General features: G+C 46.3%; 2 protein-coding genes across 2 annotated transcripts; one reads left to right on the forward strand and one right to left on the reverse strand.

Annotated features, from left to right (window-relative positions):
• Positions 1-28,252: 28,252 nt before the first annotated feature.
• Pex19 (peroxisomal biogenesis factor 19) lies at positions 28,253-60,070 on the reverse strand. The gene is made up of 8 exons (XM_084606213.1): positions 59,860-60,070; positions 53,380-53,444; positions 51,235-51,403; positions 48,803-48,885; positions 43,403-43,582; positions 43,097-43,273; positions 42,550-42,591; positions 28,253-28,786 (listed from the first exon to the last, which is right to left on the reverse strand). Exons 1-8 carry the CDS (start codon positions 59,975-59,977, stop codon positions 28,712-28,714), a joined length of 909 nt encoding a protein of 302 aa, XP_084462339.1. The 5' UTR covers positions 59,978-60,070; the 3' UTR covers positions 28,253-28,711.
• A 268-nt stretch (positions 60,071-60,338) lies between these two features.
• Positions 60,339-106,140, forward strand: SrpRalpha (signal recognition particle receptor alpha). Its single transcript, XM_084606214.1, has 13 exons — positions 60,339-60,584; positions 60,843-60,926; positions 64,261-64,404; positions 66,526-66,700; positions 72,546-72,681; positions 76,857-77,016; positions 82,555-82,670; positions 85,151-85,260; positions 89,937-90,196; positions 92,101-92,314; positions 93,105-93,190; positions 104,595-104,771; positions 105,216-106,140. The coding sequence occupies exons 1-13, from the start codon at positions 60,468-60,470 to the stop codon at positions 105,339-105,341; spliced, it is 1,905 nt and encodes a 634-aa protein (XP_084462340.1). The 5' UTR covers positions 60,339-60,467; the 3' UTR covers positions 105,342-106,140.
• The last annotated feature ends 38,039 nt before the right edge of the window (positions 106,141-144,179 follow it).

Genomic DNA, 144,179 nt, shown 5'->3' on the forward strand with positions numbered 1-144,179 from the left:
GTTGGCTGCACTCGCTGGCATCCATAAAGTTGGCCTTGCAACAGCTGTTTCCAGCCGTGGAACGACGGCTTGCTTAACAGATACTACTGCAGCAGCGAGCAACTTCTCCTTTTTCTTTTGCCACGCTAAAAACTAATAGGCAGCACTAATGGACTTCAATGTGGCGCCCCTATTTCTAATTTTTTCGCATAAAACTTTTTACGCAATTATTCTTCGGACAGCACTTTCGTGGGCGTCATATCATTTCGCTTCCTATTTATTATGCATTTACTATTCCAGTTAAAATCAGTTTCCGATAGGATATTTATTAGACGACATATATGTCTCCAATTGTTTGCCTTCCCACTAAGGCTTCGGCGGGAAAACAGAGAATTCCTTTTTTTTTTAATTTCTTGAACGCGTATTTCGAGAAATGGCGTGTAACAGATATTTTTTTGTGTGAAAACAGAAATTTTCTTCAAAAAATGCATGTAATTTCATACACATTTCTTAGGCTACATTGCTATTGACTTCCAAACGGTGATCAGATATTCTCTTCGGCCCCAAAGTTAACATTTTTCAGAAGTAAGTCCGTCCTTTTGTTGATGCCAGAAAAAACATCAATAAGAGCCACGCAACTGAGTTCTACTGAGGATATAAATTGAATAATGGCGCAGGTGCTCAACGCCTTTTTAACCATCATAGCAACTGCGCGTGCAGTACTTGTTATAAACCGCAACAGGTCAGCCAGCGTCCAGGCTGTAAGCGAGACGATTATAGGCCAGCCGCTATTTGACCCTCAGCGGTTCATCCACTGCGGGGTCGACCAGCTGGACCGAATTGTATGGGCGACGCGGTAGCCACGCTTTTTCCGAGAACCGCCATGCATCGTGTGCCGTCACGCATGACTCGTGTTTCGCGCCCCGCATCGCCGCATCCAGGTGTAAAAAGCACTGCGAAGCACTGCACCGGGCGCAGGGAAAACCCGTTCGCTCGATCGGCATGGAGCCACGCACCGTCTAGCGTTGCCGCTCAGGCCTCCGTATCTTGGGCACGGACTGGGTTGCTTGCGCAGCAGGCCATTACGATGTGGTCCTGCAAAAGAAGGAGGGAGTAATGCACAGTTAAACGCCCCTAACGTTCCCATCAACCTTAACCTCGTCCACACTGCTTGCAGTCGGGAAGGCCAGGCCAGTTAATTAAACCACCTGGGCCCAAGATGACGCCGAACTGAGGAGGAACACGGGGGAAGAGTACCCGGTACCGAGTAACCGGAGCACTCTATTAGCTCAATATGGTGCATAAGTTTCAAAGCATGCTTCGGTGAGGAAAGAAAACGAAGCAGTGTTGCCTGGCTCCTGACACACCCTTACACGGCGCGAGTTGGAAGGGCTCGCAAGCTGCGACTCTTGAGAAGAAGCGCAGCATAGCATCTTGCATCATACATGTAACCGGTCTTGTTGTAAAGAGACATATCTTCCCCATTAGAAGCAGCTAGACTCTATAGATTGTGAAAGCGTGAGCTAAATAAAACAGTTCATACATTTGTCGCCGCATACTCATTTGGTAGGGGAAACATTAAGAAATATAGGAAGCGTGCAGAGTGGGTCAGAGAAATAACTCAAGTTACCGACATTCTAGTGGAACTTAAGAAGAAGGAATGGACATGGGCAGGACATGTAGTGCGAAGAGAGGATAACCGATGGTCGCTTAGGGTAACAAACTTGATTCCAAGGGAAGGAAAGCGTAGCAGGGGGCGGCAGAAAAGTTAGGTGGGCGGATGAGATTAAGAAGTTCGCAGGGGTCAAGTGGATGCAGCTAGCACAGAACCGAGTTAACTTGAGAAATAGGGGAGCGCACCTAAAGTTTGCTCCCACTACACCAGCGCCTCCTTCTCCTCTGGCGGTCATTTCTGAACGACTGGTCGGGGATGTCGCTGGAGGAGCGCATTGAACCACCCGCGTCCCGAGTGGTACGCGCGCTGCTCGCGCCGTTGGCACCCTCTCCTTCATTGTATGCACGCGCGGTCTCACTCGCAGGTGCACAAAAGAGATGTTGCTGGTCGCTGCGAGTCTGGCCGGCATTCCAAGGCGTTCCCATTCAATAAAGGACATTCAATCAATCAATCCAAGGCGTTCAGAGAGGGAAAAAAAGGTTATTGTGTCCAGGGGTGCGGAATGGCCCCTCTTGGTTCTTTTTATTAAAATCACACAACAGCACCATGCTTGCAGTGCCACAGAATGCTAGCCGTGCAAGTGCATTTGCCACTGCTTGTAAACTGCTGCTTTGGAGAGCATAGCCATGAATGCTAAAAAAATGTTCGCGATGAAACTTCCTTGTCGCACAGTTTACGAGTACAGAGAAAGAGGAGACGCGCCCATAATGTTTTGCCTTGAACGGCCTCCAACTAGACCAGACTTCTATCCAATTGAAAAAGTATGGCATTATTTATTGCAGAAACATTTATTTACCAAACTTTTGCACGGAATCGCAGCATTTAGTTTAGCATTTCTCCATTATTGTTATTTACTTACGAATGTTCACGCGGCCGAATGCAGTTTCGAAAAAAGAATTTTGAAGTCAAAACGTTTGTCATCCACATCAGTGAGCATTCGCTTATGATCGATGGCTCTGCAGATAGGTTGTCTTGAGGGTACGCGTGCGCTGTGATAGCGTGAAATAAATAAGCAACCGCTTTTCTCTATGGAACTTATTAATCAAGCTTACGACATTTTTCTTTTAACCATAAGTGAGCAGTTGGTAGACATATTCGGTGAATGGTCTCGTCTTTCTCTTCAGCCTCGCATATCGCCTTCAGGACTCCTAATTTGCGTTAAAATAACGGCACTGTTCATTACTATTAGCCCAAAAATTATCAAAATCCAATCTATTAAGTCAGCGAAGTTCCGTGCACCAAACTCAGCCATCTAATAAAATTTTGCATTGTGAAGATGACTATGTAAAAAATAGATTTACTTTCCACGTTGTAAACTGTTTTGCCACTTAATTGCTTGCGGCACTAAAAGCGCCGTTAACATAATGGCGTTTTCGTCAATTTGCCTCACGGAGAGGACATGATCCACAAGTATTTTTTTTTTTCGCGTTTGCGCTGAAAGATTTTTCTAATTCTCTGAAGAATGCGCATGCGTAAGCACTCACGCACCCATGAGCAAGTACGCGACTGCATAAACAGATCTGCAGCAGCCCAGCACGTGCAGAACTGACCCCTTTCAAGAGCCACTTGTGCAGCTGTTCAATGGGAGGGGGAACAGGCTTGCCCGGTCAATTATCGGGACGCCGCCGAAGAGGGCGCTTTTCACTGGCGCTTGCAGCGCCCCCCTGCGAAGCTGCGGTCCCCTATAGTCCTGCAGTGGGTATAGTCAGGCTGATGATGATGATGATGATGATGATGATGATGATGATGATGACTCATTTGTCAAAATTACTGGGCGTGATTGAAATTAACCTTTCGCCTAAGCAAAGGCCCCGATGAGCGAAAAGCCTTGCCAAAGACCGTTTTTTTTTTTCACAACTACTCTCTTGATCTTAATTTTACTGCCGTCATGCAACGCGTTGTGCTTTTAACACATCACTACAGGTTCGGGTCATTCTGTCGCATTGAATGTTCTGGCCGTTTTAGGAAGACCGAGCCAATACGCACCTTACGGAAACCCCCATACGGAATTTCTGCCTTAACTTTCAGAACGCAAGTTCCTGCACTCAGTTTCGTGAAATTGCCATGTTCCAGCTTAAAATCAAGTAACTCCATAACTATCGGCAAGGTCACGCAAAATTGGTACCTTGAAGTGTCAACTGGAGCATTAGAAGAAGCCTTGTTCTGCGTCGAAACGTAGCAGCCATAAAACACCAATGAACTGTGCTCAACTATATGCGCACGCATTCACTCAATGCTCTCTCGCTTTTTAGCATCTCTTGTAAACAATTTTGCAGAATTGCGTCGTTCTTTGACAAATTCTTTGCTCCGCAACATTGCTCCTAGCCAAGGATATTTCTCCCACGCTGCTGTTGTATAATCAGCCCCTTAAAAAAGATGACAATTAAAAGACGATTTAATTTCACCGTTAACATCTTCATGCGCTAGAACATAGGTTAAATAGGACCATGAGGGTCATAATGGACCATAGACCAATAGGAGCAGGAGCATACGTCAGATAGACATGCTGAACCGAAAGCCTGTGGAGGGCTCACTGCAAACACAACGCCTATATAGGCAAGCAGAAAAGCAACACTAAATGAAAGGAAGCCAGCGCCCACGCCCAACATTCATTATTCGCCTTTTTCTACGCCCCATTGATACGTGATAGAGTACCTAACACTGTGATCAGTGAGTCCGGAACAGAGCAAATAAATAAATAAATAAATAGACTACGAAAGAGGGCATATAATGCGACAAACGTTTTGTTGCTCGAATATTTGTTTGTCAGCAGTCTGATCGGAACAACTTAATCGTCTTGAACTCGATGCTTCTTTTTATTTTCACTGTAGAAAGCTGCCTGGATCTTATATTAAAAGCGCAGAATCTAAATCAAGTATTTAGAATGAATCGACGTTTTTCACTGCTGATTTTTGGTCAAGGCAGGTCTTGACAGACCCGATAAGAAAACGGCCTCCCAAAATAAAGCGCGCGCATTTATTTTTTCGTGACTGAAGTTTTTAACTTCTTTTTTACTCTCAGTTTTCCAGTGCTTTGTACACTTTTTTTGCAGTTTGTGGTTTCAGTCTTTTTGTTCTGGATGATTGGCTTGATGGTTATTACGTGCTCATGTATACGAGGAGGTCAATTGGGAAAAGGTTGAATTTATCATACAGGAACGACCTTGAACAGTGCCAGATAATCATGCAGTCAGCGGTCCCAGTGTAGGTCAAGGAGGGGGGCAAGGGGAAGAATAAAGCTAGTGCCATACAGTAGGATTCTTGCGGTAAGGACTCGGTGGAGCAAAGCTTATTATTAAGGGCTAAAGGAGGAGGAGGCCTGTGAGTTGCTGCTGAGTAAGGGACATGCACACGATATAGCGAAGAGAAATTTGTTAACTGCGACAGCTTGGACAAAAGCGCCCTGGTTTTTCTCGGAACTACCGTGCCATCTAACTATTATACTAACAAGTGAAGGGCAATCGATTAACATTAATAACGGCAGGTATGATCGCTGTTTGGTGCGATTGTTCGTACGTGCTAAAGCCAATAATTTTTAGCGCCTAGAACAGTGTTATGGGCCGGAGGTCAATGTTATAAGGACAGGCGGTTATCGTCTCTTCGATCGCACGTGCACGTGTCTTTTCTGGCAATAAAGTCACGAAAGCAACTCTGTGCGATTGAGGTTCGCTCTGCAAGAGTCCTGACCCCTCTACTCCATTCTTAAGCCTGTAGGTCAAACGTTGGTTAAAGTGAGATCATTAGCCTTTATTAGGCTTGCAATACTCGGGTGTTAGTTTTTAAAAGCGCCGATCAGATAATTTTTGTATTATTTTTTGTCATCCGCACGTTATAATAATTGAAATCAAAACAAGGATGAATTTGCAAGTCACAAAAGCTTACAATGCAGTGGGAAACTGCCAGAAAATAGTCATAGTCATACGATTCCGCGGTTCCGAATATTGAAATTGCAAATGAAGGAAATTTCACGCAAAGCTTGCGCCTTTTCCCTTTCATAACCTTCTCCTTTACCTAGAGCATTAACTGCCACCAGCCACCATTTTGCATGTTGCAGGCATCCGTTGACAGATCTACTATAGTTTGTGCAGTCGACGTTTACATCGTTCACACTATATGCGCACTTACTGGCTGCAGTGCTCTCTTGAAAAAGTGACGGTTTGAAATAAGGCGGTTTTAGGGAGGTAAAAGGATTGAGAATGATTGGTTCGCCCTAATTTCCGATGCAGCAGGCTGTCGTGGCACAATGCATAATGATACGTTGTGGGACCCTGCGAGATTAAGTTGCAATTAAAATAATAACGTGCCAATAAGCTTGCCGGCTGCTAATTAGATTGAGGAAACATACCTCTCCGCGCATTCTTGTTTGGTCAGCGCGCAACTTGGCTGCTACAGAAGCCTGCGCGTTGGCCGCCCGCGGAGAGGCGCAAACTAGGTTTTGAAAGGTGGCAGCAAACGGTGCAAGACCACCCAGATATGCACGCCATTATTTTTTGTTTCTTGTTCTCGGGGAAATTGAGTAGGATAAAGGGCGCACCAGACGGTGAGACCAGAGGTTGGCTATCATCAGGGCTTTCCTTAGACACCGAAGGAGCGCGAAGGACCACCCCGACAAACGAGCGGCGTATATACCTTTTGCAAGCCGCGCCGTGGGCACCACTGTGATACGAACGATGGAACCGCTGACGCCACCCCTCACCCACGCAGTCGCCAAAGCACCGCCGCCACCGCCGTGCATCTCCGCGGTGGTCGATGACGAAGACCACAGGGAGAGCGCGCTTCTCGCCACCCCTGTCCAAGGAGCGGACGCCTCGAAGCACACCGTGCGTCCTTCTTGCTCGTTTCTAGCAGTCTTCTCTGCGGACATCAAGCCCTACGATGGAAGGATAAGAGGTGACGGCACAGTGTTCCTTTCCCGCGGTAGGTCTAAACAGCGTTGTCGCACACGACGCTCTCTCGAAGGTCGCCATCTCCGCAAGCGGACACGTCTAATTTCACCTCGCAGCGGCTTTGAACGCACTTGCAATGGCGCCCGGTCGTTTACAGAAGGAAACTGTGTGCGTCCAAGGGATTCCTGTCGCTGCTTGCCGCCAACTTGTGTGCGCCTGTTGTGTGTGTGTGTGTACATGCGCGTGCGTGCAGGGGGAGTGATGATGATGATGATGATGATGATGACGTCACCAGTCGTAATGGCACATACTCACGGCGGGGGAGCGGCCAAGGTGCATTGCAGATACGAAACACTCGTGGACAAGGAGTGGACTATTTAGATATTATTAGGTCTTAAACTAAAATTTGAGAACGAAATCAAAAGAAAAAAATAACAGTAAATTATACGGATGGAAGCGACAATGCGAAGTCGAGGCGGCACATTATTACCGAAGGCGCAGATCTTCTTGGTCTTTTGAAACATGGCACATACGTTTACACGTCGGCGCGGATACACTTAGTTCACCCTCTGCTCGTTTTGTTAGTGCAGTGAATTTCTCCATAAAGACTATGCAAACGTTGCCACTGCAGATATATGTTCGTTTCGAAGCCAGAACTCACTTTTGACGAGTGGATTGGTGGTTTTGTTTCACGGCTACATGCCAATCCACGGGCGCAGCTTTTGGTGTTGATCTGTAGAGTTAAAAAACATGCGTTCGCATTCTCCGTGCAAGCGAAAATCTCTCCGAAACGCCTAATGGAATTCCCCGCGACAGAGAATGAGAGTAATGAGAGGGAGAGAGAGAGGCCAGTTTTATTTCTGTTAAATTTGGTTGCAAGAGGGCGCGAGTGGCGTACAGACGACTACGACGATGCGTAAGTTACGTGTGTACATGCCTCGTTGCTGTAGTGCTTTACAAATCACCCCAGAGAGCCAGTGAAAAACGATCGCACAAGGGGCATGCGCAGTAAGCACGGACGACTGCTCTTCCCTAGCATGCACTTGGTGCCTTCCGTTCTAGCCAGTTGTCAGCGGCAGCGCTTTGCAAAGTGCTTAGGCCAAATGATCTCATGTTCCCTTTAACAGTGGACCGTACTGTACAAACAATACACTGTGAGTGGTATTTGTGGCTGATTTGGGGACATCGTTACGCAAATTTCTGTCCGCCAAGCGCTTCGATCATAACGTCAGAAGTTTGGAGCTCGGAATTATAGATCGGAGTGCTATTTGCTGGTTATCATTGGCCGTTTACAACCTCCGTCGGCAAAATAATTTTGGGAACTGGCGAGACTGTTGTTGGACATGAAGCTGCTTAGTATAGCGCTGGTAAGGAAGGTGACTATATAACTGGCTGTTCGGAGTCATGAATACGTGAAAAAAAAAAAAAATAATGAAGTAAGCGGGAACTCGCGCTGAAATGTAAGTGCAACCCGATTAAACAATAAAGTGATCAGTTTTAACGCACACATTTTCCGTTCTACTGCTTGTGCAAATATGGCGTGGCCATTCATACGGTGTCAGCGGCGTTCAGCGCTCCATACATTCTTCTCGCGGCCTTCTGCACGGAGCATACAGTGCTGCAAATTGGGGTAAATTGTGCCTCCAGTTGCAGGGCGGCGCTGCAAATAGGGTAAGCGTCGAGCGAATGGTGCAGTGGATGCTTGCACAGCAGCGATTCACATCAAAGTCGCGGCGGTGTGGGCGGTGGTGGCCGCGCGGGCTTTGTAATTACGCGAGTGGGAACCGCGGCCTGCTCAACGTGAGTCCAACTTCCTGCGTTTCGCGCGGTGCGCGTAGCTGAGGAGGATGCGGCTGCTCCACCGCCCAGGGGGCCGCGGAAGATGCACCGCTCCCTGGAAGGTGCCGCTGCGTTTTGTTTGCTTGTTTTCCACTCCAACCAGCTCTTTCCACACGTCGTTAGAAGAAGCGCGCGGGTTTTCAAAGCGCCGACTGTCGACTGTGAGCCGTTTTAAAGAACAGTAGGCAATGATCAATCTTCGTTTGATCTGCACCGACAGCAGTGGCGCGTCTTCTTGTGTGGCCGACCGAGCGATGCACACGGGCGGCGGGTTCGTGCGGCAAAGGCAGATGCCGCAAAGAAGTGAGAAGCGTATATTGGGAGCACGACATTCCCGCCTTCTCGACTGCAAGAGACGGACGGTATAAGGAGACATCACTCCTCGGCACATTAGTTTCGAGCTTCTTTGCGGGTGTACGCGAGAAGCCGCTTGCAGAGAAGGTGAAATAAATGAAGCATGAAATGTGAGGTTGAACGGCGGGAGCAAAACCAAATAGAGAATTGAACCCACAGAAGGCAGTCGTTCTTTGTATTTTGTGACTGGTTCGAAGTGTTTTCTCGTATGTCGTCTCCAAAAACAATAAAAAAAAGAGCAACAAAGGCGGATAAATTTGTGAAGCAGGAAGATGTTTGTGCGGGTCCTCAGGAAAGAAATGGGACGAGGGAGACAATTCATTCAAGGTGATATGTCGCTCAAGAAATGCCTCATCAAGAAGATTAAATGCTCGTGAGTGGTATGCAAGCATGCGAGCCACAAGCATGTGCAGAGCGTGCTTGAAGTTCTTGAGGCCTGTAATTGTATTTTGCTAGAGCTGCATTCGTTCCGTGCACGTACAGCGATTGTTTTCAGTGCTGGCCCTGCAATGGCCAGAAATGCCAACAAGAGAGCAATCTGACAAACCATGAGCAAACCAGCCCTATTTATTTCACTTTTCGGCAGTTCTACTTCATAGCGGCACTAATGACAGGCGCACACGAGCGCTTCAAAAACTGTTCAAAACGCATTATTGCGAAACAACAATACTTTCAAGCAGTGCGTCTGAATGAATCTAGGGAGACGTGAGGCACAGGGTGTGTTTATAAAATATGCCACTCATGACTCATGGCCTCTAGACTCAAACTCGCCGCAAGCATAAAAATCGGATAGACTCAGTTGACAAAAAAAAAAAAAAGAAAAATCAGGAAGAGTCTTCTCCGTGTCCCATTTGCGCGCACCGCTGATGACAGAGACGGCCATCCCACAGTGTGCAGAGGCAAACTCGGAGAAAATCTCCTAGAAACGTAAAAAAAGAAAAAAAAAAAACCCTTAAGAACGGTCATTCTATGTATATGCTGCGGGCTTGCCACGGTACATATGCATATAAGTAATAAACCAACATATCTATGTAGTTACTGTAAACGAAGTCACTGTGAGAAGCGGTACCTCCACCGAGGCTGATGAGGTTGCTATTGCCAGCTGAGTTGCTTCAAAACCTTAACGATGACGCTGTTAACGTTCTGTTTAACTTATGTCAGCAAATTTGGACAACCCTACAGTGGCCACAGGATTGCAGGAGGTCAGTTTACATCCCCATTCCAAAGAAAGGCAGTGCCAAAGATTGTTCCAGCTATCGCACGATCGCGCTTATCTCGCATGCCAGCAAGATGATGTTGAATATCCTCCAAGGTAGGCTGCGAGCCTGCGGCAGTATGTGGATCGGGAGCTTCCGGACGTGCTAGCTTGGTTTCGCAAGGGAAGAGGAACTAGAGACCAGATTGCCAACTTTCGCTGGATCATCAACTGCAAGTGATGATTAATGGTCTCCAGGCAGGAGAAGCAGGAAGTAGGCCTAATATGCAGAAGACTAAGATAAGGTTGGTCAGCCTGAGAAAGGAACAGCAGTTTAAAATAAGTAGCGAAGCACTGGAAGAGATGGGCGAATATGTCTACTTAAGATAGATAGTGACCGCAGATCCGGACCGCGGAAGGGAAGTAACTAGAAGAATAAGATTGAGATAGAGTGCATTTTGAAGGAACTTAAACATTATCACTAGCAGCTTACCGGTATCGCTCAAGAGGAAAGTGCATAACAGTTGCATCCTACCATTACTCGCCTGTGGTGCTGAAACATGGAGGTTAACGAAAAGGATTATAAGAACGCAGACGACTATGGAAAGGAAAATGGTAGATGTAACGTTAAGAGATAGAAAGCATGCAGAATGAATCAGAGAAATCCCTGCCACGGATGTGGTCAAAGCAAGAAGTGGGGCGTTTGGCTCCGAGAGCATAGCCCGAGCCGCGTGAGAACCCCCACAGTCTCTAAGAGTGACCAATTGGACTTCGAGGGAAGGTAAGCATAGAAGGGGGCGGCAGAAAATTTTGTGGGTGGTGGAGGTTAAGAAATTCCCAGAGGCCCAGTGGATGCAGCTAGCAGCGGAATGGAAAATGGTAGAGGCCTTCGCCGTGCAGTGGGTATAGTCCGGCTGATGATGATGATGATGATGACACCGCTCGCATTGCATATTCTCGAAAACGCCTATCATATAGCACAACGCCTCGCTCCATTTTCCGGTAATTTCGGCACGTGAGAGAAGGAAGGGGCGGGGGGGGGGGGGGAGAGCTTTTGCTCTGTACCTTACAGTAAATTAAGAGAAGGAGTCTGATCAGATTCACAAATTACGACTATACAGCGCTCTCGGTACAGCACTTCAGAAGAGTTGCATTTAACCACCATTTTTATTCTATTCCAACGAAGACAGTTAATTTTTTCCTATTCGATAGTGGTATGCACCGTGCAAATAAGGGGGATCAGCGTGAGCGCGAAATAGAGAAACTAAGATGCCACCATTGAAAAGAATATGGTAGACCCAGTAAAAGCAGTGGATAAATTGAATCCCGTCTTTCACATCCGACATAGCGAACGAACATACTGCCCTTGGCGAACGCGACGTAGCCTAATTGTGATGCCTCTTAGTACGGTTAAAATATTCTAGCTAACTTTAGTTAAAAGATCTCACGAAGCGACAACGGCACACTTATGTACTGACGGGAGATATGACAATAAAAATTTTGTTTTAGAGCACAGCTTTTTGGCGCCGTTGCTTGCGTTTCGCGTAGGCGTCGCCATCGGCATTGTCCCTCGTAACCAGCTCAGCAGCCGGGGCAACGCGCTCTCAGGCTGCCATCGTTCACCGCTGCGTGTAGCCCCCTCTCCCTCGTGTTCTCCAGTTGCTGCGTATGCTCCCCACCTCTCTCTCTCTCTCTCTCTCTCTTCCTCCGTGGAGGCGACCGCCTGTGTTCTCCGACTGCTGAGCGCGCTTCTGCCGCCACCGCGTTCGCCGCTGCATATAGTTCATGGAGAGCTCGCACCCTTCAAGCGAACCATGGAAAAAATAGCTGAAACACCCCTACCGCGCACATTCCTCGAGAGTCGTAGAGCCAAACCAAGAGCTTGTCCACAGGCTGGTTACGTGAACTGTTTAACATTTCCTTTTAGCTATTCTACAAAGAGCTAACCCTGATCAAACATAACTTTCAGACTAAATGAGGCAGACAGATAATATTTTCAGGAAATAGCGATCCCTGCACGACCTCCAGCTCTGCAAAAAATTTACGCAGCACAGTGCATATCTTGAAAGTGATTGTATATATACTTTCCTGTTTCTTACACTTTTCAAAGGCGCGTGGCTAATAAACTAAGTTATAAACACTATTAAAATGCTTTGCTATGATCATTAGCCTCTAATCTTAAAACATTTCGAACGGTTTTTCTCTGGGTGCTAAAGGTTTTGCACAATTTTGCATTTCCTAAAATTTTGGTGGTATTTTTCCTCTGGTCAATGATGCGTAAATTACTGTATAATCGATCAGCACGCAGTTTTTGTTTAAGACCGCAAAATAATTTAAAAATAAATTTGCTTTTCTCACCAGTTTCGCTTTCGTTATCCGAGAGATGGCTGTGACGTCACAGTCATGTCCTCGGCATGAAAAAACAGCGGTATAATCACTCATACTTCACTTGTAATGATTTCTGTTCTTGAGGCAGGCTGGTTTTATCATTGTAGTGGATTCAAATGACACAGAAATTATTATATCGGTGTATTTTTATCCCTCGCGTGACCTAGACTTGACTGTGACGGCACAGTCATATCGCCCGGCTGTTGAAACCGAAACCGAAACAGGTGATAAACGAAATTCGATTATAGCTTTTTCGGAAGTCGTAGGCGAATGTGAAGTGGTGTTCCGTGTACAGTAATATCCTAGGCATTATTACAAATTATTAAACAGGAACCCAAAATTGAGGCCTTTATAGTCCTCAAGGCAAGTGCCTGTGAACCAATTGTTATTATTATTATTATTATTATTTATCTTCATGGTTTAATTACTATTTGCCTAGCTGCGTGTTTCCTGATCAGCCTTTTCTACTTTCGGTATAGTTCTAGACTCTGTTTCTTTTGAATAGAATTTATCCAATTTTTACCTTCTGTGTTTTTCACTGGTTGCTTAACGCTCTTTACTAGGGGTGTGCGAATAGTACTTTTTCCAAACCGAATCGAATACGAATAGTGCACTCTTGCTATCGGATCGAATACGAATAATGTAGCTAAAAAGCGAATCGAGTACGAATCGAATAGTAGAGCGCTATATGTTTTTTCTACTATTCGTTATAGCGCCGAACTCGTGGAGTAATAGATCTGACGGGAAAACGCTAATCTCCTCTAGGGGGCGCAACTATTAATCTCTACGCACATTGTCAGTTGCTGGTTGTTTTTATCTACAACAATTACGTTTCAACGAGTTTATTTAGTGAACTAGATTGCATGATACAATATATCAGAGATTACGAATGGCTGAGCGACGCTTTTGTCCGACTTGCGTCCGCGTAACCCGAGGCCATAGAGTTGCGCTTCCCCTGCTGTTGGCTCTTCGAACTAGTTATCGCCGAGCGCGCGATCTCCTCATCGTCCTCTTCTTTTCAGTGACTTTCGTTGCTTTCGTTCTTTCTCAATTAGCTCGCGTGCTCCCCTCTAGCTGGCGCTAGGCGATTACAAATGGCGCTAGGCGACCTGAGATATATAGTGGAGAGATGTATGAGCATGAGCTGACAACATTCATGCAACTCTCATTTCATGCGCCACTCGCATAATAAACTTAACCTCAACTATTGATGATGAAAGTGAATGAAATTTTCAGGGAATAAACATGTAGCGTTACTTCTCGGCAGATTAGAGACGTGTGAACTATGACACGACTACGAGAAGTTGCCACCGCGATTCGTGATATGTCCAATCTTTAAGAATGTTTCCATGCGAATGGACCGTGTCGCGGCCACGCTGAAGCATGTAGGCTCCCTAAAACGGTGATCTCTGCTTCTCGCGTAGGTTTATTGCGGCAGCAAGCTGTGCCTGCTCGGAGCTGACGCTGCCTTCGCGAAAATGGTTGGAGGTAACCGAGAAGTTAATTCTTGCCAGTTATTCGAAAAGTATTCGAAAATTATTCGAAAATTTGCGAAGATATTCGAACAGTTTCGAATAATTTTCAATTTCCACTATTTGATTCGTTTAACGAATCGAATATTATGATATTCGATTCGATATTCGAAAATTTCGAATATTCGCACACCTCTACTCTTTACTTCTTCGTCCTTGTGGCCAGCATACTTTACTGGCTCGTTTCCTAGTTCCTTTCCTCCATAATGAGTCAACGCTTTTTAGGTATAGGTATTTAAATACTTTAGCTACCCACCTATTACTGTACAATTTCTTCCGGCGTTCCTCATATAATATGTTACTCTGACCCACGCTCTGACCTCCCCGTGCTTCGAAAGATGCTCAGCTCCTTTAGAGCAACGGGTGCACTCGACGCGCGGGTACACCACAGCGCGGTAGAGTGGTTAAGCATGTAGCGGCTAAAGCAGCTGCATTGTATGAATACGTACCTGCAGTAACAGCAATATTTACTCAATAATAGAGAGATTTAGCTTACCGGAGACGTATGACGTCTCCCGGAGACGTACAGACGTAGACGTATCGGACGCCTACTGCGCATGCGTGAAAATTGGTGTAGACGTATTTGGCTGACACCGGGCAAAACACGTTTTAGCTGTACGTATCGCCCATACGTAAGACGTATCGCTAGACGTACATGCAGATGATGATGATGGCTATCCAATAAAAAAAAGGCCGAGGTATAGTGTTCTAGAATTGGGAAGTGTGCCGTCTTCGGCGCGCGGCAATGGGAGCGACGTGGTCGCCGGAGCGATGAAAAGCGTAGGTGGCGCTGTCAGCCGTAGGAGCGCATCACAAGCGCGCGCGCCGCAGAGGAAACGCTTGGGGCGTCTGCTTCTGCGGCTCGTTTCCTGTGTGAATTTTGTTGCATCGCCTTGCTTCTCTGGCTGTTGTACTATGGCGCGTTGTTGAGCGAAGAGCGATGATTGGTCAAGCAGGAAAACACATGTTTGCAGAGAGCACAGTAACAGTTTCGTCCGTCTCGTATGACTTTCGCCCCCTCCCCCCTTCTTTTCCTTCCTTTCGTTCTTTCTTCTTGCTCATTGCGCGCTCTTTCTGCTGCCTTCCCTATTCGAACCCTTCCCTTCTCGAAATACACTCAAAGCATGGTTTCCTAAGCAACAGCACCGCGGAAGGCCTTCGGGTAACTTTGCAGTCCACAGTCGACCTCGTTGCCTACTTATCTGCAAAATGCGGTTTTACATACATTATCACATCGAGACTAAGCCAAGACAAACAAGAAAACCTCTTCAGCATCGTGAGGCAATTTAATGGCTGCAACGATCATCCCACGCCGGCTCAATTTTTAGTGACAGTTAATGCCCTGGCATTTTACAACTTAGCGAAGCCCCCAAAGACAGGAAATTGTAATGCTGAAATTGCAAATGCCTTACTTGGAATTAGCCGTACAAGTGAGAGACCTACTCAGCTCCTTTCAAATCCTATTGATGAGCTTGACCGTTTGGTTGACGAGAGAAGGCTCGAGGACGTCGAAGCTACTTTGAATTCCCTTCCTTCAGATGACCACAGATACGTCACATAGGCACAGTTCTAGCCGTCTCATAGCTTATATTGCAGGATATGTCGCTAGAAGGTTCATGAAGAAGTCAAAATGCAGTACTTGCTCCGCTTATCTTATTTCAAGTAAATCGTGCGCGGCACAAAAAGAAGAAAATCAATTTATCTCAAACTTCGACCACGGAGGTCTCCTTTATCCGTCCCCGGAGCTTGCAAAGCTCGTGCACACGCTGGAAGAGTCTTTCACAGTTGTTTTTTTAGTTCAAGAAAGATTAACGCAAATAGCATGCGTGAATTTGCTTTGTTTTTGCAAAGCGCAGAGGTTTCCAGGTTTGGTTGCCCAACTCATGACAAAGAAATGACACTTAACATAGTGAAGTTCTACTTCCTCATGCGATTGCGTGTTTATGCCAAGTCGCTAAACCAAGAGCAGACCTCTAAAGCAGAGCAGGTAAAGCACCTAAAGCTGAGGAGGTGCAAGTAATCGTGTTTGAGGACTTTAATCATTCTGCCTTTCTCTTGTGTGTTTTCAAATTTAGCAGCCTAATTTATTCACGGCCTAGTACAGTTCATTAATATTCTCATATAGTTCTGTACAGTTTTATACGTTTGTGCCATATTCTTGCACTAAGTCGCAATTTTTTTTTTTTTTTCACGTCGTCCATTATGTGGTTTCGTTCATTGCTATGTGCTCTCATTCATTCATTTCGTTTTGAGTAGGACTGCCAGTTCATATGTATTAGCCCACATTTAAATAAAGTCATCAGTAAGCGCTGGCATAATTTCTGTCTTCAAGCAATCTTCGCATACCTCTATTTACATGTGGCGCAAAAAGTACGCTAGCCTAGCCTAAAACTCCATTCACTGCGTTTTCAGTACATGCGAGCGTCGATGGAAGACTTCAGTCTAACCGGCATAAACCGGTGCATCCAATATTAAAAGTTTACATGATCATAGAAATACGTTAGACATTTGTCATTGAACCTCCCGCTAGTGTTCGAGAAATAAAGCACCCAATACGTTCAGGAAATATATCTTGCCGTTGCTTGTCAGTTCGTCGGCAATCTGTATCTTACATTGCCTGTATTTGTATTGCCGTTCCCTGACGACGGCCGCTTATTTTATAGGGAACTAGTTGTTTTGTTCATGAACATAACCGTTTTAATACATTTAGACAAGCGTGTGGGAGCTAAAGCGACACAATTTATTGCTACGCACCTTCGGAGTCCGATTGAACTAGCGGTGACGAAGGCGGTTCACCTAGCTGTCTGCTCCGCGCTCACTGCGCTCCTCCTGCACACAGCGCCCTCTCTCCTGTCATCGCTGAAACGACCAGCTCGCCGGCGGCAGACGGCACACTTCTCAATTCTAGAACACTATAGCCGAGGCTGGAGTCACGCCCGTGGCAGCAGCAGACCCCACACACGTTTTACCTGCTGCCACGCACGGAAATACGTCACACTCACGTGACCCGTGCATGATGACGTCAGTGGGTGCGCGCTTCCGTTTAAAATGGCGCTTTTCAAGTGTTTTGTACCACCGTGGTACTAAGACTGTAGCCGAGTGGCGTTTCATCTGTGTGAAATTTGCTCGTTGTCATAGCTTTAAAGGCGTTAATTTTGTTGCGGCGGTGTTAATTATGGCTATTGGTACGCATGAGCTATTTTGTGTTGTGAGTTGTGCGGTAAAGGCGAAGTGTTGCACGCGCGCAGCGAGAAAAAGTCAATTGCTGCGTTCCTGTCTCGTGTAAGATACTACATATTTTGGCGACGAGGATGTTAGCTTAATCCAAGATCTCGGCGTAGACTGCTGACCGTCCATCATGAGCTTTTCAGGTCTTCAGCCGCCTCCGCCCTTCCGTGGAAGTAATGGAGGCTGGCGTTCCACAACTACATTTCATTTCGTTTTATTACTTTCAAGGCCGGTCAGGCGTTACAGAGAGGAGTGGGAAAAAAAAAAATAAGAATAAAAACAAACAAACAAATAAACAGTTACAATTCATAAACATTAACAGTGTCCTTGAATTTTTCAGAATCCTTGATGACGACGACGGTGGAGGGCAGGTGATTCCAGTCCGAGGCAGTTCTGGGGACGAAGGAATTAAGATATTGGACAGTCCTGCACTGTGGGATGTGCACCTTTAGGTGGTGACGGGACGATATGTGCGCCGGAGGAGTAACAGGGACTGCTTTAAGTTTTCGTTGCCGTAATATATTTTATGAAATGTGCAGAGGCGCGAAATGCGGCGCCGAATGGCAAGATCCGGAAGATTAAGCGTTCTTTTCATTTCTGTAACACTGGCATGGCGGGAGTAATTAGACATTATGAACCTTGCAGAGCGATTTTGGATGGACTCGAGCAACACAATGAGAGAGTTAGTGTATGGGTCCCACACTGGAGTAGCGTACTCAATTTTTGAACGGACGAGTGTTTTGTAGAGCAGTAGTTTCACAGAGATAGGGGCAAGGGAAAAGTTGCGACGAATGAAGCCGAGCATGCGGTTGGCATCGTTAGTAATATATTCAATGTGAGCCTTCCAGGACAGATCATCAGTTATTTGAACACCAAGATACTTATACTTGTTAACTTTGGTCAGTGGGGTGTCATCAAGAGAGTATGAGCACGGAATGTTGTGATTAGTCGTGCGCGTAATTCTCATTAATTTACATTTGTTAACATTTAGTTTCATAAGCCAGGTATTACACCAAGTTCCAATTATGTTCAGATCATTTTGAAGAGCGCATGCATCATCTTGGTTAGTAACTTCTCTGTACAAAACACAGTCATCAGCGAAAAGTCTTATTTTGGAAGTAACTGAGGAAGGAAGATCATTAATATAGATAAGGAAAAGAAGAGGTCCTAGAACTGATCCTTGCGGAACGCCAGAGGTTACATGCTGGCGTCTGGTGCCTCCACTAGATACCTCCACACTTCTGCTAATCGGAGAGGGCTATCCTGCCAGCGAATTTTCTATACATTGTCGCCGTCGTCCCCTTCAGCGCCTACCGCTGCTGCCTCACACTCCGGTGACGATGCTATCTTTATACTGGCGACGCTTTACAAATCTTCCGTAAATGTGATCGCCGCACGCCACCGTTTTCACTGCCGAGTACAAACTGCCGGAGATAGCATATGAGTACATCGCTGCCCTTCGCAGCCTTGTCGGCGACTGCGGTTTTGGGAGCTTCGCGGACATCATCAGGGACCAGCTGGTGAAGACCATTAGTCACTATTTCAGTGAACGCCATCTCCTTCTTGACTCTGTCGCGCTAGACAGTGCCAGCAAACTTCCTGTGAAGCAAAGGAGCTATCAGAAGAGGTCGCACCAGTACAGCGCGTGGGATGCGAGTGCACATCAGAACGGGTCCTTCAGGTCCCTTGCATCAAATGCAGTTGCCACCTATGTAAATCTTCATCTGCACTTCCGGAGTGTTCGTGCTATCGCTGCGGTTCTCCTGCCCACTTGGCGAACGACTCCACATGGCAAGCTCGCAAACGAAAGTGTCGTCGGTGCGGCGAAGTGGGCTATTTGGAATCTGCAAGTCGTCTGATCGTTCCAGTGAAGTGCAGAAAGTCGATGATGATTCTTCCAGCAGTGCTGCTATTGTTCAGGTCTCGCACCATCGGCTGCGGTTGCACGCCGTGCGGACCACGTGTAACCAAGGAAAGAAAAGTTTTTTTTTTTATTACGTCTTCATTTCTGCTTACGGTAGGCGTTTACCTTGCGGCAGAACTAAGTTGCTTCATGGATGTAGGGGTGGGGGAGCGGATAAGGGTGGGGGTGAAGGTTGGGATAGATATGAGGGACCGGTGTCCACTTCTTCCTCGAGGTAGGGTCGTCCCGTGAATTTTCTTTTCCTTCTAATTCTTAGTCGCAGCAAGCAAACAGGTGGCTTACGAACGCCGGTCTACCAACTACGAGCTAGGAACGCCGAACTACTATGTCATGAGCACGGTTGCGCTCCCTTTCTCTCGCTTGACACACACCGGTAGAACCAACACCCTCTACTTCTAGGTGGTGTCGACGTTGGCGGTGTTGGTAGAGCCCTGCCGGGGTGGTGCAGTAATAAGACGCCCGACTACTGCGCCGGAGTACCCGGGTTCGAACCCGACCTCGGCGGCTGCATTTCGATGGAGGCGAAACGAAGATGCGCCCGTGTGCTGTGCGACGTCAGCGCACGTTAAAGATCCCCAGGTGGTCGAAATTACTCCGTAGCCCTCCACTACTGCTCCCTTTCCACTTTCCCTCCCACCTTCTTTCCCTTACGGCGCGGTTGAGGCGTCCACAGAGAACAAGTGAGACAGTTACCGCGCCTTTCCCTTCCTATAAAATCAACCAGGTGTTGGTAGAACGGCCCCGCCGGGGTGGTGCAGTGGTAAGACGCCTGACTACTGTGCCGTAGTTCCCGGGATCGAAACCCGGCCTCGGCGGCTGCGTTTCGATGGAGGCGAAACGAAGTGGCGTCCGTGTGCTGTGCGATGTCAGCGCACGTTAAAGATCCCTAGGTGGTCGAAATTACTCCGTAGCCCTCCACTACGGCCCCCCTTTCTCTCTATCCACTTTCACTCCCACCTTAATCCCTTCCCTTACGGCGCGGTTCAGGTGTCCACAGAGCAAGTGTGACAGATACTGCGCCTTTCCCTTCCTATGAACCAACCAACCAATGGTAGAACGCTTCAGCTAGAGTAAGAGTGGAACGCAACAGCGTTCTTCCACTTTTCATCCATGCTACAAATGCCAGCGTGCGAGCGCCGGAGAAGGCGCAGTATCTGTCACACTTGTTCTGTGGACGCCTGAACCGTGCCGTAAGAGAAGGGAGGAAGGTGGCAGCGAACGTGGAAAATGAGAAAAGGGAGCCGTAGTGGAGGGCTACGGAGTAATTTCGACCACCCGGGGCGGTAGCGTTCAGTTTTGGAACGCTCTGTGATTGGTTGGAAGCACTTCCGCTGAAATGAACGCTTTTACGTCACGGCAGGTTCTGAGAGGCTTTGAGCGGAAGTGCTTTAAACCAATCACAGAGCGTTATTCCCAACCGAACGCGAACTGAACGCAGTTCTGTAATACCGCCCCTGGGTTCTTTAACGTGCGCTGACGTCGCACAGCACACTGACGCCACTTCGTTTCGCCTCTATCGAAACGCAGCCGATGCGGTCCGGACCTAACCCGGTGAACTCCGGCACAGTAGTAGGGCGTCTTACCACTGCACTACCGCTGCGGGGCATATTGAGCAGTGTGAGGACCGGCGTCGAAGAGTGGGCCGCTTTTGCGATGACAGCCACCGACTTCCGCGAGAGTGCGCGAGGGGCTACAGGGGCCTAGTGTTCCTGTATATGCTCCCTAGGGAGCATATACAGGAACACTACAGGGGCCGCTTGGCGCGTAACGGCTGCGGGGATAGCGTGTGTACAGAAGAGCGGCGCGATTCTCTTTGGAGTTATTTTCACACGCTACGCAATTGGTACAATATTTAATAACGAGGCTACTTATTCCAGGTGCTTAAACTGACCCCTGCAATTCATTTACGTCTCTTTGGAGACACCGTGCACGCAGGGGTATTCCTGCGAAGCAGCGCGCGATGTTTGAATCGCTATTTGACACTCGCAACTTTTCTACTTCCTGCGGACAGCCAGAAATCACTCAAATGAGATTTTTACGCATTATTTAACGAAGTGTGGTGTTTTGCATTCGTTATTCTGTAAGGAAATCTGCCGAAAAACAGTATACATGCGAATCAAAGCTTGTATTTTAAGGCCTCTTTACAAAGACCTCATTTTTTACGAAACTTATTTACTAACACCTGCTTATATTTGGCAGCTTGCGCTTATCAATGCATGACTACACGTCTATCTTAAATCGTCAGTAGCCTGTAATATACCTCATTTATAGGTGTTCTTTATGTGTCCTGATCACCGCCTATACAAATGACAAATACAGTCTACGAGCAAAATATATTTATTCATAATCATACTAATTTAAAGCACCGCGGTAGCTGTCGGCAAAAAAAAAAAAAAAAAAAAACAACGTATATGCGACTCGAGGATTTATTCTTTGTTGATTAAGAAATGTATTTATCGCGAACATTTATTTACGTGCCACTGAATGAGCTGTGCAGATCAAAAAAGAAAATCAAGTACAGCTAGGGCAATACTTTTAGATTAAATAAAAACCAGTCAATTACGGGGGAATACGTTCATAGTGGCCACTTAAGTAAGGACACTTAACTAGCATCAAATGGTATATGTACAGAGCAAAAAGATAAGCACTTATAATTGCGCGTCGTCTTGGCAAGTATGGTGCAGTTCTTGGAGCGCACCGAGAGAAAACGGAAAAATGCGAAAAAGATGAAGAGCACTTAATACGCAAGCAATTAATATAAGGCCGAATTCAAATCCGGACACCAATGCATGTTTATTCTTCGAGTTACAAAATATGAGTAATCGACTGGGCAACTACACAAAAACTCGATTTAACGAAAGTCCCGATTTAGCGAAGATATCCCGATTCCCCATCAGGCGCTCATATGGTCAAATTCTTCGAGTAACTCGAAATAACGAAACTATTTTCGCTATCCGTCCCGATTTAACGAACCTTTTGCTAAAATATGAAGACGAAAAAGTCTATTTTTGGTCTATTTTATACAAAGCACTCAGGGATTCATTGACTGCAAGCCAAAAAAGCCCACATAATATCCCGGCAAATGCTGCTTACAAACCGCAAGCAAGCAAAGATCAGCGACGTCTTAGCTGAGAGGGAATTTTAGTCCCCTGGGACCCTTCTTGCCGAGGCAAAATTTTCGTTGCTTCTTTTCATACGCGCTATCGGTGTCGATGGTTGCGCGGGCCAAAATTTCATTGTAGCAACATAGCATAGTGAACAAGTTGGTATTGCATATAGATATGACGCAACAGTACAGCTTTCCTGGGCCTACGTTTTTGTTGGCTGTTACGTCTTTTAAAAACTCGATTTCATTTTCAGCGCATTAACGCTTTGCAAATATGATGCCGCAGTACTTCGCGATGCCGCGACACCATATACTAATCGACTTTATCGGATTAAGTGACCGAGAAATGCCTTCCTCGATTTAACGAAGTTTCCTATTTAACGAAATATTTCGCAGCATTTAACTGTACCGCTTACAGAACTAGAATTAGGCTGCTTGCCATCTACTCTTTGCAGAACTGATCCTGTTCCTCCCCCTCCCCCCCCCCGCCAAAAAGAAAAAACTATAACAATGTTTATATTACACGTGAGATACTTCCAATAAAATTTTATTTTTCAATTTGAAAACTCTGCAAAAAGCGAAGCCGGAAAAACACATGAAATTTCATTACTGCAAGTGCGTGCTTTCTGGTGTTTCGAACAGCTAAAATTTTGGAACCTCCACACTTTAAAGGAAGGTTACAAAATATGAAGCGCAAAGGCGTCCAGAAGGACCATCCGAGCCAAACTGTTGGGTAAATTGTGACCTAGCTTCGGGCCTATGCGGCAGTTTTTGTTTATGGTGAGAAACCGAATGAGAAGGTTAAGAGCTGCATATCTCAGCATATAGTAAACTAAACATTTTGACGTTATTATATCTAGCGGCAGCAAATTAAGCACGTACTATAGCATATGCGTCCTCTAACTTTCCGTCGTTCTTATTTTCAAAGCTAGCCTTTTTTTTCCCCCCTTTGTGTGTGCTAAAACAAGACTACAGCGATTTTCTGGGGGCAATAATGATTTGCATATTACCGTTTGCTTGAATGCGCAGGATGATGACTACCTATAATGAAAACATCCCCTGGAACAATAAGATATTGTCAAACTATAGCGCACGGAGATTACGTAGGCGCGCATCTCTGGGTATTTAGAGCGACCTGTTCCAAGAATGTTCCAACTTAGTAGAACTACCATGTCTCGGTCAGTCGAGATTGGACCTGCAATAAACTTTGTTTTCTTTTCGAGAACACGCGTCCCGTAAGCACACATTTGTCCAGCGTCGAACACCTTTCTGCTCGTCAGAGATTATTCGACACTTTGTCAGGGATCTCAAATACGAGATGCGTGGGCCCGGGAACTGCGTGCTGCAGACCAACGGCTCTAAACATTTTAGCCTATGTTTAGAAAGCAGTACCACCAGCCTTGATCTGTAACTAAAATAAACTGAAAGGTTTTGAACCCAGACGGCACTTTTTTTTTTTTTAATGAAAAGAGGCATTCCCCGCTTAATCGCCGTGAACTTTCGATGGTACATCACTCTGCCTCAAAGAGCAAGGCACTAGACTACCTGCCCTTTCTTTCATTTTCAACTGTATATTTTTTTTTCTTGTTGAGGGTAAGTACAGTATTTATTAGCTGGTGTACCATTAGTAGCTTTCACCGAGTGATGCGGAAGGGGCTTTTGTCCGGCGTTCAAACAAGCTGGAGAATCGCGCCGCTTTTCTTTTCTACTAAAAATGGGAGGGCGTGTTATGGAACAAGTAGGTTTTTTTAAATTATACTTATTGTACTTAGCGTCGTTATTTTTTGCTTTTTTTTTCTTATTTTTCGTCTCCAGGCCTGCAAAGGACAAAACTTGTTCAATTCGGCTCGCACAGCAAATACGAGTTTTAAACCCCTGCTATATTCCCTTAATGACCTGAAGCTTACAAAATGTCACTAGCCACAATATAAGAAGCTAGTGCATGCCCTAACACACAATCGCACCAGCTGGTTGAGCACAAACGCCTCCACTACATCATCGACCGCGGCCTGTCGCGCCCCCACCGAGAACGACCGTGTCTTGGTCTACTCAGTAACGCGGAATCCTCCACGGTGGCGCTGAGTGCGACGCACCTCCGCAGCGCCCTCTGCTCACTTACGCGATCATGTATGAGGGCGTGTGGCAGTGGCCGTGCTGCGAGGTTACCCCATTGTTTGTTTAACCAGCATGCATTGCTTCATGAAAGTGTTAAAATGGCTTATTTTGCTTGCTCCCCTTGCGGTTCTTCTTGCGCCTACATTTTGAAATTGAGTCCACTCTTCGCGTGTGTTTATAATGCGAAGCGTCTTCTATTTCTTTTTTGTCTGTTCTGGCTGCGCGTTGCGAAGCTAGGCCTATGCTTATACACCTTTAGCATACTGTGCTACCAGAGTATCGCGATGCCAACCCACCGCCGACGTGCACGCAACGCTGGTTCTCGACGCAGTAGACATGCCCGCTGCTAGCAGGTACCTGGCGCCCTCAAGGTTAGCTGACGCACGCCGGGACCTATCGGCGCGTGCTCACTGGCGGCGGGCAGACCCACAGTACTCTGCTAACGCTAATGCTAACGCGGCATGCTAAAATGTGTCGCCTCTTCCTCCTTATGCTCTGCTTCTTCCCTCTCTGAAATCGCGGTCCAAAATGGCTAGACCACCAGTAGGCGCATGCATGCATGCTGAAGCCGAAACAAAACAGCTCTTGTTCTGCGTCAGCCGGCGACTCTTATATCGATGCCAGCATGCAGGGCGCCTACGAATGGCGTCTGCAGAAGGTGCGCAGGGATCCTGACCAATATATTGTCCCCGTAGCTATATACTTAGCCGGCGACACAATTAAATGCGGAAGCAAAGTCGCGGGGAAAGCAGCACCCACTATATATCTGCCTTCGCAGAAGCACATTAACTACGCCAATGCTGCTGCGTGTCCGTGAGTCGCCAACTCCAAAATTTTACAGGGAAGGAAAGGCGCAGTATCTGTCGCACTTCTCTGTGGACACCTGAACCGGGCCATAAAGAAACGAAAGAAGATAGAGTGAAAGTGGAAAGAGGACCGTAGTGGAGGGCTGCGGAATCATTTCGACCACCTGGGGATCTTTCATCTGCATTAACAGAACATGGACGTCTCTCCTTTTCGTCTCCATAGAAATCCAGCCAGTGGCGATCGGATTTGATCCCTGGAACTTCGGTTCAGTAGTTGAGCGTCAAACACTGAGCCACCGCGGCAGGTCCAGCACCGAAGAGCTTTAGTTTTAGAGCAGAAACTACTCTTCTATCATGCCAAACCTGAAAGTCGTCTGGCGCTGAGGAGGACGAAATAACTCTTATTGTCTGACAGAAATGGCACCTTCAAACCCCTCCTCCTCGGCACTTCCGAGGAGGCAGGAGGCATCGCTGTAGATGCTGGCCGAGAGGTCTTGGGTCCCGGCGGCCTCTTCAGTCAGTCGGACGAGGCGGTAGCTCAGGGTCCGAGCTACGCAGCAGGATCTCCCAGGATTCTTTAGAATGGATATTTAGTGCCCTCTCAGGAGAATTTGGGCATTCTTAGAATATATGAGTATGGTCAAGGGACCCTTTCAGCCCGCAGTGTATAAACTCGTCTTATCTTACATCCGGGAATATGGCTTGAACATTTGCCGGTGCCCATGACGTCACACCATGGGATGATGACTCACCCCGCCTCCCCGCTCGCTCTTATCGCGGTTGCGCTTCTCTTCAGCAGTGGACCAGCCCTCTTTAGTGCATAACAATGATTCTTCCTCCTCCTCCCAAGCTGACAAGGGTTTTAGGGCCATTCAAAAAATCAAAAACTGCACAGCAGCTGAATAAAAAGAAAACTGGATGAATAAAAATGCGCATAAATTCTTGAACAGGGCAAAATTTAAGTGGCGAGCACTGCTACGTATTGTTCGAAATAAAATGCGTTACCACGCATTGCTTAAAAAGAAGTCCAATACCTGAGTGGCATTTTGATTTAATAATACTACCTCAGCTACACTTCCACACGGTTTTGAGAAAGGCTTTCTGATGTTGAGCTTGACCATATTATCTAACCCTTGCCCCGATGGATGTGTTATGGTCTGGGAAAACAGACACTGAAGAACAAAGGCAATAAAGCCACAAAAATATCTGCTTTACTTCTGTTTGATTATCTACACTTGTCCTCTCGGTACAATTAAAAAAAAATGTACAAGAAAAGAAAACATAACTACCAAACTATACACTGTACCTTGACAAGGCCGCATTTCTGGTAAGATCTATCGAACAGCCACAGCTCTGACTTCTATATAGAAAAGGTGAGAAACATCTCATTCCCATGAAAGTGCAGTCATGCCATGAGCCCAAAGCTGATAAAATCATTTCAGAACGGAAAGCAAAAACAAGGGCTGTTTCAGTCAATCATGATATTTCAAGACAAATGTGAACGTAAACACGACCGCAAGCTGCTGGTGTGCACATTAAGCAGACTGGTACTTACAAGGCTAGCTAGCAACTTAGCTGGCCCTTCAATTAGAGCCAGAATAGAAGCTAAAATCCTGCCTCCATCGAAAGTTATAAATTATCATGAAAGAAAATTATGAATGCTGTTATCAACATGAAACAGAATTAGACTGCATGGAAAATATCTGTGAAGTAAGTGGCGCAGTTTTCTCCACAATGTCAAGCAGACATCAAGCGAAAGATCACAAGTCAACACACCGTGCACAAAGTCTGTGCGGCACAACTGCTGTGTGGACAAAACAGCAGGCACTACAGCATTTTTTTCAGCAACATAGTATGATGTGAAGATTAAAGATTAAAAGCCGCTGACTAACAGTCATAAGGACAGGTGGTGCCAAACAAATTACAAGAGATTCAAAACTGAAGAGTGAGCTGAATTGCTGAACACTGTGACCACCGATCAGTAAAGACACAAGCGAAACTGCCAGTGGTGGCACTGAGTTTGAGCTTTAGACATCGCATGAGCAAAACACTAGGTAAGCATTAAAAAATTAAATATTATAGTTTATAAAAGCAAATGTCTACAATAACAAAACGCTTTCTTATGCCATCAAGAACATTGTGAGCAAATCTAAAATGCTGCTAAACCACAAAAGCGGCAGTCGTTCACAGAGGACTGCAAGAAACATGTTCATAGTCACACCCAAAAATTTTGCACTGCCCGTGAGGCCATCTGACTTAAGAAAAGATAAACAATGTTCGTGCTTGCTACAGTTTTACACCCCCCCCCCCTCAAAAAAAAAAAAAAGAAAAGGTTCGCCATGGTCTGAAAACAGCACCTCAGCTGCTTACCTAACCGGCTGCATCACTTATGCACCAAAGCGAGCCTGTAAGCGCAGCCACAGAATGAGAGTTCCTTCTCTATTACAAAAATTTCTTTATCTTCAGGATGCCTGCACGTTTCACAAAACCGACCCAATGATAACGACTGAATAAGCATGAGAAAAGGACTATTTTAACGAGTAAGGGGAAAGACAAGCACAAAAATATAGCCACTGACTCTAAATCTAATGTATAAAATTAACGCTCGAATCATTAGCCTTAAAACACAGCAGGTACCTGCTGTCAGAAGCAATATTTTGGTGAATCAAAGCACTCCCCGATTCTAAGCATACCAGTTATTAAGCTTTGAATAAAAGTTCATATGCGAATCTAAGCGTCCCTTATTGCAAGGAAGAGCATTTATCCAAGGCTGCCAAGTGCGCGCGCTCACTCTGTTGTCGAAACGGAGCTGTCAGAGTCCTGAGGTCGCATGGCGTTCATGGCCTGATCTCTGGCTCCGTCTGTTGCTATGCTCAGATAATACTACATGACAGATGTCAGCTTAAAACGACAAAAACAGCCTGAAAGTGACCCTGATATCTGTATCGGCAAGTTGTCACATGAGCCTGGTATCGGCGGCGCTTGGCAGGTGTCAGGGCTGTCACGGATGCGCGTAGCTCAATTTGGTGTCGGTTGTTTGAGAGCCGTAACGGAAGTCGGAACAAGTCTGTAGAAGACTGCTCATGGCTTAAGTTTAAGTGACCTGTAATCGCGCTTGCTGAAGATGCTTGCCTACTTTGTTTGCCAAATAAAATCCTTGCCATTTCGCTTCATTTTAGATTTTTCAAATATAATCACCCCTCTCACTTTGGTCATGACACGCATGAAAAAAAAAAAGGAGTGCTTAAAAGTGAGTAAATACGACGGAAACTCTAAAATAAGCTAATAATGCTCAAAGCCAGCGTGCGTCACATGAATGGCATTGGCACTTGACCTGAGCTGGAAAAACCTGCTGTGGAATGAAAGGAAATGAAAAGGGGGGTGATCACCAAGAAAAGCTGCCTTCCAGCCCAGCTAAATGGGAATTGCACGACCAGATCCCACCATCTAGATCTAGGCTGTCTGGAGAGCAACCTGCTAATACTGCCGCCAGATGACGCCGATGGGAACACCGCGTCATCACCTTCACGCGGCGTTCTGCAGCAGTAAGCACAGCCACGTGAAAACCGGCATTATCCGCTTAGCCAACAACAAAGTGGCTACACGGCGTTGACCTGCTTGTCACGTGTGTGGTGGAGTTGTGCTCATAGAGCGGCTGACACCAGTCTGTATGCGTTGCATCTCCCTACATTACTGTACACTGCTCAGGCATCCCAGGGACACGCATGTTCCCATGCTCATCCAAGCCGAGGTCAGGACCCTGCAGGGGAAAAAAAAAAGCCATTAAACCAGCCTTCAAGACTAACTCTATCCAATTCTTCTTCGTGGCCATGATGAATTTTATGGATCTTCTAGATGGGTGTGTTGTTTGTACGTCAGCACACGATGCATTTGTAGCTATAAACATTGTAACAATTATTGGCTAAGCCGATGTTCTAGGTTTGTTACAAGGGTGAAAGTTCATAATTTCCACAGTGATTAGCACACCGAAACGCTATGTAGACAATTGGGAGCATGAACAGTATTAAAAAATCTTCCCAACTGCCAAATCGAACTCATAAAATCTATGCTACACCACTGTTCAGAAGTGAACGGAGATGTACCCAAGCTTTTGGGGTCTGCGGTCAAAACATTTGTGTTTACCACACCACATTTCTAATAATAAAAAAAAAGGCTACTGATGGCAACCTTTGTATCTCACTTTTTGCCTCTTACAATCTTTTGAAAGCTTAATGCTGTTTAGTCAAATGGGGACTCAAGATGGTCACAAAGAAATCATTTTCTGCTCGCCAGTTCCACACAAGATTGCCCCGTTGGACTCAGTCACCCCCCTGTCTCTCTCCCTCTCACACCTTCTTCAACTATGTGTCGCCACTGCCCCGCATCTGCGTGTTATACATTCTGAACCTTTTCGCGGTAATGTCCTACGCATGCGTGAAGCCTCCTCTTCCGCCATATTGAGACAGCTATTCCAGGTGAATATGGGGGAGCCGCGGTTCACTGCAAATGCCCTTTCCTGAACGACATCCCCTCGATCATTTCCTGCAAATGCTGCCACAATAATTACGTGCAGCGCTAGTATCTTCTAGGCCTTTGTAGATGCATGCATTGTCCCAGCCTGAGCTCGCATAAAGTGACAAGACGTGGCTAGGTTTATCAGCGCCCTCGCATTTCGTCGGTGATTACAAATAACACGATGCAACAATGTAGTGTATCCGAAGATCCTCTTATCTCTACCTTTCTTCTCTTTTTAGTCCAGTAATGAAGCGCGAATCTAAACATTTCGTATGTGGTCATGATAGCAGAACAGCTCTAGGCCGACAAGGCCTAACGTAACGGTGCGACTGTCTAAAAATGGCGCCAGGTTGTAAGTAGTGTGGGGCCCTGCACCACGTATCCGTAAGGCCCGTGCACGCCGCGCATTCGAAGACCGCGCCACTATCCCAATGCTCCCTGCGCGCAGCCTGTTTCCCTCTCCCCGCTTGTTCGGGGATAACCGGTACCGCGCGAGGGGGCTATAAAAGAAGGCACGCGCCGCCGTCTCGCCCCCTTTTGGTCCCTGCCTCTTCGTTCCTGCTTCGCTCCTGTCGCTCTCCACGGAAACAACCCGCAGCCACCCGGACGACGACCTAGCACCGACTTCGACGATTCCTGTGAGATTAAAGATGTTTGTCATACGGCCCACTGTGTGTTTGTCGTGCGCATCCCTCGGGCAGAGGAGTCGCCCACAACTGGCGCCCAACGTGGGGCTGAATTAGCACCCATGTGGACGATTTTTCTGCCAACATGGCAGCGCACGGCAACACGATGGGCCGGTCCTTTGTATGTTAGGAGCGACGCCATTTTGAGTTTAGGGCTATCGTGTGTGCAGATGACGCGGAGTGTAGTATAGTAGTGTTTGTACGGTGTTTTAATTTTGTTTTGGGTTATGTGTGTGTTTGTTAGTGTCGGGCGGTTTGTGTTTTAATTTTTTTCTGTGCATATGTTAATTTTATGAAGTGTTTAGCCTTTGTGACTAGCCTCTTGATGCGGGCTAGGTGGTAGTCGTGCGCGTGTAGGCTCCCGGCCGGCCTTAGTTGTTGAGTGCAATGCCTCCGAGAAAAGATGTGCCAGATAGGGCCGCCGCTTCGGACGCCAGTGCGTCCGGAAGTGAGGTAAAGGACGCGGTAGAGTCTGCGGAGGTTACCGATGCGGCCGCCCTGATGAGGCAGATGAACGAAGTGTTGTCGGTGTTCACCCGTCAGCTCGGTTCGGTGGCTAGTGCCAACCAAGCCACAGCTGCGGCAACAGTCTCGCGTTCGCGGATAAATGTAGAGGTTCCCTCCTTTTCCGGCTACACGGATGTGAAGTCTGTCCACGAGTTCTTGCAAGAACTCGAGGATTATCAGACGGCACCGGCTTCCCCAGACGACGTGGTGCTAGCGCAGGTAATCCCCGTGGCACTTGTTGAGAGCGCGGCGCGGTGGAGACGCTGCCAGCCGGCCTTCCAGTCGATGGCAGACTTCACAGATCGCTTCCGCGCCGAGTACTTGCCGCCCGATTACGAACGCCGGATGCTTGAGGAGCTAGCGTTGCGCACACAGCACCCAGAGGAGAGGCTCCTCGAGTATGTACGCGCAATGCAGGAGCTCTACAAGAGGGCAGATCCCACGGCAACCGATCTAGAACAGGTCACGCGCGTGATGAGGCAATGCCATCCGTGCTTCAAGCCGTATTTGCGGGGACGTGGTTTTGCAAACCTCGAGGCCCTATCACAGGAAGCGAAGGTAGTACAGGCGGATTTACTCACTGAATTGCGCTACCAGCCACCCCCCAGGCCAGCCGAATCGCTAGAGCCGCGATGCGCCTGGGCCGGAGGCCAAGACTCCGTGCCGCGCGCCAGAGGCGCAGACGTAATGACGGTAGGGCAGGAAAGGCCAGCGGAAGGCTCCGCGATTCCTCGCGCTCTTGACCCGTACGCGTTCGAGCAGGGGAAACTCGACAGCGACGTCCGCACAGGCGCGGAGAGAGGGGAGACGTCCCCAGCCGCTTCGTGGAATGCGGCATCCCCCGACCGTGCGGCAGGTGAACGATCGGCTTTGCTGGAATTGCAACCAGCCGGGCCACGTGGCACGAGAGTGTAAAGCAAGGCGTATGCAGGGAAATGCGGACCGCCGGCGGCCATAATTGGTAACACCAGCCTGTCGCCGTCGGCGGGAGAATTTCGTGGTAGCCACGGCGGAAAATGGGAAATGTACTCCCACGCCGCGTCACCGGGCAACCGCCCCGGGGGCGCAGAGGCTTTTGTCCCCCTCGCCTGTAGAGCGCAAGGAATGTTGTTGCGCTCGAGCCCTTTTATGCTAGTGCGGTTAGCTGGTCAAAGCTACTCGGCACTCATTGACACGGGCTCAACTCTGTCACTGGTCGGTGATGATGTGTTCGAGGCCTGCCGTAGATGTAACATCCGTGTCAGGCCAGCAGAAACCCCTTTGAGCTTAGCAGCAGGGACGACAAAAGCGGAAGGAGCGGTGCGTCTGGTCTTGTGTTTTGACGGCAGGAAGCGGAGGCATCGCTTCGTCTATCTGCCCGGCTTAGCCATACCAGTTATTCTGGGAAGAGATTTTCTTTCGAGCGAAGGCATTGTGCTTGACATGGGGGAGAACGGCTATCGCTAAAGCCCATTCACCCCCCTCATTCCCTTTGTTAGCGCACCCAAACAGGAATGCGTCGCTCAGCAGGCGAGCGTCCACGCTTGTGTGGCAGAGGGCTCCCCCGCGACACTGAATGGTAGCCCATTAGAAGCAATTATCGCGTCCTTCTCAAGAACTGGTAGTCAGCGCCGAAGGCTCGTGGAAACTTTACTCCCGTTTTCGGATTGCTTCACAGAGAAACCAGGCAGAACCGACTTGCTTCAGCACGAGATCGAAACGGGTGATGCGCATCCTTTCAGATGTAACCCGCAGCCGTTAAGCGCGCATAAGAGACAGCTTCTCGACAGCGCCCTTGACGAGATGATAGATACCGGCGCGGTGAGACCCTCACAAAGTTCCTGGGCATCCCCAGCGGTTCTAGCGCCAAAGAAAGATGGTTTGGTCAGGCTGTGTGTTGATTATCGAAAGCTCAACTCACTGACGCCTACGGTTGCGTACCCTTTCCAGTCGATCGAGGCTGTGATGTACGCGTTAGGAAACGCAAGGTTCTTCACAGTCCTGGATGCAAGCAGAGGGTACCTGCAGATTGAGGTGGCGGAAGGTGACATTCACAAAACTGCATTTCCCTGTCACCGCGGGCTCCTCGAATTTACTCGACTCCCGCTTGGTTTGTCTAATGCACCGAGCACGTTCATGCGATTGATGGACATCGTGCTGGGCGATGCAAGGTTCAACTACGCAATGGCGTACCTCGACGACGTCGTGATATTCTCACAGTCGTTCGAAGAGCATCTCATTCACCTGAATTCTGTTCTTGAAAGAATGAGACGTGCGGGTATAACAATCAACCCAAAGAAAGTGCAGTTGGCATCAAAGAGAGTGAACCTCTTGGGATTTGTGGTTGATGATGGCACTTTGAGACCGAACGATGACAAACTGCAGGCAATTCTGAACTACCCCTGCCCGACGGATGTGAAAAGCTTGCAGAGGTTTTTGGGAATGGTTGCCTTCTATAGACAATTCATCTCTAGTTGTTCAGAGCTCGCTAGGCCGTTGAACCAGCTGTTGTGGAAAGGCTCGAAGTGGGTCTGGGGCAAGGAACAGAACGACGCTTTTGCTGCCTTGACTCGCGCGATAGCGAACACCGCTAGTTTGCGCCTCCCCGACCTGAACAAGCCGTTTGTCTTGCAGACAGATGCTAGTGATGCCGGTGTAGGAGCTGTTTTGTTGCAGGAACACGAGGGCAAGCTGCGCCCTGTCGCGTTCGCTAGCCGCACGCTCACATCGGCGGAGCGGAATTACTCCGTGACCGAAAAGGAATGCCTGGCGATAATGTTCGCATTGTCAAAGTTCGACATGTACCTAGACGGAGCGGTTTTCACCGTGCAGACAGATCACCAGGCACTTTCGTGGTTAAAGAGGCTGAAAAACCCCGCAGGCAGACTCGCGAGATGGGCGCTGACGTTGCAACGTTACGCGTACGCCATTGAGTACCGCAGGGGCAGCATGAATAAGGTGGCCGATGCGTTATCGCGCGCACCGTTGAAGGCTGGCAGAAGCGCAGAAGAGGCGCAAACCAGCTTTGCTGAAAGCGCCGTCGCCGCTAGTGGAGAGGAGGAGAGGGCGGACGCGAGTGTCGTAGTTAAAGTGGCGTAGTGTCGTAGTGCGTAGTTAAAGAGAGAAAGGAGGTAGACAGAGTTGCCGCGCTGTGCTGCGAGAGAGAGAAGGCGCAGCAGCTGGTGGCGGCGACTATTCGCCTGCCAAGAAGCGAGGCAGAGAGAAACCTGTCTTAGGGAGTAGCGGTCAGTAGGGAAGAGCTAATTGAGGCCCAGAAAGCAGACGGTCTATGCCAGCGGGTGCTGACAGAGCTTGCGAGTAGTGCAGCTTGCACCGGGAGCGCTGACGGCAAGTACGACGCGTATCTGCTGGGCGATGATGGCTTACTGCTCCGCTACATCCCCCAGACGAGGAAGAGGCGATTGCATCCCCCTTCCGAGTCGTGGTCCCGAGGAAGTTGCGGAAACAATTCCTCCAGTACTTCCATGACTCAGCGCTGGCAGGCCATGGCAGCGGCAGTAAGACTTATGACAAGTTATGCCGTGTCGCGACCTGGCCAGGTATGAGAAAGGATGTGCTGGGTTACGCCCGTACATGTCCTGTTTGCCAGGTAGCCAAGCCTCGGGCGGGGAAACCCGCTGGCATGATGAAGCCGGTAGTTAGCAACTATCCGTGGCAAGTGGTCGCGTGCGATATCATGGGACCCCTCCCTCGCTCCGCGCGCGGACATCAGTATATCCTGGTAATAACGGACCACTATTCCAAGTGAGTTGAGGTTTTCCCCCTTAGGAAGCTTGTGTCAGAACGAATTTGGGAGAAACTGTTGGAGACATTCACTCGTTTTGGTTTCCCTTCCGACTTGATTACAGACAATGCTTCGTATTTCACAAGCAAAGTCTGTTGATTCCTGCCGGGCGCTTCAAATCCGCCACAGGAAAACGAGTCCCTACCACGCTCAGAGCAACATAACCGAGAGAGTAAATTGGAATGTTAAGAGTATGCTGGTCGCGACGACCGAGCAGAACAGAGATTGGGATACACGGATGTCCGAACTGGCTTTTGCCACTAGAACAACCGTGAACAGGTCGGTGGGTATGACACCTGCTTACTTGAATTTTGGGAAAGAGATCGCTTTTCCGCTAGAGAACGCCCTACTTGACGCGGCAGGGCCCGCGCCCCCTCCGCTTACGCAGTACGCGGCAAAGCTCCGCGAGCGCCTTGAGGCAGCGCAGCGCGCGGCTCGTGAAAACCTCGATGTCGCGTGCATGGAGCAAGCGGATCAGTACAACCAAGGTCATCGTCACATCGTTTTCAGCATGGGCGACTTGGTACTGAAAAGAATGCACCCGCTTAGTAACGCAGCGCGTGGTTTCGCCGCGTCGCTAGTGCACAAGTGGGTTGGACCGTTCGAAGTTACGGCACGGACTACGCCACTCACCTATCAGCTGCAGTTGTCGGCGAGCGGTGAAACCGCTGGTCCGGTGCACGTCGCAGACTTGAAAGCTAACCACCTTCGCAAGGACGATAACTGCGAAGCGGGGGAAGCTCAAAGCGATGCAGCGATCTCCCCCAAAGTAAGGCGTACAGGTAGCAACCCGGTTTGCAACCGACGCTATAACCTAAGGCCAAGGTAGTGCACTACTTTGTCTAACGTCTTTGCTTCTTTCAGAATGCATTCTGATAAGATTTTGCAGCAGCCAGATGAACCACCGTCGCTGGGGCGGGAAACCGCACCCAGCGCATGCTTCCAGGAGGGGCCACATAAACAGGGGGTACCCCCCTAGTTTGTAGTGGTTTGTGGCCCATCATTGTGACCAGCGCGGCCATGCTGGCCGTCTTCAACGAGTCTGGATTGGAGCCCGCTGCCCAGGCCTGGAGTACGGGCCTCAGGAAGCCAGGTGTGCCCGGGGCGGAAACGCCTGCTGCAATGGGCATCCAGCACGGCGCCGCGTGGAAAGGAGTCAACGATGTAGAGCAGCAGCTCAGGGCCGCTGCCAGGTGTATCCGTGGCCGAGCCCAGCTGCGCTGTGACCCCGAGGTTGTGGCCGCTGCCGGAGAGGGACCAGTCAGAACAGTCCCGCCAGGCCTGCTGCTTCTCCTGTCACACGAACCAGCTGAGAGGGCATCCCGCCAGAGCCAGGCAACAAGCCTCCCTATTTTACGCTGACCCGGGCTCGGACATGGACATGGCCCAGCTGTTGGCGTAGCCCGGGTCGGACGCTGAGGGGGGGGAAGATGTGGGGCCCTGCACCACGTATCCGTAAGGCCCGTGCGCGCCGCGCATTCGAAGGCCGCGCCACTATCCCAATGCTCCCTGCGCGCGGCCTGTTTCCCTCTCCCCGCTCGTTCGGGGATAACCGGTCCCGCGCGAGGGGGCTATAAAAGAAGGCACGCGCCGCCGTCTCGCCCTCTCTTGGTCCCTGCCTCCTCGTTCCTGCTTCGCTCCTGGCGCTCTCCACGGAAACGACCCGCAGCCACCTAAACGACGACCTAGCACCGACTTCGACGATCCCTGTGAGATTAAAGATGTTTGTCATACGGCCCACTGTGTGTTTGTCGTGCGCATCCCTCGGGCAGAGGAGTCGCCCACAGTAGTCAACGCCGGCAGCCAAGCAAATGTTGTCATTTTGGTTACGTGCTTTCAGTGAACAATAACAACATGCGTTTCACGCAGCTTGTTTCGTTGTTACCAGATTCAAGGTGGCAAATCAAAATATGGAAATATTCAGCCTGAATTGCAATCTTCTGGGCGATCAGAGCTCAGAGTAATTTGACCTCAATTTAAACAGCCAAGTGCACAGATTCGCAACTCTGAAACACTGTGACGCAAGAATTAGGTGGTATACTTTGGTCACAATCCGTAGATAGCTGCGGAAACATCACAGGATCACAAAAATGAAGAAATCGAGAATCTGATTTTTTTTGACAAATTTTCAGCTGCAAAGAGCCGTTTTTCCCCCCTTAAGGTGACACACTGAGTACTTCCCAAAATCTGCTCTGAAAACACGACTTGTGGCCCCATTTGGAGCTTAATAGCTTCACCTAAGAAGCTCCATAAGCAATGAAGGCAGAGTTTACCAGCCTTGAGGCATTCTGGTTGTGGACTACAGAAATGCTGTCCCTTCTGTGTAATGAAACTATTGTTGCAGTTTTTTATGACATACGCATGCAAGCACACAGCGGAACCTCGATTGTACGACTTTCAGGGGACCACGTGATACTGTCGTGTAATCGAAAATCGAAGAATGTCGGCAGCGGTGCACATCCTTGCGCCGAATAAGCGCTTTGAAAGCCCTCAGCAACTTACACTAAACAAATTAACAAAGAAACAACCAGGCTTTGGTTTGCAAAAAAAACAAAAAAGTTTTTTATTACTGCTTAAAAAGAATCGTAATTGTCCGGCCCGGCTTCGTCACATTAGTTTTCTTTCAAGCGCTGTGAAGTCCGACAGCAGATCACCAACATCGTCGAGCATGCAAGCAAAGTGCCAGATGTTGTCAACGCTCTGCAACCCGTCCGCATAGGTCGGAACAGGCAAAGAAACATTTGCATCGCCGTTTATTTCCTCCTCGTTGGAAGAATGAGAACTGTCGGGGCACATTGCTTTCACCATGTACTCCAGCGACACCGCACTGCACACTGCGACGTCGTAGTTGGCACCGGCGTAGTCAGCAAAAGTCGCTGGCAGCTGAAAATTGTCAAACTCAGGTTCATCTTCTGCCAGCACCACAGTGTCAGTGCGGTGTCGCTTCTGCGGGATCGTCCCATTCCGTGGGATGACGACAAACTTTCCTTCTTACGTGGCTTTCCTTTTGACATCAGATTTACTTGCATTCAGTAAAATGCTTTCCTTTATAGCCGGAACAGTTTTTAGCGACGACTCCAAAATGCTGAGGTCGCGAGCGATGCTGGCCTTTGTTGCACCAGTTCTCTTTTTGGCTTCTTCGATAATTCGAAGCTTATTTGCGAGCGTTAGCGGTTTTTGACTTTGTGACATGGTGAATCGCGCCGCTCAATCACAGCCAAAAATTCCGTCACTATTTTGCTTCGGAAGACGCAGATCACGTTCGGATAATAGGCACAAGCTAATACCAGCAGCAGAGCCAAGCAGAATGATCCAGGGTGGTTGAGCAGTGACTGTTTCGTATCTCAAAAATAAAATATAAGTGGGCCTAAAATTTACTTCCCGCTTGCAATACATTTTTAACCATGCTATATTATATTCAGTTCAGTTCAGTCGTGTCCGACTCTTCGTGATCTTATGGACCATATCACGCCACACTTTCCGGTCTCTCACTATCTTCCTAACGTCACATAACTTCACCTGCAGCGCCTCGAGGATGCCATCTAACCATTGCGTTCGCTGCCTACCCCTTCTCCGGTGACCCTCAACCTTTCCCAACATCAAATCTTTCTCCAGCGACTCCTGTCTTCTCATCAGATGACCAAAGTAGCTGAGCTTTAACTTTAGAATTTGACCCTCCAATGAGCAGTCAGGGTTTATGGTCGAAAATATTGACTGATTTGATCTTCTGGCCGTCCAAGGAACTCTCAAGAGTCTCCGCCAGCACCACAATTCAAACGCGTCAATTCTTCGGCGGTCAACCTTCTTCAGTCCAACTCTCGCATCGATACATCACAACTGGAAAGACCATAGCACGAGTTATATGGATCTTGGTTGGCAGTGTAATGTCTCTGCTCTTTACTAAGTGGTCAAGGCTAGCCACGGCTCTCTTTCCCAGAAGCAGGCGTCTCCTAATTTCATGGCTGCAGTTTCCTTCTGGGGTAATCTTGGAGTCCAAGAAGAGAAAATCTGTCACAGCTTCCAATTCTTGTCCCTTGATGCTCCAGGACTTGATAGGGCAAGACGCCATGATCTTTTTAATGTTCAGTTTATGTCCAAACTTCTCACTCTCTTCTTGTACACGCATCAGAAGTCTCTTGAGTTCCACTTCACTTTCTGCCATTAAAGTGGTATCATCCGCATATCTAAGGTTGTTGATACGTTTCGCAGCAATCTCCACTCCAGCTGAAGACTTGTCCAGACTGGCCTTCCTCATGATGCACTCATCATATAGGTTATATAGGCAGGGTGACAGTATGCAGCCTTGTCTCTCTCCTTTCTCAATAGGAAACCAATCAGTAAGACAATTGTGACTGGTCATAGGATTTTCTTGGCAGGAAATACTGGAGTGGGTTGCCATTACCGTCTCCAGTAAATCACATTTTGTCAGAACTCTTTGCCGTGACTACCTTGGGTGGCCCTACAAAGCAGAGCTCACGACTTCATCGAGTTTTGCAAGCCCCTCTGCCACGACAAGGCAGTGATCCATGAAGGGGCTATATTATTAGGGACCTGCAAAGTGTCCTTTATTTTGCAACGTACGATTTTTTTTTTTTTTTTCGTATTGACATAAATGCAGCACATTTTTGCAGCTAGATTTAGGTCATTGAGGATGCGGTTGCCGTTCGGAGTGGTTTGGGCGTATATCTTGATAGGTGGAATGATAATGTGCACTTGCTATCGACTGGCTGCAGTGCACCTGTATGCCAGTCTGCATTTGCGGAAGACTTTTATATATATATTTTTTTAACGGACGGTACCAGACAACCGACGTTCGAAGTGGGGCCCGTCAAAAGTTACGCCATATAATCTAGGTTTCTTGATGCATTATCTCTTTGGGGATTTTGCCAGGACAAGATAAATTCGTCATAAAATGCGGGTCATCACATGACCGGGGGATGTATAATCGAGGTTTCACTGTACTTTCTCCAGGCTCGCACACTTAGTGAAATGAGATGAATGTAGCTTCAGATATTCAAGTATGACAGCCCCACTATACAGCTGAACCTGGATGTAATGAACCTCTAGTAATGAATTCCTGAATTTAACAAAGTTTTTAAATCTTCCAATGTCACACCCATTGAAGCCAATGTATTTTTGACCTATATGTAACCCACACCCATTGAAGCCAATGTATTTTCGACCTGTATGTAACGAAGACGTTGCAGCGGTAAACCTTGATGCAACGAACTCGCGAAGCTCATCAGTCATTATTTTTTGAGCTTTTACTGAAAATTTGGCCAAAGAAATGCATTAATTTAGTGAATATTAGAACTCGTAAGAAGTCAGCAGCTACGTGAACGCCTGTAATGGCAGAAATCAAGCAAAACTGGTAATGATGATGATAGTATTACCTTCTAGCGCCGCTCTGTGGCTAACGCAGCAGCCTCCTCGGGCATTGGTAGTGTAGTTAGTGGCTGCTGTTGATTTCTTTGTTGGTACTGTACGTGCGTGTAGCACATGCAATTTTTGCACACACTGTGCATTTGCCATTTTGTCTGTTGTTCTGTGTCTTTCGTGTGTCTGTGGATTTGCGGTGTTAGTTTGCCTGACGTGTTTCAGAAGTGCTAGGCCAGCCTTTCTGCCTGTATTCGTGAGGCTCCACTTGTATCTGCGGCGTCAGTTTGTTGTGATGAGTTCAATGGCCAGAAAACGAAAAGTTTTGTCATTTCAAGACAAACTTGTCATTTTAAATGCGGTCTCCGTGGGCGAGAAAAAGAAGGACATCCCAGCGAGCACCCTGTCAACAATTTTAGTGCGGAAGAGAAGATTAGAAGCGCAGTGGAGTCGGGAACAAAGGCTGAGAAAAGATTGAAACTGTCAACATAAGATGATGCGGACAAGGTAGTGTTCACATGGTTTTTGGACACGCGAGCCAGGAATGTGCCATAAGCGGAGCAATATTACAACAGAAGGTGAAGGATTTTGCGTGCATCTTGGGCCCTGATGACTTCAAAGCAAGCAACAGGAACGGGTGGCTACAAGGTTTAATGAGGCGACACAATGTCACCGGGAAAGTAATCTGCAGCAAATTTGCCTCTGCAGACAGCGATGCTGCTGCTTCGTGGGTGGCTGACACGCTTCCTGGAATACTGAGTCGTTTTGAAGCGGTTGTAATCTATAATGCCGACAAGATGGCTCCCTTATCAGATGCTTCTGGGCCGCACACTAGCACTTAAAGGAGATGACTGTCGGGGCGGAAAGCAGAGCAAACTCCGCGTAACAGTTCGGCTGTGCACCAACCTTGATGGCACTGACAAGCGAGTCCCGCTAGTTGCTGGAAAAAGTGCCAGTCCCAGGTGCTTTAAGGGGACGAAGAGTATGCCTATGAAATACATGGCAAACACTAAAGTGTGGATGACTCAGGCAATATTTTCTGAATGGCTGAAAGACTTCAACCAGGATGTCAAGCGGTAAGGCAGTCAAGTTTGCCTACTTCTGGACAATTGCGCTGTGCACCATGTTGAAGGCCTGCAGCTGTCTCACATCGAACTGCACTACTTCCCGGCTAATTGCACATCACTAATACAGCCGCTGGACAAAGGAATAATCAACAGTTTTAAATGCTGTTACCGGCGCCGACTGATACAGAAGCTTCTTCTGAACATCCGCCTGGAACGGGAGCTGAAGATCGATATTGATCAGTCAGTTGAAATGCTTGCTGCCTCCTGGCATGAAGTTAGGGCAGAAGTTATTAAGACGTGCTTTATGAAAGCAGGGATTACAAAAAATGCACAGGCTGGTGCCGAAGACGAGGAAGAAGAGACTTCAGCTTCATCCGATGTGGCCGAAGTGTGGGATGAGCTATGCAGCAAGGTGGTGTCCCCGACGACGTCGACCTGAGCGACTTTTTGTTTGCCGACAATGCCGCCGTAGCTATGGAAGAAATTAATGATGGGGCATTTGCGAAAAGCGTGCAAAATCCCAATGTCCGTGATGATGGTTCCTGTGAGACAGATCCGTGTTACAGGCCCGCCGCGAAGGAGGTGATGAACGCAATCGGCGTATTGTGCCATTTCGTCGGCTCGCGCGACAACGAAGGAGCATTACATCATTTAGCTTCATTGGAGCGCCATGTTGTGCCTTCGCTCATGCGAAAACAAGCAGTGATTACGAAGTTTTTTACTGTAAAATAAATGCCTGAAGAGTGAGTTCACCTTCACTGATATCTGAAGCCTTTCGGTTTCGTTTCTGCATCATTCGTGCGAGCCTTCATACAAAACCTGCATGTAATGAAAAATTGCGAACTTTTGTTTGATCATTATTTTCCTGGTAGCAACAAAAGGCACCTGCTTTATGCCGCGTGCTCAGTTAACTTAACCTTTCTTCCCTACAAATTGCTGCAAGGGGTGGCTCTTTTGCCAAGTCTTTTTTTTTTTTTTTGTTATTTTTTCCCCGTTGATTTTACACACGAACTTGTAGTGCCACATTCCAAAAGCGAAAACAGTGGAGGCTGCTGCGTTTGCCACGTATATGCACTGTCGGCGCCGAAGCATGTACAGCATATGTATTAACTGCGGTCGCTTGTTGCTATCGTAGACATTTCTTTCACGCTAGTTCATGTTTTATCGTCCTGAAACTTGCCGGGTTCTGACAGGTTTCCAATAATCCAGCACTAGCTAAGAGGTAGTCGACTTGGTGGATTCATTATATCAAGGTAAACCGCCGTGGCATGTTCGTTACATGGAGTTTTCGAATACACACACTTTAAAAGGAGAGGTGTTGGGCAATTAAAAAACTTTGAAATATCAAGGAATTCGCTATATGGAGGTTCCCTACATAGAGGTTTAACTGTATTATGACAGGCCGACTTCAACTGGTCATTGGTGCCCGTCTGATCAGCCAGACCTACCGATTAGAGACTGATCGGATCAATTCCAAATGCTACATGCAGCTAAGTGAATATGCACCCCCGAAGAGCAACAGAGCACCATGTACTGAGGATGCGGAAAAGGGACGAAAAAAAAGAAATGTTGGAAGCACAATACTCACAATTTCAACCAGGTCTTTAGGTGGATGACCACACTCTTGCATCTGGAAAAAGGAGCCGATTGTAAGAAGTTTTGTATACAATGTAATATTTACCGACACAACAAAGAGTGAACAAGAGAGAATTCAAAACAATTCAGCAGGCATTAGGGTTGCCTGGGCCAGCCAATCTTTGCACAGCTAGGCATCCGTACAGCCCAGATGAAAATGTTTACACTTGAGGACAAGCTTACCGCTGTGCAAAATGAATTCGCACAAAGAAAACATAGCTGGGCCTTTATGAGAAGAAAATACTGTAAGGTATGCATTCCATGACATGGCAAGTGGCTTTTCATTACCAAACCTGAACCAGGGTTATGAAGGATGCAGCACGTATAAGGGCCCAGATTCATTTCACCCACTTGTAATTTAGCAACCAGTCTGCTCCAACCTGTAGGTCATACTGCCACATGCCCCAGTGCACCTTGATATCAACATCGAGTGAAAATACTAATAAGCAGCCTGCCTTTTTTTTTCCCAACACAATAACAGCTCGCAGGGCAGCCCTCACCTTCTGCATGAGACTGAGCACACGCTCAAAGCGTGCCTGCTTGACCTCAGCTGCATCCGACGCCTGTTCAGCTTCGAATTCTTCACATACCCGTCGCATCAAGCCAAACTGCCGGTTGTACCGCTCATACTCGCCATCTGCCAGTGAGGACCGCTTGTCAGCCAGCCAGTCTGGGTACTGCAGTGCAAAGGTAGAGACTGCTTGTGCACCCAGTACCACATTTGGCGACAACTTCTATTGGCAACGACGAGAGGGCTGAGTTAACAGTTCACTTGAAAAAGTTACTGCCAACCATGTTCATCATACCTTGTCCACAATGTCCCTAAGTGCTGGGTAGAGGAGGTCCTTTGACAGGAGGTTCTGCATCATGCCTTGCATCATGGTCACCAGACCTGGGACATCTCCACCATTGAGGGCGCCGCCAGCACTTCCGTCTAAACCCATAGAGCCCACGAGTCGGGACAGCTCTTCTTCCGTTGGTGGGTCCTAGGAGTGCGACATGGCACATCTTGAATGCCATGGTGCGCGAGTACTTTGCACAGATATGCGTGATCGCTGCTTTCAAACTCAACCACGGTGGCAATTGCACAGAGGTGTAAATGATGAAGCAACTTTCAGACTCTACTCTACACAATCACGAAAATGCATATGCTCAGCTTGTGTTGCAGCGCAAATATAATGCCGCTGCCCCGTGGGTGCTTTCAGTCTTGTTCAAGTCAATCAGGATCAAACTCAATGCAGAACTGGCATTGGTACACAGCTAACCCAATCTTGCGTGACCTCAAGCAACATCATTGAGTGCAAATGAGATTATGAATTAAGGGCTGTAACACTCGTGCTCGGGAAACACTGAAGTGCAAACTCGAAATGTTGTACAGAAAGCTGTTCTACAAAAGCTACAAGCATAATTAAAATGGCTTTCTACTTTACCCAGTGCAGCTTTATATACAAAAATCTATTAACGCTCTCAACATTATACACTGCCTATTCACAGCGAATGAGCCAGTAATACTATGACGTTTCGCACGCTGTTTTGACGGAGCCTAATGTAAGATCATCACATTACTGAAACATTTTTAATGTGTCTTATTCATATTCGCTTGATTACAAGCATGACTGCTCAACATAACTTCTATAACTGAAAGTATACCCCCTAGAATCTAGTACACCTGGTGCTTGATTTCTCGAGGGTGAAGCCAAAGAAAAATCGGTCTATGAGATAATTTTTTTCTGCGACACTCCATGGCCAAAACTGTCCTGGCACAGCCCAAATTAGACATCATCATCATTTACCAGGACTACTGACTGACCAGGATTGAGTAGGTGTGTGCTGCGGCGTTGCCTGTTGAATGCACACGAAACTTCATTTAGTACCGAAGGTGTCCAAGTGACAGCCCACCTTTTAATGCCCCCCCCCCCCCCCCCCCGGCCCCTTTCTTTTTCGGTTTCGACAGGGTGCAGTGCTTCATAGCACCTGCATTTTTAAGCTTTCTTTTTTTTTTTATTTTTTTTTTCGGACCGCAGCGCAGCCATGATTATGCATCCCTCCTTGATGTGGCGACCAAGTGCTCATACGACGAATTAGACAAGTTCTGGCAAAGTGGTGGTGCCAATGCCACACGCAACAAATGGAGAGACTAGTGAGGCACTGCAATGAGCTCTTTACTGGGCTGGTTTATGCCCACAAAAGAACTAGTAGTAAACAAATAGCCAGCAGCGATAGCAACAAGTGTGCTCGGCAGTTGCCAAGCAATGAATACCCCCTGCATTTGACAGTGATGCATTTGGTTCAGCCAACACAATACAGAAAGGCATTCATGTTTCACTGTGTGTTTTTGTGTGCCTTTCAGTGACGTCAGCAGCGTCAGGATAAGGGTTTGCCGCCGGCAAGTCTATATGCACCTAAACACTAGTATGTGCGAACGCAGAAAAATTAGCCATTGCCCCGCTGCCACCAGAGCCGGGAGCAGTGGATAACTAGTGAAAGCTCAGAGAATCGTCATGTGATTCTATATGCAGCCGAGTCGGTTGAGCCACCTTCGTTGACTGGTCACGCAAATACAGCGGCCGAAATATTTTTAAGACCAACAATTCAGGCTTGCACAATATTTTGGACTTTATTCAGGAACTGTCACGTGCCCCATAGGAAAGTGTACATTTTCACGACCAATATTTCGGGGGCGTTGTTGTTACCAACAACCAGAAAACAGAGGGCAAACAATAATACTCAGCGTCGTCATTGCGGTAGTCTACAAAGAGCGATTGGACTGAAAATGGAACATGAGCATCATCCGCCGCAGGTTGCTCTGACGTTACCGCTGCCCGTGGCAAAAAAAAAAAAGCGTGGGGGAGGGGTATTGGTGCATTAATGGAGGCTTTCGTTCCGCTCGATTTTTTTCCCATGAGTTCGATCTTGCAGTCTTCCCTACAGCTGTTAACCATAGTAACTGAATACTACTGCTTCGTGCGGCACATCCATTCATTCGTGGCATGAGCATGACCTAGAGCTGCGTAACAGCATGTTGTGAAGTGGCATGGATACGACGAAAGCATGACTGGTTGAGATATTCTAACTGGAGGGTTATAGTGGTTACAGATTAGCACACTCCGCTTCCGCGAGGCACCAGCGTGCCTGCAGCGGCCACTTTGAGTCAGTTGCATGTTTCCACGCATGCCTGCCCTATCGGCACCAATCAGCGCGTGTGTACACTGACGGCTGCGCCCACAGTGTCAGATCACGCTAGCGCATGCGCATGGGCGAAGCATTGAAGCACATCACAGTAGCAGATAACGCTATGCTGTCACTCCCTATTATCGACATATAAACCAAACATGGGCAGCGGGGAAGTTCAAGATTTGTAAAGCTGATTATTGGCAGAAAAGTATTTTTTTTCAAGTTCACGAATTTTCGGTCTGTTCGATTATTCGGACCATGTCCCCCAGCCCCGCTGAGTCCAGAAAAACGATCGGCGACTTTAAGTTGGAACGTACGTCTTGTATTTGCAGGTACTTTTTCCGCATTCTTGTTTGGATTCAAAGGACCTTGTTTGCATGAGTCAGAGGTGGACATTTAATAAGAAGCTAATCGCCAAAAGCAAAGAAACTAATGCTTACAAAAAGTTAACTAAATGACAGAAAAAAGTCACGATGGGTTCATTCACAAGTAACATAGCCTGATTGTGTCTGCAGCAGGTGGGGATGGGGAGGGGGTTTCCTGGTACGTAGTGCGGACTGTTGGAATTACTTGAGGTGGAAGAGTTCGAGAATCCCTGATCTAGATAAGCCAGCCAGGAAACAATACTGGGGAAGCACTTGCACTTGTCTGCAATCATTCGAGACAAATCTCGGTGCACCCTGCACAACAAAGAAATTGACAAAGCGACATCTCAGCTATCATATATGGGCACAGTGTTGTGATTTTGCTTGGCTCATTGCTATACGATGCTATACACTCGTTGCCATGCAGCTGTTCCACAAGCAAGTCAAGATTTTGCTTTAATCAGCCATTGTCAGACTGGTGCTCTCGCACTAATTAATAATCCAATAAAGCTACGGATATTTCATGGACCTGGCAACAAGTGCAAATTAACCACATGGAGTAGAAGAGGTCACTGCTTTACTGGCAAATGTGTCATCCTAAGCTATTGGCATCCTGCAAAGATTCGGTATTTGACTGAGAATATAATGACGGTTTGGAGAATGGTTTATACTGTCACTCCCCACATGCGGCCTACAGCTGTCAGTTTGACGTAGCCTTTGCCTGGATTGCTTTTCTGCGTGCTTTGCTATCAAAGGTCTGGCAAAATCAGTTACAGGCTAATTTTAGCGCAAAGCTGTACTGCTATGGAAAGCTGGTAGGAAGGTCAGACCTTTTATGACAAACTGTGCTTTTCATATACTTTATAATAATATCTTTGCTGCAGCTTCAATGCAAAAGCACGCTGGGCCCAGCAGCAACAGGTGAATGGTACACTACTGTGGCACATATTCTGCCAGTTCTGAAGTCAGGGGTAGGAAAGTTACATTATTCTTGGTCTCAACTACTTGAGTACACCTGGTGGCTGGAGAACTGTGTTTAAAACTGAACCATCCCTGCACATGCATGCTGCATGAGAGACTGCAGCGGTGGCTGAACTGTCCAAGGTACCTGTTCCATTTTCCCCGGCAATGTTTCGAATCTTACTTGAGATCAAAGTTTTTTTCTGCTGCATACTGTTACCATGACAGAACAAATATGAAAGCTGCTATCCCTGCCCATGCCTGGCAGGTGGCATGCAGCCATAAGTAAAAGCATGCTAAGTAAAAGCATGCCCAGAATTGGCACACTTTGTTCTAGAATTAGCGCAGCACATTTTTTTCCTTTTGGGAGTGAATGCCGAGTCCCTGAGAAGCAGCACAGGGGCACCGTCCAGAGCATGGGCGACACATTCGCAGTTGCACTGAGTGTCTGAGTGTCGCAGGCAGTTATCTACAGTTAAAACTCGTTATAAAGAAGTCAGTAAAAACTGCCGTTTACTTCATTAAACTGAAATTTTGAAACATCGAAATTTGTCATTTTGAATGCAGAGAACCCTTCAGAACATTTCACAAACAATTCAGAGGGAAAGCCTTGAACTGTGGTAGAGTGTGATGGGGACGACGGCGATGTTTATTTCTGGTTTCACCATCATCGCCGCTTGCCTGAACTACGGAGTTTCCAGTCATGTCGCTGATTTGATACCGCGTTCGGCCGCCACCACCGCTGTAGACACTTGGGTGCTGGGAAACGAAGGCCAGCGGTGGTGGGCCGTGCAGGCTTTTTCGCCTCGCTTTCTCAAAGTCAGCGACAGTGAAAATGGTGCCCTCCATCCCAGATGATGATTTGAAACCCATTTCAGGATGATAATCGCTTTGCACTGCAAGCTCGAGCAAGTGGGTCATTGTTTTTGTCCTCACAGCATCAGAGAGGAAAGTGAGGTTGCCAAGCAAACGGGTGTGCCTACCCTTTCAGTTTTTTTAGGGAGCTTTATGAGTAAGGGTTAGACTATATACTATGTACCATAACGTACCGTATACATATATACATATACTGAAACACAGTGGCTCAGGAGGCACAGCAGAGAGCCCAACGGTATGAGCATGGAAGTGCTGCAAAATGCTCTTAATGCAAAAAGTGCTGGTGCCTCCCAAAAAGTGATCGACTCTCCATGGTTACAATTAAAATAATATGTACCATTCTACCAGATCAAAGTGCCCACACCATAAAGCAAGCAAAGTGACCACAGCAAGATAGTTTTGGCACAGGGAGCTCAAAGCTCATTGAAATGAGTCTCCTTGTGCATGACCATGGACTCAGTCATTCACTGAAAGATGGCCAAAGTTCTTCTGCGAAATCTGCAGCTTCCTCATTACAACCGCTATAAATGGCACAATATCCAATTCAACAGCACAAAAGAGAAGCGGGGAACAAGGAGTGACAGTGCTCACTGTACCATGGATTTGCAGAGAACTCTGTGCACAGTGATGTGAATTAGAGCCTGCACTATTCGCGCCTCTATATGTAGAGGGCGTCACTTGATTTCACAGTGAATGGTGCATTCAGCATGTCAAAATGTCTTCGGTGAATCTGCTTTTTTTTTTTTCACATTAATTTGCTCTTGTTCAAAGTGCGCACCACAGATCACAAAGTTCAGCCAACGCACCAGTCAAACATGCAACGCTGCTCACCCCAAAGGCCAGGGCCGTATCCGAGATGCTCCGCAGTGTCTCATTCAATGTAGCAGCAAACTCTTCATCAGATGCTGCTGAGGCTGCAATATAAACGGAGTTAAGCGCGCAATAAGTATGGTTGTGCCTTATTCAGCAAAACTGAAATGTAACAGTACACAAGGAGAGACTGCCTCCTCCACTTTTGCAGAGCATGCACAGAGTGGTACAACCATAACATCCACTCTCATGAGCAGGTCGCTGACCCCATCTAAAGCAGATTAAGCACATCATCCATGACAGTCTTTGGCAAAGTTACACCATTAGAATAAAAACCATCACCACTATCACCTTGAGGAGTGTATCATGTAAAAGCGTCATGCAAACTACCGTATCTGTACGATTCTAACGCGCCCCCGACTGTAATGTGCAGTAATATTTAGCGCCTGGAAACCATGAAAATAACTTGGCGCCGATCCTACTGCACAGAAGAAATAATGCAGTAAAGAAGCGTCTGAAAATTAGTTAAAACATTTAATGGAACAAAACTGGCACAAAGAACGGCAACCATGAGATGCGGACATCATAAGCTACTCGCTGTCAGAGTCAGAAGGTCATCTTCAGTACCATCGAAGGGGTTGGCAATTGCACATTTTCTTAAATGCACGCATGGCCACTGCTAGCGGGAGGGCCTTCCACATGCTGTGAATCCATCTTGCAATGTCCCCAAGCGTCGTTCTCTAGACACTGTGTGAGGCCCTGCTAACAGAACCAGTTGCTGTACCCAGCTGTACTCTGAGTGCACGCGATCCTTTACGGGCTAATTTAAGCCCCCAATACCACGGCACACATCGAGCAGCTAGACAAATACTCGACCAAAAAACAAAGGCAGCTTACTGAAAGCTGATGATGGTGGTATTAGCCACAAATACCACGAATACCCTCTGTATTCGTGGGTATTAGCTCCATGGCTTGCTGACAGTGGCTGGCCGTAGTTTATTAAGCTGCTTCATTTTGGGTTTTGAGATTTTGGTCTTGACGTATTTAAGTTTCAAGTCCGGTTGTAATGCGCATATATTTTTAAATGCTTATTTTACGAACAAATGGTGCATGTTAGAATTGTGAAAATACTGTACATCCACTGTCTGCTATGTCACAATGCATATGACACATATATTCATACTGTCCATGAAAAGCATGTTACGGGCTTCCTCTGTATGTGAGGTCACCACAGCCAAGTTTAGGACACAGCAAACACTTAAAATATATTTTAATTCAGTCCCAAAGTGTTTGTAAATGCTTCTTCTAACAATCAAGATACATTACTAGCCCGATGGTTACTGACATACAAAGCCTAGAATGATTCAGCAAATACTAATGATGCTGCAGGACAGGAACTAAGGCAGACACTATCACTGTATGATGCACCTACATCGGCAGCCAACCAAAGCCTTTACGCCAATGATTGATGACCAAATTAGCTTCGCTTTCTCTTTTCTCTACCTCATAATTACTACAATAAGCAAAACGAGAACTAGAGTCCATATATGCTCATGCTTCGACATTCAGCAGTAAGCACCAAACTACTGGTTGATGCTAGCCCTCGTCCATAATGAGTAGGCCTAGCGGGTCTGTGGATTTTGTGTGTGCAATGAATGATGACAATTGTGCAGAGACAGTCCATGAGTTTTAGCAAATGCAAATGGTCACTAAGCATAGTTTTGACAACAGAAACTTAAAACCGATTCCTTGCATCCTAGGACACACATCAGATAACGGGAAGTGTCACCGCCAGACAATGTCACCCGGTATGCTGACCGATGCTGCAAGCCCCTTGCAGCAACGGTCACAATAGCTTATGGGCAAAACATTAGGTCATTTCTATTACTGCACGCAAGCGAGGCTGAACATACGTCGAGACAGAGAAATTTAAAATCAGAGAAAGCAGGTATGTACGGCATTGGCTTTGTTGCTGCTTACAATTTCACTGAATAAAGACCTTATATGAGGCCAGCGACCCCCCCTTAAAGTTCTCTGTAGACGCCTCCTTGACACATGACAATTTTTTTTTTTTTATGCCGTCCACCCTCAACAACCTCCTTCCCACCTCCCTCCTAAATCTCCCAACCCCGCTTAGAAACTGAGACATTTTCTCCAGTTTCAATACATGAGAAAACTTCTGGCTGAGGTCAGCCAGAAAGGATTTCAGCGCGAGTTGCAACACGAATATGCACAACAGACTGCCAAAAAAGTAAATGCTACTTTTGCCTGGCTTTGAAGTTTTGGCTGCAATACGTAAAGCCCGGCTACCTCAGATACAATGCATGCAATCACCGTAGCCACCAGGTTCATTCTAAGACTGTACTCCTTGACAAATTCCCGATAAAAGAGCAAGTGCACAGCAAACACAGATGAATGTGTTTCCCCTGTGCACAGGCCCAGCAGCTGCCCACCTGCCCTGTTGGCACTCTGGGCGATACGGGTAAACTGCTCCTGCAGCTGCGGATCCTCACGCAGCAAGCCCTGCATTACATCCGCAAATTGGCCAAACTCGGCTGTCCACGGGTGCTGCTGGTCACCACTGCCTCCCAGCGTTGCTGTTGGTGCCGCCGACCCGTCATCCTGAAGGAAACAGGTGTCCTCAGCTCACGTGGGCTACTGAACAAGACAGCAAGGCCAGCTTGACTTTTATCACAAACAGCATAAAATCGGCCCGCCATCAATACGCAGGGTTTAATACGCCAAAGCTGCAAATGGGCTATGCGCGACACCTCAGTGGCGGGCTCCTGATTTACTGCAACCACCTCGGGGCAGTTGAAATGCATAGACTCTGCAGGGAACAGGAGCGTTATGTTTTTTTTAATTCACCTCCGTCCAAGTGTAGCCATCACCACGAGTCAGTCTTGCAACCTTGGACTGAAACCCAAGTTGACTCAGCCACCACAGCAAGTAAACAGCGTAAAAAGCAAAATGGCAAGAACTGAAAAGCATGTCTGTGGAGGTGAGGCTTTGAGAACACAAAGTCAGTGACAAGGGGAGGAGGATGAAGATGCTAAGGTTTCCAACAGCAGTGCATGTTATTACCATAGCAAAAACCGGACGGGCGAGCCTAAGGCATCATTTAGAACACTCATTTTCAGCAGGCTTTACACACAGACACATACCCTATGTATAAAGCAGCCTTGCACAATAGCTCAAATTCAGTTCCTTAATACGGGCAGTTGTTCACATAACAAATAATTACCTGCACACCTTTTTTTTCTCTCCTAAAGTCAAGTACAACTGAAGAACAGAATGGCAGATATCTAAAGGAGGGTTGAAATCTGGGCCAGTTGGTACTTAGTCTTAGAGAATAAAAACCAGCCAAGGGACGAGGACTTACATCGCCTTTCTTCGTCCTCGTCCCTTGGCTGGTTTTTATTCTCTAAGGCAAATATCTCTCCGGGAAAGCCCTTCAACAAAACTCATTGACCTATTTTCAGCATATCATGGCCAACTATTTTTCAATCGCAGTTCTGACCTTTCTCTTTTTTTTAATATGGCGACCAGTGTTCATAGCAGCATCATAGCAGCCACGCCAGGAAAGATTTTCTCATCAAAGCATATTAAGAAAGTATTGACCACGGTATCACAATAGGGCACCAGACTTTTCATTCTTTATTTCATTTTTTCTTCAAATTTTGCAAACCTTTTTTTGGGTGCAAGTTTCAGTTTTTGTTTAGTTAATATTACTCTCAATGAACGATTTGCTGACAATTCTCAGCAATTTAGTGTGGGGATCTTGCGTGGTAAAATGTTACTTCGAGTTTATGTGTGTGTGTGTGCGTGTATCTGTTAGCATAACCAGTTTATTAACCAGTAAATTAGAGTGGTGGAAATTATACTTGGAGCTGTGCTTGTAGAAAAAATTACTAAAATAAAGTTATTAAATAAAAACAAAAACTGAAGGTAAACAGGATAGCTGGCATACAAAAACAGGTGAAATTTTAATGCTAAGAGATAGGTTGACATTATCTTTGTGTTGTCAGGATGCGTAGAGTAAGACGTCAGCGATACATGCGGTCGACGTTTTGATGGCAGCAATGCAACCACCACTCAATCGTCATGGCATCCGTAACATACTTTGACAACGTGAGTAGATAGTTTCGAGTCAGCGTCCTACATACAGATGATAAACCTACTCAAATGACGAACTGTTCAATAGAGGGGAAAAGAGAGTAAAGAAACATAACTTAGCTAGCAGGAGGCAGTGTTTCCCAGTTTGCACAGACATGCAAGCTGTGGAGAAATACCTCAAATCGCACAAATATGCTGCTTAACGAATAATACCTTCTCATCACGCTTGCCCATTTTGTTAATTTTCAACTTTTGCGCCTTCTTCAGCTGTTGGCAAAAAGAGCAAGCCTTATTTATACCAGACTTACAAGTCTATATTATGCTAGGAAAGATGGGCGTGTTTGCAACAGATCACTTAAATACGTAATTAGCCATACACTAGAAGTGGGAAAGAATTTTGCATTCGCATACAGTAGCACGTGCTACTCCTTCCGTGACTAATGAAGTTTGTCTCCCCAGCATCTACACACACAGACACGTACCTTGCTTTTGCTGGCATCCTCATCGGCTTTCTTAGCTGTGGGCTTCTCGAAGTCTTGCAACGCGCCTGCGGAAGAACAAGCAGGGCATTTCAACTTGCACTGCCCAACTGATATGTCATATTTGAACTGTGAGACCTGAAGTCACACAACACAGAAGGTGCAGGGAGACTACTTTAGCAGCTTTTGTCATCCCTGACATTCACTAGGAAAAAAAAATGCCCTGCTTTTGTGCAAGTAAGGGAGGCAATTTACAAAGGAGTTTAAGACAACTGCTGCTGAATATGCCCAATAAAAATATTCATCCATAGTAACCTATCTCCGCGGCTATAAAATTGTTTTTTTCTAGGTGCAAACTGTAATAACTGATTAGATGGTTGGTTTGGAGGGCTTAACATCTCAAAGTAACTCGAGCTGTGAGGGACACCATAGTGTAGGAATCTGGAAATTTTGGCCACCTGGTATTTGCAATAAATGTTTTGTATCAAAAACAGAATAAACTAACTTGAACCACTGAGCCCTTCGTGTATGATTGTGTACATTAGTTATAGTGTACATTAGTACGCTGGTTATATCTAAAATCTGGTATATTAATATTAAAACTCCCAACAGTGATCGACAAAATTCTTTATTTTCGTTGGGTTTTATGGCGCATAGGCAACTAAGGTCATCATGTGTCAAACTCGGGGTAAAGCAGTTCCTGTTAAAAATAAATCCGAGGTTGTTTATTAGCTTTACTTCTTTTAAAGAATCGAAAACAGAAAAAATTTCGACAATGGCATTCTCTCGTAGATAGAGGATTGGATAAAATGGGATGTGTTCACCATAGAAACACATAAAATGTTTCTTGCTGATTTTCTCACATTTCATGCATGATATTAAAATGTGGTTTACTTTCAGTTCTTCACTGCATACTTGACATGTAGGTTTTTCTTGTCCGAGAAGTATGAAGTTGCGTGTCCAATGCGGAGCAACATAGGATTACTTTAAAAAAGCACTCTTTATGGCTGGATGACTTCCATTCTTGAACTATGTGCTTGACCAAGGGTAGCTTGTTGTTTGTTTCATTATCCCATGAAACCTGCCATTTAGCTCTTAGTTTACTCCTTATGAATTTTACACAGTTCTTATGGCTTTTATGACATTGTGGATAATATCTCCGCTGCATTTTTGTGATGCAGTGCTGTAATTACACTTAGAGAGTCTGAGTAAATAATACTGGTTTTGTGTTTTCCTTTATTATTTTTTCTACCGCTACAGAGACAGCATAACATTCCGCAGTGAAAACTGATGGACATTCAGGTAGCTGTCCTTTTTGTTCTCACTTGTTGTGAATTATTGCACTACCAACATAATTTTTCTGTTTTCGAACCATCAGTATAAAATGCTGTATATTGTTTGTATGTTTCATCTATTGCAAAAAAATCTCCTGTAATGTGCATTCATGTGAGGTTTGCTTTTTATTAAAGTGCATTAGCGTGAAGCTACATACATCGGGAAAGCTGCACAAAGGCGGAAGTGAGTTCTGTGCCTGTGGAACATTGAGAAGAGCACCCAGTATATCTAATTCTCTGCATATTTCTTCAAAGCGAAGGGGTAGTGGTCTGACGGCATGAGGTTTGTTTCTGAAGAGTGTTCTGGATGGCGCTGTTGTAACAATAGTGCAACATAGGTGTTTCGGGAGGGACCTTATCTTTAATACATATGCACATGCAAGCATCATTCTTCTATCTGTAAGGGGTGGTTCATTGGTTTCAACATATAGACTACTTACGGGGTATGTTCTATATGCACCAGCTGACAGTCGAAGGCCTAAGTTATGTACTGAGTCCAGTCTTCTTAAATATTATGGCCTAGTGGAGCCATAAAACATCCACCTATAATCTAAACAGGAGCATACAACAGAGCAGTAAATATGAAAAAGGCAAGTGCTATCAGAGCCCCAACGTTGTTGTGAAAGTACATTTAGGATATTAAGGGCTTGAGAAGCTTTTTTTCTTTAGCTGGTTTATGTGTGGCAAGAATGTAAGCCTTCTGTTAAATGTCAGACCTAGAAATCTGTGCTGTTCTTTTACTGACAGTTCAGCTTCACTTAAGCAAAGAAAGAACAGCTACTGTTTTTTGAGGGAAGAATTTAAACCCATTCCTGTCTGCCCATGTAGCTAACTTATTCAATGTTATCTGTATTTGCCTCCCACATGATTATATGCTGGATGATGTACAGGCAATTTGCAGGTCATCAACGTAAATTGAATACATAACACACTTTGGGATTATTTTACTTATATCATTCATTTTCACAATAATGTAGTGCTTAAAACACATCCCTATGGTATGCCATTCTATTGGATAAAGGTTTTTGACATAGGTGTGCCTAGACAAACTTTAAATGAGCAGTTAGAGAGGAAGTCACTCAAGGTGCTTAGCATCCTCCCACAGATGCCCAAGTCTGAGGGTCACGCAGGATTCAGAACCTCCAAGTTGTGTCGTAGGCCTTTTCGAGATCGAAAAAGACCGCTAGACAGTGCTGTCGGTGTATGAATGCTTCTCTGACAATATTTTCCAGACGAACACGATGGTCAGTTGTACAGCATGCCTTCTTAAATCTACACTGGTGGATTTCAAGAAGCTCTCGAGATGCAAAGATAAACATCAATCAATCTAATACTAAGAATACTCTCAAAGGACAGCTAGTTAAAGATATTGGCTTATAACTGCTGGATGAAGTTGGCGGCTTGCTAGGCTTAAAGAATGGTACAAGAGGAGCATTTTTCCATGCCTCTGGTATTTGTCGTAATACCCATATCTTGTTGAAAATCTTTGGAAGTGCTTCTACAGATGATTCAGACAGGAGGGACAGCATTTCATAATGCATCTCGTCAGGACCTGGTGCAGTCTTTTTGCCAGTAGATAGAACTCTATGAATTTCTTGTATTGTAATTAAACTGTTAAAATGTTCATTGCTGTGATTTTACACCTTAAGAATGATTCTGTGTAGTGGGAAGAGCTAGACAATCTGGAGAAAATGTTCACCGAGTATATCTGCCTGCACCTCCAAGATAGTTTGCACATCTGGATGTGTCAGAAGAGGGACTGTGTAAGGGGAGTAGGTACCAACTAGTTTGGTAAGGTCAAACTTTTAACCGGGACAGCATACACACTAAACAGTGGATGCACACAAAAGCTAAACAAGTAGCAAAACAAAATGAGTGCGAGAGTGCGAAAACTTGCGAAGTAATAAACAGTAAGCTAGCTTGGCGAGAGAGGCCAAGACAAGCATAAAACAGTAAAAAGAGGTTAGAACAACTCAAGCATGTACTTTTTTAAAGACATGGCTGCAGCAGGTTGACATGTCACCAATAAGTAACAAGCACTAAAAAAAAAAAAAAAAATGGTGGTGGTTTAATCATGCATTGAACCTAGTGATATGAGTGAAAGCCAGTAGCCCCTCTTTTTTTTTTTGATGTTTTTACTTTTAACTTAACAAGCTTTGTGGAAAAGAAGGTGCAATATACTTTTGAGCGGACAGCACAGAATGGTGGATACCTACACACAGTCAAGGTCACACCTCCTTTTTGAAGACCAAGTGAACGGAGGTTTTGGAGAAAGGAAAGTGCAGTATACTTATGGCCATACTTTGTCCTCTGGCTCCTTGAAGGTCAATTACTAGCCCACGCTGACATTGTAAATTGGTTTATAGGAAAAGAAAGGCACAGTGTCTGTCACATTTTCTCCCCGGACATCCGAACTATACAGCAATATTTTGTTCTCTAGCTCCTTGAAGGTCAAATGGCAGCCCACATTGACCTTGGTGCAAAGTGGTGTAGCAAAACTTTTGCTTCAAAAAGTTAAATGTGGCAGCCCTTCGTTTCACTGTAGCCTATTGATGTAGAAATGGCATGTGTAAGAATTTGCACTAGAATGTGCAAGGTTGTTTTTTATTTGAAAAATTCTGGAGAATTTCGAAACATTCCAAGTCAATTACCTTTCTGCCTTGTTGGAAAACAGATTTTCGAAGTAGTGAGACGAACAATTACAAAATAGCAATCACCTGGAAGTCAAAACTGGGTTTTACCCATAATATGAGAAATAGAGACTATAATAAAGGTCATCCATCCATGCTTCATAGTGTTCCATGCAATAATGGCAAGGAACAGAAAGAAAGATGACACTCATCATCAGCACGTTGAAACATGGAACACTATAATGCCCGAAAACCGACTCGCCCTATAACGGCATAGTGGAAAAGAGCATCACGGATACTATCACAAAGTCTTTAAGGTGCACCTAGATTGGCTAACTGGCAGCTCTAAGTGATATTAGTTTCAATCAACATTTGTCTCCAATGAAAAAATAAATAAATAAATAAATAAAATAAACTGAATTTGTTTTTTCTTTTACTTAACCTAGAGCCAACATTAGTGGGCATGCAGCTTGCGATGACACACACTCAAGTCTGCCTGTAGAAATTGCCCCAACTGAGGCTGCAAAACAAAAGTGATCAAAATATATCTTCGCGGAAATAAAGTATCACCAAGCTGTGAAATTTGGTACAGAAGGTTTGGAGGACCCGAAGTGATATTGTGAAAATTTCAGTAAATCAAGTGGATGTCTCAGGTGTTCGCCCATCACTGCAAAACAGCCACAGCACCTTTATCATTAATAATAATAATAATAATAATAATAATAATAATAATAATAATAATAATAATAATAATAATAATAATAATAATAATAATAATAATAACTAAGAAAAAGAACACACTACAAAAGCTGAAACACTGAACTCTAAGAGCCTGAATATCGTCACTCATGAAGGTATGTGCAAGACCTAACACTTTCACAATTACAATACCAGTTCAATATCCCAACTAGCGAGTTCTTTCTTCTAAAATTCTAGTTCTAAAATTTTTTCAAAAAGTTGGGATGACACTTAGGCTCCACCTTTCAGGATATGACATGACAGCATTGAAGTCTCCCGTTTGCTGGCTCCTCTTGTGGATCCTTGTTTGTGTCCATTCCCTTTGCTTTTCAATTATTCAGTAGACTTCTATTTGTATCAGTATTATCCCACACATACTCATTAGCATACAGCTGTAAGATACCATATTATGTGAATGACCACCAGATGTAGATACGAAGACCTCTTTTAAGCAAGCCATACAAACGTGCCTGCATCGCCTTACGCAGTGCATCTAATCTGGGAACCAAGGGTTCTGGAAGGCTGGATTCCGATCTCATCCGCCCATTTCAAAGGCGGAACCCAAGCTGGAAGTGCCTGCCAACTCAAACATGCCTTGCAGTGCTTGTAGCGTTCTCACTTCACAGGCCAGAACAAGAAATTGGCACTGTGCCTTGAGCGCGTGCAACGGAATAAAAAGCAGGGTTCAAAATGCAACACTGCCATAGCTGGACCTTAGCATCAGTTGGGAAACTCCGCTACAAATTGACTAGTTTATTTTTCGGTGCTTATGGACTGTAGTGTTACATTGAAGCAGCCAATAAAAGTCATCTGCTATTGTCAAAATTAGCTTCTCAAAAATGCTTTTTTTTTTGTTTTTTTTTTTTCATCGCTTAATTAGTTACAATATTCGAGAATTCTGGCAACTGCATCTTTTCGACTGATTTTATACTAAGGTGATTGAGTACTATGGGAAGTCTCGGAACTAGCCGTATTGAGAGCTCTGAGTTATGTGGTCTCGTGGCGTCACGCGACACAACGACGAGCATTCAGTACACGACCATTTCACCTACCAACTACTACCTGCCAGAGCACTAACCGCGATTTGGCCCTCACAAAACCGTCGTGTTTTTTTGGAGAACGGGGCCTTTAAAGCTGTCGTGTTAAAATAAGCTTCACGCGCATATGAAACTTGCAGCTCTCGTAACTTGACCCGTCCGAGAGACACGTCCGTCCGGCTGTTACGAGGTCAAGAACCGCGCGGCGCCTCTGCGCTTTAGGCTGTACTGCATAGCACACGCCCTTGTGGCCTCCTTCCTCGCGGAAAAGTCCGCCTATGAAAAAACGCAATCCGGCAGTGTCAAGGTCGACAAGCAAATAAGTCTTGCAGACTTCCTTCTACTGCCTTCCAAGACAACCTTCCTGCGCCAGACTCTACTGTGAAGCCATTTCGCTCTGCAAGCTATCTTGATACACCGCTGGAGGAAAGCTTTTAATCAGCATGAATGCAGCGACAGCACCGGTATATAACGATGTATAGCCACCGCTTTTCATTCGAATTTTCGTCCGCATCAGGACTCTAAAAAAAATAAATAGAGAGAGCAACCCGGGTACAATTTCACGTACCAATTTCCAAGGCGAAACTACGCATGCAACCTTGCTACTACCAAAAAGAAAGAAGGTGCTTGTACAGCGGCGACTCATGCCGACAGTGAAGGTGTGCAAGTGAAAGAAATCGGATATCACCATCGCTTTTTCTTAACCGTCCTGCGGGCAGAAAAGATGCCACAGACAGCGCTTACTGTCAAGCAGATCGTCGAGTTCTTCATCGACCAGCTCGGTGTTTTGAGCAGTAGATGGAAGCTCGCTTGGACCGTCGCTGTCCTTCCCAAGATTTGAACTTTCCCGTGGATCTGCCATCGCGAAACTTGCGCAGCGACAGAAACCAACACAACACGAAACACGCACACACGCGTTTTTTCCGAAGAGAAAATTGGCCACACTTACAGCTGCCGCATTTTACGTACGAGACCATAGTCATCTGTCATCTTAACTTATCACATATATATATATATATATATATATATATATATATTATTTTAATATTTTATTATGTTTTGTTGCAAGAAGTAATACATTATTTGTACAAATCATAAGCGGATTCAGTCGTTAATTTTTTTTTTTTGACGTACATCGACTTTATTTACTTGTTAGAACTTTTGTTTTTGTGCGTACCAATATTTTCCGGAAGCTGTCACAGCTACTTGCTGAAACGTCATTTCCAGAAAACACGTTGCCAGCCGACTGGTGCCGACCACACCGACTGTGTACTTAGTTCACACTTGCTGAAGTGGTCGCAAGCTATCCCGAAGCAGAGTTTTTAAATCGCTGGTACTTCAGTGCTGTGAAAATGCTTGACCTTTTTACGATATTTAGCAAAAGTGGGATTGTGTTGTGGTGTTTCCAAGGGACAACGCAGTTCTTCACTCCGTCAGTAAACGCTTTGATACGCACAGTTATATTACAGGTAGGTTCCATATGTCGTTAAAAAGAAGCCCGACGTCAAATGTTATCTAGCTATGCATGCTCCGTTTTGTTATTAATACGGGTCGTTATATTATGTCAAGAACATTAAGGACCCTTTTGTTTCATTCGAGATGGAGAAGATTGTGTAACTGCGCAAATGCAGTTTGCAGATTTGCATATTATGGTTTGGAGGTTTCACCGGCCACTTGTACTGCTCAGTGTGTTCCGTCTTTTCACTCTAAACAAAATTTTGTTGCAGGAGCGTGGTGGCGACAACTCTTTCACCCACGAGAACCTCGTTCTCAAGTATAAACTGGACAACGAATTCGAACTAGTCTTCGTTGTGAGTATGCAGTGCTTTTAAATTCTGAAAACTAGCTCTCTTCATGACATATGAATGCGATGAACGTAAAACAAAGCAGCACGATTGCGAATATTATAATTGTTACTTTTCGGGATATCTTACAGCAAGGTTACGTTTTTCTGACCTTTTGTCAATAAATTGTTGAGGCGGCTGGTATTTAATGTAGTCCCTTTGTTGGTGTGCTTATGACGTGCGGCTGCGGCGCACTTATACCGCTGTTTTTTTACTCGTGTAGGTTGTAATATATGTAGTAAAAATGTGAACACAGGGAAGGTTAAAGACAACTATGGCTGCTTAAAGTTCAGTTTTGTTTGAGAAGGGAGATGTGAGCGTAAGGTTTTTTTTTCCAGTTTTTAACCAAGAGTAAGACTATGCCTGTGGACAACTTGTAAAATTCTGTAAGTCAGCTTCGCGGCAACGATGATTCCTAACCAAAACCAGTCATTCACTGACTGTATTCTGGTATATATTTTATTTAACAAAGGAAAGGGGAGGTGCCTCGTAATCCACGCGAAAGGAGAGTTTGGAAATATGGAAAGGATGCAGTAAAGCAAACAACTTACCATCTGATACAAAATTTGTACTTATTCAGGGCGACAGTGGTGCCATCCTCTCACTAACATGGGTCTTTAGCAGATTTCTTTACCTGACAACAAATTGTATGGTGACCAACACGCGACAACTTGCGCCTTGGACCCTCCCCTTTTGTAATAAGGGAGTAATTACTCATTGACATCCACCCAAGCGCAGCCATACGGCTACAAAGGAAAGCTGACTGCCCCGGAAAGGCGGTGGTTCCGGGTTCGATCCCCAGACCAGGACGAATTTTTCTTTAACTAAGAAGTTTCTGAGAAAGCTGTTAGCTTTCCTTGGGGGGGAAGCCAGTGATGTGGGGAAGCCATCGCGATGGCTTGCAGTTGCACTGTTATTGTTCATGTGTGCTTCCCCCAGACCCAGCTCGCTCGTATTCAAGCGATTAGTTGTAGTTATCAAAAGTCACTCCTCTGTCCGTAAGGCACTGCAAAGAAACCGCCGCATTTCTCTGCATGAAGTCATGTTTCTGCGGAGACTAGCTTATCCTGTGTTGACTCTTTTGCCTTCTTTGATGCTTTGCCCCTTTCCACCTAGGCGCTGCAAGAAAGAAACAGTAATGGATGAATGCCGCTAATCAGTTTTTTCATGTCGCAACTGCTTGTTATCACACGTCCGGTTGGTCACAAGACATATTATATGACCACAATTTGTTGAAATTTCTAGCATATTAACCGGGAAAACGTGTTATCCAGAAACATATTAACCGGGAGAAAAATAGTGTTACTGCCCGCTGTTTTGAGCATATAAAATGGGAAATCATATTAACTGGGAATATATCAACGAGGTTCTGCTGTACTTCAGTGCTTTCTTTTATAGCAAATTTGAGGGGGGGCTGACACACGGGCTACCAGACAGTGCAAGCTCATCAGCTTCAATAATTTCTCTTCCTAGTTGTGTCGTGCACCTGCACAGCACCACTGTATTATCAAGTATTGGAGCACAGTTGCAGAACATTTAATGTGCTCAATCATTTTGCTGCCTGAATTCTAACATCATTTGCGTGCTCCTTTAACCTCTCGTTAAGGCACCTCCCAGTTTGGCCAATATACCCCATATCACAGGTCAGCAGTACGGAGTATGCGACATTCTTCAAACATCCTACGCGATAAGATGTTCTAAAATTAGAAGGATGCTTAAGCTATGCCTTCCACGATAGTGCGCTTGCCTACCCTATTTTAAAGGTGAATGAGTAACTGCAAGAGGAGCCATTAATGCCGTTCCATCATGCCCTTAAGGGTTTAGCTTAAGTGTCCACTCTTTTTCTGACTGCCGTCTATGACAGCGGTGACTTTTCAACAGAACGGGCTATGTACACTGTCACGTAAAAGCTGAGGTTTCTGTGATTTCCACTATGCTCGAAGATAACATTTTGTGGCTATGCAGCCTAGGTTACGGAGGCAGAGTTCTCATCACGGTGCTACTACACCACATTGTTCCGCCTTTACTTGAAATAATACCAACCAACAACAACCAATACAAGCTACCACTGATCACCACTGAAGGCCTAAATGAACATAAATTTGCGGCTAAAGGATTTCCCATACAGTATGCATTGTCGGAAGAGGCGCATTGCTTAAATGTTCAGAAATTGGTGGTTAGACGCAGCAGAAGCAGCCGACGTATGCTTCGCGGGATTCCCAAAAGAGGGCGCAGGCATCGCATTTGTGTTGCATCTTAAAATGCACTACGCTAATGCGGCACTGGCTTGTATTGTAATGCAGTCTTGGTGTGATGATAACGGGAATGTTTCTGTAAGGGCATAATATTTCGGGGCACGTACCGTGAAGTTTGTGAAGAAAATATATATTCGGATGCGCATTAAGCTGACATGTTTCGGCTATAGCCACAAAAAATTGGCTTAGACTATAATCTAATCAAGGATTCTGATATTAAAAGTGACTGTCTCTCCATGTCAAGGTGAACAATTTCAGTTTAAATGTTAGTTAAAAGAAAGATCTTGGTAGTAGAGAGGGAAATCGGAGCTAAGCAAGATTCAGAGGATTTGTAATTGATGTGGCCCAAAAAAAACTTCTTGCCCTCCTTGATTATTGCCGGTTTGCATCCTCAAAATTTTGGAATTCTGGAATTTTAGGTCAGATATTTTGTGGGAACTCAGATTTTGCTGCAAGACAAGATCAATGTATCGGAAGGAGCAGTACAGTAGTAAAATCAGGAATCAGTAGTTTCTTTCAGGAACTAAAATTGGACGAGGTGACCTCCTTGTGGATTCGCGCAGTGCACACATGTTCTTATGCTTTGTGGTGTAGCCGCTGTGGCCAGGATCAGACTTATGACCGCTGGATTCAATAGATAATTACCATACCCACCAAGCTGCAGCTGCTAATTTCAACTTTTTTTTTTTTTTTTTTTCATTTGAAATCTTCTAATGCGTCTATTAACATTATTTTAGTGCACAAAGCATATGACTGACTGCACAATCCACTGGCATACCGTGCATATAAAAGTTATTTGGTGGCAAGTTCAGCAGGATGAGCTTCGTTTTCTTCATTTTTGAAGTGCCGACTGCCTGCTTATAATTAATAGGATTTTAATAGGATTACTGCGCATATTTCTTTTTTCATTGGAAGGTGTGGAAAGTGCGATTTAAATTGTATGTTTGCTATTTGCTGCTGCTGATTCCGCAACCTTGTTGTAAACTACTTCGGTTTGAGAAGTCACTTGTAGATTTAGTGCGTTCCTTTCGTGTTCCTTTGCACAGGTCGCTTATCAAAAAGTCCTCCAGCTGTCATATGTAGACAAGTTCCTCGATGACGTGCACTTGGAGTTCAGGGACAAGTACAAGGCGTGCCTGGAGTCTGGAAGTTTTTTCAACAACTTCAACTTCAGCTCGGAGTTTCAAGAGGTGGGTAGGCAACATTGGGGGGTGACAAAACCACAGTCAATATAATATTAACCACTAGAGTGGAGAGCTGTGTGAGAGCTGGCCAGTGGTCCTGTGTGACGTCTTGCTACTGGTTTAATTCATTCAAAGTGTGAAAACACTGTGCAGGTAAGTAACCATGTTTCATTAGTGACAGTATGGCAGTCTTCATTTCCGTCTGTGGAAGGGGCCCCCGGGCGAAAAGCAGCAGCGGAAGAACGTCTGAGGCCCCCTACATGGATAACACATGCAGCACAAAGCAGACTGCACAAGCACAGTGCAAGACTATAAGCTGTGCTTGTGTCACAGCTACTGTAAGCTACTATAAGCTATATGTGACAAGCTACTATAAGCTGGAGAAATTTCATCTAATTGTTGGCGGACTCATACAGTAATGATTGGCAGCTGAACAAATGAATAAATTTTTGGAGATGCTTCGCAGTGAATAAGGGAATACGAGGTTAGAAACGTGATTTTCGGTGCATTTTTCTTGATCATTTTATTGAACATTCCGATTAGAGCTATATACAGTGACATCGTAACATTGTGCTTGTTTCCATCATGTCAGTCTTTCTTTATTACAATTTTTTTTTATTTTTACGCGATTGGTTGCCAGTTCGTGTAATGCTGACCTTCTCGTAAGAAATAATTTCTACTTGTAGAAGGCAAGTCCTTTGTTGCAGAATTGAGGGGTCCTAAAGGTGTCTCCAGCTACACTCTTAACCGTAAGACATCGTTTCAAGAGTGCAGGAACCTTATGAATGATGTTTCTGTGAAATATTTTCTGAAGTAGTGTCTAGTTTTTTTCTGTAGGTTTGAATTTTCGTTCATTACTTTTTTCTTCAGTCTTGTAATATAACTTGTCTAGGACATTAATGGGACACTGTCTACCCCTGGCATATAATAACTCAATCGGCTGGGTGGGAGGTAGCCCTTTATGGGTGTTCTTTTCTAGGATATTTCGGAGTTAACAGTCTGTCTGAGAGCTGGTTTTTGTCTTGCATGTCTTGTATAGCTTGAAGAGTTTTATTTTACTTGCCGTTGACCACTCAATACAGACAGAAACCTTAAGTACTGTAAATAGTATCTAAGTTATTAAATCTTTACCTAGGTAACTGACCTGCTAGTACTATAAATGATTATTTTGGTGCTATTAGTTTACTAATTGGTAGATATCAGTGGGAATGAGCTGTGTATTTCTGGATATCGTGACCTTTGAACTCTTCTGCATGGCAGTTATGAAGCAGGCTGATGAACTATGTTCATTGCCATGCATTACAGTGAGGAGGTATAGAAATAAGAGGTGCCAAAGAGATGGTACTACTTTAGAAAAAGAAAGGGAGTACTTGCTTTTAGTGGCGAAATCTAGAGGGGGTAGAAAGACGCATGAAGATTGTGTTGATGGCATAAGGTGAAGCTCTTGAATAATTTCTCCGTTTCTCGCCTGCATTTTTCTTCAATCCTTTAGCATTCTTTGTGGCGTCTCTTGCCCATGAGTGGCATTCTGAATCGGTGAAAACAAAATGCTTGCATGGGCTGGCTTTCTTTTTATGGTGGAATTATTGAGTGGCAAATAAGGAACACATATCAGAGAGTGTATACACTTTGTCCTTGTCAATCTTCAACTTGTGATGGGCTGTAGGGTAGATAGTTTCATCATGAAAATGTTTCTGGAGCAAGTACTAGCAAGATAAAAAAAAAAGACTGATGATAGTTGGTGCCAGTGGCTTTGGGTGATAAGCCCAAATTGGCTGAGTGGCATGAGATGAAATCGGCTCATAATGCAGGCAACCTTATCAAGTTGCATGTGCTTACCAAAGCAAAACAAAATTGTATCACATATGTACTATTGAATTTTTTTATAAAATCTTTGATGGCCTCCTTGTACCGCTATGCTTATTTATTAGCTCTTTTTTTATTTGCGGCTTTTTCTGCCTGCTTTTCACCTCTCTGCTCTGTTGTTTCTTTAGAGGCGGGAAATTTCCTTACTTTCATTGCCCACCATAATGGAGTGGCACCTTCAGTGGGTCCTGAAAGTGCCGATTGTTTAACCGGCTCACAACTGCGGTGTTGATTTGGGTGGCTCTAATCCTGCTGGCTCAGGTGTTGCACAATGCTGAGGAGTATGGAAGGATGCTGTCCACCCAGCAGAAAAAGATGCGAACGTTTGAAGAGTCCCTCAAGTCAAAGAAGACGGTGGCATCCATGATCGAGAACAAGAAGGATGCCAAGCCCACAGCTACGAAGGCCAAGGAGGCTGCCAAGAAGAAGGCTGAAGGTGGGCTAACTTGTCTCTGTGGCTTACAGCAAAAAATATTAAGGCAGATTACGCTCTTGTGTAAGACTGATGGCACAGCAATGCTGTTTGCATTTGGTTCAAGTAAGTTAACCATGATTGTACTTCGAGACCCGTCATTTCTGTCTTTATCGTTGGCAGAGAATGTGAAAGATACTGCGCCTTTTCTTTCCTATACACCAGTATGAAATGCCGCTGATTTCTCTGCTTTTGTATACTGTGGTGTGGTGTTGGAGAAAGCGCTAAAGGAAATGTGCCATATAAGACGCCTGGATCGGACGCCTGGCGGGTCAGCTTCGTATATGCGTGAATCGACCGGTGAAGTCATCGGTCGTGACCAGGTGTGACATGACGTAACGTCTGGGCATGGTGACATCATTACTGCAAACACATTTAGCTGCACACAATACACGGACTCCCACTTAAAAAGCATCACTGTTAAAAAGTAAAACAAACAAAAGGGGGCCCTCTTTGTCATCAGGGTTGTCTTTAAGCAGGAAATGCTTGCATTGGGCCCTGGGCTGTGCTGTTAGGTGCAATACATGAATGCCTATTCTATGTGGAAGTATATAGACCCTTTAAAGCGCGAGCGCATGGGCACTGCCATGTTTGATCATGTGACCCTTCCGCCATCACCGGCCTTCGGGCCTTCTGGTTTGACGGCTTCCGGTGCGCTGATACTCAGCTGCACGGTGCGGCGTACCTGCTATCGCTGGGGACGACGAGCTTTTAGACAGCCAAAAAATATCATGTGAATGCCGATAGTATGTGTAGGTGCTAAAAATGTTTAATTTAACCGCGCAGTTCATTTGTAGCGTCCTGCTAACTGTCTGCATTTGCTAGAATGTTTCGAAAACCCGTCAGCCGTCGACTCATTATTCTTTTTATCAATTCTCTCTCTAGCGCTCTTTGTGGAAGCATTCTCTCTAAAACTGAATAGATTACAAACTGATTGTCCCCTCAAATTTATTTTTTAAATTTTCTTGCTCAAAGGGCGAACGCATGTTCAGACCGTGCTGGCTGAGACGCATTATGAATGTTCACCATTTACCATTGTGCACAATATTTACTACTCAATATGGATGCGCGTGTAATCCCCGACAATTGATAAAATATAATTTTACCTCCTGTAAACATCATGGCTTCAAAAGACTATTATGCTACTTGAAGGCCGCATCAGGCGCTCAGCGACGTTCACCTGCACTCGGTCGAGAGTGACTGGAAACTGCACCGGAATTCAGAACCCACAATGGGCAGCCCAAGCAAGCAGGGATATAACAAATCTTATCAGGGTAAATTTTATGATTGGCCCGTGCATTAGTTTCATAAAAGCAGCAGTTATTACATGTATTGCAGCAGTGCTTGTCTAATTGAAGTTTAGTTTGGTTTGTGGGATTTAACGTCCCAAAGCAACTCAGGCTATGAGTGAAGGATGCGGAAATTCCCACCCCCCAGGGTTCTTTAACATGCACTGACATCGCACAGCACACGGGTGCCTGGGTTTTCGGCTCCATCGAAAAGCAGCTGCCGAGGCCGGGATTCGATCCCGCATATCCTTGGGAACTGTAGTACCTAATTAAAGTAAGCAGATTCAGTGACATGCCCACATTGACTTTCCTTCTCTGCACAATCAATTCTTATACATGCATATACATTAATTGCCACGTCAAAATTCTTCTTAATGCGCTGCGAAAATAACACGACAGCAGTGCAAAGGTGCAATTTACAAATCCTCAGAAAACGTCGGGGTCGTTCTCACATTCCCATGGTTACTGTCGCTGCTAAAATGAGCTGGTGCGTGAAGTATAGCCTTTCTCTACAATTCACATGCGCTTTCTTGTCCCAGAAAGGAACATAAACTCGTGATGCACCTCCGAGAAAAACGGCCTAGGCCATGATGTGCACCTTACGTAGAAAGCATCGTCTGTTCTACCAATAAACATCAGGGTCGTTAGCTCTACTCCCTCGCAGAATACTTCAACAATACAGATGACACCTGCATCAAAGCAGCGGTGTTTAAAAGTCAGCCAGCATGCTTGCACAAGCTGCAAAGCAGCAGTCCGCACTGTGCGCCAATACGTTCCGAAGGCCAGCAACGATGGCCGTCCTAGTGGCGCCACCTGTTAGGAAGAGTGTAACTACTCTCTGTAAACGGTCTATAGTGTCACCTCTGTGTTTCTGATCATAGCTCCTGCAAGAATGTTGCTCCATGGTTCAGCTGTTTTGAGCATTGTTTATTCTTAACAGGCCATTGATGGCCGCATCGCTTAGAACATTCTTCGCTAATGTTTTGACAATGTCGTTTCTATTTCACTCTGCGATGAGTCATATTCAGAAATCGAAACTTAGTTAAATTTTATTGTGATATAAAGCCTCCCAACCTGCCTTCCTTGTTTGAAAGGGCAGTTATAGCAAAAGTTATCCCATAATGCTTAGGAAACCTGTGTGCAGTGTCAAATAAAAAATTAGCCAGATCCCACTGGAGTACAAAGCACAATAAGGCAGATTCTTTTGTGGGAGCCGTTTTTGTCGGCCTGAACCTTATTCGCCGTGAGATTACCTAAGGGGGAGCGCTACCATCACTTCGATAGTGTGGATTAGCAGCTGATGGCGCTCGCACGAACGTACATGGTGCCGGTCTGTTTCCAAGTTGATAGCAGGCTTTCTGGTGAAGAAAACATGGCCTCTGCAATGGACGAGTGGTTCGTTGCTCACAGTTCTACAATTTTGGAGAAAAAACTGTAGAATATGCCAATGCTGCGTAAAAGAAGCCCCGATTATAGAAAAACACTGCACACACCACCCCCTTTCGGATTTTGTGACGCCGTTTTGCAAGTGTTTTGTGTTGTCCCAGATTCAAGGGCGTGACATTTTCTTTGCGTCACACATACCAGTTGAGATTTTTTTTTCTTCACCTTTTCACCAGCATGCGCATGCTTAATGCGGGTGTCACAAGAAAATTCAGTGTCACTTCCAGCAAGTGAATTTTGTGTCTTTAAATCACACTGTGGCAACACGGTGCTGCACTAAGAAAAAAAGTTCCATACAAAACCTTCTATGGGTGTGTAAATATTCTAAATGTCTAGCACGAATCGATTGTGTTTGTTATTCAATTCATATTCGAAAAACAGGCTTTTGTAATTTTTTGGATATTTATTCGAAAAGTGCAGAGTACAGCGAAAAATTTTGAATTCGCCACAGTTTTACCACACTGCATACTTGACCACATTGATTTTGCAGTGAAGAATCCTTTTCAGTGAAGTTTCCGCAAAGCACATCACTTGATAAAACTGAAAAAAAAGCGTTCTTCTTACTGCAGTTTCGCCTGAAATGCAGGCAACCATGATGGAGGTGCCCCGCTGCTATTGTGTGATGGTTAGAACGCTAGACTTTTGTGCCCCCAAGGATGCAGTATTAAATCCAGGCTGCGGCGGCTGCTTTTCAATGGAGGCGAAAAGGAAGGCGCTCATGTCCTTTGTGATGTCAGTGCAGATAAAAAATCCGAGGTGGTCCAAATTTTTGGAGACCTCCACTACGGCGTCTATCATAGCCCAAGTCGTGTTGGGGCATTAAACCCCATAAAACCAAAACCAAACCATAAGGGAGGTGTTCATTAGATAACATTACTGGGGTGCAAATGATTTTGAGCAGTTTTTCCAGACCCATTCGATAATTCGAGCTTTCGGTGAATTCGGACACTTTTTATGCTCCCCTGAAGGCCGAATTAATTTTTTATTATTTTTATTTTTACTTTGGAAATACTGCCAGCCTTCACAGAAGGCCTTAGGCAGGAGTGGGATTACATGCATTGTTAAAGAAAAAACACACAGCTGAAAAGAAAAACCAGCTTAACAAGACGAAAACCTAAGAAATCAAAAATCATTATCCGGGTGTCGACCTGCCACCAAAAAATGAATGAAAAGACTCACACATTTACATGCTGTTCGTACAGTGAAAGTGACTACCAGAAAGAAAAATTAAAGAAAAAAATTAGCTAATTAAAAGCAGACATATGAAACCATGTGCGCAAAGAAATGGTAAGAGCAATACAGGAGCAAAATACCCGATAGAGTTGATAGAGTTTGGTTATCAAGGCGAAAGCCTTTAAGGCCTCATCGTTGTCGGCAGAAGGGGTTACGCTTTCGAGGGAGATAGCTAAAAATAAACCTTGTCTCCACCGGGAATCGAACCTCCATCCCTTGGATTTCTAGCCGAGTGCTCTACCAACTGCGCCACACCCCGGATCGTGACACATTACTCATAGTTCCCCTTGTTTACTCTGAGAATAGCGGGATTGCGCGAGTGACAGATACTGTGGCTTTAATTTTCTGTAAATGAATTATAGAACGCCGGTGAACTTTGATGTGTTCAGTGGAATGCTGGGTGTGTTCAACAAGAGGCGCGCCATGTACCGTCACTAGTGGTCGTGACGTCACCAGACGAATTCATGCATATACGAAGCTGACACCGCTGGGTGTCTGATCTAGGCGTCCGTGCGGTGCCTTTCATTTGCACCTTCCTCGAACGCCGCACCCCACAGCAAACAGAAGTAGATCCAGATGTCTAGGAGGCGCAAGTACAGCAGGCATCAGTGGCGTTTAAAATTGATTTACAGGATAGAAAAGGCGCAGTATCTGTCACAATTCTTCGCAGACACATGTACCGTGCTGTAAAGGAAGGGAGGAAGGGGGGGAGTGAAAGAAGAGAGGGAGATAGAGGTGTAGTAGTGAGGGGCTACGATCCACCCCGCTTAATGGCTTTCGCCTCATCACACTTTAGCGGCCTAAACCGCCCTCTAAAATTTTTTCAGCAATAATATGACAGCTCCATCCAGTTTCATGCAGGTCCTTTGTGCAGAAAAAAAAAACCAGTTTACGGAATCCTGTACAAAAGTTATACCGGATTTTTCAGCAGGGTTTATGCTTCTGTGCAGCCAGGGTATACACTCCTGTTCAACTATATTTGCACAAATAATATGTCAACTCTGAAATAAACAAAATGAACAGCGTTTCGCTATTTTTAATTTTCCATTTTCTTAAGGCGAAGTTTCTGCACTTGTCTTCCACAACTGGCGCACTGCAGGGCACGGCGAAATGAGTGATATGGTGGTGCTCTGCTAGCATCTTTACGCCCTCGCAGATGAAAAGTTTGTGCTCTGACTAGGCTTAAGAAAGGAGACACAGCCTGGTTCACTATATATCGTCATTTACTGCTTAGTATTAAGCTGATTAATATAGTTCACATAGTGTACTGCCCAGTGGGTTTGCCACACAATGTGACTGCACATTGGCTCCGGCTAAACAATGCTGGCACTGCTGCAAGTTATATGCCTGAAATGAGGCTACACTGACACTTTACAAGAATTCTCGCCTGCTTCTCAAACTTTTGAATTGAGATGTCCGAACATTGCTGTTCACTTCAAAGCCTGAATTGAATGCTGCGTTTTCCCCTTCGGTATTCAAAATTCGATTATTTGCACGACCCAAAGAAATAGGCGAGAAGTGTAAACGCAATTTTTTATTTTTTTTTTTTTTTTGCCGTAAACATGGGCTTAGCACAGTATAAGTATCTCTTATCTCTGAATCACATTTTTTCTTGTTTTTATCATTGTTTGTACTAAGGGTTGTGCCTACATCCAGATAAAATGTCTTTGTGTGGTTTCTTAAATGAGAGTCGAGCCTAATTTTTTAAACACTTGCATTATTGCTGAATAAACAACTTGTGCTCGAAAAGAGGCGTGTCTAATGTTATAAGAGCACTGAAATTTCCTTCTGTGTAGTGAGCCCGCTACTTGCTGACTCTTTTTTTTTCTTTGCTTTTTTACCAGCACCCAAGAAAGAAGCACCAGTGAAGGAGGTCATTGCAAATGGTGACGCTGGCGGAGATCCTGATGATGACGACATTGCAAAGAATAGGCAAAAGCTGTTTGAGAAGATGCAAGGCAAAAAGAAACCTGAAAAGGGGTAATAGAATATGCGACTATGTCTTCATTGTTGATTTTGGTTGATTGCTGCCTTGGCTGTTCTCTGCTCTAGAGTGATGTATACAGCGCTTTTGTTTTTCGGTTTTGTAATGCTCAAGCAGACGTTGTGGTGTGTTCCAAGAATTTTATGGTTCTTAAGTGAATGTTATGTTACGAAGCCTTATTACAAACCCTTTTTATACAGTACAACCTCGTAATAACGTTACACATAGCACTAAAATTAGTTTGTTCATTATAGCCAATAAGTGTGCATACAAATTCCTGCAAACAAGTCTGCTAGTAAACCCAAGCAAAAGGTGTACCATATGGACAACGCAAAGATTCGAAAAACAATGTTTTAATTACAAGCTTGAAGTAAACATGAAATCTCTCGTGTCATTTCATATGGGAAAGCAAAAGTGAACGCATAAGCAGAGTTGTTGTGCCCACACAGTAGCAGATTTATTTAAAGAATAGCATAATCTCGCTTTTCTCTTTCCGGTTCGTTGCCATCATCACTATTTGCATGATCTACAGGAATTAGCTGATCAATGATTCCTAGGTTGGTCACTTCGGGCGTCTCAGCGCCGCAACTAAGCTGTCATCAGCCGTGAAGAAATCCTCACATCTAATGTTCTGTTCACCACAGTGGCGCAGTGGTAGGCGCACGCATACATCTGCGATGGCCGATTTAGATGATTGGAATATTGCTTTTCGAGTTTTTTACCTCTTTTATGCATATTTAGCCATGTGAATACAAAAACCTGCTTTGTAATAACCGATTGAGCTTCAAATTTTGAAAAAATTTTTTCGTTATGTAGATAGAATTCGCGTAGAAATAAAGCATGACCAACTGATGTTTTCTTTTTCTTCGTTATATTCTATAGTTCACTATGCGCATGTTTGTTGTAACGAGGTTTGAATGTAATTATGTTGGCATGCATGTGTTGCTCTTTGCCCTGGTAATTGTATCACTCGCAATCAGCAAGACAGTGTTTGAACGTTCGTGCTAGTACTTGGCAGATTCATATGAAAGAAGCCAGGGGCCGAATGACGGTTCTCGCTCTAAAGTTATAGAGCGTGACGTCAAAATGACGACGCCGTGACGTCTCGGCGAGACGTCAACGCGTGACGAAAATCGGAATCAACCAATGATCGCCAGGGTGCCGCCCCGAGCCGCTTATTTTCACGGCAACAGGTTTATTCGCACGTCAAGGAGCCGTTTGCTAACTTTTTTATAGATATAGCGTGTGGATAAATTAACTAAAGTTTTATATTTTCAAGAAGCCGCATTTAAAGTTCAATGTTATAAAAAAAATCAAGAAGCAGCTACAGTTTTGCAATTAAACGCTCTCGTGGGTAGCTTCTTTTGCCGCGAGGGCGCTCTGGCAGAGGTAAACAAACCGTAAAAATGGCGATTTTCAGTAAAACAGCTGATTCCACGGCTATAGTGCCGGCTTTTGCGCATCGTCTGATCTCAAGGTACTGTGTGATGGTCCTAAATGCGCGGAGAAATCATATCGAAAGCAATGTAATCGGGGCTTTGTTTATTTTTCTTTAGGAAACAGAAACAAAAGAAAGATCGATCGCGGAGCACAGGCAAAATAAACTTATGTCCACACGAATGTCTGACACACAAATGCTTCAGTTAGAACGAGCATGGGGAAAAGCAACGCGGTTGAGCGTACACTACCAACCTCGCTCGTTTTCATTCGTTTTGCACTGTATGTCGCCTCCGCCTTTTGCTTTAGGCGCACTGCGGAGCCCAACCACCCTTCAGCGCCAACTTTGCAGTAGTTGAGTTCAGCCATTTGACGCACGCACTTGCTCACCGTCAGTTATGAGAGGCCGACTACCTGTGGAGACGAAATCCTTCGGAGGCAAAAAAAAAAAAAAGATCGAAGCACGCATGACAGCTGCACCGTCATGAGCGGTCGACTGCGAGCTTCATCACAGTTCATCGGCGCATTCATCGCACCACCATTCCGCTTTCGCATTTTCAAGCCGAAATAGGCGTCGGAACAACTCGCCGAACAAGTAGAACGCATTCTCACACACCGCCCTTCGTCGCTGCTCGCGCCAGCGTTGCCGCTTCAGCGCCGCAGCCACCACTCACACCGCGGACGCGGACGCAGACGCCGCCGCCATTTTCGCTCTATAACTCGCTCTAAAATGTTTTAGACCGTCTCATCGCGCTCTACAAAAATACAGTACAACCTTGATAATTCGAACTCGGTTAATTCGAAATCCCGGATAATTCGAAGGTTTTCTGCGGTCCCGTATTTTCCAATGTAAATTTGGCCGGATAATTTGAACAGGCGGCCTGCGCCAGCCCGGTTAATTAGAAAATTTGGACTGCTATGCGGCAATGCCTGATCTATGTTTCGCCGCAAACCCGGCGAAACGACGGCCCTACGGAGCCGCGAGGCAAAGCCACATAGTAATGGTGATGATTTATAGGCAAAGCGCCCCAGCCGGAGCACTCTCTGCACAAAAATTGGTCCACAGTGCGCCTCGCGCACCGCCGAAACGCGCCTGCAGAGGAGAAGACGTGCTTCACTGCAACACGGCGGGCATACCGGTTTTTATCACGTGACCTCGCCCCCACTCCATCCCTTGGTGTGCTTCGCCCACTCTTCCCCCGTGCCTCCGACGCTGCAAGTACGCCACCACCACCGCCGCGCCGGTCTCGCCTGCGCCATTTCTTTGTGTTGTGCGCTGTGGTTAGGGGTCGGCTACTGTGCCGTTTTTTTGGGCGGGACTGTGCAGAAGTGCTAGTTTTGTGACCGTAGCAGTGCAGAAATGCCAAAGTACAAGACTTTAACACTGCAGCAGAAGTTCTGCTTGATCCAGAAAGCAGGCAAGAGCGCTTGTTCGAAGACCGAGTTGGCCAAAAGGCATGGCGTGCCCCTCTCGACGTTGTCCACAATATTGAGCAACAAGTCAGAAATACTAGAGGCTTACGGCAAGACCTATTCTTCGAAGCGATCACGAGTGCAGGCTCCCACGTATCAAGATGTGGAAGCTGCTCTGCTTCGCTGGCTGCAGAAAGCAAACGCTGCCCACCTTCCCGTCAATGGAACGCTACTGCGGGAGAAGGCCAGCGACCTAGCTCTACAACTTGGGCACGAGGAATTTAAGTGCAGCAATGGATGGTTTTGCCGTTTTAAAGAACGCAATAACTTAACCTTTCTCACCATCTGTGGTGAGAGCGGCAGCACTAACGAGAGCGTTGTCGAGGATTGGAGAAACCACACATTGGCGCCTGCGGATGCGGATCGCTGAACGTTATCCGCAGTTTTGTTGAGTGCCGCGGTGGAAGTTCAGAGATGTTTCGTCTATTTGACCAACTCGAGAGCGTGACCTTAGGGGCCGCAAACTACCGGACGCGGCAAACCAGCATCTCTGATTACTTTCAGTAGTAATTCAAAATATGCCGAATAAAGGTAACACGTTCCTGCAACAAATTTTTTTGCCTAAGTCTTATTTCTTGGTGTGTTCGGTTAATTCGAAAACCCGCTTAATTCGAAGATTTCTCGCGGTCCCGATGACTTCGAATTAACGAGGTTGTACTGTAGTCTAAAACCACGGGCATAATTAGGTGCGCGACGTCATCTGTTTTTTCGCCTCCGCGACGCAATCGCAGCATCCCGTGACGCAACTTTTCAAGATGGCGACGGCGACCAATAGGAGCGGGCGTTTTAGAGCGCTCTCAATTATAGAGCGGTCCGTAATACGGCCCCAGCTGTGATTGAAACAAATGAAAGCACAGGAAAGAAAAGTCCTCTTTCCGGGGCAGTATTGGTTAATGCACCGAATGTGTGTATATACTAAATGAAAAGCCAAAAGCTGCACGTCGATTGATTTATGCGTTCCTTTATAACATGTCCTGATTCTGTTTTCTTTACACTATAAACACACAAGACTGGTTTTAATGTCAATTTTCTGCCCCTCTGCCTGTTGCAGAGAAGAGAAATGTGAGGATTAAAGGAGCAATGGGGCATTTGGTGTTGTCATTTCCATACCAGGAGCACTTCTTCACCACTTTTTCTTTTTCTTTTTTTTTTTTTCAGCTTGTGTTGAAGGTTGTGTATGCACGCCTTAGCTTAATGTACTCGCTATGCTGTCACCCTGTTAATCACATGTTATCACCTCTGCCACCTTTTGAAATTGCAGCGCTAAGAGCCCCGCTGCTGCCAAAGACAAATCAAAGAAGCCCCGCATCTGGGACAATGGGGGCAAATCTTCAGACCTCAAGACCCTCGATTATAGCGAAGGGCTACCGCCACAGGGCGAAGACAGTGGCCGCTCAGAGGAACTTCTAACTGCCGAGTCGGTGAGTATATTACAGTAATTGCTGCTTTTAGCTAGAGAGAAGCGAGCAGGGCTGTCTTTATAGAGCCCGGAGTCTAAAGTATTGAATGAAACTTGCCATATTTACTAGTGTATAACCAGCCCTTGCATATACCCGTACCCGCCAACTCTGAACTCCGGACAAAAAGAATAAAAAAAAATCACTAGAAAGAGAGAACCGCTCACTCGGTGATTTCATTTTCAGAACACTTATTAAACGACCGCAACAGTGTCACTCGTTATCCGATTCTTAATCGTCACCACTCTCACTGCTACCTTCTAAGGCTTCATTGCCACTCTCAAAGACTTAGTTGTCCTCGGAACCATTCAAGCTGTTACTGATGGCACATTTTTTGAAGCTCTTACGCACCGAGTCATCTGGCATCATTTTCTATACATCTACAATTCACTGGCAGAGCAGTGGAATATCGGGCCTTTGCATACATCCCCCGTCGGTGTAAGGGCGTAAAGGCCGTCAGCCATCCACTGGGCATTTAGCTGCTTTACGTGTGCCTTGAACGGCTTGTTCAGGCACACGTCGAATGGCTGTAGCATGGGTATCATGCCATCACAACAATGTAGGTGCCGGTCTTGGCAGTGAGGCGAGCTTTCACCGTATCAGTCGAGAGGCCATGGAAGGAATCCAGCATGAGCATTGACTGGCATGCCAGCAAGGTGCCTGGTCTTCGTTCTCATATTACTTGGATCTAGTCACCCACTAGGCTACTGCTCACCCAGGAATTATTTTCCGCATGCACAACGAATTCTAGGGGCAATGGTGTAGTGTCTTGCGCTTGAATATTATATGCGGGTGAGTTTCGTCCCGTCAGCCAACTATGCACCACAGCTTGGTATTTCCGCTGACCAGCACGCTGACTGATTTGGATCCCATAGTCATGTTCATCGGCATCTCAAAGTACACTGGGGTCTGATCGGCATTTCCTACCTGAGACAGCAAATAGATGTGCTCCTTCCAAAGTCTGATACATATCGTTGAAAGCTCAACAATTTTTCTTCGTAAGCATCAGGAAGCCGCTGGCACATTGCTGTTTGCAGTCACATAAAAAAATCAATGCCGTGTCATAAAGCTCTGAAGTCATCCACGTCTTGCACGAAATGCATGGATTGTGGAGTCAGGGCTTTCATTTGAGCCATCTTTGTCGAAACAACATTGCCGCCACTTTTCTGCTGCTCAATGTGGCAAGCTGCGTCTCGAGGTGGGGCAACAAACTTGTTTTCGGATCATGAAACGCTCACCTGTCCCGGTTTGGTGTTTCAAGGCTTTTTTCTTCCTCCAGTCATGAATGCACAACTCGTGGATGTCATGTTCTTTTGCTGCAGTTCTGTTGCCGATTTCTTCGGCAGTGGCTATAATCTTTAGTTTCTCTTTCGCTGTGAAACACTGCTGGCGAGTTGCACTCATGGAGCCTAAACAAAGCAGGCCAACAGTGTCAGCTGAGTTGACTGCGTGTTGAAACAGCACCTGACAAAAGGCCCAACAACTGCTGGCTGAACAAAGCGTGACCAATGGCGTGGAATTATGCTATAGATGTGGATTTGGCTATGCCTTTTGTTGGCTCCTTATCGGCTTGACAAGCGTTGATGATGATGGGGATGGTGGACTACACAGGGAGCCCGCGCTTGCCGTGTAGCCGACCACCATCCTTTCCCTGAAAAATATTTGCAGATAACCCACCCCTCAACCTTTTAAGCGCATTTTTTCAAATTTTGGTGCCGGTTATACGTGAGTAAATGCTGTTTAACCCACGTTTGGCTCCAAGTGGAGGCAGCAAGAAGCAGGAGCATTTTGTGGATGTGTTTTGCTGCGCTCAATTGTATTGTTTGCCTTCTTCACTTGGTGTCTTCTAGTCAGGCCACAGAGATCTATGCATACTTGAAGGGGATCATGAAATATTTTGATATATATCAATAATTTGATATATAGAAATTGGCTTGACATGCAGGGGTGGAAGTGGTGCTCCTTTCTGCTCCAAACTGCTTTCCCTGCTCCAGCCTGCTTCAAAATGCAATATTGCTCCAAAACTGCTCCAAACTGGCTGAATTTATGTTCTGCCATCAAATTTAGCAGAACACTGGAACAATGTCACAGCACCAGGGAAAAATATATAACTCATCTTGCAGTGGGCTTAATGCAAATAAATTTTTTTAAAGGAGGGAAGCATGGAGTATAATAAATATTTGTTTGCAAGTAAATTTAGTATGAGCCACAGGCGACTGAAGGGAATTAATCGGGAAAAAAAATTCACTGTGTATGGCTCATAGCACCTCCTCTCAGCCTTTTGAATCGCCGGCAGAGAAAGAACCAAGAGCAGCAAGCAAAGCAGATAGTGCAGATTACTGTGACCTGTTAGAAAACTTGTCCGACTGCAAAAACTGTGTGAGTTATTCTAATGGCTCTGTTCTGAGAACAAGCAGGCAGTTCACCATCGAGCCTCTTTGTCACTGACAAGCTTGTCAGGCCTACGGCAGACAAAATATACGTGAAGTTTTGTGTTGGTACGCCAAAGGTGTTAATCACTAGGAAGCTTCTCAAAAGTGTTGGAAAGCCATACAGGACCTATCGCCAAGATGTTAAAAATGAGCCCCAGTATTACTCAAGCAAAGATTGATAGAACTGTTGGCAGGAAGCGATGAAGTGAAAATGAAGGATGAAGGGCTACCTACCCTTCAGTGTTATCAATAGTATTTCCTGAAGCACAACTGACCAGTGCTTGGGAATTTATCACTACAGGCATAGGATGAAAAAGGATATGCTCAAGATAGAGAACAGAAATGTCGTGTCCATTAATCTGAGCTCCAAATTAGTGGTACTGCTTGAGTGTACCGAAGTGGTAGACTTGACATTTGACCCTATTAAGTCCAAATAGGCAAATGCTTTAGGTCAGACTAGGTGTTCAGTTATGAAATGCATCAGCAAGCTTTCCTTTTGCTGCTAGTCTGTTCAAAGTAGTTGGCAGTTTGTCTTGTCAGATGCGAGTTCGAAGTTGGAAAGGCATTGAACTTGCATAAAAAGGAATTAGATTGGAAATTTTTTATTTCAGAAAGAGAAAATTGCAATTATCAGAGGCGTTTGACCTTAGAAATCTGCTCCGAAACATAATTCAAATACTCCAAAACTCTCGTTTCATTGCTCCAAAGCTGCTACAAAATGCTCGAGCCTGCTTCCACCCCTGGACATGTTGCTCGTGATTGTGACAATACCTTATTTACTTGCATAATGAAGCCACTTGCTTAATGGACTCACCCACCATTTTTGCCGACGAGGAGTAAAAAAAATTTGGTCAGTGCAACCCATCATCGATGCAGTTCACAGTGCATCCAGGATGCTTCGCAACAATAATATCACGGGCAAATGTTATAGACCTTGTGGTAAGGGGGAGGGAAGGGTGTAGAGAGCATCCTTGATAGAAATTCCTATGATGGCTTATTGAAGGTAGCGCAAAAAATGAGGACCAAGGAGTAAAAGTACACAGCACGAGTGCTTTTTCGCAACTGAAACTTTTATTGAAAACCACAGAATACCGATCTCATGAAACTAGAAACATAAGAAAACAAGCCTGATAGCATCAAGGAAAGTGTAGCACATGATGCAGCTAGCTTATTAACTGAGATAAGGTGCAAAAGCAAGGAACCTCATAGTCACAAGTAGCGAACAACAGTGCTTTTGCACATTATCTCAGTTAATTAGCACCCCCACCAACTATATCATGCCCTACACTTTCCTTGATGCTATCACGCTTGTTTTCTTCTGTTTTTAGTTTTATGAGTTTGGTATTCATTCCATGGTTTTCAACAAAAGTTTTAGTAGCGAAAAAGGACTCGCGTTGTGTACTTTTGCTCCTTGGTCCTCATTTTTTGCACTAGCTTCAGTATGAATAAGACTCAACTCGCCCAACTTCCAACCTTACTATGACGGCTTGCTTGGCTTGTCCAGTTGCCTGGTCTGGCTTTTATTATGTTCGCTTTATCACGCCGTGATTGGGGCAGCCACAGTTTATCACTTCACAGCACATGCAGTGCGTGCTGCTGTGAACGAAGACAGGAAAAGAGGGAGGAAGGGGAGAGAGAAAGTTTGGCACAATTTTTTTTTCTGTGCTTTGCAAACGTCATGTGCTGATGCGCAATAAATGATCATGGCAGATCCGTGCATCTATGGGGTGCGGCGCGGCTCTAGTCCGGTTGCCAAATTGGTTCTGTCTCGTTCCCTCCACGCGTAGCTTATAAACGTCACATGGCAAACTGCCGAGGTTGATGCGACCATCTTTGGGTAAGGTGCACCTTCCGGGGCACAGTGCAGAGTTCGATATACTGAATGACCAGTGACCAGTAGCACGCGAATGCATTAGTCACATCATATTTTTTGTTCAACATTACGCCACATTTTAGCTTGTTGCGTATGCCGTGGCCACGAATGACCTTGAACAGCCGCGAAGAGGACAAAGATGAAGAAAAAGATGACGAAGAAGGAGAAGGGGAAGAATGCTCGGTCACCCGCAGCTAATGCTTTCGCTCCACATTCAGTTCAGCAGTGTTGAACCCTGCTCATTTTTATGTTTCGTGGCCTTTCTTTAGAGCTTGGAAAAAGGATACACGTGAGGCTTTCTTTATTGGAAATTAATGGAATGGGGGTTTTAGAAGGTGCTCTCCAACTTTGCATATCACATTTATTGTCTAAAGTCAATTCGTAGTAAATTATCTTAATTACTAATTAGTTAATTGGAAAATTAAAAATTTGCCTGCAGTGCATCAGATGGCTGGCAGCTATATACAAGTGGTTCCTGTGGCCTACCTCAAATGTTAACCCTTCGCTAAATTTAGCTTGGATAGCCTGTACAAGGATGCAAGGCATTGTTAAGGGTTTCTTTCCTAAAAACAGTCAATGCCTGTGGGTAGTCAAATTACCAGGTAGCATCCTAAGAGCTATGCCATCAATAACTACTAACAGTGAAGACATTGATGTGGTAAAGATTTTGCCGGTTCAAACAACTTTTACTATAGAGGATTTTTAAATTTGAATCCTCCTCCACATAATATTTTAAAGACTGTGGTCTTTACTTCGCAGATATGTAGGTGATGACCACGAGGTGTGAGCGCAAATTCTGAGGAGATGAGTGTGGGAAGTCTCTTGTGTATGAAGTATGCGGACTCATTTCGAATGAGGAAAACACTCATAAAATGTTGCTCCCAAAAGAACTAGCCTCCATAGCCATAGAAATTTGGGGAGCAAAGCGGAATTCCCAGGAGCGTTTAAAATTTCAACTTTATAATTTGTTATTCACCTGCGAAACATGATGCTAAGAACTGTAGAGTTTCCTTGGGGGCAAGCATAGTACAACTTGCACACGAAAGGAAATTGTGGAGATGAAAGTTTATTTTGCGCACTAAACCATGCTGCACTGCTAGCGACAAGCAACCTAGACTTGTGGAATGATGCCGTATGGAGTTTGTGTCTAAACTAGCAATGTTCTTCCCTTCTCCTTTCTGTTTTTCTGTCCTCTAGCGCTCATGGGTTGGAAAAGGTGGTGGTGAAATCAAGGACATGGAGTACTCTGAGAGTGAGGACGAGATTGAAGAGGAAGACACTCCGGTCAGCTCGAAACAGAAGACCAACAAAGGGTAGTTGTCTTGGCTCCCGGTGTTTTGAGAGCAAACATTTATTTCAAAGTTTCGCAGTGCTGACTGCGATGGGTCCTACTTTGTCTTTGCCTGATGATTGTTTTATGTTCTGTTATGTGTACTGGAAGCACATCATTAAAAGAACCCAGGGCACAAAGCTATGCTTCTTTTTCAGAAGCTGGTATTGGTTTGTGTGACATAATATGTGGCGCACTGCAAAGTCACAAGACTCGGAGCCTCCTGTCAAAAGTAATGGCACTGCAATGTGACAAGATTCTCTCGAAGCCCCTTGCCAAAAGTAATGCTTGTGGCATGTTTAGTTCAAGCGTACTGAAGTCTGGATCAACCCAACCTCAAACTACCACCATAAGGTTTCTCTAGTCATGGTTTCATGACTTGCAGTGGTAGTGAAAGCAGTAAAGAGTTCTCGTCATTGGCAGCTGGTAAGGTGCAGAGGCAGCCTACGTCAGATAATTTTTTGTCCATCTAAAACCAAAATTATGGTAGTCTTTCCATAATGAACTTTTCAGGCTGGTCCTTCTTTGGCAGGAGGTCATTCTGCATCGCCATGTTTGTCGCGCCTCTACTAGTCGCCTGAAATTCGATCACACTAGTTTTGTGACACACGCAGAACATGGTTGCTCATTGATGTAACTCTGCAATCTGGGAAACTCTTCACCACTCACGGTTTGCTTTTATATCTCCATGCTCTCGGCACATACGAGAGCAGGGGCAAGGTTAGATACGTCATGTTTGTTGCCCACTTGAAAGGAGTAAGGAGAGGAGTGCTGAAAGTACATATAGTAAAATCTCATTAATTTGACCCCCGCTAATTCGAAAAAGATGATTCGAACAGCTGGCTTGGTCCCGGCCAGCGCTCATTGAACTATATGGAGCCAGGCGCTCAATAATTCGAACGCTGCTACTCTCTCGCACTGGTTAATTTGGCCCAGCTTCCGCGATGCAGGCGTGCCAAAGTAAGACTTTTACGGCAAATAATTGTGCAAATATACTTCCAGAAGTCTGAAATGCACGGTGAATTTATTGCAACGCACTTGCGACTTGCTTAGTGAGCACGACAGCGGTTACAGGGCTGCCGGACGCATCGTTTCGGTTTCTGAAAGCCCGCCAGTCAGAGCCGGCAGAGATTATTGGCTGCAGGTCAGTCAACTAGCTAACTGGCCCTTGTGCATGCTTTGTTGGCAGCGTTAGTTCACGTGGTTTCGTGCTCGCTTTGTTCGTGCCGTCGCGACGCGCTTGTTTTGCTTTGTTCGTTGTGTGTGGTTCCCCATTTACATTGTTTGGCAGGCCCATTCTTGTCAAGCACAGTTCTGCTAGAGTTCTGCAACATCATGGTCACTCCGAAGCAACCGAAATACTGCCCGGCGAAGGACTTGGCCACAAAAGTGGAAATCTTGAACGCCTTGAAAAAGGGGCCCTCACGCCAAGAAGTTAAGTGCACATACAACTTGAAGAACAGCACTTTGTCAACATACGTGAAGATGGAATCTGAGATTATGCAGGCATACGAGAGGGAAAAGTTTGACGAGAGGCGAAAACGTCTGCGCACATTACAAAGTGGAGGACGCCGTCCTGCGATGGATTGGTGACTCTTGTAGCGCACTGCTGCCCTTAACACTTCCATGTCTGCGCCTATTCCCAACGATAGCCCGCTATCGATGGTTTCATGATTCGCATTTTCCACTTCGAAGCGCTCCTTGACAAGTGGCGTCCTCCAATGGAAAATAGAAGAACCCTTCTCTCAGTTTGGCTTTTGATTTAATTTTTCTTCCGTGCCACACTCGTCCAGATGGTCTCCGGAGTCACGTGATCGACACTCCTTGTTTACATCATGGTGCTGACATCACATGATCCTTCTCATTTTGATTTTCATTGTGCATTTGTTTTTAGACTTGATTGAGTTTTCAGCGTGAATAAATGGTGTTATTTCTGGCCCTTTACAACCGATGAAAAGTGCCGCAGGAAAAAAAAATATCTTGTTTTGTATTTCAGTGGACTGGGAAAATATAAAATTCTCCAAGACTGAAAATATTGATTAACAGACTGTGTCTTTCATGGAGTTGCTGAGTGATCCAGAATGCAGTATTTTAAGACTACAAATGATTTTAGCAGGCTTGATAGCATTGTAGATTGAGGGTCTGAACCTACATACCGCTTATGCACATGGCTGTGGTTTAGTACTTGACCTTCCAAGAATAAAAAAAAAAAGTTACTTTTATATTTGTCATTAGCTCGAGTGGTGAACTTTGAAATGTGCCACAGGTAAAGCTTCTTTTGTTCATTCTCCATCCTTGATAAAAGGGTGTTTTTCGATGCTGTACTCCCGAGTCGTCTCCAGAAACGGACAGTATCAGTATTAAGTGAGAAGTGAAATGTAAGCAGCCATGAGAACAAACCTAGGTCTAACAGTTCATTCTTTTTTCTTTTTTGTTTTTGTGCCATTCATGAACACCTTTCAGAGGCAAGTCTGGTGGCATGTTCAGCATGTTCCGAGGCCTGGTGGGTTCTAAGAGCATCACAGCTGAGGACATGGCCCCTGTTTTGGACAAGTTAAGGGACCATCTCATTGGTGAGTATGTAGGGCTCTGTGTACCTGGACACTGTCACTGCATGCATAGCCAATATCTGATAGCCCGTATTAAGTGTGAAATAAACCTGGGATGGTGGGGATATAGAAAGAACATGAATCTCCTTACCAGGAGATGCCCTTTTCTTTTTTTCAAAATGATTCAGAAGCATAGAATGACAAAGCGGCATGCTTTTTTTGCAGGCGTTTGACGTCGTCTTGAGTGCTTTGAGTAAAGTAGAAACTTGAGAGAGTTGCAGAAACCAAGACAGGGAGGGCACTGTGCTCTGGTTTGAACAGCATGAATCTGAGAACAGCATGGTGTTTTAACCTAAATTAAAAACAAACAAATAAAGGCAGTTTATAGCAATACATCTGTCGTGTATAGTAGATAAGTGTACTAAGGTATTGAGCAGGTTCAGGAAGACAACTGGAGGGGCCATCGGCAGGTCGAGAATGGAGGCAAATTGCCGTGCAGTCTCATGAACTGGCTTGGGGTGTGTGAATATTAAAATCCTTGAATATGAATCGAATATGAATATGTATTCAATCAGTGGAACAAGATTGGAAAATTAAAAACAGCAAACAATTGTTCATTTTATTTTGTTTCAACATTCACATGGTATTTGCAAATAAAATTAAACTAGAAATGCACAGAAGTGTTTACCCTACTGAAAAATCCAGTTGTAATGTTATACAGGATTCCATATACCAGTTTTTTATAAAAGATGGACAGGCGTGGCTCTGGGTGGAGCTGCTATATTGCTGCTCAGTACAGTAAGTCTCTTTAATTTAGCCTTATTCAAGAGATCAGAAAAAATTACCGAATTAACAGAAAGCATGAATTATTAAATGGATCTGAAAAAGCTGCTGAAAATTGTTCACATCACAGTAACTTTCCGTTAAAAAAATAGCCTTTTCTTTGCACACATTGTCAAGAAAGCCCATCTTCACAAAACGGCCTTTTCTTGGCACACATTGTCAAGAAAGCCCCTCTTCACAAAGGAGAAGGTCCCTCTTCACAAAGTGGTCTTTCCTTTCAAAAAATGGCCTTTTTTTGGCGCACATTGTCAAGAAGGCTCTCTTCACAACGGAGAAGGTCCCTCTTCACAAAACGGCCTTTCCTTTAAAAAATGGCCCTTTCTTTGCACACATTGTCAAGAAGGCTCCTCTTCACAAAATGACCCCATAGTATTTTGAGGATGCTTCGCTGCATAGTCTGCGATTAAGCACTGTGCGGGGTGGTAAAACTTTGGTGAACTCTTATATTATCTGTGTATTCGGAGGTATTTTCGAAAATTTCGAATATCAATTTTACGAAGGTAAATACAAATTTAATAACAAATATGTTTGATTCTTATTCAAAATCTCGAATATATTCACTGGACCGCATGCTAACCGAGAAATTCTGATAATGATTTCCTGTTTGGCCCTGGCCACAGCACACACACAAGTCGGTCTTAGACACTCGCTAATTCTGGCACTATCAGCTTCGCCCCGGTTAACTTCAACTGTCCCTTGTTTCCATGTATGACCGAAGTGGCAAGAAGTCGTCAAAATAGCCCTACTGCTTACCCGAGTTCAGCAGAGAACAGTCATGAACCTCTTAACATATGCATGATAGCAGGCATGACAACCCACTGGCGGCCCCATTTCTGAGAACATTTAGACTTCACAGTTTCTGCTTCAGCTTTCTGAGGTTGGCGCCGGTCCGCAGTGACAACGACCCTACCAGCCGGTGTCAGCCAGTCGAGCTAACCCACCTGAGCACCGTTTCGCATATTGATTGGCCTGTTGCCGATGTTTTCCTTCCCCTTTCTTTCTTGGCACCGAGTTTTCCTTCGTTCCCATCTATGTTGTTCTGCCGGCGTTGTTCTGGGCTGGTTTTCGTCGTCATCGAGGTCGAAGCTGATTTCTTACGATAATTGGCAGCATCTTCCGAGTCTCTTCAGTTTGGGTCATTGATAAAATCAATCATAGATAGTGCATAGTCAAGATTTGCGACGTTTCAAAGCATGCGTCGTCGACGTGGATGCCGCCATTCTCGCATGAGACTCAGACGCTGCCGCGTGTTCGGAGCGTGCTCAAAAATAGCCGCTTTGCGGGAAAAATTTTAGCAGCATCAAAATCGAAACTTTAGTTATCTGACTACCCACTAGATTGTATAGCGTGTCCGTGAGCAACGCGGAAGGGTTCAAAATCGGCACGCGAAGCCATGGTCAGCTGGCTAACAATGCTCAATGGGCGCGGTAGGGAAAGAGTTAAGCATATTCAATAGTTTTGAAATTTATAGTGCAAAGTTCACTGTATAATAACTTGAGAAACCATGATGCTGCTGAGGAGAAAGCTCATTGTTTATGGTTTCTGAGTCTTCCACTGCAGGCCCCCCACAGTATTGCAGTTTTTAGGGCACTTGACTTCTGTGCCCAAGGATGCGGGATCAAATGCCAGCTGCGGCAGCCACTTTTCAACGGAGGCACTCGTGCAGTGCGATGTCAGTGCACATTAAGAACCTCAGTTGGTCCTTCATAGACTGAGTCACTGCCAAAATTATGTACTACAGTAAAAGCTCGTTAATTCAAATTCCACGGGGCCGCCAGGCCAGTTCGAATTAACCAAAATTCGAACTAATGAAAGTGAGCAAAAATGAAGGCGTTTGATGCCCGGAGGGCACGAAAAACATTTATTTAGCAAAAAAGTCTGTTATCATCTTCTGCTTCTTCTCTCTGAGGGCTACCGTACTCACTCGGTCTTCTAGCATGCGAATGCGACACAGGGAGTCTTCTTCCCCCTCTTCAAAGCTGAAGAAAAGGCGCGCGACATTCAGCGCTCCCATAACTTCTGCCGCGGATGGACGCACGGGCTCTTGCTCCTCGTCGTCGTCCTCGTCTTCTGCCTCTTCTGGGACAGACTGCTCCCCAACAATTTCAGCGACAATGTCCTCATCACTTAGGGCACCGCACACTGCTGCATCGCTGTCTACTCAAACGTAATCATCAAAACTGAAGTCCTGCAGCACAGCACGCACAGCCGCAGGCAGACGCTCCGGACTCCCATCGTCGCCACTTTCTTTCATACTTCCGGCAGCAAAGCCACAGTGGTGGAAGCAGTTTGCAATTGTGGACGGCGTGACCTGCTCCCATGCACGCACCAACATGTGCATTGCTGTGAGCAATGTGATGGTGCTGGTCTTCTGGTTTCCAGTGCACAAAGTCATGCGCTTGATCATGTGGCGCCTATAGAAACATTTGATGTTTCTGATCACCCCCTGATCCATCGGCTGCAAGGCCGCAGTAGTGTTGGCGGGCAAAAAGACGAGCCTTGTGGCTTTCAGCTCGGCGTCGACTTTGTGTGCCGAGCAGTTATCCACAATGAGGAGAACTTGACGCTTCCCTAGCTCCATCCTCCGATCGAATTTCAAGAGCCATTTTTTAAACAATTCGCCCGTCATCCACGCCTTGCTGTTGGCGGAGTATTCCGTCGGCAGCGTCCTAATGTTCTTGAAACATCTAGGCTTATGTGCCTTGCCGACAACAAAAAGAGGGACCTTCTCCGTCCCGGTCATATTAGCAGCGACCAGAACAGTAATCCGCTCTTTGCTTCGCTTGCCGCCAGCGCAGCTGTCCCCTTTAAATGTTACTGTTCTGTCGGGCTGGAGCTTATAAAACAAAGCCGTCTCATCAGCATTGAATATATCATGTGCCGAGTAGCTTTCTAAGTACTGCTGCAGAGCACCGCTTCGCCACGTGGCACAAGTTTCTGCATCCACTTCTTTAGCTTCTCCAGACAACATCCGGAAGACAAGATTATGTCTGTCTCTAAAGCGGTGAAACCATCCTTCGGAGGCGACAAAATCTTCCACATTCAAGCGCAGGGCGAAATCGGCCGCCTTCGCCATGATAATTGGGCCGCTCAGTGGAATGTCAGCGCTTCTCATTTCTTCCACCCACGTGATCACAGCGGTCTCAATTTCCGGATACTTGGCTAACCGAAGCCTTTTTCTGTTGCTGGCGAAATCTTCGGCTTCATAGGCATCCTCGATGGCCTTCCTATTTCGGACGTACGTCGACAACGTGCTTGGTGGAATCCCGTGCTTTTTCGCGATTTCCACTTTGCTGGCCTTCCGTTCATCCACCTCGCGTAAAATAGCCACTTTCTCCTTCACCGTCTTGGCACAGTATTTCCCACGCGAACACATCTCGCGGACACAAGCTCACAACAAGCGGCGTGCAAAACGAGGGCTCACGAAATGCAACACGAAACCGTGGTCGATAACACTAAAACGTCGTTCCTCGAAGGAGTCGCGGCAGGAAAGACTGTTTAGTACTTGTTCCAGCACCCTAGCGGCGCCCCGATGGTTGTGCCATCTATCGTTCTGCCGTGAAAGCTTCCAACGATGGTTTTTAACAGCGCCGCTTGGCGGCGCGCAGTTCGAATTATGGGTGGCGGCGGCAATTTTTGAGTGAATTAACGAGCTGTTACACGCATAGACTTCTATGCACTGCGGACCGGACCACGATGACTATTTCGAATTATCCAAAATTTCGAATTAACGAGTTGTGAATTAACGAGCTTTCACTGTATATATTTTTCTTTAAATATGGCATCATCATTACGGTGCTCACTATATGCATGTGACAGTAAGGTGTCCTCCTCGCCATCTCCTCATGTGCTTGCAGCGAAAAACGTGGCAGCTGATGTGGCCCAGAAGCTGTGCGACTCCGTTGGGGCACGGCTGGAAGGTCGCGTGCTGGGCAGCTTTACGGGGGTGGCTTCTACCGTGCGAGCCACCCTGGTGGATGCTCTGGTGCAGCTTCTGTCGCCCAAGCGCCGCGTCAACCTGCTACGCGATGTGTTGGAGGCCCAGCGCAGTGGCCGCCCGTTTGTGGTCACCTTCTGCGGTGTCAACGGCGTGGGGAAATCAACCAACTTGGCAAAGGCAGGTACCAAGTATGGCTTTTTTTGTGACTGGGGGTTTCCAATTATTTCTATGTCGAGCAACATTATTTGTTTGGATGCCACGTGAGATGCAAGGAGTTGTATATTGCCGCATCGAAATGAGTGTCAGGCAAATTGCAAACGTGCATCGTCCAACGGTTTGAAGGCAAACATTTTTCTGCATGCTTCATATTTTCTGCTACAGACGTACAGACTGTACATTAGAATCTCGATAAACGAAACTTGGTTAAATGAAACTGCTGCTTAAATGAAAAAACCTTTCCGGAATTTTTTGGTTTTGTATTAAACCAATGTAAAAAAAATCTCGTTAATCGGAACTCGTGTAACTCGTTAATCGACCAACGTGTAAACAGAGCCGAAAACAGACTCGAAACCATAACTAATTGACGATGGGCAGTGCCATCGCGGTACGCATCATTACACCCCACCCTCACCCCTCCTTTCTTTTTGCTCCCGGTTTCCATCCCCGGTGTTTCCCAGTCGTCTCTCACACTGCACTGCGGCCCATCGCTTCATCTGCTTTCTCACTGTCATCACTGGTGGTCAAAGTCAGGTTAGGCTTACGCTTAAGCTTAAAGCTTTTGTTGTCTGTCGTTGCACAGTCAGCATTCGATGGCAGCGCAAAAACGCCCGCAGAAGGTGTTTCCGCTGGAAAGGAAGGTCGAGATAGTCAATGACTTTGAGAGTGGTCGCTTCACTAAAACGGGCATTGCGACAAAGTATGCCGTCCCTAAGAGCAGCCTGACGAGTGTGAGGACAAACCGCGAGAGGCTTTCCAAACGTCACGTTTTTGGCCTTGAGAGAAAAAGACTGCGAACAGTTGATCACGAAGATTTGGAGAAATACCTCATGCTTTGGCTACGGAGAGCCCTGATCGAAAACATTCCAATCAGTGGGCCACTCATTCGTGCGAAAGCGGAAGAATTCGCTCTTCAGCTCGGCATCGAAAGATTCACCTGCAGTGATGGATGGCTCACTAGGTTTAAGGTACGGAATGGCCAGGTGTTTCATGCCGTTTCAAGGGAAGCTGCCGCTGCCGATGCGACGGCGTGGGGAGAGTGGCGAGCAAAACGGCTCCCCAAAACTATGCGGCAATATGATCCAGAGGAGATGAGACAGCACTGTTTTTCAAGTTGCTTTCTACTAAATCCCTCGCGTTCAAAGGAGAGAAGTGCACCAGGGGAGAAGCTAGTAAGGACAAGCTGACAGTCTTCATCGGCGCTAAGCCGCTAGTGATTGGCAAATCTAAGCATCCGGGGTGCTTCAAGAACACCGCGACCTTGCTCGTTTCTTATCAAGCCAACGTCGAGGCGCGGATGACTCCGGCCATTTTAGTGAATGGATTCATCGCGAGGATGCCCATCTCATGCGGCAGAAAAAGAACGTTTTGCTCCTCGTTGACAACTCCCCTGGACATGGAACTGTGCCGGGCCTCAAGTCCATACAGCGGGAGAAGTTTGAAGAAAAAAAAGTATTTGCTTGCTTTTGAGAATAAACTTTGTGCTCATTGTGTACCATTCTCTTCATTGCCTAAATATTGCTTCTGCAGAGACTACCGACTGCGCGCACTCTTGCTGCGCCTGGATCAAGCTGTGCGTATGTACTGACGGAGAGTGGGAGTGGTCCGCCTATTCAAAATCTATTCTCTCTCTAAATGAAACTCCTGATAAATGGAACATATTTTCCCTTGAGGTTTCGTTTAACGAGAGTCCACTGTATCAGTTTTTGGCAGTAGGGGGGGTAACGGGAGTTGTTCCTTTCACTGCATCTATTTTGTTTGTTTTTTTTCAGTGATTCCATCGTTGCGTATAGTTGTACTTGATTGGTGTGTGCTCATTTAGAAGTATGCTGCAAAGTTCTCGGCCTTGCCTTTGAAACTCGCAGATTTGTTTCTGGCTCATCGAGAACAACTGCCGGGTGTTGATTGCCGCCTGTGACACCTTTCGAGCTGGTGCTGTGGAGCAGCTGCGCACTCACATGCGCCACCTGAATGCCCTGCACCTTCCCGAGAAGCACAGCGGCAAACAGATGGTGCAGCTCTACGAGAAGGGATATGGGAAGGACGCCGCAGGCATTGCTATGGAGGCCATCAATTATGGTGCGCTTGGGCTTTTTTAATGCTTTAACCAGATACTAAAGGCATTCCGGTAGTTAAATGCTTTAACCACCAGTGTATGGCCTGGTCTGGAAACCAGTGTATGGTCCTGCCATGGCCAAAGTTGAAATGGCGGCTGTAACATGAGAGCAGAAGAGCGTCTCTAGCCGAACTAAATTATGAAGGCTCATGGACGAAAATGCACAAACGCATGAGGCATTTCTCAACAGTGGTAAAGCATTGAGACACTAGAGGAGAAACACTTTGTTCCTGGGGCACAGCCATGCAAATGATAATTCCCATATAGAGTACACTGGGACTGACTTACGCTATGATCACATCGTTAAATCTTTAACAAACCAATTTCCTATCTACCCCGCTCCTGTTGGTCGATTCTGTCTGGTGGACCTGTCGACCAATAGAAGGGACTGCTTGGCAAGTGAGAGGACATAATTGTTTCATGCTCTTACTGTGTCAGTCCACGTGCTTGCTTTTGCAATTGTAATGAGTTAATGGTGCTCCTCTTCACCTTATGTTGTGTTGTGTACCATAACCAAGCATTTACTACTCATGGGCACGGTTAATTAATAAATAAATAAACCTGCTGTACAGCATGTTGTGCGAATGGCATTAGTGCCTCTTGCAGCTCCTAAGGCAACAGCTTTTTCAAACTTTTCAACTTTAATTATTAGTTTAGATTTTTTTTTTTGCTTGCTACAAACTGGCCTCGGGGCAACATTGTTTTGTGGCGATGCCATATGTTAACAAGTTATTTATGTTTCTTCTCTTCCAGCTCGAGAAACGAAAATCGACGTTGTTCTTATTGACACGGCTGGAAGAATGCAAGATAATGAACCCCTGATGCGCGCTCTGGCGAAGGTGGGTTCATTGGCTGTTGTCTCGTTATAAAGGCAGTACAGTTGCTAACCGTTTTTTCGGACTTGAGAGGACCTGGGAAGCAGCCGAGAACAGTCCGGGAATTCCTTGACCATCAAGAAATTTACTTTGTTTCGTAAAACCAGCTACGAAAAAATCTGCGAACCTCGCTGTTTTCCCTATTAGGTTTGAAGGCGGTGAAATCAGTTTGAGTTGAGCGTTATGTCTTTCTATATTTGCACCAGCTCAAGCCACTCGTATAGGACTGCACGATGTGGCCATGTGTTGCGCTGCGAACCCGTGATAATGTACCTTCCACACGACTGCGTGCACTGCGCGAGGCGAGAAAAGTCAGTTTTTCTCTTGGCAGTGATGCTTGCGAAGCTCGAGAGCAAACTGAATGCAAGGAGTGAGCAGAAGCAAGCACGAGGGCACCCCACACCCACATCCCCACATCTACATCCACACATCTGCCAGGCAGCACGAACAGCGCTACTGGAAGCCGCTGTCATTTTGTTTCTTATGTGCATGTTAAAGAACCCCTGGTGGCTGAAATGATCTGGAGCCCTCCATTTTTGGTGTCTCTCATAGCCCGAGTCACTTTGGAATATTAACCCCATAAACCATACACCCTCCACTACCGTTAAAGTTCATTATTACCAACATTATATTAACTAATTTTTCAAATTAACAAATTTTTTTAAAAACCAGTTTTTCTATGCTTTCAATGTATTTCAGAATTACGAATTTCAATAAACTATATTTCAGAATAACTTACATATTTTATTTTTCTTCTATAATCTTGGAACATCAGCATTTTAGATTCGGCTAAAATTTACAGTGCTGCAGCTTGCAACTCTTGCATGAAACAGAAACCGCTGTTTGTGTGTGTGGTTCCATGAACTGTAGCTATCATCAGCAGCATATCTAGTGCCAGAGTTGCTGGAAACTTTCAGAATACCGCATTCCTTATCCGCGCGCCACCCGTCTGCCTACTGGCTGATACAGGTCACGTGACTTCGCGCCGCCATATCCTTTCCAAGCGCGTGCACGGAATAAGTGTCTTGTGCAGGAGCTCTTTTTTCGATAGTTCGTCGAAGTGAATGGAAATTTTTGGGCTCACACAGACAGAGGCAGCATGGCTGGCTGCTGTGCCTTTGGGTATGGCAATAGGAATGAGTCAGGACAGGCTTTTTCAGTATTCCTAAGGAAAAAATTGATCTGCAACTGCGGTCACTGTCGGTTCGCAGAATTGGCTGGGAAAATTTCGTGATTTCAGATTTGTGCTTTTGTGCGAGATACGATGGTTCGCTGGTTGCAACGTTGTTGAATAGAGATGGTTGGAAAACTGGGCTGGCGCGCCGCACTGCAAAGTGGGCTCAATCGCCATTCAGGCGGGAGTTGATCGCAAAGCGACTGCAGCGCTCCTCTTCCCCACCTAGGTAGATGGGTGAGGCCATAGAGCTAATACTCCGGGGATCAGTACGGCCTGGAAATCCCTCCAGGATGCGGGAAACGTCCCTGGTGATATCGAGCTGGACGATTTCTTCAACTCTGATGCGGATGTGCTTGTCTATGAAGAGCTAAGTGATGAGGACATCATTAAAAGTGTTGGTGAGCAGGAAGAGCCGCCGTCCAATGCTGAAGACGACTCCGCCCAGGATTCACCCACCTTTGCAACCTCATCGCAGGTGATGGATGCTTTCGATGTTATTAGGAAGTTCCTGGGCTCTCATGATGACGACGTTACGATGGCTTTCTTAAAAAAGTTTGAGTCGCATGACGCCGCTGCTAGCAGTGAAACGCAAGCAGACAAGGCTTACGGACTTCTGGAAATCAATTTTTTTTGCTCAAGTTGGCTGTAAATTCTCAACAATGAAATTTCGTGACAACGAAATTTTTCATTCACCCCGCCAATTTCGTTGTAGCGAGATTCAACTATACTACAATATATGTAGGTTTGTTTATGTTGCCTCTCGAACCTGCTGCTTTACTTTGTGTTGCTTATACAAAACGAGTCATTGTTTTAGACTATAATCATGTCATCAAATTTTGTCCCCTAAGTGTCGGGTGCAGCGGCGTCCACACACGGCATTCTCCACGACTTAACCTTATTGTTACATATATGCCCTGCGTCCCTGAACATTGAAGAAGACGACGATCAACAACAGAGAAGCAGAAGGAAGATGAAGCTGTAGCAATGGTGGTTGATGCTGAGAAGGTTGGCACTTGCCGGAACATTCACGCAAGTCATCGGCTGTTGTGTCTGTTGTGTTTCCTGGGCTAACCTTCCTGGCACGTATCATCTTTGTGGAGGTAAATAATGATCCCCGTGGTCTTACATTAGCCCATTTACACAGCCAAAAACTGGATTTGCACAGTGGCCGCCACCTACCTGGGACCATAACGACTTCAGAAACGGCCACTATGACCTCTGAGGCAGCCCCTACCACCGCGGAAACATCGATTCAGCCTGTTGACTCATGAAAATCCGCCACCCTCCCATCTTTAATAGCGAAGACAAGCCAGATGACGACGATTGGGCTGGATGAATATGAGCACTGCAGCAGTAACAATCACTGGGACGCGATCATCATGCTGGCTAACATCATTTTCTATTTGGCGGGAACAGCTCGCAGTGGTTCAGGAATATCGAACAAGAGCTGGTTACCTGTGACATCCGTAAGCAAAAGCTTTAAGACTTGTTTGGGAAGCTCGTTGGGCGGGCTGTCGCAGCAAAAACAATATTTCTCCTCGCCCAATCCCCCACAGAATCCTACCTTGCCTACATATAAGACATACTCGTGTTGTGTCACTAGGTGAACAGCTCTATGCCGGAAAGTGACAGTCTGGCATATCCATAAGGGTGTCGCGGATGATGCGTTCAACATCCTCTTAAGCAATGATTGCTCTACCATCGACTCATTGCTTCAAGTCTGTCGAAAATTCGAGCAGACTAAACAGTGATATATATTGTATCGCTTTGAGTGCCTTCCAAACGTAGTGGCTACATCATCCTGCAATGACCTGGCGCATTTGCAACAGCCTTCTCATCCAATGAACATGATGAGGATCATCCGGGGAGAACTCGAGGCCTTATCTCCTGCACCACTCATGTCTCCGCTGCCCGACACCGTGGCCATGATACAGGCCGTTCACCAGGAACTTGCCAATGTCAGCTTCTCCAGTCTCGTGCTGCCACCGTCACCATTGCACCCTGTTCCTCTAGTGGCTGCTGCTACTGCCAGCCAGGCTACCCCACGTCGCTACCTTAGTTGCAGTTCTGCAGAGTGGCGCACCTCAAACGACAAGCCAATTTGCTTCATTTGCTGTCGAGCCGGCCACACTTGGCATTATTGCCGTAGCCTTACCTTCCCCACCTCTAGCTCCTATCACAATTCCGACCGTTGGTACTACTCTGGATCTCGGAGCTTCCCTTCCCAACCAGAGGAGCCCCGTCCTGCCTATGATGACCGTCGGTACTACTATGGACCTTGGCGCTTCCCTTCCCAACCAGAGGAGCCCTGTCCTGCCTATGATGACCGTCGGTACTACTGGGGACCTCGGCACTTGCCTTCCCAACCAGAGGAGCCCCGTCCTGCCTATGATGACCGTCGATACTACTATGGACCTCGGCACTTCTCTTTCCAACCAGAGGAGCCCCGTCCTGCCTATGATGACCGTCGGTACTACTATGGACCTCCGCGCTTTCCTTCCCAACCAGAGAGCCCCGTCCTGCCTAAGATGACCGTCGGTACTACTATGGACCTTGGCGCTTCCCTTCCCAACCAGAGGAGCCCCGTCCTGCCTATGATGACCGTCGGTACTACTGGAGACCTCGGCACTTCCCTTCCCAACCAGAGGAGCCCTGTCCTGCCTATGATGACCGTCGGTACTACTATGGACCTCGGGGCTTCCCTTCCCAACCAGAGGAGCCCCATGCTGCCTATGACGACCGTCGGTACTACTATGGACCTCGGAACTTCTCTTCCCAACCAGAGGAGCCCTGTCCTGCCTATGATGACCGTCGGTACTACAATGGACCTCGGCGCTTCCCTTCCCAACCAGAGGAGCCCCGTCCTGCCTATGATGACCGTCGGTACTACTATGGACCTCGGAACTTCTCTTCCCAACCAAAGGAGCCCTGTCCTGCCTGTGATGGCCGTCGGTACTACTATGGACCTCGGCGCTTTCCTTCCCAACCAGAGGAGCCCCGTCCTGCCTAAGATGACCGTCGGTACTACTATGGACCTCGGGGCTTCCCTTCCCAACCAGAGGAGCCCCGTCCTGCCTATGATGACCGTCAGTACTACTATGGACCTCGGCGCTTCCCTTCCCAACCAGAGGAGCCCCGTCCTGCCTATGATGACCGTCGGTACTACAATGGACCTCGGCGCTTCCCTTCCCAACCAGAGGAGCCCCGTCCTGCCTATGATGACAGTCTGTACTCCTGTGGACCTCGGCTCTTCCCTTCCCAACCAGAGGAGCCCCGTCCTGCCTATGATGATCGTCGGTACTATAATGGACCTCGGTGCTTCCCTTCCCAACCAGAGGAGCCCTGTCCTGCCTATGATGACCGTCGGTACTACTGGGGACCTCGGCACTTGCCTTCCCAACCAGAGGAGCCCCGTCCTGCCTATGATGACCGTCGATACTACTATGGACCTCGGCACTTCTCTTTCCAACCAGAGGAGCCCCGTCCTGCCTATGATGACCGTCGGTACTACTATGGACCTCCGCGCTTTCCTTCCCAACCAGAAAGCCCCGTCCTGCCTAAGATGACCGTCGGTACTACTATGGACCTTGGCGCTTCCCTTCCCAACCAGAGGAGCCCCGTCCTGCCTATGATGACCGTCGGTACTACTGGAGACCTCGGCACTTCCCTTCCCAATCAGAGGAGCCCTGTCCTGCCTATGATGACCGTCGGTACTACTATGGACCTCGGGGCTTCCCTTCCCAACCAGAGGAGCCTCGTCCTGCCTATGATGACCGTCAGTACTACTATGGACCTCGGCGCTTCCCTTCCCAACCAGAGGAGCCCCGTCCTGCCTATGATGACCGTCGGTACTACTGGGGACCTCGGCACTTGCCTTCCCAACCAGAGGAGCCCCGTCCTGCCTATGATGACCGTCGATACTACTATGGACCTCGGCACTTCTCTTTCCAACCAGAGGAGCCCCGTCCTGCCTATGATGACCGTCGGTACTACTATGGACCTCCGCGCTTTCCTTCCCAACCAGAAAGCCCCGTCCTGCCTAAGATGACCGTCGGTACTACTATGGACCTTGGCGCTTCCCTTCCCAACCAGAGGAGCCCCGTCCTGCCTATGATGACCGTCGGTACTACTGGAGACCTCGGCACTTCCCTTCCCAATCAGAGGAGCCCTGTCCTGCCTATGATGACCGTCGGTACTACTATGGACCTCGGGGCTTCCCTTCCCAACCAGAGGAGCCCCATGCTGCCTATGACGACCGTCGGTACTACTATGGACCTCGGAACTTCTCTTCCCAACCAGAGGAGCCCTGTCCTGCCTATGATGACCGTCGGTACTACAATGGACCTCGGCGCTTCCCTTCCCAACCAGAGGAGCCCCGTCCTGCCTATGATGACCGTCGGTACTACTATGGACCTCGGAACTTCTCTTCCCAACCAAAGGAGCCCCGTCCTTCCTGTGATGGCCGTCGGTACTACTATGGACCTCGGCGCTTTCCTTCCCAACCAGAGGAGCCCCGTCCTGCCTAAGATTACCGTCGGTACTACTATGGACCTCGGGGCTTCCCTTCCCAACCAGAGGAGCCCCGTCCTGCCTATGATGACCGTCAGTACTACTACGGACCTCGGCGCTTCCCTTCCCAACCAGAGGAGCCCCGTCCTGCCTATGATGACCGTCGGTACTACAATGGACCTCGGCGCTTCCCTTCCCAACCAGAGGAGCCCCGTCCTGCCTATGATGACAGTCTGTACTCCTGTGGACCTCGGCTCTTCCCTTCCCAACCAGAGGAGCCCCGTCCTGCCTATGATGATCGTCGGTACTATAATGGACCTCGGTGCTTCCCTTCCCAACCAGAGGAGCCCCGTCCTGCCTATGATGACCGTCGGTACTACTATGGACCTAGGCGCTTTCCCCACCAGAGCTCCGCCCAGCCTATGATGACCGTTGTTACTACTATGGACCTCGGCACTTCCCTTCCCAACCGGAGGAGCCCCGCCCTGCCTATGATGACCATCAGTACTACTATGGACCTCGGCAGTTTCCTTCCCAACCGGAGGAGGCCCGTCCTGCTTATGATGACCAGCGGTACTTCTATGGACCTCGGCGCTTCTCTTCCCAACCAGAGAAGCCCCGTCCTGCCTATGATGACCATCGGTACTACTATGGACCTCGGCGCTTCTCTTCCCAACCAGAGAAGCCCCGTCCTGCCTATGATGACCGTCGGTACTACTGTGGACCTCGGCGCTTCCCTTCCCAACCAGAGAAGCCCCGTCCTGCCTATGATGACCGTCGGTATTACTGTAGACCTCGGCGCTTCCCTTCCCAACCAGAGAAGCCCCGTCCTGCCTATGATGACCGTCGGTACTACTGTGGACCTCGGCGCTTCCCTTCCCAACTAGAGGAGCCCTGCCTATGATGGACCTGGACACTTCTTCCTCAACCAGATGATCCTCGCATTGAAGCCATCCCAACTGCCCATCGCTCCAACCGATCTCCATCCCCACGGGCTCGTCAGTCCTGTTTATCGGTACCTCATTGCAGGTCCTCCCCATCATACGCTGGCACCTACTAGAGAAAGTAACGAGTGCAGCGCCCGGGAGCGCATTACTGCAGTACCGACTCGGAGTGCCAACTCTGCACTGACCTACGCACCCAGACATAACCTGATTAATATACTTGTGGACGGGGTCCTAGTTTCTACCCTGATTGGCACTGGCGCCCTCATTTCGGTTCTCAGTACCTCGCTCCGCCGACGCCTCAAGAAAGTCCTCACACCCGCTACTTGATCTACCATTCGTGTTGCTGATGGCAACACAGCTACTGTAATTGGTATGTGTACTGCAAGAAGTGCCATTGTCAACTGCCACATCCTTGTGTTATTTACAGTCCTCACCAGTTGCTCTCAAGATGTTATGTTAGGCCTTGACTTTTTAACTGCACACTCCGCTCTCCTTGACATTTTCTGGACTACTACATCTAGACCTGCCGTTCTGTACAGACGAATAAGCTCCTGAAACTTCAATGCTCTGCCTCAGCTCCGCTATATTTTCTCGCCTGTCACCAGGAGCCGCTTTGTATGTGCTTATGTAGCCGCCTCCTTCTGTTCCTGGTGGCCACTGCTTTGTGTGCTCCATAACTGACTTGACTCTGTAGCGTAGAATCGCTCTCCCTCACAATATTGTGCACGTAGTGAATAACCATACCTATATTCCAGTCCTGACCTACAGCTTCTTTTTTGTAAATTCTTCCTGAGGACACTCACCAAATTGACCCGATTGTCTGACTTTAATGTGGCTGCTCTTTTACCTGACCCTGTTGCTGAAGTGTCGACATGACCTGCGCTATCTCTACCTCCGGAGGTCCGCATATCAGGAATGGTTGCTTCTGACTTGCGTTCTGATCGTGCTACAGCACTTACGAGCCTTCTGTCTTCCTACAGTGATATTTTTGATTTCGGTGACCAACTATTGGGTCAAGCATCCCTCGTTACTCATTGCGTTGATACACGCAAGTCATTGGCTGTTGTCTGTTGTGTTGCAGTACTTTGCAGTACTCTGAAAATTTTCCAGTGACTCTTATCTAGTGCCAGCTCCTAGCGCCACCACAAAGATGTGGTTTAATATGAGTAGCCAGCAGGGCTAGCCACTGCCTTTTTTTTTTCTGTGTTGTGTGTCATTCGCTGGTCGGTCGTTCGTGCCATTCACATGTGCAGAAGGTGTCTATTTTTTTTTTATTCCGAAGTTTGTGCGAAATCTGACGATGATTGCAGCCAGCGAAGGTTCCAAGAAGATAGGAAAGCAGCATTTGCTGCAAGAAATTGACACAGGAAAAAAGTGAATCAGCCTCTCCAGACAGCTAGCATTTCTCCATTGACCACCGCAATCATTTTGAAAGGCCGAGACAAGATTTTCAAACTTTAGGGAACACTGAAGATGTACTCACCTATGGGGCTGAAACGTGGAGGCTAACCAAGGGAGTTCTGCTTAAGTTGAGGACAACCCAGAGGGCTATGGAACGAAAAATGGTAGGGGTAACATTAAGAGATAGAAAGCGTGCAGAGTGGGTCAGAGAAATAACTCAAGTTACCGACATTCTAGTGGAAATTAAGAAGAAAAAATGGACATGGGCAGGACATGTAGTGTGAAGAGAGGATAACCGATGGTCGCTGAGGGTAACAAACTGGATTCCAAGGGAAGGAAAGCGTAGCAGGGGGCGGCAGAAAGTTAGGTGGGTGGATGAGATTAAGAAGTTCGCAGGGGTCAAGTGGATGCAGCTAGCACAGAACCGGGTTAAGTGGAGAAATATGGGAGAGGCCTTCACCCTGCAGTGGGTATAATCAGGCTGATGATGATGATGATGAAGATGAGGTCACATCGAGCTCTGATGTTTTTTTTGCGCATGAACTAAGTCCGTACTTTCATCGCTCGGTGCAGTCACGTACCCGATTAGGGGTTTTACAAAGTGAAAGGTGTATGTGCTGTAGTGGTGTAACATAGTATGTGACATAGTGTGTGATCGTGTGTGCTGCAAGCAGAATATTAACTCATTTCATCAAATAAATTAGCTTTGAAGTTAGTGCAACTTTTCATTTGCGATTTTGCTTGTTTATACACATGCCTAGTAAAGAGCAGAGACATTAGTCTGTCAACCAAGATCCGTATAACTCGTGCTATGGTTTTTCCAGTTGTGATGTATGGATGCGATAGTTGGACTGTGAAGAAGGCTGACCGCCGAAGAATTGACGCGTTTGAATTGTGGTGCTGGCGGAGACTCTTGAGAGTTCCTTGGACGGCCAGAAGATCAAATCAGTCGATATTGTCAACCATAGACCCTGACTGCTCATTGGAGGGTCAAATTCTAAAGTTAAAGCTCAGCTACTTTGGTCATCTGATGAGAAGAGAGGAGTCGCTGGAGGAAGATTTGATTTTGGGAAAGGTTGAGGGTCGCCGGAGAAGGGGTAGGCAGCGAACGCGATGGTTAGATGGCATCCTCGAGGCGCTGCAGATGAAGTTATGTGATATTAGGAAGATAGTGAGAGACCGGAAAGTGTGGCGTGACATGGTCTATGGGGTCACGAAAAGTCGGACACGACTGAGTGACTGAACTGAACTGATACACATGCCTATTGCCAGGGTCATATACGTAGTTTTGACCACTGGCTTATAATCGCATATTTTTCATTACGATATTTCAAAATAACGAATGACTTTTTGAGCTTCCATATGATTTGCTATATCTAGATTTGATTATATGATGACTCTTCTCATCATTGTTTCAATCTCTCCTCCATTCCTATTTTCCTATTTCTTATTTCTGTCTCTATTCTATGTGATCTACTACCTAAGGTTTCAGTTAGAACTAAGAAGTAGTAGGTGTTAGGAGCTGTAGTTGGCGTGACACCAAAACTTTCGTGTAGCCTAGGATAATAAAAAAAAAATGGCTGGTGGTACTAGCAGCCAAAGTTTACGCGATGCCAGAACCTTCATTTGGCTGCAGCAGGGCCAATAACAAAAAGAGACGTGTTAGTGACTTACTGTGTATTCTGTTCGGCAATTAAAAGTGTCAGCATGCTTTTGCAAAGGAGCACAGTTTCAATCACAACTCAGGAACTGAATTAATATGGCCCATTGAAGCATGTTTGGTTTCACTGAGCAAGAAAACTTGCTCTTGATCGCCGATTGGAATGTGCCATTAGCCTATCTCATAATCACAGGATTGCACATCTCGTAAAGCTGGTTCGTATGTATGTTAGCAAATGCAAGGTTCTAGTTGCGAGCTGTGAAAAGCTAGAGAAAAATGAACTTGCGGTTGACTTATTCAGAGGGTGCTAATGCAAGGCATTTGAGGCGCCCAGTGACCATCATTAGGTCCGTGGCAGCTTTTTGGGGCTTCTGCGAGCCAATTTTTTTTTTTGCTGAATTGTGTTTTGAGTTGAACAAATGTTCTCTTTTTTAAATAGCTGTTGTGTGTGTCCTCATTGCCTATTTTATTTTTTCTGTTGCTCAGTTCCTCCTATGGCTAGTATTGTAAGAGCAGATCTAAATGTACTGTTGCGCAACATTTCTTTTTCCTTTTGCAGCAGTTAAATTATGCAGGCCATTGCAGTAGAAGGGACACAAAGGGTCGTACGCTTGTGGCTCCAGTCAAATTTGCGAAATTCTGAGCTAGGAAAAAATAAGCCACTTACAGTACCTCAGTTAGGGACACGGCATGAAGTGCATTTTCATTAGCCAGATTTGTGGGAGCAATGCCTACAACTTGCGGTATTCTTCTTGAACATTCATTCCTGTTTGAAGCGCCACCAGGTTGGATGTCTTGTCACTTTGCATCCCCTCCCCCTTTTTTTCCCCCTTTATTGAAGACTTTAGTTCTTTTTTCCATGTTTTCCCATGTTTGTGCCATTTTCTACATGCTTCTAATTTTCAAGAGATACACTCCCCGTAGACACACTCTCTGTAGGCTGTACAGTCGGGATCAGCATGACAACAGTCACTTTAGGATCGTTCTATTTGAATGACCTGTATCTTCAATCGTATCTCAAAAGAGAGAATACAATGCATGACAGTAGACAGCTTCTTCATCGATTCGTTCACTGCCACCTCTTCAGAAATGAGGGTTCGTTCCCGCCATAAAAAAATGTTTTGGTTGTGGCTGACCAATACTATAAAAGCAGTTTTCTTAGTACTGACACTAAATAATATATTCAAGTCTCAGTTCAACTCCCGTTGACACACCTTCGAGCACATTTATTGCTGCAATAAGGTGCGCCGTACTGTTTAACTGGGCAAGCCAGCACTCTTGTTCTTCTTCAGGCGTTAGCCCAACTCTTAGCGGGCAAGTTCATGCTTTTTTAACAAAAGAGTATGCTAGACACCTGTCTAGCATGCTCTTGTGCTGTATTTTTGTGCATTTATAAATGGACACTGTGAACTCCTAATCTCCATGGTGCATCAGTGAAAATCAATTAAAGTAGCGCATAAGCAAGTAGTTAGTCTTTGACTTCCTGACCTGCCTCATTAGGGGAATGCTGTTTACGCTAGAGGTTCATCATGGTTACCATCACAGCGACCGTGGTTTTCATTCCATGAGTCTAGATGTAGACTTTCTTTGGTATTGTCATGTTTTTTTCAGGCACCATAAATTTTGCGAGTCGGGTGCAGGCTGCTATAGCCACTTTTTATTTTCCTGTTCCAGTTAATCACAGTAAACAAGCCCGACCTGGTGCTGTTTGTGGGTGAAGCCCTGGTTGGCAATGAGGCCGTAGACCAGCTTGTGAAGTTCAACCAGGCCCTTGCTGACCATTCTAGCGAGGAAAATCCACACCTCATTGACGGCATAGTGCTCACAAAATTTGACACTATCGATGATAAGGTGAGGCTCTTCAACTTGCTGTACTAACCACCATCGCTGTGTTTGGAAGGCTACTTCATGTCTGTGGCAGTTTGCATTGTTAACATTTTTTTCTCTAGAAGGTTTATTTGTTTCTTGAAACTTTAAAACCAGTTGGCATTAATACATGTCATATTAACTTTGGGAGTGATCATTCTGATTCTTTAACCTGAATTGTTATCTTTAGTTAGTTCATATGGTGCTTACAATCTTAGCATTTGTGCAAAAATTAACTAAAGCCGGGCCAGACTTCTTGTTTCTGGTGTGACAGTTCGCAACAATCATTTGCTAATGTCTGCCACTTGAGCTGTGCAGCTTTGTAGTAAACCATAAAAAATAGTTTAGTCTGGTTGGCTGACAGAAGAATGTCGGCTGAGCAATCTTCTCTTCAGCATCTTTTTTTCTTCTTCTTTATATTCCCTCTAGGTTGGCGCTGCGATCTCAATGACGTACATTACCGGGCAGCCCATAGTTTTCGTCGGCACAGGGCAGACTTACATTGACCTGAAGACCATCAATGCCAAGGCAGTGGTGCACGCACTCATGAAGTAAACAACAGGGATGAAGTCTGACAACCTTTCCCTTCTTCCTTCTTCCGCCTGCCACTCCCCATCCTTTCTTGCATCGTAGGGCTTTGGTTACCATGCTTTCTTTTCGGGTTCAACTTGGGACATACTGTTTTGAGAAGACTCTTTATGTTGTTGTGGTTATTGTGTCTATTTGCAGATGCGAACAACTGATGAGTCTGAGTGTTGTCCCTTTTTAGTGGCATCTGTTGTTTCCTGACATTCCTTGGACGCTAACCTTAGGTGCTAAGTTCTTTACTAGTATAGTTTGAGAATTCACTATTGTTGAGCTAAACGCACCCCTCTCAGTGTGCATAGCAGAATTGACATTTTGTTCAGCTTGCTAAGTTCTTTTCTTTGTGGGCTTTCATTCTATTTGATTTTGCTCAACGCTAGAGCAAAAGAAACCTGAAAAGTATTTACATAACGCTATGTATACAACTTTTTTAGTTCATAAGCTTACCTGTATACTTAGTTGTGCCTTCGATATTTACTTGCCAGTGTTTTTCATTATCACTGATACATGGTCTTGCAAATATAATGCTCTTAACATTTGATATATTATATATTAATGCAGTGGCAGTGCCTGCTGGTTGGATTGTTATAAGGTGCTGAGTACTGTTTTTTTTTTTTATTATTTGCTTTGAAGTGCACCAAAACTTAACCATGTCTTTTGTGGCTTTGCACCAACTTTGTCCTGGTGTACTGTGGAGACGATCAATAAGCGTTTGACTTGAGGAGCAGTGATAATTTGTGCCTGGAAATAAAGCTTGTGTTTTAATCTATTGCAGGCTTACCAGTTCACTGAGCTTGTGTGTATAGATAGCTGTGCTCATCTCTCTTGACTTGGTAAAGATCTGCACCAGTCTTTCTGACGTAAGCTAATAGCCATACGTAATTCATGGAAAAATTGGCACTACAGGAGGTTATTGTCTTTAATTTCATTGAGAGAACAAATTGTCAGCGAGTTTTTTTTTTCTTCACTAACACTGGCTAGCCTTGGAGACAAATTAGTTGACAGTGTTGTGTGCTCTTTGCAGCATATTTAACAAAAAATTCTGAAAACTTATGCTGGGAACTTGATGCTTTGTCAGAGTTTTGTATGCCAAATCTTCAGTACTATAAGCAACTTACAACAGACTTCCATTAAGATGAACTCTTGGATAAGATGATTAGTGAGGACTTTTTATTCATAGAGTGTGTGCAGAAAGCAGTTCGCTTAACATGAACGCCAGCAAGGGCTTATTGATGTTTGCCACCAAAATGTGTGTACTGTACGTGGTAGGAGGCTCTAGATTTAGGCCGACAGTGCGGACGCATCTGTATGTTGCTTTAAGAAGCATGAAATGCTTTTAGCTCCTGTTATTGGCAAACTTGTTGCGATGTGGCAAGACGCCCGACTGCTGTGCCCCAGTACCTGGGTTCGATACTGACCGCCGGCAGTTGCATTTCTCGATGGAGGCGAAATGAAGAGGCGTGCGTGTGCTGTGCTAAAAGATCCCCAGGTGATCAAAATTACTGCGGGGCCTTCCACTACCGCACCTGTTTCTCTCCGCTTTCACACCCACCTTCCTCTCTTCCCTTACCGCTCAGGTGTCCACAGAACAAGTGTCACAGATGTACTGCGCCTTTCCTTTCCTGTGAACCAGTTACTATTGTTATTTATTTTGTGAACTTGAAGTCATTCAATTACTGCTCCGCTTTGCTCTACTGTGCACTGCGACAATGTTTTATTCAAAAAAGTGGCAAAGAATTCTTACCATGTCCGCCCGCTTTCGGCTGTGTGAACATGAACGAATAATTGCGTATAGACTGCACTTCGAGAATGAGTGGAGGCAACGTTGATCTGTTACAGATTTGAAAACAGACGAAATGCGTACATGAAGCGCACCTAGGCAAGTGCACGGAATGACAGGTTTTTCCTCCAAGTTCACGAACGCATCTACTTGTTCTGGCAGGAGCGCGAGTGTTCCAAACGCAGAGTCGGAACACATGCTCTCCGCCGGATTCAGGCCCTCTGTCGTGGAGCGTTCGAATCGCTCTGGTTCTGTGATTGGAATTCACCAAAAGTTTGCTGTAAACGCAGTGATTAGAGACAGTTCCAGCCTTCAGCTTTCGCCAGAGTACTGCTTCTCGTATAGGGAGGCTCTTGTCATCGGGCGGGTAAAGACATCGGCCTAGTCTGTAATGTTACAAAATGCCATGATAGGTTACCAGAAGTGTCTGCTTTGTTGGCGAATGTTCAGCCTGCAGGGGTGAAGAATATTGCACTCTATTTTTTTCTTAGCCCGGCAGGTAGGATCTCAGCTTGGGCTATCCAAGCATGAGCTTGGATGTTCCCTGGCAGTGGCCTATGGGCAGAGGCTCAAATGAGATTTGGGAACGCCAGAGGTTGTGTGCTGCATAATGCACGACAAGCTTGTTTAGAGGTATATTGCCAATTGAGAGTTAATCATGTGACTTTGGTTGCAGAGTCGGATATGGCTAGCGCTATGGCTACCTCCTCTGCTATGGTTGGGTCGGTAGTGTTTTGGATAAAGCAAGTTCTTGCATGTGGCAGCAAGGAGCCACCGCGGCAGTAATCATAGCTTGATGATTGTGGTGTGTGGCTGCATCTCTATAGGTAACTTCAGGATGGGTCCCGACGCGCCGCTGTAGTTAGCGGGCTGGACGTAAACACGAAGATGCTGACGCACTGTTGCAATCACTCGTGGAGTTGGCCCATGACAGTATGGACGAAGACGCCAATTTTCTTGGCATTATCAGTCCCTCTGATTTAAAGGCCAGGCAACGGGCTGATGCAGACCCCAAAACGGTGATCGATCATCTGGAGGGTCTCGATTCTACAGTATCTCAACTGTTTGCTAAGAACTTGTCATCCTTCTGTATGCACGACGGAATCCTCTACAAGAAAAGCACCAGCAACAGTGACCAAGCCTATCTTCTGGTCATCCCTGCAGATCTCCGCGATGAAATCCTTCATGCTTGCCGTGATGATCCCACCGCTGGACACCTGGGCTTGGCATGCGCTTTTACGAGAGTGCGCCAGGCTTACTACTGGCCCAAACTTGCCACCACGGTTTATCGATATGTTAGAGGTTGCTGCAAGTGCCAGCGACCGCTATTGAAGCCAGTGGGTTTCCTGCAGCCTATTCCCCCACTGCTAATACCATTCGACCAAATTGGTATAGACTTTCTCGGCCCTTTTCCTCTATCTTCAGCTGGCAATAAGTGGATTATCGTGGCTACAGATTATCTGACACGTTACGCGGAAACTATGGCGGTGCCACGTGCAACATCCTCCGAAGTGGCACAATTTTTCATGACGCAGATTGCCCTTCGCCATGGTGCCCCTTCATATGTCATCACTGATCATGGCAAGGCATTTACAGCGCGTCTTCTTGAAGTTTTCCAGCTAAGCCAGACACATCACCAAAAGACTACGGCCTACCATCCTCAGACTAATGGCCTTACCGAGCGACTAAACAAAACAATAGCGGACATGCTCGCCATGTACGTAGATGTGCGGCATAAAACATGGGACGAGATATTGCCTTATGTCGCGTTTGCATATAACACGGCCGTCCAAGAAACTATTCTATTCACTCCGTTTTGTCTAGTACACGGACGCGATGTACAGACCATGCTCGACGCTATGCTGCCATGTGCAGCTGACGACCAGCTGCTTACCGCTGATGCAGAAGAATTCACCAACTATGCTGAGGAAGCTCGCCAACTCGCCCGGAATCACATTACAAAACAGCAAGCAACAGATGCACGCCGATATAACGACCGACATCGCTACGTCATATTCCAGCCTGGTGACAAAGTCTGGGTGTGGACACCTGTCCGGCGCACAGGTCTGTCAGAAAAACTTCTCAATCGTTACTTTGGATCCTACAGTGTTACGTCGCCTATCAGAAGTTCCGTACGAGGTTATTCCGGACGGAACTGTACCGAGTTCTAGTCGTCAGTGCTCGTCTGACCTAGTGCATGTGCTTTGCACGAAGCCGTATTTCACCTGCTGAAAGCTGTATTTACCATCCGGATCAATCTTTTCAGTGAGCTTGTGTTTTTTTTTTTTTTTTTTCGAGGGTGGAATAATGCCACCTGGCGGTTTGAGGTAGCACTTGAAAGACGAAGTTGTTGACTCTCGTGCACTTCGTCTAGCTAGGACTGTGGACTCTTGAGCCTGTGTCTCTGTGTTGCCGTTTCCCGGGAACCCCTGTCTTGACTGTGTGTCTCTACCCCTGTTGCAGTTTCCCATAAATCGCTGTCTTTGTGACAATATGTTCCATCAGCTTCTTCACACGTGAGACGAGGGAATGGGATGGAGGTTAGCCATGGTGGGTGATCGCTTTCCTGGCTTCGGGATTAGTACTAGCTTCGAAATTTTCAACTCCTTCAGAATAGTATCAGTGGTACAACATTAATCCAGAAAATCTTTCAGAGCGCCTATCGAGACGTAATTTAGTTTCGCGGCATTTCGTTAGTTATGCGGTCTTGGCCGGCTGCTGAGTTTGTCTGTAGACGATTGAGTTCAGCCCTGACTTACGCGACGGTAATAGTGCGTTTAGGTTTCGTAAACAGGTCGACACAAAAGGGGCCGGGCCTGCTATTCTAACTAATGTGTCGCTTGTAATGGACCTTGCGAACTAGCGAAAGATACGCTCCAGCTGTTGTGCCCTGCCTTGCCTCCCGATGTCCAGCAGCGCCGAATTACCATGTGTTTTTAGCGTTGCGGTTGTTATCCATCTGTGCATAAAATGTGTCCCAGTTCTGGCGAGTGAGTTCAAGGATGTGATTTTCAATGCTGTGGTGAACCGGGCGAGATGGCATAGAAAATTATTGTCCCATTGCCGGATTTGAAGCCTAATCTCTAATTGGCGTTTGTGGTCCCATAGACTGGCGTAATAACAGACATCATATGTTGGGGTCAATGACTAATTTTCTGTGTCTCGTGGTGACCGCCTCATGTGAAAGGGCAGTAGACCACAATACTGGTTATAACGGAGGAGTCCACTGAATCGCGTTGGCGTGCGCGAAATATGTCCCTGCAAGGGTCCCTGAAATGGTGCTTGCGGTAATATTCCGAAGAAAGATATCCATAGAGGTGTACCTTATAAGTATTCGAGTCAAATTTGAAAGCTTTGCGTGGAGCGCATAATTTATAAATGAATTTTAAAGTGTTCCTGGCTACTGCTCGTGACCGAGTGGGGCTTCGCATCTCCGCATGTACCGCGCGCAAACATCGCATGTGACGTCGCATGGGCTTTCTGGGCGCGCCCGCTCATTCGACACTTCCACATTACATGGGCGGAATGGAGCGTAATGGGGCACCGTCACGACTTGTTTACTTTTTTTTTCTTTTGCGCCGATGTGAACTGAGTTGAGGGGGAGAGAAGGAACATCATTTTTGATCGCCCACATCTTCAGTGCTAATAAACTAGCTTAAAATTGTTTACGTTGCGCTGCCTGTCAATGTGATATGCTTATACCTCGGGCGCATTTTCTAGTTTTCATATATAGCTTATCATGGGCTGAGCTTACTGGGGAGCGGACGCTGGCGGGTGGATTCTTGGAACACTATTTCTAGAACATAGTGGTTGTTATAGTCAAATACAGGTCAAGAAAAAAGCAGCATCCAGCTTTCAAAAGACCCCTCTCCAACCAATAGCTGCCGAGCTATACCATGGCGTCACGGCCGACCGCCTTGCTCCTACGAGTAGCGCTTGGAACATGGTTTCTTCGAGTGAGTCCGTGCTGGCAAATAGTTCCTAAATGCTTTGCGAGTTCCACGAAAAATGCATAGCTTTACTCAATTGGATCGATACTATAGTCGTTCGCTCTTCATGCTGAGTCCAAACAGGTAAAACGAGTTTTCACGAAACCGCCTCGCTATTCTGCGCTTCACAAAGGAGGTGCTGGCTTCACTGCATCTCTTTTCCACCATAGAGCTAAGGGAGATTTAGAATAAGGGGACCCAACCGGTTATGTGAATAGGGTAATAGGGGGGCGACAACGCGCACACGTGGAGGACTGGGATGAATAGGTGAGGGGTGCGGTAATTAAACGGCATGCGCACTAGCACCCCACTAATACCTTATGCCTATTCATCGTAGCCCTCCGCGTGTGTGCACTGTCGCCCCGCTATTACCCTATTCCCCTAACCGGCTGGTCACTTCATTCTAAACTCGCGAGACCGTGAGTGCGGAATAACACCTTCTTTTTTCTTTCCTTGTGATGCCACAATGTCACACATTTGGAGCAATGCGACTGGCTGGAGAGGGGTCCTTTAAGGGCTGTTTGCCGCTTTTTTCTTGACCTTTATCCAACTATAGTGAAAATAAAGTTCGGGGTAGGGCCTCTCCCTGCGTAGATTCCTCTGCGGGTAGTGTAGGTCGGTCTGTGAGCAGGATAAGACCCAGGGATTTGCAAGAATTCCAGTGTCCGTCCCTTGGGAGAGCTTAGTATTGCAACGTATATATATATCTTGAGAAAGGTCATGCTACGACTGAAACGTCGAAATAAGTTTTTTAATGTAGCTCTTTGAACATACTACTTTTAATCAGTTGTCTTGAAAACGTTTGATACCGCTAATTATATATATATATATATATATTGTCACGCCACTGACGACGACAAAGGGTTGTGATGGTCTGGGAGAAGAAGAGAAAAAAATATAGTATTTTCTTTTCGATGGAGGCGAAACGGAAGAGGCGTCCGTGTGCGGTGCGTTGTCAGCGCATGTTAAACGTCCCCAGGTGATCGAAATTACTCCGTAGCCCTCCACTACGGCTCCTCTTTCTCTCCACTTTCACTCCCACATTCCTTCCTTCCCTTAATGGCGCGGTTCAGGTGTCCACAGAACAAGTGTGACAGATACGGCGGCTTTCCCTTCCTGTGAACCAATTACTATTATTAGGCACCACTGAAATGTGTTTTCAGTGTTGATTCCTGTTGATCAGACTTGTAATAAGTCATTCGCGTTTTATCTGGCAAATAATCATTTTTGTTTTGGTAAGTTGTGAAACCGCGCGCTCTGACATAGCCTTATCTTGCTCCTTAAGTATGTGCCAGTTATTTCAAAGAAGCAGCAGCTCTTGCGGCCGACGACATTATCAAATATGTAACCTACAACGAATTCTGGCCAATCCCCCACTGTGGGTATGTGCCATTGTAAGGAGGGAGAAGAAGAAGAAGAGATTCTAGGAGAACAACAATGGGGGCTTGATTCGTTAATCTGAATGTTAGCTTCATTAGCGGCGAGTGAAGGGAAGGCCTTGGCATCACGGTGCGAAGAGTCGAATGGCAGCAGGCAGCCAACCGGCGCTTGCGCTTCTGCTGCTGTGGCTGGCATGCCCCCCTGCGAGAGCCTTCGAGGCCTCGCAGAACCAGACCGACAACAGCAGCAGTTTCTATATCGAGACGTACCGCGTGGAAGATGAGGGCTCCACGTGTGCCTTCATGTCCAGCATCGGCACCAGCATCCTGCTCGGCATCACCGACACCCCTGAGGACGCCAGTGTGCTCGAAGAGGCCGCCCAGAACCCCGACGCTGGGGCTGTCAAAGAGCTGGTCTCCTACCACCAACGAGGCGTTAACGTCTTCCTTACCGTCATCTGGGGCGTGATCATTTTCTTCGCTATCTTCATGATCGCGGCTATCGTACAGTTTCTCTATATCATGTGTACGGGCGAGTTTAGGCACCACGTGAAAGAATCGAATATGGGCATTTACATATTCTGCGTCATCGCCGTCGCTGCCTTGCTCCTTGTGATGATTGTCCTGCTAGTTTGCCTTATGAGTTGCCGGGGTGCGCTTGTGGACAGCACTGACAAGATGCCGGTTGTTTACTCCTCGACCTTCGACAACCTGCGCAAATTCGTGCGCGTGACGGCGGTGGAATCGAGCAGAGTCGACGACCGGAGTACGCGAGTGAAGCTCGTCCTTGAAGGCGGTTTCCACCGGGCGTTTGGAGCTTTCCTTGCAAGTGTCGCGAGGACTGATGGTAAAGTACCGCTATTTCGCTTGGCTTCAGGCTGTGGTGGAAACCTGCGTGTCGGTCGACTTCATGTCGCTGACGACGTCGTTCGGCTTCCTGGGAGCATGGACGCGCTCGCCCAGCAATGTGCCCACCTTCTTCGCTCGCAACAAGAACTTTTCGATAAAATAGCGAGGAGGGTGGAAGCTTCCACTGTAGAATACCGCCGGGAACTTGCCGAGATCTTGAACGACCTCTCTTTCGTGGCCGACGCGAGTGAAGGCAACGCTACGCTGAGTTCCGTTGAGAGCATCGATCGGCTCCAGAAATCTATCGACGAGTATGAAAGCAACAAGGGTACTTTCGCTACGCTCTCCAGAGACGCCCATAATGATTTCTTCTGGATAAACATTTTTCTGTTAGTTTGTTTAATCGTTCTGGTCATAACTTTGCTGATGGGAGTCGCTATTCACGACAAAACTGCAAAACCATCACGTAGGAGCAAACTGTCGCACATAATCGGTTTCCTATTCGTTATCACCGCGTTTCTTTTCGCGATTTTCATCATTATTGCTATTTTCACAGTGATGTATCTGGCCATTGTGAGTACGCTTGGTCACTGCTACCTTTGTGAACCTTATATGAACGAAAGATATTACGTTTTAGACGACGCTTTGGAACGATTGTGGCCATCGAACAACCGCAGCATTCTGCTATCGAAGATAACACCTTCCAAAGTGATGGGTAGCTGCGTCAATGACTCGATTGCCAGTCTTGTCCTTAGCCCAAAACTGACTCATCGTAGATATCACAATCCCGCGCAGCGTTTGAGAATGGAATACGAGCTGCATAATAATCCGCTTAGCTCCCCCCGCGACACCGTCATAAGCAGAGCCGACGACAGCTTTCTATCGAGTAAAAGATTGTGTCTATCAAACGCGTCAACGTCGCTCCTAGAGAGGCCCACAAGAACGTGTAGGAGCGACGTCAGCAAATCTATGGGAAAATTGACTGCCCTGGGTATTGCCGACGTTCAATTGTACAAGGACGAGGTGGAAAGGACTCTGCTTCGTACAGCCCCCTTTTATTTCAACCGATTTGTGGATCAGATTGTAGACTCCGCGCACTCCTCAGCCAGTTCACTTGGTGGACGCTGCTCCACGCTACGTTCCATCTTCTCTTCATTCATGGACGTGGTCTGCTACACCTATGTCCTTGAATTGGTCAGCTACTGGGCGTCCCTGATATTGGTCATTTTATCTGCCATACTTGTCATACCGTTTTGCTTCGTGTTGTCCAAGTACTTCTTTTGCTCCAAAAGGAAGAAATCCAAGAAGCGCCGATTCAGAGAAGTCGAGGAGCCTAGTTTTCTAGCCGGTGAAGCCGAAGAGGCCAGATCATTATCAGAACAAACCCCAGAGGTAGACGCATCCAGTGGCTTCAGTGTGTCTTTATCCTTCACCACTCACGAGGACTCTACTCCCGAAGTAACGCGCCGCGTCGTATACCACTCTCAGTCAAGCCGCACCTACAACCCCTTCGCGCATGTATATATCCCAGCTATCAGGCGGCAAACTTCCTTCACATCGCTTTTATCACGGATCCCACTGCAACACATCCGTAGGATTCACTCGACGGCTAGCCATGCCACGCCGGCAATCGCCTTCTCTAGGAGCATGATATGTCACCACCACAGTCCGCCGTTGCCGCTGATGGCCGCACCGGTCCATTCACCGTCGTGTATCTTGGGCATGTCGCCGGCCCCAGTGGTCGTCCACAGCCCGAGCAGTACACACGTGGTGCGTCACATGCACTCGCACACAAATGTCGCCCCGCACCGGCACCGGCACCGCCACTCACGTAGCGCTGTGGTGTCCACTAGTCACATGGCGCTTTCACCTTCAGTCATGTGCGTGTCGCCAGCCGTACTGGCGCAACCTCGGACCGTCTTAGCAGCGCCCTCAAGAGTCGTGACGAAGTCCACAACAGTCCTGACGCAGCAGCCAACAGTCGTGGCACAGCAGCCAACGGTCCTCACCACGGCACCAACATTGGTGCCGACGCCACCAACTGCGGCTTCTCCGCCACCAACCGTGCCGTTGATCGTGCCCCCACCTGCACCACCGGTGAGAACTCTGTTTCCTGTTGCGTGATTCAGAAGTATTATGTGCCTTTGAATTCCTTTATTGTAACAGTAGGAGCGGTTTCATTTTCCAAAAACGTATAGATGACCAACGCGGCTGGCGGACAGGATGCATTAGACTGTGTTCTTTCGGGCGATGCATTCTCTGCCGCTTACGAGTTCAAACCGTACTTGCGGTTTGCTTTATCCACACTGTCCATAACCGCGTGAACGCTGCCGTGCTCCGCTCTAATAAATAAATTGGTTCACAGGAAGGGAAAAGGCGCAGTAACTGTCACACTTGCTCTGTGGACACCCGAACCGCGCCGTAAGGGAAGGGAGGAAGGTGGGAATGAAAGTGGAAAGAGAGAAAGAGGAGCCGTAGTGGAGGGCTACGGAGTAATTTCGACCACCTGGGGATCTTTAACGTGCGCTGACATCGCACAGCACACGACGCCTCTTCGTTTCGCCTCCATCGAAACGCAGCCGCCGTGGTCGGGTTCGAACCCGGGAACTCCGGCACAGTAGTCGGGCGTCTTACCACTGCACCACCCCGGCGGGGCAACCGTGCTCCGCTCTCTCGATCTAATTTAGCAAACAGTATGATGCGCAATCACCCCCTTCCCCGCCTCCTTTACTATTGCCCTAAAACCAGAACGGAGAGTCGAGGACACGGCAGTCGCTCTGCGCAGCGGCAGCTAAATAATAATATGGTTCTGCATGCTACTCATAGCAAGCGCAGTCTAAGAGGTTTGTTGCAAAATGTTGTTGTACGGCAAGGTTCTTGGAAATAGCGTGAACAATAGCGAAAACCTCTCACGAGAGAGGAATTCTGAGGCGTTGAGAATTGTATAGAGGTATTTTATGACGTTCAGAAAAAATGCTTTCATAAACAGCTTCCTATTGAAAATGCACTTGGAGTGGCGCCCGTGTGCTGTGCGTTGTCAGTGCACGTTAAAGAACCCCAGGTGGTCGAAATTTCCAGAGTCCTCTACTACGGCGTCTCTCATACCCCGAGTCGCTTTAAGACGTTAACCAAACAGAATCTCTGCGTATGGGTCAAACAGAATCCTCTTGGACCTTCGATACAAATACGTATACATCGTCATCTATTTGTTTGTATGCCTTGTTTCCAAGACAAAAGATTCACATTTCACCTACATAACAGCACACTCATGCAGCAACCAGAATCTCACTAGGCTCTTGTCGCTGTCATTTTTTTTTTCGCGAAGGTCACCACGAGTCCGGTGGGCTCGGGTCCTGCTGAAAACCAGCAAGCCGCCACGGCGCACATGACCATCAACTTCTATGGCAGTCCTGCCAGTGGCGCCTTCGCCATGCCCATGACGGGTTACCCCATAGGATACCCCACTACGGGCTACGTGGCGGCCGCTGGTCAGCCTTACTACTATGCGGCGGCCCCGGCCGCGCCCGTCACGTACGCGACCACCACTCCTGTAGTCACACCGACAGTGGCTGCAGCACAACCGGTCTCGTTCGCAGCGCCCACCTGCCAGTACGCCGTCCCCCAGCAGCAGTCCGTCTCTACGTGCTCTGTGTCCACGCGATCCATGTGCAGTCGGCGTTCGAGCCCATTGAGACGGGTGGTGACACGTGTACCTGCGACGACGACGGTGACTGCGCCGCCCGCGCGCACTCAGCTGTACACCGCGCTACCTCCGTGACCAGAGCCTCACACCAGGCAGTAGGCTCCCCTGATGGGGTGGATCAGGCAGGTAGCGGTTGCGAAGGTTTCGCGACTGTTCACCAGGACTGCTACTCCAGTTGGACGTACAAATGAACAAAAACTGGGTAGTGGTAGTAGCGGTTGGAATTAATAGTACATTTGATAATTTGTACCACAGAATTATAAAACAAGAAAATGACGTTCATACAGAAAGACAAGTTCGATTACCGCACAATTTGTATCGTTGTGAAAACTCAGCGCAGTGATGGAGGCTCTTAAAACAGCGAAAAATGACCTGCCTTTGCTTACTTAATTGATTCAAAACAGCGGAAATCTAAGAAACCATGATGTTGTATAGTGCTGTCCGTGAAGCTCCTTTGTAAAAGTTATCGTCATTGCACAACAATTAGTTTTTACCAAGGTGGCGCGGCGCACCCGCGATTGTCTTGCCATATATATATATATACCTCGGTGGCCGCTTTTCGATGGAGGCGAAAAGTAAAGGCGCCCGTGTGCTGTGCGATGTCGGTGCACGTTAAAGAACCCCAGGTGGTCGAAATTTTTGGATCCGCGGCGGCGCTCGCTCCGCTTCGTCGTTCCGTGTATCTTGAGCTGGGCGTTGCGTCGGCGCGGCACTTTTCTACGCGCAAAAATCGTGGAAAAAAAAAAAACGCTGCATGTATTTTGGGCTTTACAAGAAGTGGAGGTGCGATTCGTATCCCCCACCTCTCACATTAGACCAACCTACCATTCTCCCTGGAGCTTCGTTATGGCCTTCACTTGCGTCAACGTCCCTCCGGTATGGATGAGAGCAACGGTGCTCGCTCACCCCCGGGTTCTACAGCTGCTGCTGCGGCTTCCCCTGCTTGGACCATCACCAGCCGCCAGCGCGATCCCCAGTTCCTTGCCGGCCTTCGCGGTGAAGATATCGATGACTGGCTCGACAACCACAACAGGGCCAGTGCGTTTAACCGCTGAAATGACCCTCACAAACTGACGAGCATCGTCTTTTACTTGGGCGATGTCGCGAAAACCTGGTGTCTCAATCACGAGGACAACATCGGTGACTGGCTGATCTTCACTGACCAGCTCAAGAAAAGTTTCAGCACTCCCGCTGGTCGCTCAGAATTGGACAAGAAAAAACTCGCCGCTTGTCTCCAGCAGCCAGGCGCGAGTCATATACATAGTACACTGAGAGTGCTCTGGCCCTTTGTTGCCGTGTCAGTGTTGCTATGCCTGAGTCTGAGTGTGTTAGCAAAATGAGGCTATGGTGTTAGTCACATACTTAAGGGCATCGGCACTGTCGCTTTCCACGCCTTCCTGGCGCAGAATCCATCGTCTGTGTCTGACATTACATTACATACATACGTCTGGACGTTCAGTCGTGCCGCCTCGTGCGAGACTCCAGTGCTGGCGGCGCCCTCATAGATGGAAACTTGTGATCCCTCATAAGTATCATGCATAGCCTTCTTTATGGTATGATACGAGAGAAGCTCTACGGCCACCCCACCCCAGCCCCTGGATCTCTGGCTCTCCCGCCAGCTACCGTATATTTGCGTTGTATCATCAAATATGAACTGCCCAATTTCAACGTCGCTGTGGCACCTGCTACGCCTCCTATTGCTCTCGGGCGCCTACCTGTGCCGAGATTGCTTCCCGCCAGCCCACCCTGACTCGACTTGTCTAGCACCAGTGTGCGGTGACGTCGCTGCCATGGCATCATATCCTCCAGTGCCCCGTCTTGTTCCAGCCTGGCGCCCTTCGCCCTGTGTGCTGCTATTGTGGGATACGTGGCCACATTTCCCGTGTCTGTCGCCGCTACCAGCAAGATGAGCAACAGGCCTGTTATGCCCCCTTAGAACGTGCCCGCGTGCGCCAGACTTATGATTCCCTACTCAGACTCTCCCACGGCGTTCTTCCTCTCCTCCAGACTCCCTAGAGGTTTCCTGGTTCTCGCGTTATTCTCGACGCCGATCCCATTCGCCTTTTCGCCGCGTCACCGCTTCACCCTGCCTCGCAAACCTTCGCACCTAGAAGGGAAAATTAACGGCAACAATTTTCGGAGGGAAAGCTGCTTCGAGTACGAGCTCTGAAATTCCTACCGGGCGACCATATTCACCTTCGCACCTAGAAGGGAAAATTAACGGCAACAATTTTCGGAGGGAAAGCTGCTTCGAGTACGAGCTCTGAAATTCCTACCGGGCGACCATATTCACCTTCGCACCTAGAAGGGAAAATTAACGGCAACAATTTTCGGAGGGAAAGCTGCTTCGAGTACGAGCTCTGAAATTCCTACCGGGCGACCATATTCACCTTCGCACCTAGAAGGGAAAATTAACGGCAACAATTTTCGGAGGGAAAGCTGCTTCGAGTACGAGCTCTGAAATTCCTACCGGGCGACCATATTCACCTTCGCACTAGAAGGGAAAATTAACGGCAACAATTTTCGGAGGGAAAGCTGCTTCGAGTACGAGCTCTGAAATTCCTACCGGGCGACCATCGAATATGGTCAGAGTAACTATTGAAGGACTGTGTGTTGAGGCCCTCATCGCGTTTATTCTGTCACACATTTCACCCTCTGTTCTCATCTGCCCAAAGTTATTACTCCATACGTCGGTCCGCCACCTCGGGGAGCTAATGGCACTCTTATCAAACCCATCGGCAACGCACAGCAGGTGTCCTTGTCGATAACCAGCGGCATTATATCGAATTTATTGTGCTCCCCTCGTGCGTTTATCTCCCGATCTAGGGGTGAGATTTCTTGTTGTCGGCGTCCGCCCTCATCTCTTGCCGCGATCGCCTCATCCATCTTGCGGACACCGATATATTACCGACATCTGGTTCTTCACCATCACGTGTGTTCGCAGCAGTTCGTTCTGTTCCTGGTTACTAGCAGCTGATAATTGTGGCATTGGACTATACTCTAGACGGCGAAGCCTTAGTTATCCCCTCTCCACGGTGGACCTCGATGGCCCAGCTCTTGCCTCGTGTCTCACCTGCTTCACCCGTAGTTGCGCGGTGGTTGCGGCCCTGAATGCAACCGGCCAGCCATTCTTACGAAAGCCACCCGTTCTGACTTCCTCTTCTGATCTCACCGCCACCATCAGCCCTGACCTCACATCCGAGCAGTCATCAGCTCTGCTAGACGTCCTTTTGCGGCGCCGAGACTCTTTTGATGTGTGCACCTCAGCTTGGGGAAGATCTTTGTCACCTCTCATCGCATAGAGACGGTCGGATCTGCTATTGTTCGACGAGAGCCGTATCGCGTTTCGGCATTAGAACGAAAAGTCATTGAAGAGCAAGTTTCCGGCATGCTTACTCGAAATGTTATCCGGCCATCCACTAGCTCTTGGTCCTCGCCTGCGGTTCTTGTTCCTAAAAAGATGGCTCAGTCCGTTTCTGTGTGGGTTACCGGGCCCTAACAAGATCTAACGAAAGGATGTTTACCCCTTGCCTCGCATTGACAACGCATTAGACTGTCTCCAAGGCGCTGAGTATTTCTCCAGTCTTGATCTTCACTCGGTATACTTGCAAATTCTTATGCACGCACAAGACCGCCTTTTCTATCCCTGATGGTCTCTACGAGTTTAACGTGACCTCTTTAGGACTGTGCAATGCGCCGGCCACATTTGAGCGCATGGTTGACACAGTGCTTCGCGGAATGAAATGGGAAACATGCCTGTATTATCTCGACGACATCGTCTTCTCGTCGAACTTTATCCAGAACTTACAGCGTCTCACCGAAGTCCTCACGTCCATTGCCAAGGCGGGGCTTCAGCTCAACACCAACAAATGCCACTTTGCTGGTAAGACATTCAAAGTACTCGGCCATGTCAGTAAGGCGAAAATGTACCCTGATCCCGACAAAAGTGCAGTTTTCGTTAATTTTTCTCGGCCCCAAAGTCAGAAAGACCTCAGCTTCCTTTGCTTGGAGTCCTACTTCCATTTTAGGAAACGTAGCGCAAAGAAGACAAAGACAAAATGAGGGATACACACACGAGCGCTGCGTTTCCTAAAATGCAAATGCACCAACTCGCCCAATTCAGCATTCTTGTGCGTCTATACCTCCGCCGTCTTATTCGGAACTTTGCCTCCATTGCGGCCCCGTTATATAAACTCAACTTCCCAGGCGCTTTACGGCTGGTCCACTGAATTTGAAATGGCCTTCCAAGCTCTTAAGCAGACACTCACTTGTACTCCCGCCATTTTGACGCGGACGCGCTCACCATGCATGCTTCACACTGGCGCCAGTGGCCACGGCATCAGCGCGGTTCCCTTGCAACGTAACGCCGTATCTGAAGAGAAAGTCATCGCATACGCCAGCCGTACACTTAATGCAGCTGAGTATAACTGCACTATTACGAGCAAGAGTGTCTCGCCGTCATTTGATCGGTTAAGAAATTTCGACCTTATTTGTATGGTCGCCACTTCATCATTGTAATATCATCACGCGCTCTGTTGGCTGTCATCTCTGAAGAGCTTATCGAGTCGTCTGTGTTGCTGGGTGCTACGTCTTCAAGGATACACCTTCACCACCATCCATAAATGCGGCCGAAAACACTCGATGCTGACTCCCTATCTCGGTGCCCATTGCTTCCTGCTCCCGTGGCTCCACCTATGGCCTCCACTTCCTCCTACCATGCGAGTCAGCTTTCTGCTGGCCATTTGAACTTTGCACCCATTGCTATGGCTTCTCTCGAGATCAACGCCGGCTGACCCCGACTGCCACACAATCATCTTTCGTTTCCATCGCGAATAAGTGGTACCAAACAGTCGCTTGCGCCGTCCGCTTCGTCGGTTCCGATTTCAACGGGGAACGTTACTACAGCGTCGTTTATAACCTTACGGGTCAAGGCTGGGAACCCGTTGTACCTTGCATTTCGTCATAAAAATTTCGAGGCAACCATAAAACTTATGACCGTATCAAGAACCGCTACTTTTGTCCTGGACTTTCTGTTAACGTCCCCAAATACATTCAATTCTGTCCGTCTTGCCAGTATCCCAAGCGTTCAACATCTCTTCCTGCCGCCTACTGCAAACTCTATCTTGACTATAAGTTCTTTTTTTTTAAACGGTCGTCATTGACTTGTTTGGCCTTCTTCCTTTCACGTCAGACGGCAACCGTTGGGTTGTCACCGCCATCGACCATCTGACGCGGTATGCTGAAACCGCCCCTGTTCGCACCGATGTCGCCTCTAAAGTCGCCCATTTTTTCATGCGTGCGAGTCCTGCGCCAGGGAGCTCCTCATATTCTCATTAGTCACATTTCTTTCTGAAGTCCTTAAGGAAGTACTGCACGCTGCCAACACCTTCCATAAGACGTCCTCTAGCTACCGCCCTCAGACCAATGGACTCATCGAGCGTTTTCACCGCACGTTGTTCCACATGATATCCATGTATATTGCTCCTGACCACCAGAACAGGGACAACGTTTTACCTTCCGTCGCCAACGCCCCCAATTCCACCGTTCAGCGCACTACTGGTATAGTCCTTTCTTTTCAGTTTATGGCCGTCAACTATCCGCGGTATTCGATACTACTTTCTTCTCTGCTCCCGCCTCTCTATCTGCATCTCTGGGCGAGCAGTTTTCTACTCGTATGACCCATTGTCGTCAGTTTGTCCTTTTGAGCACTGAAGTCGCCCAATGAGAATGCAAAACGCAAAATCCAGTACAACCAACACCACCGAACTCCCTCCTTTTACCGCGGTGATGAAGTTTGGTCCAGAGAGCTGGGGCAGCGGCGGCGGCCAATGGCGTCCCAGAATAGGGTCTGCCACTCAGCTTCACAACCTCCCTTCCCAGATAATTTCATTGTAAATAAATGTTTTCTCTTCCTCCTCCTGTGGACACTAGTCCGCACTACTGGCCTGTGTGAGAAGTTCCTTCATCGCTACATTGACCCTTACAGAATGCTACAACAAAGGTCTCCGGTGAACTTGTGAACTATCGCGTTGTTCCTTCGCACACCGCCGCAGAATAAAATAGATGATCAGGAAAGTTGTGTGACATCCTGTATATATATATTTACAGGAAGTATTCAGAAACTTGGAATGGGAGCAGTTAGGGATAAGGGTAGATGGAGAATACCTCAGTAATCCGCAATTTGTTTATGACATTGCCTTGCTAAGTAACTCAGGAGATGAACTGCAAAGAATGATTGATGACCTACACAGGAAAAGTAGAAAGGTAGGCATGAAAATAAATATATGCAGAAGTCTGAGGTAATGTTCAACAGCCTCGGGAAGGAACAGCAGTTTATGTTAGGTAGCGAAGCACTGGAAGTAATAGGCGAATATGTCTACGTAGGGCAGGTAGTGACCACAGATCCGGATCATGAAAGGAAAATAACATGAAGAATAAGATTGAGATGGAACGCATCTGGCAAGCACTCGCAGATTATGACTAGCAGCTTACCGGTATCGCTCAAGAGGAAAGTATACAACAGTTGCATCTTACCTGTATTCACCTATGGGACTGAAACGTGGAGGCTAACCAAGAGGGTTCTACTTAAGTTGAGGACAACCCAGAGGGCTATGGAACGAAAAATGGCAAGGGTAACATTAAGAGATAGGAAGCGTGCAGAGTGGGTCAGAAAAATTGAGACTCAAGTTACTGACATTCTAGTGGAGATCAAGAAGAAGAAATAGACATGGGCAGGGCATGTAGTGCGAAGAGAGAATAACCGATGGTCGCTTAGGGTAATAAACTGGATTCCACGGGAAGGAAAGCGTAGCAGGGAGTTGCAGAAAGTTAGGTGGGCGGATGAGGTTAAGAAGTTCGCTGGGGTAAAGTGGATGCAGCTAGCACAGAACCGGGTTAATTGGAGAAATATGGGGAGGCCTTCGCCCTGCAGGGGGCATATCCAGGCTGATGATGATGATGATGATCATACATACATACATACATACATACATACATACATACATACATACATACATACATACATACATACATACATACATACATACATACATACATTCATACATACATACGTACATACATACACCCCGCCGGGGTGGCGCAGTGGTTATGGCGCTCGACTCCCGGCCTCGGCGGCAGCTTTTCGATGGAGGCGAAAAACAAGGCGCCCGTGTGCTGTGCGATGTCAGTGCACGTTAAGAACCCTAGGTGGTCGAAATTACAGGAGTCCTCCACTACGGCGTCTCTCATAGCCTGAGTTGCTTTGGGACGTTAAACCCCACAAACCAAACAACCAACCAACCAACCACAACCAACCAACCAACCAACCAAGCAACCACAACCAACCACAACCAACCTCAAACAACCAACCAACCAACCACAACCAACCAACCACAACCAACCAACCACAACCAACCAACCACAACCGACCGACCGACCGACCGACCGACCGACCGACCGACCGACCGACCGACCGACCGACCGACCGACCGACCGACCGACCGACCGACCGACCGACCGACCGACCGACCGACCGACCGACCGACCGACCGACCGACCGACCGACCGACCGACCGACCGACCGACCGACCGACCGACCGACCGACCGACCGACCGACCGACCGACCGACCGACCGACCGACCGACCGACCGACCGACCGACCGACCGACCGACCGACCGACCGACCGACCGACCGACCGACCGACCGACCGACCGACCGACCGACCGACCGACCGACCGACCGACCGACCGACCGACCGACCGACCGACCGACCGACCGACCGACCGACCGACCGACCGACCGACCGACCGACCGACCGACCGACCGACCGACCGACCGACCGACCGACCGACCGACCGACCGACCGACCGACCGACCGACCGACCGACCGACCGACCGACCGACCGACCGACCGACCGACCGACCGACCGACCGACCGACCGACCGACCGACCGACCGACCGACCGACCGACCGACCGACCGACCGACCGACCGACCGACCGACCGACCGACCGACCGACCGACCGACCGACCGACCGACCGACCGACCGACCGACCGACCGACCATACATGCATGCATGCATGCATGCATGCATACATACATACATACATACATACATACATACATACATACATACATACATACATACATACATACATACATACATACATACATACATACATACATACATACATACATACATACATACATACATACATACATACATACATACATACATACATACATACATACATACATACATACATACATACGTGTGTGTGTGCGGGCATCAACCATGCAGGCCGTGAACTCACCCGACTGAAAATGATATTTCGGACGCATTCTTAGAGGGCAGCTTTCATACGCAGTTGTAGGCGTTCACATTTTACGATGAAAATGGTGGTCCAAAACATGCTACTAGTAACGTTTTTTTTAGTTTTATGATTGAAAAATATGGCTCTGTCAAGTGAAATTTTTATTAAACTCGAGTAATGTTCAGTGTTCACTTATACCATTCCGTCTGGGACGCCTTTTTCACATCAATGACGATGACAAGGTTTATGTTTTAGTCTGGCGCTTGGGGTGCTTTTCCGCATTGACTGGTGTGGAGAGGTTTCCTCAGAAATCCAAATCGGAGGGGAGCCTAAATTTCCCAGGAAGCAGGGGAGTTGAATGGCTGGTTCTTAATGAGTAGTTTACACAAGTGGCTTGCGGGGTCGCTATATCTGTGGGAGGAGTTATAAAGGAGAAGAACGGAACTGTTCCGCACCGAGTGGTGTGAAGTTCTCGTTTTATTTTATATCTAGATTCAAGTCCCCCATTACTAGCATCTGGGCTGATCTATGTGCGGTTATTGCAGGGCGCAGGAAATGTAAGGCGTCGTTGATAAGTGCTGTAGGCGAGAAGTAGACAGCCACTACCAGTAAAACGATGTCCAACGTTTTAAAACACACTAGACATGCCTACGGATGTATGTGGCCACTCTCGCCGCTGCGACAAAGCCACTGCGAGTTCCACAACCGTATAACCTATAATTTTGAGAGGCCTCTTAACGCTGCCACTTAAGGGGTCACTTAGTACCTCTACGCCGCCGAATTCACCAGACTGTCTGAGATGTCAGTGTTCCTCGCGACCATAGAAGGTCGCCCGAGGCCAAGCAGAATCTTGTGCCAAGTTTTGTCATTTGACTGCAATATTGTGGCCAGCTGGGGTACCAACAGGAACTTCTAAGCATAGGCGCATTTCTGAAGGACAGATGTATTTTAATATTATCTAATTTATTGATATTAATCAAAATATTTATAAGCGGTATTTGTTACCTCAGGGCATCAAATGGGTATGCGATCAAGAATGAAGAAATGACTGAATTAGCGAAAAAAAAAAAGGATTGCGGATTTTTATAAAGTTGAGAAGTGAGCGATGATGTGGTTTCTGCACCAAGACAATATATGAAGCAGGTTTCCTCGGCGAAACGCCTGCTACTGTCAGGTGCCGTATTTTCGTAATGCTGGAGAGTCCCTCAGCAAGTGGTACGTGAATTTCGGCTTCAACATTTTCGAATTTGAGTATCAGACGCCCTGGGCGGGGATATTGTCATGTAAGCGCCATGCCAGCGATATAAAAGCAATATTAAAAACATCGGTGACAAGACATCCCCGGGGCATGCCGCGTAGCGAAACAAAGGATTCGACCGTTTCACCACTGCGGCGTATTGGAAATTATTTTCTCTTTCAGTAAATGATTGGACATAACTGCGGACTTTCAGAGTAGATGGGGCATGTCAGTCGATTTCGGGATGGCAGTATGACTGATGTTGTCATATGCCTCTTTAATGTCCATTGTTAAAATGAACACTACGGCTGCGGGCAGATAACAGAACTACTTATGCTCAGACAGCCAACCCGTACTTATTTTGTTTATTTATTGACGAAAGCCATTTAGAGTAGAGAAATAGAAAACGCGCTGCTCAAACCACTACGGCAGTCTCTACCTAACATTTTCTGTGGAAGCTCGGACAGCAAAGGTATTGAGAAAATAGGTCGTAAGTTGACAAGGTCTGTCGGAGGCTTTCTTAAATTCGGGATGGGATCACGTCAGAAGATTGCCAGCTGTCGGCTATGACACCTTTAAGCCATACTTTCTTATGCTGTCAAGTAATTGAAGTAGTGCGACTCATGCCTATTGTGTATTGTGCCGTGGTTAAATATGGGTAAGCTTAAGAGATACGCCCACGTCTCCCGAGTCGAGGCCCACGATGCGTGGCGACTCCCCCCACTGCGGTGACGACGCCAGCTAACGCATGCATAGTCTTCGGCTTTCAGAACCAGACATTCGCCCAGCACAAGACAAAAGTGGATTTTGACATCACAAGGCCTTTTTTAATACCTGGGAAATAAGTCAATTGAAGGATGATTATATATGAGCTAGCTAGCACAGAACCGGGTTAAGTGGAGAGATATGGGAGAGGCCTTCGCCCTGCAGTGGGTATAATCAGGCTGATGATGATGATGATGATGATGATGATATATGAGCGGAGAAATGAAGACTAAATGCATGTATAGCATGTCTATCAAGAATTCTTTTCACCCGCATATCGCAAAACTGAAATACCTCAAAAGCTGTTCTCAAACTTCCCATTGCTGAGCAATATAACAATCTGCCAAATTTTTCGGCACCAACCATCTAGGAGCCTGCAACTGAGCACCATTCTCGGAACACTGAAGCATAGGGAGCCGAAAGCAAAACTATAAAAAACTGTGGCGCCATAAGTTTTGGGTACCTGGCGGAATACATTAACCGGAATTCGACGATCGTGTTAGAGGTCTGAATCAAGGCATGTTTACGACAAATAAGTGAATTCATTCGGCCAATCTCTGAAATAAATTCAGCAGTGCAGTTTCGCTGGGTTTGGTTTTAATCTAGATTTTGTATTGAGAAAAACATACCTAATACAAGTTCTTGCTATCCCTAAGGTGCAGAGAATGCATTAAATATCACTTCTCGACGTAAAGTGATTGCTTCATAAGCCCGCCAGCGCACAACGTGTTTATATTAGTTTCAAAATTTGGTGATATTTACACGTACAGGTTTTTACAAGAGGTAGGAGGTGAGCACTTCTATGAATAAACTTGCGTATACTGGGTGTTCAAGCTAACATTAGCCAAGGGTTAAAAAAAAAAAAAATCTGAGATATGCCAGAGAAACCACTTGTATACACCTGCCAGCCATCTGGCGCATCACAGGCAATTTTTTTGTTTTGCAATGAACTAATTAGTAATGAAGATAGTTTTTCTAATTTACTAACTATTGCCTTTAAACTATAAATTTGATTCGCAAAGTTGGAGAACACGTTCTGAAACCCCCATTCCATTTATTTCCTATAAAGAACGCCTCACGTGTATCGTTTTTCCGAGCTCTAAAAAGAGACCATGTGACTGGCGCATTCGTGCGCCACGATTGTGCTGCTCTCAAACTAGGTCTCAGTGAACGAAATTAGCCGTGGCTTGGCTCCACGACCCCGTTGCAGGGACAGGCCTATATGTCTGCGGTGGTTTCTCCATTCGCTTCTGACAGTCGGCGCACCTGTCGGTGCAAGTCGCAACGAGCTCACTGCGCTGGCTGCAACCATCGTCAACATATCAGCCTGCGCTGGGACTGGGCTGTCGCGCCACGCCAACAGCTGATTTCGTTCACTCAAACCATGATTGAGAGCACCATAATCGTGGTGCACGAATTCGTTAATCACATGATATTTTTGTATTTCGCGGGCTTCCTTTAGAGCTTGGAAAAACGATTCACGTGAGACTTTCTTTATCGGGAATAAATGAAATGAGGGTTTTGGAAAGTGCTCTCCAACTATGAAATTTATTGTCTAAAGATAATAGTTATAAAATTAGACAAATATCTTAATTACTAATTAGGTAATTGAAAAATAATAAAATTCTTATGGTGCGCCAGATGGCTGGCAGCTGTATACAAATTAAAACATAAAAACATTGAGGCAGCGTGCTTCCTCATAACGTCACACTCTAAAGCATGGGATAATAATAATAATAATAATAATAATAATAATAATAATAATAATAATAATAATAATAATAATAATAATAATAATAATAATAATAATAATAATAATAATAATAATAATAATAATAATAATAATAATAATAATAATAATAATAATAATAATGCTCTCAAGCTACATTTTATTGTCCCACTTTGACTAACAGGCAGCGTTCAGCCAAGGACTCCGGTGCTCGCTTTAATTCTCTGAGCTTGACCCGGGAGGCACACAGTCGGGCACGCACACGCAGTGTACGCTGCGCGTTCAGGATTTTACCCCACCCGTGCGGTCTGGAATGAAATGATGTCGCCTCCGTCGTCGTCGTCATTGACACGGTGGGTGGCTTGTTTAATTGAATAGGCGAAAGACGGGCAGCTCAGGAGAAGGAGTTCTATGTAAGGGACTCAAACGTATACAAGGAGGGCAAAAAATGGAGACGGACGGGGGGCCGCTTATGTTAGCCAACCTCGAAATGATTTCCCACGAGAGCGGAGTTCTCGAGTTGGCGTGACATTTCAAGTAGTCGCCGGGGGGACACACGCGCGCCGTTCCGCCCCGCCCCCGCCTGCCCTCGAGCAGGGAAGGCTGCAGTCACTTTCGCGCTGGTCGCGTTATGCATGGAGACTCGCGCAGATGAAAAGGCGGCTCGGGATGCGACGAGCCGCTTTTGCAAGTCGGCGGCGGCAGCAATCGTTTGCCTTTTCAATGGGACTCGCGAAGCGGCAAAAGTGGGAACGCCATGCCTCACACTCACCCGAGCTCTATGCATGCTCTCCTGAATCCGAAAAGGAGCCCTCGCCTTCATGCGCGGTTCTCTGTCTTTCACATCTCTCTTCCTCTTTCATCTCCTTCCACTCATCCTCACCCCTCCTTACCACGTGCGCATTCCTTCTTCAACACTTTTGTCCCAGCGAATAAGCAAATGTGCTCTCGCAGTAGCGGGCCATAACGCGACCTACGATGCGCGTATGCACCGCCACCGAGAACGGCTAGGGTACGGCGCTTTAGACTATTCGCCATCTGAATACTTGGCCTCGTCTTTCTTTTTTTCTTCTAGAGTGCGCCTTCGGACGCAAAGGCAAAGGCTTTACAACTGCGCCGCCGCGGCGACGTTCGCATGTCCCGAGGTCTTTCAGGGAGACGCAATTTCCTTGGAATAATAACGCCGGTGCTACGTACCGCAGTTACATCTCTTCGCACCCATCTAGCTCATTCCTTCCTCTCGCTCTTGTTCATTCTCCCTCTGTCTCTGTCGCGCACTCAAGCATCTTGCACTTCATGTTTTTATCAGTAGTTCAAAAACTTTCTAGCATTTTGTTTCTTGTGATGTTGCTCCGGTAATTTTACAGTCACCTGTCTCAATAACAAAAACATTAAAAAGAATAAATACGCTTTGAGTAAGTACGTTTATTTCGGTAGTTCTCAGCATGAGATGGCTGGCGTGGAAGGTTTGAGGGGAGGAAATGCGGGGGGACGACTTTGCGCGCGCTGCCTGTCTAATGGAGTCGGCGCGTGTTTTTCTCAGCAGCTCCCGTCTACGGTAGAAAAGAAGTCGTATCAATGGCTCGAGAGACCACCGCAGGTACATGAGGCTTTGCGCGATACTTTTTCGGCACGTGCCTTAGAAGCATTCGCAGCGGAGTGAGGAATGAAGAGCTAGTCGAGGGCTTGCCTATGCACTGAAGCGACAGGGAGCAAGAAAAATGGGGAGAGGGAGAATGGGCCTTGCGCTCTTTTCTTTCAAGAGTGGCGCCGCCCACTGGTCATCAAAAGAAATCCAAAACGACCCCCCCCCCCCCCTTCCCCCCCCCCCATCTATTAGACAAATTAAAGCGCAGGTTCTGGCACTACAAAAGAAAACAGAAAAGAAATTAATCCCGGACTTTCCTTGAAAGAAGCAAAATACGTCTAAATGTCGAGCACAGCCAAGGGGCATATTCTTGTTCTTGTTACAACTGGAAAGGCTGTTAGTGCGCACCGGAAAATTGGAAAATGAGGTCCGAATGAGAAGCGTTTCTGGACTCTATTTTATTCTTAAATCTTTACTCCACCGCTTCCGTGCTGTTGAATTTCGGTGAGGCAGGCTTTTTTTAGAAAATAGCTTCATTGCCTCTACGTTAAATTCACAGGCCCGTGCAGTTGTAAACTCCCGCAAAATGGCACTGCGAATAGATCATCCAAATCCAGATGCACAACGGTGCGTAGGTAGAGGCGTTTATTTGAGTAGCGACGCCGACCTATACACGCAGAATTTAGCGTCCCTAGGACAGAAGTTTGCAATGACCGTCGAGAGGAGCCTGTACTCGGCTGTTGGGCAACGTGCCGTAAATGTGACAGGTGACGCATTCGATGTACTTTTTGCCTCCCGCGCTTCCTTTCATTTTTGAAAATGCGCGGAGTGTTGGACCCGAATGTTTACTAGCCGCTAGAAAAACTCCGTGTGCATAAACGAGTACGTGTCGCCAGTTTTCCGGTGCACAGTGAGTGTGATGCTTTTAAGAAGCGCTGCTGCTCGGGCCAAGGCAGTCACACATGCTGTGTGTATGTATGAAAAACGACACAAAAAAAATTTTGTGCAGTGCTAACGAAGATAGAAAGAAAAGAGTGAGGCTCTTTCAGCGAGACACCTTGCAGATGCTAGAGCTGAATTTCAGGGCGGTTCCTGCTCCAGTCTTGTATATTTTCTTATAATTTTGCTGTGCTTGCTTGCGGATATTTCAATGTAGATAGAATATAAAGGACCAAGAAAATGCTTTAATTCTAATGTAGTGTCTATTTTTCAGATCGCGTTGATCTGACATTGAAAATAAAGAAACTATTAAGGCCACTTGGTTGGTTGATTGCTTCCTTTTAGGCTGTTATTATAGAAGCTTTTTAAGTGCTCAGTGCTATAGAAGCTTTTTAAGTGATCGCGTTTTCCAGGGAAGAAACCAATAAGAGGGAATATACTAAAGAAATTTCACAGTAACGTATTACGAAAGGACAGAACATTTTCATCAATGCAACCGCGGTTCCCGTATTATCGTAATTCCTTCCCGGCTATCTTTCTGCTTTATCTTCAACTCTCTCACTTCCTCGCCGAACTTCTTCATTTGATATTTATGTAAGACTTACATTCTACCCAAGGCGCTTCACATCTGCCATAGCGCTGCGCAGGATTGCAGTAAGGGTGAAGAACTCAAACGACAAACATTGCTTAGTCTTCATACCAGCTGTTAAGCGTCGATGATCATGCGGCACCGTTGTCTTAGGTTGAGTGTAAAGTTTTCTTTCAGCCCACTTGCAAGTGTGCGGGCTGAGCGCATGGGCTGGACAATTTAAGGCAAAAACTATCGCTTTGAATCACTGTTGGAGTTAAGTTGCAATAATATAAAGGTGAAATCTACGTTGAAAATGTTTAAGAGATGTAATTTGTTCCAAATTAGCGCAGAGTGAGCAGAAAAGAATGAACTTTGTTAACACTAGTATTCACAAACTTATACGAATCTAAGCTAAGGTAAGGTAAGATAAGATGAAAACTATGTACTCTGTTATATAATTGAATACGAAGAGGACAGTGAGATGTAATTATATATCTAAGAAACTCTGCACCCCAATTCTTTGCCGATCCTCTTGCGTGGGTACGCGCCATCAGTTTAGAGGAGAACATCAACAACAACCAGAGCAGCATGAACAACAACAACAAGGCTTCGTTTTACCCATAATATCAGTGTCACGTGTAACGCATAACTACAGTCTCAGAGCGTTAGATGTCTGTAGTACAGGCAAATATTTCTCCAGTTGGCAAACTCGAATAATATGACGCAGTTTAAGCGATCGCACTTTGCGGTTTGATCGCCACTGAGAATCGACGTTGTTAGGAACATTCAAAGATCGCCATCTATACGCGAACTGAGTCGGGAAAGCTGAATGTCCTCGTTTCCCTGCTGAAACTGATATAGATTGAAACACATATTTTATTTAAACACCTGAGTGTGCATTTCTGCTTTAGGCCTCTCTACGGGCACCTGGCCCCTCCGCAGTTATGGTGGGCTAGGCAATGCGGGTTCATTTGGCGTTGATTGCCGTAAAGCATGGCTCTTTTGCCTTCATCGACTAACCCTCCAAGCTTTGCCAAGAAAATAGCAGCGGCCGCGCTGTCGAGGGACAGTGGGAGGACCAATTCAATATAGTTGGCCGAGTTGCTCTGGAATGTACGCCAGGTGAAATTCAGCTTAGCTGGTTGATTTGGGCGAGAATTGTCTTTTTGTGATCTCCGAAAGCAGGCACATACCGCTGTGTTCGCGTGTGTGCGCTCAGAGCTGAGCGTTTCTCAAAGGTCTCAGGCTGCCTTCTTTTGATGATATGGAAATTATATCTATGCATAATGCGGAAGCCAATAAGAGCCGTACTTAGCTAGTGGACCTCTTTCTTCTTTGTAACCCACTGAAGACCGGTTACTCTGCTAATGAGGCGTTGGAGTGTCTTACATTGAGACGACTTATTTAGGCGGAGTGGTAAATGTAAACATCCTGGTCGAGAAAAAAATCGTCTTTCATCAACTGTCTTTTTTTTTTTTTTTTGCATTGACTTACAGTATACCGTTAAGCTTTGCTGACCAAACACAGTGCGAAATTGTGATTACTGGCATTTTAACTAATTAACTAAAGTGCGTTGCATAAGTAGCTACTGCCGGAATACTGAACTGGGCTGCAGACATCGGGAATAAGCACGATTTATACCAAAAGTAAACCTATCGTCAGAGCGCATGTAACGTTAGGCGTGCTGTACTGACTGTCTACTCTCACGAAATCGCACGCCTCTGCACTTACATGCCCACAATAGTAATATCAATGACGCTTCCTTCTCCGTAGGTGCAGACGCGTTGCGCAGCTCGTTTGGCATTTCTTCCGCGTAGCGAACGTCTTTCCGCCGCCAGAAGAGCAATAATGCCTCCATGCCCATTTATTGGCTTTTGCGGAAAAGAATAAAAGAGAAGCGAGTGTATCGAAGAGAAAGGGCACGTAGGCAGGCAGACGGAGGAGCATACGCAGGGAGTCTGAACCGCGCGTAAAGACAGAAGAAGAATAGATGCTTCCGCAGAATCTGAGGAAAGAGGAAAGACTTCAGATGGAAAAAGGCGAGGCAAAGCGGGTCTTTAGGAGGAAGCAGCTGGCGTCTTAGCAGCACGGGCTCCGCCGCAACCGATGTGTCGGTAACGTTTCCGACTGCAAGCGCCGCCGAATCGAATGGCCGCCGCGCGAACCGTGCCGCGCCTTTAGCGGCAGCTCCAGCTGCGGGGCGCGGGCCCAATTTGGCGCTGCCGGTGGCGGAGATAAACGGGTCGCCGTGCAGCCAGACACGGTGGCGTTCTGCACTGCCACTGCTAAACTTGCGAGTCGGCTCGCGTGTAGAGCCAGTTTGTACGTTCTAAAGTGCGTGCTCATCCGCCCCGACGTGTAGCTGAACGCGATTCACAGAGCGCTGTACACTGGCCTAGAACGGTTCTGAATGCTTTACATGTGAGGAAAGGCTTAGTTTTGAGGAGCTCAACTAATCTTGTGGCGCTTGTAATACATGGCGCTGGCCCGAAAGGGCTTAAATCTCGACGACGTGCGCGCGAGGTGGGAAAATTCTCAACAGGAGTACTTGGCGTACACGCTGACTCGCTTGGATGGTTGGCGGCGTTGCGCACGCCAAGCTATGATGAACAATTGTGGGAAGTTGTTCCGACGTGTAGGGTGGTCCGAGTGCTGTAGGCGAGCAAGCCGTTTGTTCTCGCTGGAATGGAAGGTGTGCGGTTGGTTTAGTGCATGTTCCAAGTCAAGATTAAAAAAAAATAAATAAAAAAATAAATCGTGATTGTATTAGATCGATTTTGTGAGCACCAAAGGGCGTCATGTATTTGAATAGCATAGCACGTTTTTTCTGCTGCAACAAGAGCAACGGCGAATACCAGAGAATATGAAGTCAAAGCATTGGGCTCCAATATAATTTCGTTTTTTAAATTTTGCTTTTCTGAAGTTTTCTTTCAATTTAACTCTCACAAAAGCGCTATAGAAGAATAAAATAATGTGGGAGCTTGTAACGACACACTAGTGACAGCAAAAACTGGGAAACATCGAAAATTACTTGGACATCAATAATTTATCCAGGAACTTCTTTTTTTTTATCTTTTGTTATTTTGTATTTTCAGTCTTGCTGCATCGCTATCCTTCAGCCATCAACGAAATAATAACGGATTTTGATGCTTATATTATGCATAAAAGAGTTTCTGTTCACTGTTTTCCGTGACTTTTTGCAATCAATGCATGTCGCAGGTTCCTGTGTCCCGAGAGCTTAAAAAAAAATCGCCAACTTTAATGCGTTGGACTAACTTTGGTACGCACCATCGGCGTGTGAAACCTTGTGATCAAGTTGCGAAAAATGAAAAGAAATTGAAATGTGCAGTGTATGTCCTATGTTTCCTTTTTTAGTGGATGCCCCAACAGCGCCGCGAAAAATTGGAAGGAAGGAAAAAATGAAATAATAAAGTGAGTCTGAAAATTAGTTTTGAGAAAATTAAAGAAGTGATGGCTATCTTCATTCTAGATGGACTTTTCATCCACCCCTCGGAGTTGAAAAGTGTAAAAAGTTTAGACTGTATTGGTGACTAAAATGAGGACTGAACGCTATGACGTGCGCCAGTCTTTCTGCGTAAACCTCCTTATCGGTTCGCCTTAGCAACCATTCACTCGCGTTTTTTGAACTTTTTACTTTGCCCGCAGAGGTCTCTTTGTCGTTGCGCAGCTGGTGAGGTGTCAGACGCGACGAAGCGTTTTCACATCGATTACTTTCGTGACATCCAATATGTCAGCAGTTCCATAGTCTCCTTTTGTCGCTTCTTCAGGTATGTTCCTACTACACCGAGCAGGTGATAAAGACGATGCGCCTACATAGAGCAACGGTAGCGGGCTCGCTTGACAATACAGGAGGCCCAAAGTCGACGCGCGCTTGCCGCCAATTAACCAGTTTTCTTTAGAGCAAAAATAATTTGTTTACTTTCGCAAAGGACACAATGCACTTTTCGGCGAGGGTCTTGAAAGGCTTACGTGACATCACAAGCCCTTTCAGCCGATGGGAATTATCGTCTCATTGATAGTATGTTTTCCTTCGCACGGCTAGCCTAATGCTACCTCTTTAAGAAAAGTTTTCGGGACAATGAAGCGTTAATGCGCGTTTGACTAAGCAACATGCAAACAAAACAACTGGAAATCAGAATTTTACCTGTTACAGGCCTTAGTTAATTCATTTTCCTTTCATGTACTGATGCATAGCTCTCGGCATCAGTGGATCGTCTGTCACAGGCTCTGTATATGGTGGGCTCCTCACGTTCTTTTAGGTCAGTGGCACTAGGTGGGAAACCTTCCAGCCTACGAATGAAGCCGGCGGAGCAACAGATGTAGCCAAGTTTAAAGGGGAACAGCCAAGTGGCAAGGCTGCGTTGCCCCGCCTGCCCCGGTGTGCTTCAAGAACGAAGCAACAGTTTTAGTCGGTGGCTTTAATGGAGTCTTAGCAATCACCCCATCTGATAGAAAGATTAAATTAAGCAAGACTACATTTCAAATCTAGCGACGGCTAGAAGTGAGATAACGAAGCGAAAAACCTGCATAAATATAGTCTTCGAAAAAAGGTGGTTGAATGTGTGTCCCGTGTATATATGATTATTACATTATTAATCATAAAATCATGCTTCTGGTGTCTAAAGCTTAATGTTTTTTTTTTTTAAATCAACTCGCAGAACAACGACGTTATAAGGGCATCTGGACTTTGAATATTGTGGATCTGCTGTAATAAACCGGCCCCACGCGTGTACATTACGCTAGCGTATGTATTAAAAATTACCAAATGCTTTACTTCGTTAACGACGTGAACGCGGCCGAACAGTTACCTAGGTTAGCAAAACACACGAAGCTAAAAGAAATTATTGTGGTAGTGATCCTACGTCGCCTTTTATTAATAATAATAATAATAATAATAATAATAATAATAATAATAATAATAATAATAATAATAATAATAATAATAATAATAATAATAATAATAATAATAATAATAATAATAATAATAATAATAATAATAATCAATCTTTATTTATTTAATGTGCGCAGGAACTACCATGTGGTCTTCGTGCTGCAGCATAAAAAAAGTGACAATGCACACACAAGTTTTACACACGCACAGAAAGAACACAAAAGAAGAAACAAATAACACATGAAATGAAAATGAGACGACAAGTATCACGGAAAGAAAGCAATCAACCAATTTTGCTAATGTCATGAAACCAAATGCATTATGTCGTTGGCACTGCTACATAATTCTACACACTTTCCGCTTCGTCTTAGCATAGGTCGGCACACTCACTCATGAGTGCACTCATATCGCCTCACTCACACTCACACTCACGCCGTGAGTGTGAGTGTGAGTGAGTGGACACGTATGAGAGTGGTCGTGAGTGTGAGTGGGAGTGAGTGGCTATGAATGGCAGCTGCCATGAGTGTGAGTGCGAGTGAGTGACCGCGAATGGGAGCGGCCATGAGTGTGAGTGGGAGTGAGTGGATGTGGGCGGTAGTGGACGTGAGTGTGAGTACGAGTGAGTGGCCACAAATTGGAGCGGCGATGAGTGAGTGGTAGTGAGTGGATGTGGGTGGTAGCGGACGTGAGTGTGAGTGCGAGTGAGTGGTTGCGAGTGGGAGTGGACGTGAGTGTGAGTGCGAGTGAGTGGATGCAAACGGGAGTGGACGTGAATGCGAGTGAGTGGTTGTGAGCGAAAGTGGACGTGAGTGCGAGTTAGTGGTTGTGAGCGAGAGTAGATGTGAGTGCGAGTGAGTGGACATCAGTGGATAAGTGTCAGAATAGAAATAAGACTATCAATATGATCGGGTCGGAATGCTTCTCTTCCCAGACATCCAGATACAAAAAGATCATCAACCCGGATTCCTTTATTTTTCCTCGGCAGGCATTTTTATCAAATTACCACGCAGATAGTAAATTCTCAGTACTGTACAGCCACAAGGATCAGCAAATTTTTATTACCAAACAGCCAAACTGATCGGGATGAAAGGAAAGCCTCAGTCCATTAACCAACAGTTCAATGAAAAAACTTCTTTGTCATCCCAAGTACGTCCATCATTAGCTGATGCCATGTGCTGCGCTCCTCACTTCAGGAGCAGGGACCAGCGTTAAAATAAAAATGAAGAACACTTAGACTTGAAAGAAATATCCGAATGCACAGGCTGTGACTGCTGATCCAAAAAGCAGGGTTACTGGTCGTGATAACCTGAAAAGAGTCTTTTAGAAACAATACAAGCAAAGCAATCATGAAGGTGAAAAGTAAATGGCACCAAGAAAAGCAAAAAATAAAAATAGCACAAACAAAGATGAAAAGTAAGACAAATCCATTTGCGCTAGCACTGCCGACATTCCAGACGTGGTCAGGGAATAGGTAATAGTTTTAATGGGTAGTGTGCTCTGCGTTTCAAGCATTCGTCTGCTGAGGATGAATTGTAGCCATTTAGAGAAGCTAGATATTTTCGAAGTGCAACGACAGTGCGCGCTATGAAGAGCCACCTAGTGCGCAGTCAAATTAGCATTCTTTTTACTGCAAAAGTTTTAATCGAAAAAGAGCGTATTCAGAAATCCACATTTCGCCTATTTTCTTCAAACATGGGTGAGTTTCGTCTTTTCGGGCGTCAAATAAATACCACGATGTACAAAATATGCAAATGTGACTATATTTTCGTGTCATGTTTTGACCTTCAAACTTCCCATAACTTAGGAGATCGTTAACGAAACCAAGGAAAGCAGGCCACCGGTCATATTGATGGCCTGACCGTTTTGTTAGGATCAAGGTAGGGCAAAAGCTTGCGACCACACCGCCGCCCCTTCGCACTACAGAATAGATTACCGCTGTCTAAATTGCGCGTATGTTTTACTGTCATGATTTTATAGCAAAATTAGATGCCTGCGCTGATATCCGAACCAATAGTGTGACCTCTTTATTCACTGTGCAACCTTATGCCACTGGTTAAATTAACGCTGCAACTCAGGAGCGCTCAGCCTCTTCCAAATTTTAAATCTTGCGGGCCGGATTAATCGTTAAGAAGGAACACGTGAAAGTTACTAAAGAGTATAATTATCGCTAAGTAGTCAGTGAAATGGCCCCAAAAATAAAACAGACTTCCTGGCTTGGTCAAAGCGACTGCTTACAAGCCTGTACTTGTTAACGCATTGTCAACCATGTATCACAGCGCCATTTAAATATGTAACTTTGTGCCTATAAAATCAAACAAAATGTGATGAACCCGCTTACCTAAAGGTGGCGTCAAATAAGTCCGCTTGAATTCTTGCATATCACTTGTCTCCTCAACGCCGGCATCCGAAGAAGTTGCTTCTGATGCGCCAATCAACTTTCAGGCCAGCCGTCAGCAGGACTTCGATGTCCCGGCCCTGAAATGGCCTTTCCAACTGGACTGTGTGCGCCTGTGGCAGGATCTTCCTTGAAGATGGCTGAATTGAGTTTCCCCTTCATGTGGCGACGTGAGGAGCACTTGATGATGATGAAATCGGGTTTCTTGAAGGATTGATGGTTCGGACTCGCAAACATTCACATTACTCAGCGGCAGGAAAAAAAGGGTAACTATTTATTTACACATAAATAAAACAAGCAGCAAGGAGAAAACTATTTACATGACTGACCCGTTGATCAGACAAAATCAGCCCTGGTTTCACCCAGAGCGCTTACTTTTAAGCCCTCTGTCTCCGCCCTTGGCGGGGACGGCAATCAAAAAGACAACACTTCTCACCAATCGACGATTAGGGAAAGGAAGATATAGTTTTCGTCAGCTAATCAAAGACCGGGGAAAGGATGTTAATCAAAAACTTGGGAAAGGAGTGGTCCCAAGCACACATACGAACAGCATTGACGTCACTGCATTCCGGACCTCTGCTTTCTCCTACGTTTTCTTTTCCGCACACGTGCATAAGGAACCAACGTATGCCGCAGGAGCAAAAAGAAAAAAAGAAAAAAAAAGTTGTCGCTGAGGGGTGAAATGCTTGCACCTGCAGCCCAAACGACCATTGGTGCCTCATCCCACACTGTTCAGCCACTGTACACCTGCTTCCGCACAATAGCCCTGAAAAAAAAAAAAAAAAAAATGTCCACTGGCCACTGAAATGGCATTCAACACTGTGAATGCTGCCTGAAGTTGGGCGCTGAAAACACATCTCTGGTAGGAATGCAAGACGAGGGGGGAACGAGTGCTCTGCAGCACAACCGAGCACATCGGTGGTCCCAGCACATCGGTAAATGGTACAATTTGGCAATCTCCGTGACCGGGGACAGGTGCACACTGATTACTACCTCGCGCCAACCATTCTGCACGGGAGACCAAATACCGCATCCGAAAGTTCAGCGAACTTCACAGATATAAAACAATTCCACCAAGCAGTTATGTGTGGAAGAAGGAACCCAACTTAGAGGGCAGAAATGCATAATGCCTCTCTGTTAACTTGCGGTTTTCTGTTTTCCAGCCGCTGAAATTTGTTGAACAGAATATATATTTTTTTGGCCATACTGACGTTCATACAACCGAAAAAGATGCAATTATCAGAGTGAAAATATGTCAAAAACAGAACATTGTTTCTCCCAACACTAGATTATAGCACCTGACGGAAAAACAAATGAGTTCTATGATCACCCGTTGTAAGGTAGTCCGTTGCCGGTTGCCTCGCTATAATTCCTCACGCCTTGATATTACTTAAATTATCATGTATCTGCTGCATATGTTGCTGGACCAGATAGTATTTCCCAGTCATTAAGAAGCCGAGACATTGTTAAATGAAATCGAACTTCGCCGAATGCAAGAGATCAAGCAAAAAACTAGCCTTTAATTCTGACGTTCATCTCGTTCCACATTCTAATAACGACTGTACAGAGATCGAGAGTTATAATATTTTGTGCTCGTCACCGTCTATTTAGATTTTATCGACGCATGGACAAACCAGCCTAACGAATGCATGAATGTACAGTAAGGTGTATCGATCACCCGTTGTTTCATATGCGCCATTGGGAGTCGTATATTTTAAATCTTTTTCTTAGCCGCAAAGAATACGTCGGGCACAGGTCAGCAAAAGACTGCAGAAGCATATTCACAAAGAGAGAAAAAATATTTGGTGACTTGACCATTCACTGTCCTAAAAGTATACACTGCAGCTGTTGCCCTCCGACATTTACAAACACAAGTATGACGGCAAATAGAAAACCAGCTTATTCGCGAAATACTTGATGCAGCCATCACCTGTAATCAATAAGCAATCTGAATTGTAGCACACCATTGTATTCCTTTGGAAAGAAGAAATTTCGTCCATCTCTGGATCAATATATATTCCACCTGACTTAAGCCCAATGCTGTACTTGCCACCATCAACGATCCCTTTGAAAGTTTCAATTTCTTTTGTTCCCTCATCCTATCAGCGTTGTGCCTTGTCAATTATTGCCTCAGATATATATGACTCCTTTTTAATTTTACGTTTTGTGCACCATCACTTTTGCAATGCAATCATCATAGCCACTTTGGTTGTTGACATTTGTTTACTCGGCGTTGGCTGAGTTTTCTTATTAAATTGGTGTGTTGTTGTCTTTTCCTCTTTTGTTTGTTTTCTTGAGGATTTAGCCTTCGCGACAAGTCATTTCATGAGTGCCTGCTATGGAAAATTTGTACTGGTACCTTTGACCGTAGGTCACAGAAATGTGCGTGTGCACGTCACTTCCTTTTGTAACAATGTAAAGTATGCATTGAATGCTTCAGAAATAAAATGAATAGTTCGGGTACCATAGTGAATATATTTGCTCAGTTCAGAAATCATTCGTCTCTGAGCGCTGCATGCTTTGTTCAAAAGAGTTAAACCAACTTATGTTCTTTCAGGAGTCCAGACTTCCTAAGGGTCTGTTTTGGTCTCGGTATTTGTTTTTTTTTTTTAATCTATATAAATAATGTCGTAGTCTTTGAGTACAAATTTAGTTATATTGCATGACTCTGTCATTTATCATGCTGTGCAAAATGATCACTATACATGGTAAGAGTGTACTCAGCAACCTATGTTTCTTAAAGTGGGGCATGCCGATTAATGGTAAATGTCAACATGTTAATCACCCGTGCGCGTCTGCCGACGTCTCGGAAGGGTTTACACCATAAATATCTTGGGGTCGAGTTTTCAGTAAGCATGACACGGAGTAGATATATTCAACATCTAATGCGTATCCTCAAATTCTTAGCCGCATTCGACGTCACTTGCATAAGGTCACCCCCCCCCCCAAAAAAAAAAAAAAAAAAAAGAAAAGCAAAAGAACAGCTTTTCATTACAAATCTGAACGCCATACGCTATTCGCTTGTATCCCCGAGAAAAACTTGAACACATCCAAACTCGTGTTACCAAGTTTATTTCTGAGCATAATACTCCCGCAGCAATGGTTCAATGATTAAAGTAAACCTTTACTGGAAACAGATAGCTACACCTCCAACTAGCCGCGAAATTAGGGAAATTTCCAAATTTATTCCGCTTTTTGTGAAAAACAAACAAAACAAGAATTCGCGCATTTTACCACCATACTTCATTTATAAGCGATAAGCGATCATGTGTTGAAAGTTCTTGGAAAGGGCTGCCAAGTAGGCAGCACGTGGTTGATATGATTTTGCTTGTGAATACAGCCGATGGTAGTGATATATCTGGTAAATATTTTGCCTTCCCTGTAATAGTAATACAGTAGTAGTAAGTGGTTTTATTCACGTAAACAAAAACGGAAGTAAAAAGATGGTCGCCAGCACCGATATCTGCTATCTGATCACCAGAAGCCCCTGTACTGGAGCGGCGGAAATAAAGGGATAGTAAGGAAGACGGATAAGAAAAGAGTTGAGCGACAGGAAGAAAGGACAAGTAGTTTTGCCTTTCCTTTCCTTACAAAATCCCCGTTTTGGTCTGATTATGATATGGTATATATAACTTTAATGAAATGCTGGCAAACGACAGTTCTATCTTTGTTAGTTAACACATCAATAAAAGCCAACGTCAGTCTATGTCCCTTAAAAGCAGGGCGTTATAAACGCAGAAGACAACAATTAGGCATGGCGAGAATTAAAAAAAAACATGACAACATCCGACTGATGCACTGCAACGACCGGGGCACACCGGAAAGCCGAGCTCAGCCTGTTCCACATCTGTTGAGACCTTTCGGCTGTCGGGCGTGAGCCAAGATCGACAGCCATTTTTATAGGACCTTTCAAGCAGTCGTACTACGTCAATCCGTGGTCTGTGCTGTACTGGTTGCAAGAATGATCAATTACTTGTATACTTTGTCCCTATTATGCTATACAATTCGATTTATTGCTGCTCTAGACTGCTATCCATAGTGTTTCCTTTAACTGACAAAATAAATGGTCTCTTCTACGAAAAGTAAAAAGGCTGCAGGCCAAATATCAGGGCATTTATTACGATGTTGCAGTGCTTGAAAGGCAAACTGGAAATAATGTACAAAGCTCCACGTGTCCTTTCTTGCTGTCGTTCCCCTCTGCACATCCCCTCGCTATCCGCTCCCTATCCCTTTGTTTTCCCGCCGGTAGCAGCTCGCTTGCTCCAGATTTTAGGCAGGAGGTGCCGCGGCAGGCAGCACTCCTTTCCTTCCTGTCGTTTGATTATTCAATAAATACGCACTACCACCACCAGTCGTCAAATCTAAAGGCTTGCGACTGTTAGTGAAAGCCGCGTTCAAAGTAAACGCTGTTAGGGGCGCCTTTATAATACATCGAAAGGAAAGAATAAAACAAAGAAAGGCCAACTTTGAACGATTAGAGAACCTTATATGAGGGCCATAACTCTGAGAATTCCAGCTCTGGCTTTCTCAAATAAAATGTCTGAATGAAACAGGAAATTTGAGCACTGGCAGTTTTATAATTACGATTATTGTATGTCCTTTTAATTTTTTTCTGCATTGTTTTGTGTGTTCCTATTGTCTTTCATTCGTTCGTATA

Source organism: Amblyomma maculatum, chromosome 6 (genome assembly GCF_055883805.1).
Source record: "Amblyomma maculatum isolate TAMU_Amacu chromosome 6, ASM5588380v1, whole genome shotgun sequence".
Lineage (NCBI taxonomy): Eukaryota > Metazoa > Arthropoda > Arachnida > Ixodida > Ixodidae > Amblyomma > Amblyomma maculatum.

Excerpts from the sequence above, each read along its gene's own strand:
- Pex19 (XM_084606213.1), bottom strand. The coding sequence starts at position 59,977 with ATGGCAGATCCACGGGAAAGTTCAAATCTTGGGAAGGACAGCGACGGT. Across the intron at positions 48,886-51,234 it reads CCAGAGTGCCAACAGGGCAG|CCTCAGCAGCATCTGATGAA; the intron begins GTGGGCAGCTGC and ends TTTATATTGCAG. Across the intron at positions 28,787-42,549 it reads CTAAAGACCTGGTTGAAATT|GGTCCTGACCTCGGCTTGGA; the intron begins GTGAGTATTGTG and ends TTTCCCCTGCAG.
- SrpRalpha (XM_084606214.1), top strand. The coding sequence starts at position 60,468 with ATGCTTGACCTTTTTACGATATTTAGCAAAAGTGGGATTGTGTTGTGG. Across the intron at positions 60,585-60,842 it reads TACGCACAGTTATATTACAG|GAGCGTGGTGGCGACAACTC; the intron begins GTAGGTTCCATA and ends ATTTTGTTGCAG. Across the intron at positions 85,261-89,936 it reads GTTAAGGGACCATCTCATTG|CGAAAAACGTGGCAGCTGAT; the intron begins GTGAGTATGTAG and ends ATGTGCTTGCAG.